The sequence below is a fragment of the Coenobita brevimanus genome, chromosome 32 (assembly GCF_032717465.1).
Source record: "Coenobita brevimanus isolate Jiangsu-jjx chromosome 32, ASM3271746v2, whole genome shotgun sequence".
Lineage (NCBI taxonomy): Eukaryota > Metazoa > Arthropoda > Malacostraca > Decapoda > Coenobitidae > Coenobita > Coenobita brevimanus.
In genome coordinates, this window is record NC_136985.1 from 9,060,789 (window position 1) to 9,204,967 (window position 144,179).

The 144,179-nt window shown below is 41.7% G+C and overlaps 2 protein-coding genes across 2 annotated transcripts in view; one reads left to right on the top strand and one right to left on the bottom strand.

Moving 5' to 3' along the window:
- Positions 1-56,886: 56,886 nt before the first annotated feature.
- Positions 56,887-119,231, top strand: LOC145395587 (ionotropic receptor 93a-like). Its single transcript, XM_080269158.1, has 8 exons — positions 56,887-57,010; positions 57,605-57,776; positions 59,078-59,154; positions 61,048-61,207; positions 62,588-62,853; positions 63,792-63,926; positions 68,217-68,403; positions 118,917-119,231. Exons 1-8 carry the CDS (start codon positions 56,889-56,891, stop codon positions 119,229-119,231), a joined length of 1,434 nt encoding a protein of 477 aa, XP_080125284.1. The 5' UTR covers positions 56,887-56,888.
- A 2,305-nt stretch (positions 119,232-121,536) lies between these two features.
- LOC145395588 (uncharacterized) overlaps positions 121,537-144,179 on the bottom strand; it is a gene marked incomplete at its 5' end in the record, with an annotated part of 30,674 nt that continues 8,031 nt past the window's right edge. The window contains 3 exons of the mRNA XM_080269159.1: positions 121,537-121,590; positions 127,869-127,982; positions 138,817-138,835. Coding sequence (XP_080125285.1) covers positions 121,537-121,590; positions 127,869-127,982; positions 138,817-138,835 — 187 coding nt within the window. The remainder of the gene's footprint in view (positions 121,591-127,868; positions 127,983-138,816; positions 138,836-144,179) is intronic.

The following is a 144,179-nucleotide window of genomic DNA, read 5'->3' on the forward strand; positions in this document are numbered from 1 at the left end:
TGGATTGAGTATTTTAAACCTCAGGTGAGCGATTTCTCTATGAATTTTCGATGTTTCTCACCAAAAGCAGAGTTCTTAGCCAAAAAAATTTTTCCAAAAATGGTCGGGACTGGGGGTGTCGGAGGTGCGAAAGTGCTCGGGACGTGACGGGTGGACACTCATATGGATAATGTGCATTCTCTGGGAATCCTCAGAGAGGCCCACAGCTTGAGACACCACAAGAATTCAAACACAGCCTCAGACTGTCTTTACGGGGGTCTCGAACTTTCCCATAACCTACGGTATACATGTATATACAGGTTCTGGAAGTAATGTGTCCTGTGGGACCAACGGACGAGACGTCAGGTCTGCACCCACATTACCACTGCCCACTCTCTCAAATGACTCAGAGATCATTGGCATGGATTCACACGGGACAGGAAGGACATGTCCCTGGATGGTGGTACATTGACACACAGTGCAGGAATGCACAAAGATATCTATTTCTTGTCCCATTCCTGGCCAGAAAAAGTCAGCACGGATATGGCCCTGGGTTTTCCTTTTGCCCATGTGACCTCCTAAGGCTGAACAATGACCCCAATCTAACACTGCTTGGCGATACTTAGCGGGAACGACAAACTGCAGTCGAACCTCGCCTTGGGGTGTTCGTGACTCATGGTACAGCTGTCCTCATTCACGAAGGAACTTGGCTTGACCTCCCCATGAATACTTAATCACTCTACCCTTTTGCTTCTTCCACACGGCAGCAAGTGTCGGGTCAGAATGTTGTTCTTGGACAACATCTTGGCTACAAATCAGATCTTGTGGCAATGCAATGATCACAGGGGTGACACAATTTGGAGCCTCAGCCATGGCTCATGTTACTGCAGCCGAAGTCTGAGTATTGTCATCTACGGTGCAACTATACTTGGCACCTTGTATGTTGCCTATAACAAGGTCAAACAAAGGTTCTGGCATGACAACTGCAAGTGTCGTACCAGTGTAAAATGGAGATCCCACCTGGATACGTGCCTCAGGGAACAATCTCACTGATCTATCAATAAGCTGAGCTTGGATCTGTCGACCTGTGTACTCCTCAGGCTGAACTAGACTCTGCCTGACAGAGCAACCTGAGGAACCATTGTCTCTCAGGACCTTCACAGGGATGTCTCCCACAAACCCTGGCTGAACAAGGAAGGCACTGTTGCCTGTGGGAGGGCCTGTGGAGGAAGCAGCCAGCCACTGATGAGGCTGCTGAATGAATGATGCGGCAAACATGGTGCCTTGAGAATTTGATACCTGAGGGGTTGTACTTACTGTCTGGGGAGATGGAACATTGACCACCTGAGATGGAGAGTTCACCGTCGCTTGGGGACTAGTGAACTGTGGAGAAGTACCCGTACTGCTAGGAATGACACCACCATACTGCTGTTGAGGAATGAAGGCTGTGTTCGCCTCCTGCTTCCAATACACTGGGACTGGTGCTGAAAAGGATTGTCCTGACTGTCGACTGCGTGGCTGATACTGCTGCTGGTTAGGGTACTTGTCGTACCGCTTCCCCTCAGGTTTCTGGGTATTTTGCCCCTGGTCCTTCTTCTGCGGTTTGTTTGGACCTTGGCCATTATTCTGAGAACGGCCTTGATGCTGGGGTTCAGTCTAAAACGGTTTCAAAGATTTGTCAGCTTTCCTGTTCCAGGCGTGTTGCTTACAAGTTTGATACCCGTACGCAGTGAAGAATGCATCAGCCTTCTCCACCATTTGGCTGGCATCCCTTACCTGGCAGATCTTAAGCTGAGCCATAAGCTCAGCAGGCTACGACTTTTCTAGCTGCTTGCGCAGCATAAGGTCGATCATCCCCTCTCGCGTGGGAGGAGTTTCATCTTTCTCCATCCACTTGTCTAAGTAAGCAGTAAGCCGATCAAGAAACTGAACAGCAGTCTCCTTTTTTGTAGATGTGCTCTCATAAACTAACTCCTGGCGTCGTCAACTCTGAGACCGTACGCTTTGATAAGTGCGGCCTTCATCATCTCATACGTGAGATTGTCTTCGCGAATTCTGTGGAGAATATCGAGAGCAGGGCCCTCAAACAAGCTAAGAAACTGAAGCCACTTAGCTGCCTCATCCAGCTGGTACAGCTGAGCCATGTCTTCGAAACAAGCTATGAATGGCTCGATTCACTCACCTTCCTTGTATGGAGGAAGCTTGATGTGTGGGGTCGCCAGAACATGTGCAGGGAGAGCGCTCGTGGAGCTTGGATTAGCTGCACCAGATGTAACTGAAGACATGGAGTCTCACTTAAGCTTCAGCATCTCAAGTTCATGTTTCTCACGTGCCTCACGCTCGGTACGTTCGTGTTCTTGTTCTCTCTCTCGTTGTTCTCGCTCATATTCGCGTTCTCTTTCGCATGTTCTCGCTCGTGTTCACGTTCTCTTTCATTCCTCGCATTGTTCTCACTCATGTTCGCGTTGTTCTCGCTCGTATTCACGTTGTTCTCACTCGTATTCACGTTGAATTCTACACTGTTCACGAGCATCATTCTCACGTTGCTGCTCGTAACTAAACCTGGAGAGGACATACTCCTTTATTTGTTCGGGGTCGATAAGCCCCATATTTTTGGCTTCCTGTAGATGTATATTAGTAGTCATGATGCTAACTCAGTTAAGGCTGAGTGGGCTAAAGACAGAGTACTGACAACTATTTTGCAGAGAAATGCCAATAATCAAAAGTAAAGAATATAGGGACAGGTTGGTGGTGACCAGTTTTATCTTGTTAAACTGGTAAAGAAAGAAAATTAAAAAAGATTCAACTGACTGGGAAAACTATTACATAAAATTAATAGAAATGCATCAATAACCACTAGAAAAATAGTGCCTATAGACTTTAATCACAAATATCTAGGTGTGAGTGAGTGAGTATTATCTCGTTAATAACTTTAGAGCTGGAAGTTAATATCCTGGAATGAGGTCGCCAGATGTCACGGGGGGATGTGAATTTAAGAATTAATAATGCTTGATGTTACTTAAAAATAAAGACAAGGAATTGACTTGTGAAAATCAAGCAGTAAATTTTACTTTATGGCGGCTTACTTCACCGATTCTATAAAGACGAGAATTTATAAACTTTCTCAACAGTACACAACAGAGACTAATTACTCAGAGTGCTGTTTGTAGTACTGTTAGCCTCTCGAGAAAGTGACTCCACCCCTGACAGTCAATAACTAATGCTAATAATAATAAACACGTTCTTGCTGATGCAAACTCCTGGCTGGCACAACGGATTTAAGTTTGATACAAAAGAACTGGCCTAAGTACCAGTTAAGGATAATGTAAAGAGTTTGTGCAAACTAGGAGCGGCAACTAATATAAGCTTAATGTAGAGAAATAAAACATGATTATATTTACATTAATCTCAAAGAAAAGAACTGTAAATTTATTGATTACAATAAAACAAATTTACATTATATGAATCTCAAAAATGCATTCAAAATAACAAGGAGAATACACTCACTCGCTCATTCAAAAGCTAAACACACTTAAGCCTAGAAAAAACAAACAGAAATACTGGTCAGTGGAGCAGAGCTGAACGAGTAGTCCGGGTGCCTGTGATGAACAACAAAATGCTGCTATTCACTAAGCCCACTTCACCAATTCACCGTCTAGGTGGAGATTCAGGAACTCGCTGTACAATGGGGGCGCTGCTCTATGCTGGGCACAAACGGTCCTACTATTGAGGCGACTGAAAGCTGACTGACTAAATTCAAATGGGGAAAAGAGGTAGGGGCCGGCCACATTTGCCGGAAGCAGGGCACGGTCCAACTTCAACGGTCAACGGAAAGAAAGTGAACGATACAGGCCTACAACAAATCACTCAGTGAAAGCACTAATGTCGAGGATAAGAATGATCACTTGAAAAACAGTGAGAAATGTTCTGAAAACCATCCCGATAGGAGTGAATACGAGGATGGTTGAACTGAGTGATGCCCAGTGGGAATTCCACTAGAATTCGTGGTTTCTCACTAAAATACAATGTCACGAATTTATAAATAAGCTCGCGCGAATTCGCGACATTACACTCCATCAAAATCAAATTTATCTTCAGAAAGTTTATTTGATATACATACAAATAAATCCTAACTCAGTCACACAAGATTCACGCTGTGGTGTGAGTACCATCCTGCTACAGGAGAAAATCACAGTTGCCCATAAGTGTAAAAACCTTGTATTTACGTTAAGAGACGCAAGCTTGAGGAAAAAACTCCATGACAACATTGAAAAATCCTGTACTCAGGTCAAACTGAGCGAAAAGTTCGCTACATTTACATTAACAACTAATTGTTATGTAGTGTGATGTACGTAATACACGGTGTAGATGTGACATTTGTGGTGTAACTGTGCCTACGTGTAAAATTATATAATACAAATCAATAGTAAATAGAGGTGACACGGCAGAGGAGAAGAGGCGGCAGCATGCTTCAGAGATGATCAGCTGATTTCCATGACAAAATTGCTACACCTGCCACCTGCACCTGCGAAAGCAATCAAGGTGGAGCATTAAAAGTGTCAGTGCGACAAACAATCTTTATTAAATTACAATTACTCTTCCTGGTAGTCAGTATATATAGTCTACAAAAAGTACGCCCTAGCCAAAAATTTTAAGTGAGAACTAAGCTTTGTACATTCGAGGTCGCCATTATTTTCTTATTGGATATTTTATTAACCAGGTAAAGTTGTCCCATGACAAAATCTCTAAAGACCCTACTCTACACTTATGATTAACATTGGTAAGCTGAGAATCCCTATGCAATCTCGGGCAGATCACATTTTAACCCGAGACGTCCCATTGACGTATGGGCACGTTGCAACATTTTGCATTTGCCAGTCCCGACGACGTACTGGTACGTTGTGCAATAGCAAGGTCCCTAATTTGCACAATTTTCAATTTTCGCGCGTGATTTTTCATACGTATACATGGGACACCTTCCTCTATTCCTCTACAAGATGCCAAGCAGGGACAATGTCTTACCCCGCATAACCTCACCACCCACATTGTCTCAGCAATTCACCTGTTACCAGTGACCTGGCCAATAAAGACATTCAGGGCCAGAGTGATTCCCAAATCAATGACAATGTGGAGGACAAAGTTTACACAGCATTAGAGGAAGAAACAGTCAGAAATGATGATCAGGTAATGTGACAAAAGAAGGTCAGGAATGGTGATGAGTTAGTGAGTGAAACAATGCTTATAATGCCTATATTACTGTTTGAAAACCAATATACTCTTGTACTACATATAAATTCATACCAAATAAATTAATAAATACCGTTTATGAGTGGTGTGGAATAGTTATCCTCCCATAGAAATCGTTTTCTTTGCAGCCAGCCTGATAGAAAACCCTGTAAGGTAAGGAGGTACTCCTACCTGGATTGAGTATTTTAAACCTCAGGTGAGCGATTTCTCTATGAATTTTCGATGTTTCTCACCAAAAGCAGAGTTCTTAGCCAAAAAATTTTTTCCAAAAATGGTCGAGACTGGGGGGTGTCGGAGGTGCGAAAGTCCTCGGGACGTGACGGGTGGACACTCATATGGATAATGTGCATTCTCTGGGAATCCTCAGAGAGGCCTACAGCTTGAGACACCACAAGAATTCAAACACAGCCTCAGATTGTCTTTACGGGGGTCTCAAACTTTCCCATAACCTACAGTATGCATGTATATACAGGTGCTGGAAGTAATGTGTCCTGTGGGACCAACGGATGGGACGTCAGGTCTGCACCCACATTACCACTGCCCACTCTCTCAAATGACTCAGAGATCATTGGCATGGATTCACACGTCACAGGAAGGACATGTCCCTGGATGGTGGTACATTGACACACATTGCAGGTATGCACAAAGATATCTATTTCTTGTCCCATTCCTGGCTAGAAAAAGTCAGCACGGATATAGCCCTGGGTTTTCCTTTTGCCCATGTGACCTCCTAAGGCTGAACAATGACCCCAATCTAACACTGCTTGGCGATACTTAGCGGGAACGACAAACTGCAGTCGAACCTCGCCTTGGGGTGTTCGTGACTCATGGTACAGCTGTCCTCGTTCATGAAGGAACCTGGCTTGACCTCCCCTTGAATACTTAATCACTCTACCCTTTTGCTTCTTCCACACGGCAGCAAGTGTCGGGTCAGAATCTTGATCTTGGACAACATCTTGGCTACAAATCAGATCTTGTGGCAATGCAATGATCACAGGGGTGACACAATTTGGAGCCTCAGCCATGGCTCATGTTACTGCAGCCGAAATCTGAGTATTGTCATCTACGGTGCAACTATACTTGGCACCTTGTATGTTGCCTATAACAAGGTCAAACAAAGGTTCTGGCATGACAACTGCAAGTGTCGTACCAGTGTAAAATGGAGATCCCACCTGGATACGTGCCTCAGGGAACAATCTCACTGATCTATCAATAAGCTGAGCTTGGATCTGTCGACCTGTGTACTCCTCAGGCTGAACTAGACTCTGCCTGACAGAGCAACCTGAGGAACCATTGTCTCTCAGGACCTTCACAGGGATGTCTCCCACAAACCCTGGCTGAACAAGGAAGGCACTGTTGCCTGTGGGAGGGCCTGTGGAGGAAGCAGCCAGCCACTGATGAGGCTGCTGAATGAATGATGCGGCAAACATGGTGCCTTGAGAATTTGATACCTGAGGGGTTGTACTTACTGTCTGAGGAGATGGAACATTGACCACCTGAGATGGAGAGTTCACCGTCGCTTGGGGACTAGTGAACTGTGGAGAAGTACCCGTACTGCTAGGAATGACACCACCATACTGCTGTTGAGGAATGAAGGCTGTGTTCGCCTCCTGCTTCCAATACACTGGGACTGGTGCTGAAAAGGATTGTCCTGACTGTCGACTGCGTGGCTGATACTGCTGCTGGTTAGGGTACTTGTCGTACCGCTTCCCCTCAGGTTTCTGGGTATTTTGCCCCTGGTCCTTCTTCTGCGGTTTGTTTGGACCTTGGCCATTATTCTGAGAACGGCCTTGATGCTGGGGTTCAGTCTAAAACGGTTTCAAAGATTTGTCAGCTTTCCTGTTCCAGGCGTGTTGCTTACAAGTTTGATACCCGTACGCAGTGAAGAATGCATCAGCCTTCTCCACCATTTGGCTGGCATCCCTTACCTGGCAGATCTTAAGCTGAGCCATAAGCTCAGCAGGCTACGACTTTTCTAGCTGCTTGCGCAGCATAAGGTCGATCATCCCCTCTCGCGTGGGAGGAGTTTCATCTTTCTCCATCCACTTGTCTAAGTAAGCAGTAAGCCGATCAAGAAACTGAACAGCAGTCTCCTTTTTTTGTAGATGTGCTCGCATAAACTAACTCCTGGCGTCGTCAACTCTGAGACCGTACGCTTTGATAAGTGCGGCCTTCATCATCTCATACGTGAGATTGTCTTCGCGAATTCTGTGGAGAATATCGAGAGCAGGGCCCTCAAACAAGCTAAGAAACTGAAGCCACTTAGCTGCCTCATCCAGCTGGTACAGCTGAGCCATGTCTTCGAAACAAGCAATGAATGGCTCGATTCACTCACCTTCCTTGTATGAAGGAAGCTTGATGTGTGGGGTCGCCAGAACATGTGCAGGGAGAGCGCTCGTGGAGCTTGGATTAGCTGCACCAGATGTAACTGAAGCCACGGAGTCTCACTTAAGCTTCAGCATCTCAAGTTCATGTTTCTCACGTGCCTCACGCTCGGTACGTTCGTGTTCTTGTTCTCTCTCTCGTTGTTCTCGCTCATATTCGCGTTCTCTTTCGCATGTTCTCGCTCGTTTTCACGTTCTCTTTCATTCCTCGCATTGTTCTCACTCATGTTCGCGTTGTTCTCGCTCGTATTCACGTTGTTCTCACTCGTATTCACGTTGAATTCTACGCTGTTCACGAGCATCATTCTCACGTTGCTGCTCGTAACTAAACCTAGAGAGGACATACTCCTTTATTTGTTCGGGGTCGCTAAGCCCCATATTTTTGGCTTCCTGTAGATGTATATTAGTAGTCATGATGCTAACTCAGTTAAGGCTGAGTGGGCTAAAGACAGAGTACTGACAACTATTTTGCAGAGAAATGCCAATAATCAAAAGTAAAGAATATAGGGACAGGTTGGTGGTGACCAGTTTTATCTTGTTAAACTGGTAAAGAAAGAAAATTAAAAAAGAAGCAACTGACTGGGAAAACTATTTCGTAAAATTAATAGAAATGCATCAATAACCACTAGTAAAATAGTGCCTATAGACTTTAATCACAAATATCTAGGTGTGAGTGAGTGAGTATTATCTCGTTAATAACTTTAGAGCTGGAAGTTAATATCCTGGAATGAGGTCGCCAGATGTCACGGGGGGATGTGAATTTAAGAATTAATAATGCTTGATGTTACTTAAAAATAGAGACAAGGAATTGACTTGTGAAAATCAAGCAGTAAATTTTACTTTATGGCGGCTTACTTCACCGATTCTATAAAGACGAGAATTTATAAACTTTCTCAACAGTACACAACAGAGACTAATTACTCAGAGTGCTGTTTGTAGTACTGTTAGCCTCTCGAGAAAGTGACTCCACCCCTGACAGTCAATAACTAATGCTAATAATAATAAACACGTTCTTGCTGATGCAAACTCCTGGCTGGCACAACGGATTTAAGTTTGATACAAAAGAACTGGCCTAAGTACCAGTTAAGGATAATGTAAAGAGTTTGTGCAAACTAGGAGCAGCAACTAAAATAAGCTTAATGTAGAGAAATAAAACATGATTCTAATTACATTAAGCTCAAAGAAAAGAACTGTAAATTTATTGATTACAATAAAATAAATTTACATTATATGAATCTCAAAAATGCATTCAAAATAACAAGAAGAATACACTCACTCGCTCATTCAAAAGCTAAAAACACTTAAGCCTAGAAAAAACAAACAGAAATAATGGTTAGTGGAGCAGAGCTGAACGAGTAGTCCGGGTGCCTGTGATGAACAACAAAATGCTGCGATTAACTAAGCCCACTTCACCAATTCACCGTCTAGGTGGAGATTCAGGAACTCGCTGTACAATGGGGGCGCTGCTCTATGCTGGGCACAAACGGTCCTACTATTGAGGCGACTGAAAGCTGACTGACTAAATTCAAATGGGGAAAAGAGGTAGGGGCCGGCCACATTTGCCGGAAGCAGGGCACGGCCCAACTTCAACGGTCAACGGAAAAAAAGTGAACGATACAGACCTACAACATATCACTCAGTGAAAGCACTAATGTCGAGGATAAGAATGATCACCTGAAAAACAGTGAGAAATGTTCTGAAAATCATCCCGATAGGAGTGAATACGAGGATGGTTGAACTGAGTGATGCCCAGTGGGAATTCCACTAGAATTCGTGGTTTCTCACTAAAATACAATGTCACGAATTTATAAATAAGCTCGCGCGAATTCGCGACATTACACTCCATCAAAATCAAATTTTTCTTCAGAAAGTTTATTTGATATACATACAAATAAATCCTAACTCAGTCACACAAGATTCACGCTGTGGTGTGAGTACCATCCTGCTACAGGAGAAAATCACAGTTGCCCATAAGTGTAAAAACCTTGTATTTACGTTAAGAGAAGCAAGCTTGAGGAAAAAACTCCATGACAACATTGAAAAACCCTGTACTCAGGTCAAACTGAGCGAAAAGTTCGCTACATTTACATTAACAACTAATTGTTATGTAGTGTGATGTACGTAATACACGGTGTAGCTGTGACATTTGTGGTGTAACTGTGCCTACGTGTAAAATTATATAATACAAATCAATAGTAAATAGAGGTGACACGGCAGAAGAGAAGAGGCGGCAGCATGCTTCAGAGATGATTAGCTGATTTCCATGACAAAATTGCTACACCTGCCACCTGCAACTGCGAAAGCAATCAAGGTGGAGCATTAAAAGTGTCAGTGCGACAAACAATCTTTATTAAATTACAATTACTCTTCCTGGTAGTCAGTATATATAGTCTACAAAAAGTACGCCCTAGCCAAAAATTTTAAGTGACAGCTAAGCTTTGTACATTCGAGGTCACCATTATTTTCGTATTGGATACGTTATTATCCAGGAAACGTAGTCCCAGGACAAAATCTCAAAAGACCCTACTCTACACTTATGATTAACATTGGTAAGCTGAGAATCCCTATGCAATCTCGGGCAGATCACATTTTAACCCGAGACGTCCCGTTGACGTATGGGCACGTTGCAACATTTTGCATTTGCCAGTCCCGACGACGTACTGGTACGTTGTGCAATAGCAAGGTCCCTAGTTTGAACAATTTTCAATTTTCGCGCGTGATTTTTCATACGTATACATGGGACACCTTCCTCTATTCCTCTACAAGATGCCAAGCGGTGACAATGTCTTACCCCGCATAACCTCCCCCCATTGTCTCAGCAATTCACCTATTACCAGTGACCTGGCCAATAAAGACATTCAGGACCAGAGTGATTCCGAAATCAATGACAATGTGGAGGACAAAGTTTACACAGTATTAGAGGAAGAAACAGTCAGAAATGATGATCAGGTAATGTGACAAAAGAAGGTCAGGAATGGTGATGAGTTAGTGAGTGAAACAATGCTTAAAATGCCTATATTACTGTTTGAAAACCAATATACTCATGTACTACATATAAATTCATACCAAATAAATTAATAAATACCGTTTATGAGTGGTGTGGAATAGTTATCCTCCCATAGAAATCGTTTTCTTTGCAGCCAGCCTGATAGAAAACCCTGTAAGGTAAGGAGGTACTCCTACCTGGATTGAGTATTTTAAACCTCAGGTGAGCGATTTCTCTATGAATTTTCGATGTTTCTCACCAAAAGCAGAGTTCTTAGCCAAAAAATTTTTTCCAAAAATGGTCGAGACTGGGGGGTGTCGGAGGTGCGAAAGTGCTCGGGACGTGACGGGTGGACACTCATATGCATAATGTGCATTCTCTGGGAATCCTCAGAGAGGCCCACAGCTTGAGACACCACAAGAATTCAAACACAGCCTCAGACTGTCTTTACGGGGTCTCGAACTTTCCCATAACCTACGGTATACATGTATATACAGGTCCTGGAAGTAATGTGTCCTGTGGGACCAACGGAGGAGACGTCAGGTCTGCACCCACATTACCACTGCCCACTCTCTCAAATGACTCAGAGATCATTGGCATGGATTCACATGGGACAGGAAGGACATGTCCCTTGGATGGTATTACATTGACACACATTGTAGGAATGCACAAAGATATCTATTTCTTGTCCCATTCCTGGCCAGAAAAAGTCAGCACGGATATGGCCCTGGGTTTTCCTTTTGCCCATGTGACCTCCTAAGGCTGAACAATGACCCCAATCTAACACTGCTTGGCGATACTTAGCGGGAACGACAAACTGCAGTCGAACCTCGCCTTGGGGTGTTCGTGACTCATGGTACAGCTGTCCTCATTCACGAAGGAACTTGGCTTGACCTCCCCATGAATACTTAATCACTCTACCCTTTTGCTTCTTCCACACGGCAGCAAGTGTCGGGTCAGAATCTTGTTCTTGGACAACATCTTGGCTACAAATCAGATCTTGTGGCAATGCAATGATCACAGGGGCGACACAATTTGGAGCCTCAGCCATGGCTCATGTTACTGCAGCCGAAGTCTGAGTATTGTCATCTACGGTGCAACTATACTTGGCACCTTGTATGTTGCCAATAACAAGGTCAAACAAAGGTTCTGGCATGACAACTGCAAGTGTCGTACCAGTGTAAAATGGAGATCCCACCTGGATACGTGCCTCAGGGAACAATCTCACTGATCTATCAATAAGCTGAGCTTGGATCTGTCGACCTGTGTACTCCTCAGGCTGAACTAGACTCTGCCTGACAGAGCAACCTGAAAAACCATTGTCTCTCAGGACCTTCACAGGGATGTCTCCCACAAACCCTGGCTGAACAAGGAAGGCACTGTTGCCTGTGGGAGGGCCTGTGGAGGAAGCAGCCAGCCACTGATGAGGCTGCTGAATGAATGATGCGGCAAACATGGTGCCTTGAGAATTTGATACCTGAGGGGTTGTACTTACTGTCTGAGGAGATGGAACATTGACCACCTGAGATGGAGAGTTCACCGTCGCTTGGGGACTAGTGAACTGTGGAGAAGTACCCGTACTGCTAGGAATGACACCACCATACTGCTGTTGAGGAATGAAGGCTGTGTTCGCCTCCTGCTTCCAATACACTGGGACTGGTGCTGAAAAGGATTGTCCTGACTGTCGACTGCGTGGCTGATACTGCTGCTGGTTAGGGTACTTGTCGTACCGCTTCCCCTCAGGTTTCTGGGTATTTTGCCCCTGGTCCTTCTTCTGCGGTTTGTTTGGACCTTGGCCATTATTCTGAGAACGGCCTTGATGCTGGGGTTCAGTCTAAAACGGTTTCAAAGATTTGTCAGCTTTCCTGTTCCAGGCGTGTTGCTTACAAGTTTGATACCCGTACGCAGTGAAGAATGCATCAGCCTTCTCCACCATTTGGCTGGCATCCCTTACCTGGCAGATCTTAAGCTGAGCCATAAGCTCAGCAGGCTACGACTTTTCTAGCTGCTTGCGCAGCATAAGGTCGATCATCCCCTCTCGCGTGGGAGGAGTTTCATCTTTCTCCATCCACTTGTCTAAGTAAGCAGTAAGCCGATCAAGAAACTGAACAGCAGTCTCCTTTTTTGTAGATGTGCTCGCATAAACTAACTCCTGGCGTCGTCAACTCTGAGACCGTACGCTTTGATAAGTGCGGCCTTCATCATCTCATACGTGAGATTGTCTTCGCGAATTCTGTGGAGAATATCGAGAGCAGGGCCCTCAAACAAGCTAAGAAACTGAAGCCACTTAGCTGCCTCATCCAGCTGGTACAGCTGAGCCATGTCTTCGAAACAAGCAATGAATGGCTCGATTCACTCACCTTCCTTGTATGAAGGAAGCTTGATGTGTGGGGTCGCCAGAACATGTGCAGGGAGAGCGCTCGTGGAGCTTGGATTAGCTGCACCAGATGTAACTGAAGCCACGGAGTCTCACTTAAGCTTCAGCATCTCAAGTTCATGTTTCTCACGTGCCTCACGCTCGGTACGTTCGTGTTCTTGTTTCTCTCTCTCGTTGTTCTCGCTCATATTCGCGTTCTCTTTCGCATTTTCTCGCTCGTGTTCACGTTCTCTTTCATTCCTCGCATTGTTCTCACTCATGTTCGCGTTGTTCTCGCTCGTATTCACGTTGTTCTCACTCGTATTCACGTTGAATTCTACACTGTTCACGAGCATCATTCTCACGTTGCTGCTCGTAACTAAACCTGGAGAGGACATACTCCTTTATTTGTTCGGGGTCGATAAGCCCCATATTTTTGGCTTCCTGTAGATGTATATTAGTAGTCATGATGCTAACTCAGTTAAGGCTGAGTGGGCTAAAGACTGAGTACTGACAACTATTTTGCAGAGAAATGCCAATAATCAAAAGTAAAGAATATAGGGACAGGTTGGTGGTGACCAGTTTTATCTTGTTAAACTGGTAAAGAAAGAAAATTAAAAAAGAAGCAACTGACTGGGAAAACTATTTCGTAAAATTAATAGAAATGCATCAATAACCACTAGTAAAATAGTGCCTATAGACTTTAATCACAAATATCTAGGTGTGAGTGAGTGAGTATTATCTCGTTAATAACTCTAGAGCTGGAAGTTAATATCCTGGAATGAGGTCGCCAGATGTCACAGGGGATGTGAATTTAAGAATTAATAATGCTTGATGTTACTTAAAAATAGAGACAAGGAATTGACTTGTGAAAATCAAGCAGTAAATTTTACTTTATGGCGGCTTACTTCACCGATTCTATAAACACGAGAATTTATAAACTTTCTCAACAGTACACAACAGAGACTAATTACTCAGAGTGCTGTTTGTAGTACTGTTAGCCTCTCGAGAAAGTGACTCCACCCCTGACAGTCAATAACTAATGCTAATAATAATAAACACGTTCTTGCTGATGCAAACTCCTGGCTGGCACAACGGATTTAAGTTTGATACAAAAGAACTGGCCTAAATACCAGTTAAGGATAATGTAAAGAGTTTGTGCAAACTAGGAGCGGCAACTAAAATAAGCTTAATGTAGAGAAATAAAACATGATTATATTTACATTAAGCTCAAAGAAAAGAACTGTAAATTTATTGATTACAATAAAACAAATTTACATTATATGAATCTCAAAAATGCATTCAAAATAACAAGGAGAATACACTCACTCGCTCATTCAAAAGTTAAACACACTTAAGCCTAGAAAAAACAAACAGAAATAATGGTTAGTGGAGCAGAGCTGAACGAGTAGTCCGGGTGCCTGTGATGAACAACAAAATGCTGCTTTTCACTAAGCCCACTTCACCAATTCACCGTCTAGGTGGAGATTCAGGAACTCGCTGTACAATGGGGGCGCTGCTCTATGCTGGGCACAAACGGTCCTACTATTGAGGCGACTGAAAGCTGACTGACTAAATTCAAATGGGGAAAAGAGGTAGGGGCCGGCCACATTTGCCGGAAGCAGGGCACGGCCCAACTTCAACGGTCAACGGAAAAAAAGTGAACGATACAGGCCTACAACAAATCACTCAGTGAAAGCACTAATGTCGAGGATAAGAATGATCACCTGAAAAACAGTGAGAAATGTTCTGAAAATCATCCCGATAGGAGTGAATACGAGGATGGTTGAACTGAGTGATGCCCAGTGGGAATTCCACTAGAATTCGTGGTTTCTCACTAAAATACAATGTCACGAATTTATAAATAAGCTCGCGCGAATTCGCGACATTACACTCCATCAAAATCAAATTTTTCTTCAGAAAGTTTATTTGATATACATACAAATAAATCCTAACTCAGTCACACAAGATTCACGCTGTGGTGTGAGTACCATCCTGCTACAGGAGAAAATCACAGTTGCCCATAAGTGTAAAAACCTTGTATTTACGTTAAGAGAAGCAAGCTTGAGGAAAAAAATCCATGACAACATTGAAAAATCCTGTACTCAGGTCAAACTCAGCGAAAAGTTCACTACATTTACATTAACAACTAATTGTTATGTAGTGTGATGTACGTAATACTGTACACGGTGTAGGTGTGACATTTGTGGTGTAACTGTGCCTACGTGTAAAATTATATAATACAAATCAATAGTAAATAGAGGTGACACGGCAGAAGAGAAGAGGCGGCAGCATGCTTCAGAGATGATTAGCTGATTTCCATGACAAAATTGCTACACCTGCCACCTGCAACTGCGAAAGCAATCAAGGTGGAGCATTAAAAGTGTCAGTGCGACAAACAATCTTTATTAAATTACAATTACTCTTCCTGGTAGTCAGTATATATAGTCTACAAAAAGTACGCCCTAGCCAAAAATTTTAAGTGACAGCTAAGCTTTGTACATTCGAGGTCACCATTATTTTCGTATTGGATACGTTATTATCCAGGAAACGTAGTCCCAGGACAAAATCTCAAAAGACCCTACTCTACACTTATGATTAACATTGGTAAGCTGAGAATCCCTATGCAATCTCGGGCAGATCACATTTTAACCCGAGACGTCCCGTTGACGTATGGGCACGTTGCAACATTTTGCATTTGCCAGTCCCGACGACGTACTGGTACGTTGTGCAATAGCAAGGTCCCTAGTTTGAACAATTTTCAATTTTCTCGCTTGATTTTTCATACGTATACATGGGACACCTTCCTCTATTCCTCTACAATATGCCAAGCCGGGACAATTTCTTACCCCGCATAACCTCCCCCCCCCATTGTCTCAGCAATTCACCTATTACCAGTGACCTGGCCAATAAAGACATTCAGGACCAGAGTGATTCCGAAATCAATGACAATGTGGAGGACAAAGTTTACACAGTATTAGAGGAAGAAACAGTCAGAAATGATGATCAGGTAATGTGACAAAAGAAGGTCAGGAATGGTGATGAGTTAGTGAGTGAAACAATGCTTAAAATGCCTATATTACTGTTTGAAAACCAATATACTCATGTACTACATATAAATTCATACCAAATAAATTAATAAATACCGTTTATGAGTGGTGTGGAATAGTTATCCTCCCATAGAAATCGTTTTCTTTGCAGCCAGCCTGATAGAAAACCCTGTAAGGTAAGGAGGTACTCCTACCTGGATTGAGTATTTTAAACCTCAGGTGAGCGATTTCTCTATGAATTTTCGATGTTTCTCACCAAAAGCAGAGTTCTTAGCCAAAAAATTTTTTTTCCAAAAATGGTCGAGACTGGGGGGTGTCGGAGGTGCGAAAGTGCTCGGGACGTGACGGGTGGACACTCATATGGATAATGTGCATTCTCTGGGAATCCTCAGAGAGGCCCACAGCTTGAGACACCACAAGAATTCAAACACAGCCTCAGACTGTCTTTACGGGGGTCTCGAACTTTCCCATAACCTACGGTATACATGTATATACAGGTCCTGGAAGTAATGTGTCCTGTGGGACCAACGGACGAGACGTCAGGTCTGCACCCACATTACCACTGCCCACTCTCTCAAATGACTCAGAGATCATTGGCATGGATTCACACGGGACAGGAAGGACATGTCCTTGGATGGTATTACATTGACACACATTGTAGGAATGCACAAAGATATCTATTTCTTGTCCCATTCCTGGCCAGAAAAAGTCAGCACGGATATGGCCCTGGGTTTTCCTTTTGCCCATGTGACCTCCTAAGGCTGAACAATGACCCCAATCTAACACTGCTTGGCGATACTTAGCGGGAACGACAAACTGCAGTCGAACCTCGCCTTGGGGTGTTCGTGACTCATGGTACAGCTGTCCTCATTCACGAAGGAACTTGGCTTGACCTCCCCATGAATACTTAATCACTCTACCCTTTTGCTTCTTCCACACGGCAGCAAGTGTCGGGTCAGAATCTTGTTCTTGGACAACATCTTGGCTACAAATCAGATCTTGTGGCAATGCAATGATCACAGGGGCGACACAATTTGGAGCCTCAGCCATGGCTCATGTTACTGCAGCCGAAGTCTGAGTATTGTCATCTACGGTGCAACTATACTTGGCACCTTGTATGTTGCCAATAACAAGGTCAAACAAAGGTTCTGGCATGACAACTGCAAGTGTCGTACCAGTGTAAAATGGAGATCCCACCTGGATACGTGCCTCAGGGAACAATCTCACTGATCTATCAATAAGCTGAGCTTGGATCTGTCGACCTGTGTACTCCTCAGGCTGAACTAGACTCTGCCTGACAGAGCAACCTGAAAAACCATTGTCTCTCAGGACCTTCACAGGGATGTCTCCCACAAACCCTGGCTGAACAAGGAAGGCACTGTTGCCTGTGGGAGGGCCTGTGGAGGAAGCAGCCAGCCACTGATGAGGCTGCTGAATGAATGATGCGGCAAACATGGTGCCTTGAGAATTTGATACCTGAGGGGTTGTACTTACTGTCTGAGGAGATGGAACATTGACCACCTGAGATGGAGAGTTCACCGTCACTTGGGGACTAGTGAACTGTGGAGAAGTACCCGTACTGCTAGGAATGACACCACCATACTGCTGTTGAGGAATGAAGGCTGTGTTCGCCTCCTGCTTCCAATACACTGGGACTGGTGCTGAAAAGGATTGTCCTGACTGTCGACTGCGTGGCTGATACTGCTGCTGGTTAGGGTACTTGTCGTACCGCTTCCCCTCAGGTTTCTGGGTATTTTGCCCCTGGTCCTTCTTCTGCGGTTTGTTTGGACCTTGGCCATTATTCTGAGAACGGCCTTGATGCTGGGGTTCAGTCTAAAACGGTTTCAAAGATTTGTCAGCTTTCCTGTTCCAGGCGTGTTGCTTACAAGTTTGATACCCGTACGCAGTGAAGAATGCATCAGCCTTCTCCACCATTTGGCTGGCATCCCTTACCTGGCAGATCTTAAGCTGAGCCATAAGCTCAGCAGGCTACGACTTTTCTAGCTGCTTGCGCAGCATAAGGTCGATCATCCCCTCTCGCGTGGGAGGAGTTTCATCTTTCTCCATCCACTTGTCTAAGTAAGCAGTAAGCCGATCAAGAAACTGAACAGCAGTCTCCTTTTTTTGTAGATGTGCTCTCATAAACTAACTCCTGGCGTCGTCAACTCTGAGACCGTACGCTTTGATAAGTGCGGCCTTCATCATCTCATACGTGAGATTGTCTTCGCGAATTCTGTGGAGAATATCGAGAGCAGGGCCCTCAAACAAGCTAAGAAACTGAAGCCACTTAGCTGCCTCATCCAGCTGGTACAGCTGAGCCATGTCTTCGAAACAAGCTATGAATGGCTCGATTCACTCACCTTCCTTGTATGAAGGAAGCTTGATGTGTGGGGTCGCCAGAACATGTGCAGGGAGAGCGCTCGTGGAGCTTGGATTAGCTGCACCAGATGTAACTGAAGCCACGGAGTCTCACTTAAGCTTCAGCATCTCAAGTTCATGTTTCTCACGTGCCTCACGCTCGGTACGTTCGTGTTCTTGTTTTCTCTCTCGTTGTTCTCGCTCATATTCGCGTTCTCTTTCGCATTTTCTCGCTCGTGTTCACGTTCTCTTTCATTCCTCGCATTGTTCTCACTCATGTTCGCGTTGTTCTCGCTCGTATTCACGTTGTTCTCACTCGTATTCACGTTGAATTCTACACTGTTCACGAGCATCATTCTCACGTTGCTGCTCGTAACTAAACCTGGAGAGGACATACTCCTTTATTTGTTCGGGGTCGATAAGCCCCATATTTTTGGCTTCCTGTAGATGTATATTAGTAGTCATGATGCTAACTCAGTTAAGGCTGAGTGGGCTAAAGACTGAGTACTGACAACTATTTTGCAGAGAAATGCCAATAATCAAAAGTAAAGAATATAGGGACAGGTTGGTGGTGACCAGTTTTATCTTGTTAAACTGGTAAAGAAAGAAAATTAAAAAAGAAGCAACTGACTGGGAAAACTATTTCGTAAAATTAATAGAAATGCATCAATAACCACTAGTAAAATAGTGCCTATAGACTTTAATCACAAATATCTAGGTGTGAGTGAGTGAGTATTATCTCGTTAATAACTCTAGAGCTGGAAGTTAATATCCTGGAATGAGGTCGCCAGATGTCAAGGGGGGATGTGAATTTAAGAATTAATAATGCTTGATGTTACTTAAAAATAGAGACAAGGAATTGACTTGTGAAAATCAAGCAGTAAATTTTACTTTATGGCGGCTTACTTCACCGATTCTATAAACACGAGAATTTATAAACTTTCTCAACAGTACACAACAGAGACTAATTACTCAGAGTGCTGTTTGTAGTACTGTTAGCCTCTCGAGAAAGTGACTCCACCCCTGACAGTCAATAACTAATGCTAATAATAATAAACACGTTCTTGCTGATGCAAACTCCTGGCTGGCACAACGGATTTAAGTTTGATACAAAAGAACTGGCCTAAATACCAGTTAAGGATAATGTAAAGAGTTTGTGCAAACTAGGAGCGGCAACTAAAATAAGCTTAATGTAGAGAAATAAAACATGATTATATTTACATTAAGCTCAAAGAAAAGAACTGTAAATTTATTGATTACAATAAAACAAATTTACATTATATGAATCTCAAAAATGCATTCAAAATAACAAGGAGAATACACTCACTCGCTCATTCAAAAGTTAAACACACTTAAGCCTAGAAAAAACAAACAGAAATAATGGTTAGTGGAGCAGAGCTGAACGAGTAGTCCGGGTGCCTGTGATGAACAACAAAATGCTGCGATTAACTAAGCCCACTTCACCAATTCACCGTCTAGGTGGAGATTCAGGAACTCGCTGTACAATGGGGGCGCTGCTCTATGCTGGGCACAAACGGTCCTACTATTGAGGCGACTGAAAGCTGACTGACTAAATTCAAATGGGGAAAAGAGGTAGGGGCCGGCCACATTTGCCGGAAGCAGGGCACGGCCCAACTTCAACGGTCAACGGAAAAAAAGTGAACGATACAGACCTACAACATATCACTCAGTGAAAGCACTAATGTCGAGGATAAGAATGATCACCTGAAAAACAGTGAGAAATGTTCTGAAAATCATCCCGATAGGAGTGAATACGAGGATGGTTGAACTGAGTGATGCCCAGTGGGAATTCCACTAGAATTCGTGGTTTCTCACTAAAATACAATGTCACGAATTTATAAATAAGCTCGCGCGAATTCGCGACATTACACTCCATCAAAATCAAATTTTTCTTCAGAAAGTTTATTTGATATACATACAAATAAATCCTAACTCAGTCACACAAGATTCACGCTGTGGTGTGAGTACCATCCTGCTACAGGAGAAAATCACAGTTGCCCATAAGTGTAAAAACCTTGTATTTACGTTAAGAGAAGCAAGCTTGAGGAAAAAAATCCATGACAACATTGAAAAATCCTGTACTCAGGTCAAACTCAGCGAAAAGTTCGCTACATTTACATTAACAACTAATTGTTATGTAGTGTGATGTACGTAATACACGGTGTAGCTGTGACATTTGTGGTGTAACTGTGCCTACGTGTAAAATTATATAATACAAATCAATAGTAAATAGAGGTGACACGGCAGAAGAGAAGAGGCGGCAGCATGCTTCAGAGATGATTAGCTGATTTCCATGACAAAATTGCTACACCTGCCACCTGCAACTGCGAAAGCAATCAAGGTGGAGCATTAAAAGTGTCAGTGCGACAAACAATCTTTATTAAATTACAATTACTCTTCCTGGTAGTCAGTATATATAGTCTACAAAAAGTACGCCCTAGCCAAAAATTTTAAGTGACAGCTAAGCTTTGTACATTCGAGGTCACCATTATTTTCGTATTGGATACGTTATTATCCAGGAAACGTAGTCCCAGGACAAAATCTCAAAAGACCCTACTCTACACTTATGATTAACATTGGTAAGCTGAGAATCCCTATGCAATCTCGGGCAGATCACATTTTAACCCGAGACGTCCCGTTGACGTATGGGCACGTTGCAACATTTTGCATTTGCCAGTCCCGACGACGTACTGGTACGTTGTGCAATAGCAAGGTCCCTAGTTTGAACAATTTTCAATTTTCGCGCGTGATTTTTCATACGTATACATGGGACACCTTCCTCTATTCCTCTACAAGATGCCAAGCCGGGACAATGTCTTACCCCGCATAACCTCCCCCCCCCATTGTCTCAGCAATTCACCTATTACCAGTGACCTGGCCAATAAAGACATTCAGGACCAGAGTGATTCCGAAATCAATGACAATGTGGAGGACAAAGTTTACACAGTATTAGAGGAAGAAACAGTCAGAAATGATGATCAGGTAATGTGACAAAAGAAGGTCAGGAATGGTGATGAGTTAGTGAGTGAAACAATGCTTAAAATGCCTATATTACTGTTTGAAAACCAATATACTCATGTACTACATATAAATTCATACCAAATAAATTAATAAATACCGTTTATGAGTGGTGTGGAATAGTTATCCTCCCATAGAAATCGTTTTCTTTGCAGCCAGCCTGATAGAAAACCCTGTAAGGTAAGGAGGTACTCCTACCTGGATTGAGTATTTTAAACCTCAGGTGAGCGATTTCTCTATGAATTTTCGATGTTTCTCACCAAAAGCAGAGTTCTTAGCCAAAAAATTTTTTTTCCAAAAATGGTCGAGACTGGGGGGTGTCGGAGGTGCGAAAGTCCTCGGGACGTGACGGGTGGACACTCATATGGATAATGTGCATTCTCTGGGAATCCTCAGAGAGGCCCACAGCTTGAGACACCACAAGAATTCAAACACAGCCTCAGACTGTCTTTACGGGGGTCTCGAACTTTCCCATAACCTATGGTATACATGTATATACAGGTCCTGGAAGTAATGTGTCCTGTGGGACCAACGGACGAGACGTCAGGTCTGCACCCACATTACCACTGCCCACTCTCTCAAATGACTCAGAGATCATTGGCATGGATTCACATGGGACAGGAAGGACATGTCCTTGGATGGTATTACATTGACACACATTGCAGGAATGCACAAAGATATCTATTTCTTGTCCCATTCCTGGCCAGAAAAATTCAGCACGGATATGACCCTGGGTTTTCCTTTTGCCCATGTGACCTCCTAAGGCTGAACAATGACCCCAATCTAACACTGCTTGGCGATACTTAGCGGGAACGACAAACTGCAGTCGAACCTCGCCTTGGGGTGTTCGTGACTCATGGTACAGCTGTCCTCATTCACGAAGGAACTTGGCTTGACCTCCCCATGAATACTTAATCACTCTACCCTTTTGCTTCTTCCACACGGCAGCAAGTGTCGGGTCAGAATCTTGTTCTTGGACAACATCTTGGCTACAAATCAGATCTTGTGGCAATGCAATGATCACAGGGGCGACACAATTTGGAGCCTCAGCCATGGCTCATGTTACTGCAGCCGAAGTCTGAGTATTGTCATCTACGGTGCAACTATACTTGGCACCTTGTATGTTGCCAATAACAAGGTCAAACAAAGGTTCTGGCATGACAACTGCAAGTGTCGTACCAGTGTAAAATGGAGATCCCACCTGGATACGTGCCTCAGGGAACAATCTCACTGATCTATCAATAAGCTGAGCTTGGATCTGTCGACCTGTGTACTCCTCAGGCTGAACTAGACTCTGCCTGACAGAGCAACCTGAAAAACCATTGTCTCTCAGGACCTTCACAGGGATGTCTCCCACAAACCCTGGCTGAACAAGGAAGGCACTGTTGCCTGTGGGAGGGCCTGTGGAGGAAGCAGCCAGCCACTGATGAGGCTGCTGAATGAATGATGCGGCAAACATGGTGCCTTGAGAATTTGATACCTGAGGGGTTGTACTTACTGTCTGAGGAGATGGAACATTGACCACCTGAGATGGAGAGTTCACCGTCGCTTGGGGACTAGTGAACTGTGGAGAAGTACCCGTACTGCTAGGAATGACACCACCATACTGCTGTTGAGGAATGAAGGCTGTGTTCGCCTCCTGCTTCCAATACACTGGGACTGGTGCTGAAAAGGATTGTCCTGACTGTCGACTGCGTGGCTGATACTGCTGCTGGTTAGGGTACTTGTCGTACCGCTTCCCCTCAGGTTTCTGGGTATTTTGCCCCTGGTCCTTCTTCTGCGGTTTGTTTGGACCTTGGCCATTATTCTGAGAACGGCCTTGATGCTGGGGTTCAGTCTAAAACGGTTTCAAAGATTTGTCAGCTTTCCTGTTCCAGGCGTGTTGCTTACAAGTTTGATACCCGTACGCAGTGAAGAATGCATCAGCCTTCTCCACCATTTGGCTGGCATCCCTTACCTGGCAGATCTTAAGCTGAGCCATAAGCTCAGCAGGCTACGACTTTTCTAGCTGCTTGCGCAGCATAAGGTCGATCATCCCCTCTCGCGTGGGAGGAGTTTCATCTTTCTCCATCCACTTGTCTAAGTAAGCAGTAAGCCGATCAAGAAACTGAACAGCAGTCTCCTTTTTTTGTAGATGTGCTCGCATAAACTAACTCCTGGCGTCGTCAACTCTGAGACCGTACGCTTTGATAAGTGCGGCCTTCATCATCTCATACGTGAGATTGTCTTCGCGAATTCTGTGGAGAATATCGAGAGCAGGGCCCTCAAACAAGCTAAGAAACTGAAGCCACTTAGCTGCCTCATCCAGCTGGTACAGCTGAGCCATGTCTTCGAAACAAGCAATGAATGGCTCGATTCACTCACCTTCCTTGTATGAAGGAAGCTTGATGTGTGGGGTCGCCAGAACATGTGCAGGGAGAGCGCTCGTGGAGCTTGGATTAGCTGCACCAGATGTAACTGAAGCCACGGAGTCTCACTTAAGCTTCAGCATCTCAAGTTCATGTTTCTCACGTGCCTCACGCTCGGTACGTTCGTGTTCTTGTTTTCTCTCTCGTTGTTCTCGCTCATATTCGCGTTCTCTTTCGCATTTTCTCGCTCGTGTTCACGTTCTCTTTCATTCCTCGCATTGTTCTCACTCATGTTCGCGTTGTTCTCGCTCGTATTCACGTTGTTCTCACTCGTATTCACGTTGAATTCTACACTGTTCACGAGCATCATTCTCACGTTGCTGCTCGTAACTAAACCTGGAGAGGACATACTCCTTTATTTGTTCGGGGTCGATAAGCCCCATATTTTTGGCTTCCTGTAGATGTATATTAGTAGTCATGATGCTAACTCAGTTAAGGCTGAGTGGGCTAAAGACTGAGTACTGACAACTATTTTGCAGAGAAATGCCAATAATCAAAAGTAAAGAATATAGGGACAGGTTGGTGGTGACCAGTTTTATCTTGTTAAACTGGTAAAGAAAGAAAATTAAAAAAGAAGCAACTGACTGGGAAAACTATTTCGTAAAATTAATAGAAATGCATCAATAACCACTAGTAAAATAGTGCCTATAGACTTTAATCACAAATATCTAGGTGTGAGTGAGTGAGTATTATCTCGTTAATAACTCTAGAGCTGGAAGTTAATATCCTGGAATGAGGTCGCCAGATGTCAAGGGGGGATGTGAATTTAAGAATTAATAATGCTTGATGTTACTTAAAAATAGAGACAAGGAATTGACTTGTGAAAATCAAGCAGTAAATTTTACTTTATGGCGGCTTACTTCACCGATTCTATAAACACGAGAATTTATAAACTTTCTCAACAGTACACAACAGAGACTAATTACTCAGAGTGCTGTTTGTAGTACTGTTAGCCTCTCGAGAAAGTGACTCCACCCCTGACAGTCAATAACTAATGCTAATAATAATAAACACGTTCTTGCTGATGCAAACTCCTGGCTGGCACAACGGATTTAAGTTTGATACAAAAGAACTGGCCTAAATACCAGTTAAGGATAATGTAAAGAGTTTGTGCAAACTAGGAGCGGCAACTAAAATAAGCTTAATGTAGAGAAATAAAACATGATTATATTTACATTAAGCTCAAAGAAAAGAACTGTAAATTTATTGATTACAATAAAACAAATTTACATTATATGAATCTCAAAAATGCATTCAAAATAACAAGGAGAATACACTCACTCGCTCATTCAAAAGTTAAACACACTTAAGCCTAGAAAAAACAAACAGAAATAATGGTTAGTGGAGCAGAGCTGAACGAGTAGTCCGGGTGCCTGTGATGAACAACAAAATGCTGCTTTTCACTAAGCCCACTTCACCAATTCACCGTCTAGGTGGAGATTCAGGAACTCGCTGTACAATGGGGGCGCTGCTCTATGCTGGGCACAAACGGTCCTACTATTGAGGCGACTGAAAGCTGACTGACTAAATTCAAATGGGGAAAAGAGGTAGGGGCCGGCCACATTTGCCGGAAGCAGGGCACGGCCCAACTTCAACGGTCAACGGAAAAAAAGTGAACGATACAGACCTACAACATATCACTCAGTGAAAGCACTAATGTCGAGGATAAGAATGATCACCTGAAAAACAGTGAGAAATGTTCTGAAAATCATCCCGATAGGAGTGAATACGAGGATGGTTGAACTGAGTGATGCCCAGTGGGAATTCCACTAGAATTCGTGGTTTCTCACTAAAATACAATGTCACGAATTTATAAATAAGCTCGCGCGAATTCGCGACATTACACTCCATCAAAATCAAATTTTTCTTCAGAAAGTTTATTTGATATACATACAAATAAATCCTAACTCAGTCACACAAGATTCACGCTGTGGTGTGAGTACCATCCTGCTACAGGAGAAAATCACAGTTGCCCATAAGTGTAAAAACCTTGTATTTACGTTAAGAGAAGCAAGCTTGAGGAAAAAAATCCATGACAACATTGAAAAATCCTGTACTCAGGTCAAACTCAGCGAAAAGTTCACTACATTTACATTAACAACTAATTGTTATGTAGTGTGATGTACGTAATACACGGTGTAGCTGTGACATTTGTGGTGTAACTGTGCCTACGTGTAAAATTATATAATACAAATCAATAGTAAATAGAGGTGACACGGCAGAAGAGAAGAGGCGGCAGCATGCTTCAGAGATGATTAGCTGATTTCCATGACAAAATTGCTACACCTGCCACCTGCAACTGCGAAAGCAATCAAGGTGGAGCATTAAAAGTGTCAGTGCGACAAACAATCTTTATTAAATTACAATTACTCTTCCTGGTAGTCAGTATATATAGTCTACAAAAAGTACGCCCTAGCCAAAAATTTTAAGTGACAGCTAAGCTTTGTACATTCGAGGTCACCATTATTTTCGTATTGGATACGTTATTATCCAGGAAACGTAGTCCCAGGACAAAATCTCAAAAGACCCTACTCTACACTTATGATTAACATTGGTAAGCTGAGAATCCCTATGCAATCTCGGGCAGATCACATTTTAACCCGAGACGTCCCGTTGACGTATGGGCACGTTGCAACATTTTGCATTTGCCAGTCCCGACGACGTACTGGTACGTTGTGCAATAGCAAGGTCCCTAATTTGCACAATTTTTAATTTTCGCGCGTGATTTTTCATACGTATACATGGGACACCTTCCTCTATTCCTCTACAAGATGCCAAGCAGGGAAAATGTCTTACCCCGCATAACCTCCCCCCCCCCATTGTCTCAGTAATTCACCTGTTACCAGTGACCTGGCCAATAAAGACATTCAGGGCCAGAGTGATTCCGAAATCAATGACAATGTGGAGGACAAAGTTTACACAGTATTAGAGGAAGAAACAGTCAGAAATGATGATCAGGTAATGTGACAAAAGAAGGTCAGGAATGGTGATGAGTTAGTGAGTGAAACAATGCTTAAAATGCCTATATTACTGTTTGAAAACCAATATACTCATGTACTACATATAAATTCATACCAAATAAATTAATAAATACCGTTTATGAGTGGTGTGGAATAGTTATCCTCCCATAGAAATCGTTTTCTTTGCAGCCAGCCTGATAGAAAACCCTGTAAGGTAAGGAGGTACTCCTACCTGGATTGAGTATTTTAAACCTCAGGTGAGCGATTTCTCTATGAATTTTCGATGTTTCTCACCAAAAGCAGGTGTTCTTAGCCAAAAAAAAATTTTTCCAAAAATGGTCGAGACTGGGGGGTGTCGGAGGTGCGAAAGTCCTCGGGACGTGACGGGTGGACACTCATATGGATAATGTGCATTCTCTGGGAATCCTCAGAGAGGCCCACAGCTTGAGACACCACAAGAATTCAAACACAGCCTCAGACTGTCTTTACGGGGGTCTCGAACTTTCCCATAACCTACGGTATACATGTATATACAGGTCCTGGAAGTAATGTGTCCTGTGGGACCAACGGACGAGACGTCAGGTCTGCACCCACATTACCACTGCCCACTCTCTCAAATGACTCAGAGATCATTGGCATGGATTCACATGGGACAGGAAGGACATGTCCTTGGATGGTATTACATTGACACACATTGCAGGAATGCACAAAGATATCTATTTCTTGTCCCATTCCTGGCCAGAAAAATTCAGCACGGATATGACCCTGGGTTTTCCTTTTGCCCATGTGACCTCCTAAGGCTGAACAATGACCCCAATCTAACACTGCTTGGCGATACTTAGCGGGAACGACAAACTGCAGTCGAACCTCGCCTTGGGGTGTTCGTGACTCATGGTACAGCTGTCCTCATTCACGAAGGAACTTGGCTTGACCTCCCCATGAATACTTAATCACTCTACCCTTTTGCTTCTTCCACACGGCAGCAAGTGTCGGGTCAGAATCTTGTTCTTGGACAACATCTTGGCTACAAATCAGATCTTGTGGCAATGCAATGATCACAGGGGCGACACAATTTGGAGCCTCAGCCATGGCTCATGTTACTGCAGCCGAAGTCTGAGTATTGTCATCTACGGTGCAACTATACTTGGCACCTTGTATGTTGCCAATAACAAGGTCAAACAAAGGTTCTGGCATGACAACTGCAAGTGTCGTACCAGTGTAAAATGGAGATCCCACCTGGATACGTGCCTCAGGGAACAATCTCACTGATCTATCAATAAGCTGAGCTTGGATCTGTCGACCTGTGTACTCCTCAGGCTGAACTAGACTCTGCCTGACAGAGCAACCTGAAAAACCATTGTCTCTCAGGACCTTCACAGGGATGTCTCCCACAAACCCTGGCTGAACAAGGAAGGCACTGTTGCCTGTGGGAGGGCCTGTGGAGGAAGCAGCCAGCCACTGATGAGGCTGCTGAATGAATGATGCGGCAAACATGGTGCCTTGAGAATTTGATACCTGAGGGGTTGTACTTACTGTCTGAGGAGATGGAACATTGACCACCTGAGATGGAGAGTTCACCGTCGCTTGGGGACTAGTGAACTGTGGAGAAGTACCCGTACTGCTAGGAATGACACCACCATACTGCTGTTGAGGAATGAAGGCTGTGTTCGCCTCCTGCTTCCAATACACTGGGACTGGTGCTGAAAAGGATTGTCCTGACTGTCGACTGCGTGGCTGATACTGCTGCTGGTTAGGGTACTTGTCGTACCGCTTCCCCTCAGGTTTCTGGGTATTTTGCCCCTGGTCCTTCTTCTGCGGTTTGTTTGGACCTTGGCCATTATTCTGAGAACGGCCTTGATGCTGGGGTTCAGTCTAAAACGGTTTCAAAGATTTGTCAGCTTTCCTGTTCCAGGCGTGTTGCTTACAAGTTTGATACCCGTACACAGTGAAGAATGCATCAGCCTTCTCCACCATTTGGCTGGCATCCCTTACCTGGCAGATCTTAAGCTGAGCCATAAGCTCAGCAGGCTACGACTTTTCTAGCTGCTTGCGCAGCATAAGGTCGATCATCCCCTCTCGCGTGGGAGGAGTTTCATCTTTCTCCATCCACTTGTCTAAGTAAGCAGTAAGCCGATCAAGAAACTGAACAGCAGTCTCCTTTTTTTGTAGATGTGCTCTCATAAACTAACTCCTGGCGTCGTCAACTCTGAGACCGTACGCTTTGATAAGTGCGGCCTTCATCATCTCATACGTGAGATTGTCTTCGCGAATTCTGTGGAGAATATCGAGAGCAGGGCCCTCAAACAAGCTAAGAAACTGAAGCCACTTAGCTGCCTCATCCAGCTGGTACAGCTGAGCCATGTCTTCGAAACGAGCTATGAATGGCTCGATTCACTCACCTTCCTTGTATGGAGGAAGCTTGATGTGTGGGGTCACCAGAACATGTGCAGGGAGAGCGCTCGTAGAGCTTGGATTAGCTGCACCAGATGTAACTGAAGCCACGGAGTCTCACTTGAGCTTCAGCATCTCAAGTTCATGTTTCTCACGTGCCTCACGCTCGGCACGTTCGTGTTCTTGTTCTCTCTCTCGTTGTTCTCGCTCATATTCGCGTTCTCTTTCGCATGTTCTCGCTCGTGTTCACATTGTTCTCGCTCGTGTTCACGTTCTCTTTCATTCCTCGCATTGTTCTCACTCATGTTCGCGTTGTTCTCGCTCGTATTCACGTTGTTCTCACTCGTATTCACGTTGAATTCTACACTGTTCACGAGCATCATTCTCACGTTGCTGCTCGTAACTAAACCTGGAGAGGACATACTCCTTTATTTGTTCGGGGTCGATAAGCCCCATATTTTTGGCTTCCTGTAGATGTATATTAGTAGTCATGATGCTAACTCAGTTAAGGCTGAGTGGGCTAAAGACTGAGTACTGACAACTATTTTGCAGAGAAATGCCAATAATCAAAAGTAAAGAATATAGGGACAGGTTGGTGGTGACCAGTTTTATCTTGTTAAACTGGTAAAGAAAGAAAATTAAAAAAGAAGCAACTGACTGGGAAAACTATTTCGTAAAATTAATAGAAATGCATCAATAACCACTAGTAAAATAGTGCCTATAGACTTTAATCACAAATATCTAGGTGTGAGTGAGTGAGTATTATCTCGTTAATAACTTTAGAGCTGGAAGTTAATATCCTGGAATGAGGTCGCCAGATGTCACGGGGGGATGTGAATTTAAGAATTAATAATGCTTGATGTTACTTAAAAATAGAAACAAGGAATTGACTTGTGAAAATCAAGCAGTAAATTTTATTTTATGGCGGCTTACTTCACCGATTCTATAAAGACGAGCATTTATAAACTTTCTCAACAGTACACAACAGAGACTAATTACTCAGAGTGCTGTTTGTAGTATTGTTAGCCTCTCGAGAAAGTGACTCCACCCCTGACAGTCAATAACTAATGCTAATAATAATAAACACATTCTTGCTGATGCAAACTCCTGGCTGGCACAACGGATTTAAGTTTGATACAAAAGAACTGGCCTAAGTACCAGTTAAGGATAATGTAAAGAGTTTGTGCAAACTAGGAGCGGCAACTAAAATAAGCTTAATGTAGAGAAATAAAACATGATTCTAATTACATTAAGCTCAAAGAAAAGAACTGTAAATTTATTGATTACAATAAAATAAATTTACATTATATGAATCTCAAAAATGCATTCAAAATAACAAGGAGAATACACTCACTCGCTCATTCAAAAGTTAAACACACTTAAGCCTAGAAAAAACAAACAGAAATACTGGTCAGTGGAGCAGAGCTGAACGAGTAGTCCGGGTGCCTGTGATGAACAACAAAATGCTGCTATTAACTAAGCCCACTTCACCAATTCACCGTCTAGGTGGAGATTCAGGAACTCGCTGTACAATGGGGGCGCTGCTCTATGCTGGGCACAAACGGTCCTACTATTGAGGCGACTGAAAGCTGACTGACTAAATTCAAATGGGGAAAAGAGGTAGGGGCCGGCCACATTTGCCAGAAGCAGGGCACGGCCCAACTTCAACAGTCAACGGAAAGAAAGTGAACGATACAGGCCTACAACAAGTGAAAGCACTAATGTCGAGGATAAGAATGATCACTTGTGAAACAGTGAGAAATGTTCTGAAAACCATCCCGATCAATGTGAATGCGAGGATGGTTGAACAGAGTGATGCCCAGAGGCAATTCCACTAGAATTCGTGGTTTTCTCACTAAAATACAATGTCATGAATTTATAAATGTGCTCGCGCGAATTCGTGACAACATTTTCTATTTTATTTACGTTATTTACATTTCTATTTTATTTACACTATGTTATACAGTGTCACTCGTGGTAACTAAGGGCTCCTTTCCCTTGGAGGCAGGATGAACTTGGGACACTGAAGCACTCGTACTGGTAGTTTATCACCATTTCCTCCACTGTCTTATCACATGATTCACCAGAAAGATTGTTGTCACTGTCCAACATTATCATGGATAAATTAGCCAGTTCACATTCCACAGCAGTCGCTTAGTCCTTTACCCCTTCCCACACGAGGTTTAGTAGGGGTAGAGGTCACAGGGCCCTCTAGAAGTGGAGGAAATGGAGGGGCACAAGTGTGACATAGTTTCACCTCAAGAAGCAACACTGAACTGAATGACGAGGCGGATATGGGGCCGCCAAGGGTTGACAACATCAGCGTGGTGACAGCTGCTAATTTATATGCTGTGAAATTATTGGCAGGAAATCTAGACAATACATAATAACTAAGGTAGCTCCAGTGAATGTAAATATCACTTAGGCTTCTCCCTTCCTTTCTTATATATATTTTTATTATGAGAACAGGTCATACGGCATATTTCAAGGGGAAATAAACAAGGAAAATTAGCGAACGAGTGCATGTGGGGTGTTGCCAGGTGATAATTAGTCAATTCTAGGTGTATGGCACTACCAATTACCTTTTTTTCTTTTTTGTATAAATTATTTTATATAAGAATAGGGCATAGGGCTCAATTCAATGGATGAAATGAGTGGAAAAATCCGGGCAAGATTTGCATAGCGTGGTGCAGCAGGGGCAGGTGGGAGGAGAGGGTAAAGGAGGGGAGGTAGGGAAGGGAGTCAAGAACGGGGAGAAATGGGTAAATTGTCAACAATGGATGGGAGTACAGATGACATTAGCAGCACTGACTATTGTTGGACACTGGCAGCACTGACAGATGATACAAGCAACCACTTGAAAGCCCAGGCAAATTCAAAATAACACAGAATCACAAAAGTGATGCCCTGCCGTATGATCCATTGCACCCGAGCGTCATGAAAGTGACGCCCCACAATTAAGGAGTTAAAACTGTACAGAAATGACTACCTTGCTGGTTAGCAATGTACACACAGGGAAAGATTCATCTGATACACCTGCTGACATGTGAATCTGAGACATGTGATACTGAAGCAGCTGCCATACTCTCACCTACATGGTAAAAGTGAGTGAGGAGGAGAGGGGTTGGAAGGAGAGGGAGGGGTTCTGTTGAATTTGCTTAATAGTCTTATGTCCTTTGGTCCCATCTGATATAATAATATAGCACAGCTTTTCCGTCTAAATATATTCTTCTTGACTTTCATTTCGAAAATAATGCTCAATGGAAATTGTATCTAATACCGCTGGTATATACAACAGGAATATACTAAAACCGATTTTACAATCAATTTAGATATCCCTATATTACATGTCCTTAATGAAACTATACAGACACAAGCTGAAACAACATGCTATGTAATGCCCACAATACCCTTGAATATAATGATGAGTCTTAACTTTATACCTTCAGCAAATGTTCACATGTGGATGACGTTTACATGGGACTACTTAAAATCTTTATAATTTTTGCACTATGACCGTACATCACAAGCATTATGACTGGTCACTGATACTGTGATGTCAGCGTCCAAAACCCTCCTCCACCCACCCCGCCCCGACGCCTCCCCTCCTCACTCACTGTTACCATGTAGGTGAGAACTTGGGAGGAGTAGACTGTAGCACCAGTCGAACAGGGCAGTACTCCCGAGGTGGATGGCAAGCTGGTGATAGGGAGAGCTGGAGCTCCCGTTTCACCAGCCCTCAGGACTTGATCCTGACCGTCTCCCTTTGCTGAACATTTTCAGTGCATTCATTTACACAAAGAGTAGGCCAGCATGCTTTCATAATACCTCTAACTTCAACTGTCTACACCACACTACATACACACAACATATCACACCTTCTATTCACTCTCTTTAGCAATGGCCACTGCAATGTTACTATCAAATGAGGTGGTACCTCGGATTGCCACCACCAGCAGGGTAGGGCTGGCAGCACAGGGTCCTCTTGGTTGCTATCAAGCAACTGTGCCAGCAGCGACTTTTGCAATTTGCAATGATGCTCGTCAGCGGAGAAGTGAAAGTGCGGCCTTATTCTGCACCAACATAAGCGGCCTTAGCACAAATTTAACCCTCTCAGGGTCACTCACGCAATTTGCGTTTCATGTGGATTGTTCTAAAGATGTTCAGTCACACGAATCGCAAATCTAAGCACCAAAAAAATCACCAAAAATTAAGTTTCTGGCGGATTTGTGTCAAATTTTGATGCGTCGTAGCGAGTTCAGTGCTTTCTAATGGTAAGGCATTGGCAACACTGAGCTGCCACACGCGGCCCAGCACGTAGCAATAAACCTCAGTCTCTTCCAGGCAGCCAGGCGGTGAGGTTGCATCGTGTGTACTGTCCATTTAAACTGCTACTAATTCTCCCCCTCCTGCCCGAGCCGAAGCCCCTATGGACTCAGTGTGATAATCCAATATTTGTGAGCATATTTGTATGTGATATTGTCGATGGAACAGAGATATATGTCATGAAAAGGAATTGTATCCGTTATCAATGATTAGGCTTAGAGGTGATATGCGTGTTCACTGTTGCGGGGTTTCGCCTCTCGCCCTCCTCAGGACCCTATGGCGTGATTACAAATACGTATATAATGAAGCCAATGCCTAAACTGTTTTTTGTGTGAAAGATATTGTGGCTGGCTTGGTGAAATTATGGAACTAGTTAGTGTTATGGATGCCATGAACCATAATGTGGAATGGGGCAGGCATAATGTAGCTTTTATATTGGGAAGGGAGAATTAGAGGTGTTTAGGGATGGAATTATTGTGATTCTGATAGTGAAAATGCATATGGAATTGTGTGAAATATACGTCAAACATGCTGTGTGTATTCGTGAAGGAGTGTGGTGTGTGCCAATAGAGTTGCATCGCACTCTCCCGGTGAAGGATGCTACATCACAGTCATGTTGAACCGTAGTAAGGAAGAGAATAATTGCGGAGGTTAGGGTGGAATCATTGTGGTAGTCATGTATTTGTGTATGGTACTGTGTCAAGTGTAAGTGAAATGTGCCACGTTACCTCATGACAGCATAAATTATGGTGCGTAGCATAGGTGAGCGATACTTTAGCGGCAGGTGTGCTGTGAAAGGTAGCGATGGCAAGGAACGAGTGACGTAATTGAACAGGTACCGTACCTTGGTCTGACATTTAGTTATGAATTATACTTTATGTAAAATATACGTGAACTGTGCCACGAGTGTTCGTTTAGGTGCGTGGCATAGGTGAGTGATACTTTAGCGGTAGGTGTGTTGTGAAAGGTAACGATGGCAAGGAATGAGGGACGTCATTGAACAGGTACTGTACCTTGGTCTGACATTTAATGATAAATTATACCTTATGTAAAATTATTATGTGAACTGTGCCGCAAGTATTCATTTAGGTGCGTGGTGTAGGTGAGCGATACTTTAGCGGCAGGTGTGCTGTGAAAGGTAACGATGACAAGGAACGAGGGACGTCATTGAACAAGTACTGTACCTTGGTCTGACATTTAGTGCTAAATTATACTTTATGTAAAATGTACGTGAACTGTGCCGCGAGTGCTAGTTTAGGTGTGCGACGTAGGTGATCGAAACATTAGCGGCAGGTATGCTGTAAAAGGTAACGATGGCAAGGAATGAGGGACGTCATTAAACAGGTACTGTACCTTGCAACGCCGGGCAACCACGGACGTCAGTGGCCAGGTAGTGTACCTTTCAAAAACAATTGTTGAAATTTATGATTTTTATCTAAAATGTTTGTGATATGTGCCACAAGTGTTCGTGGAAAATATTGTATCATGTGTTGGGGAACGTTTGGGGAAGGAGGGGAAAATATGTCTGTCTGTCTGTATATATATATATATATATATATATATATATATATATATATATATATATATATATGACGGAGTATATCATGTGTGGGGGGATCCTTCAGATATTGTGAAGGAATATATTATGTATGTCGTGAAACTTAGGGGAAGGAGGGCTAAAAAAAAAAAAATTACACATATATTTTATATATATATATATATATATATATATATATATATATATATATATGGCAGACATCCACGGACACCGGTGAACAGTTATGAGACCGTAAAAAGACACTGAAAAGTTATCCTTTACGTGAACTGTTCATAAAAGGTGCAGCAATTTGCTGTACAGAAAGATATAACATGTCGTGTGTAGTTCTACACTCAATGGAAGGTGTTGCATGACAGTGAATAATATCTCTTCTTTTTCAGCAGAGAACCTAAAATGCTCATACTTGACCTTCTGTGTCAGTGCTTGCCAAGGTCTGTCTTCTGACCAGTGGCAAGAGGTTCTGTTTGAAGAGGAGGCCGAGAGCGAAGTGGAGGACGAGCTGAGCGATGTTCCAAGTGAGAAGGAATGGGACGATGTCCAGGAGGATTCCCCTTGGGCGGCATTGCCCACGCTTGAAGAACGATGGGAGCAGACACAACCACCACTAGTGTCAGGACTATCAGCCCAATCATCGTCTTCACTTGGATGACAGACATCGCCTTGGCTTGGACCTCTCGCTCCTACAGCCATCGTGGTCTCTCCACCTCAAGCCTCTAGTTCCCCCTTGGCCGAGCCTATGTCACCGGAAGCAGGGCCTAGTTACACGACAGTGGCACCTGCATGGCGCGCATTGTCTGCGGTGCAACTGGTGCAGGAGGCGAGTGTGTCGTCATCCCCTGCCCGGTCGACAAAGGCACTGTCTCCAACAGCGATCATCCCCCCTGACGTTTTCCAGCAGCAGGAGACAGTCTTGTCCTTCTCATCAACAGAACCCTCACCACCTCGACGAGGCCGGCGTGGTCCACGGCCCGGCTATGGGGGGCAGCCAAGGGGTGTCCAAAGAGGAACAAGGGTGTCGGTACGCTGACCCACTGCAACCACTGTGGGAGGTGTTACCGCAACGGATCCAGGATGGAGCAGTGGCCCTTTCACACCAGCTAATGGGCCCTTCCCAGGATCCTCAGGATTGAAGGTGGATCCGCCAACAACTCCTCTCCAGTTCTTCCAGCTGTTCTTCACGAGAGAGTTGTTGACATATTTCACCCACGATACCAACAGCTATGCGTCATTCCTGGGGACTGCGTTAGACGCATGGTTCATCTGCAATGAAGAGGAGATGGCCGAGTTCCTGGGGCTTTACTTTTTCATAGGGGTGATGAATCTCCCGAGCATCCGGCACTACTGGATGAGATCCCGCCTCCACAACTACCCCCTCTTTACACAAGTGATGAGTGGAAGGCGTTTCAGGGCGATCCTAAAACACTTCCATGCTTTCAATTCACTTGCGATACCCCAGGACAATGAAGACTGGCTCATTAGGGTTCGCACGGTGATGGAGTACCTCCTTCAGTGGTTCCAGAACACCTACTTTCTGTTGGAAAAGTTGGGGAACAGACTTGGTTTTTTTCCTCGCTAGCGGTAAACTTGGAAGCACTCGGAGGAGTAACCTCACTTTGTCGAAAACTATTAGACGTATCGATTTCCTGTATGAACCTTGATAAAGAGCAGTAAATTCTATGTATGTACAAGACATAACAATGTAATATCTATGATAAGAATTCGTTGTTACGTAGGCGGGAATATTGCGTATGCTATGAGCACATCACGAAAGTGACGTACGGACGTGAGTTCCCAGTCGTTTTTGTCGATTTACTCGAAAACTATGAGGCGTATCGAAATAATTTTTAGGTCATTAGAAAGCTGGTGAAATTCTACATAATATTATGCAATAAAAGCATAACATGTGAAAGAAAATTTCATAATTTGAGCTCCTTGATTTTTTTCCAAAAATGGCTTTCAATTTTTGGCTATTTTCTCGAAAACTACAAATCGTATCACAACCGGATTTCTCTCTTTAGAAAGCTGATGAAATTATCTATAAAAACTTCTAATAACATTTTCCTGTATGATGGAAAACATTCGAATGGTGATGTTGGGAAGTGAACGTGATGTAGCGAAATGTTTATTCACGGCCGCCTAATGTTGTTTTATTCGGGTTTTCCTGTTTTTTTGTGGTGCTTATCAGCTAGAACAATCATCGGCGAATAAGGTGACATGGGTTTCATGGCGAAAATAGGGAGAGAATACGTGTTGTTTGCTGCGCTCGGGCAGCCCGGGCCGGGTGGCTTCACAGATAAAGTCGTGCGCCGGAAAACTTACTGAAACTTACCGTGTGCGAGAGGGTTAAACTCAGTTCATTTTTTCCTTCAATCCATATCCCCTCTGGCCCTTTTTCTCACAGAACCACAAATCTCACCCTCTACTGATATATCCCCATTTTGATTTCCTGGTTACCATCTCCTCACAAACTTTCGTAACAAGGGCGGCACCTATTGTTATATCAAATCTCAATAAGCAATTGACACAATTACAAACTTCATATCATCCAGTTTTCATTACTCATTGTATATACTAAATTGTCAAAATATTACCAAATATATATGTGTAGTCTATTGCTCCCCCAATGCTACTTCAGAATCGAGTTTTTTTTATTCCATATCCACACAGTTGAGTAACCTTAACCTTGCTCTTAGCACCGAAATTACCGTTTTGGGTGATTTTAACATACATAATGTTGAATGGTTATTGCATTCTGCCAGGACTGATGACGCCGGTCTAGAGTGCGAGCTGTTTGCAGAATCGTTTAATCTCATCCAGCTGGTAAAGCAACCAACCAAAATACCTGATAATCCTGACCATAATGCCCATCTCTTGGATTTATTCTTGACAAATAATCCAGATCAATACAGGATAGAGATACTGTCACCACTTGGATCCTCTGACCACAGTCTCATCAAAGCCTCATTAGTTAACCCTCCCACACCTCCCCGTTCTGAACCCGTCAGGGTGACCCGATGGCACTTTGATAGGGCAAACTGGGATGGATTTAGAAATTATCTTGCTGACATTCCATGGCAGTCTTTCTTCAATAGTGATCCCAATTCTATCCAGTCCCACATTTGCGACTTAATACTAGCTGGTATGGATTTATTCATACTAAGTTAACAGTTCAGTAAAAGATCGAAATCTCCAAAATGGTTTGATGGACACTGTGCCAGAGCAACAGCCCAAAAGTCATTAGCATATAACTCTTACTTAAAATCAAAAGCATCTGAATCACTTTCTCAATTTAAAATTGCTAGAAATCATGCGAAAGCTGTAATAAATCTAGCTAAATCAAACTTTCTTCAAAAGCAAGCATCAAAACTACTTAACAACCCTAATGACAATAGAATATTCTGGTCAACTCTTTATTCTTCCAATAATAACTATAACAAATCATCATCCATTCCCCCACGAAATCATCAGTTGGCAACATTACAAATTACCCACGTGCGAAAGCAGATATTTTTGCCAGTACATGTGCCAGAATTTCTGCCATAGACGATGCCAGCCGGAATGTCCCAGTACTAGAACTTGACTTTCCTGAAATTGGCCCACTTAACATACAGACAAGATACAGTAAAACCTCTTGGATAGCGATCATATTAGTCTGCCACAATCGTCGCTATCCATGAAACCGCTATCTTTGGGGCAAACTTCTTACCTAAATATATCAAAATAGTCTGGAGCATTTTACAATTCATCCCCTTTTTTCCGTTTTCAGCCATATATAACATGTATAATGTTTGCAAAATGAAGACTAGTGCATATTAGACATGAAAGAAGGATACATAAACTTACTTTTTATTGGTTTGGAGTGTTGTTTATTGAATATGACACAGTAGAAGTTGACTTGGGGTCTATTGTGGGCTGGGGCAGGGGCGAACTTGCTCTCGCTCTCCCTCACATTCACTTTCAATGCCTGCCCCCCATTGATGTGCCTCTTGATCTATCCTCATCGCCTCTCTCTCCTCATCATCATCAAGACCCTCAAAGACAATTTCCTCATCAGTAACAACAGGTGGAGTATCTGGATCATCTGTGTCATTCACTACAGCTTGTCTTGCTGCCTCACCCCCTGCATTCTCCTTTCTCATGAAACTGGTGATAAGTGACTGCTGCCTCACCTGGATCTTCTCATTGAACTTCTTGTTGATGATACTGGTGAGTTTGTTGAGGTGCTGCATAGCTTCATCATAGGTGTCAAACCTCAGGTTGTTTATCTTTTCATGAAACTCTCCCAACATTCCTAGCAGTGCTAAGAAGTCTTTTGTCGTTGGTTCACTCTCCTGTGGTTCATCTCGGTCGTGAACACCTCCATCTTCTCTTTCCTCGTCCTCTGCCGGCCAGGTGGTCGCTATCCACGCAGTGGTTCTCGCTATCCACCGTGCATGGGTTTTTTTATATCCTGTCGCTACCCCTGAAACTGCTATCCAAAAAAACGCTACCAGAGGGGTACTACTGTACGTAAAATCCATCCTAGACAATTTACTCACCAACAAAGCTGCAGGCTCAGATGGAATTCTGCCAATGGTTTTGAAAAAGCGTTCCCCTGAACTTGCCTCTGTTCTAGCTAAATTATTCAGACTATGCATACGTACTTCTTTATTCCCAAATTCATGGATAGAAGCCAATATCCACTCAAATCCAAAGAAAGGAAGTTCCTCTGACCCCTCTGATTACAGACCAATAGCAGTCACTTCTTCTCTTGGTAAGGTATTTGAAACTTTTATCAATAAGCACATTTTTAAACATCTTGAATCCAACAACTTAACCCCTAAAGACTGCAGTTATTTCAGGCAGGGCACCTCCCACAACCGCAATTTGAGAGTGTTTCAGCAGCTTTCACCAAGGGCAAATTGATTGTGTTCTGGCTAAAGAGGAAGAATTTACACACCTAACAACGCAATCCGCACCCCTGTAGACTAAATAGTTACCACACAATCACACGTCAAAGTTGAAAAAAGTTTATAATAGTTACCCCTTGAAAACTCTCTTAAACTTGAAAATTTTGATAACTACATAATGTTCTTATTGAAACACGTTGCTTCAAAGTGTTCTCTTACACCAACCATGAAAACAGGTGTATGTAGGTGTGGGAAGATTACTAGGCTGTGGGGAGATAAGTAGGCTGTGGGGAGTAGGCCTATAGGTACGGGGGTTGGAAAAATAACTAACTTTTCATGTGAAAAGAAAGCACTTCAGTGTATTCTGTAACATACTGGCAGCCCGATACCTCTTGGGGGTCTGTAGGGGGTGGGAGGGTAGTGAAGGACAAGGAGGGGGGGTGGGGTTCGAGGGGGACACAAGGCTAGCAGGGTGGGAGGAGGGGCGACAGTGGGTGGGAAGGGACACAGGTGATGGTGGGTGGAGAGATGCAGGTGTGTGGAGGGGTGGGAGGGTGATGGGGGACAAGGAGGGAGTGGGGTAGAGGGTGGCATGGAGGTGGCCCAGAGGGGGGGTGCCCCCCATCTCCCAGGTTGGTCCGATCCCCCTTCACGCCACTCAGGGGTGAGTTCTTATTGGCCTGAACCCATGTACGTCATAATTGGGGCAGAGGAAACGCTCCGCATTTTTTTTTTGTTTTTTATAGGCCCCGTTCAATTGATGCAATTAGGCATTTTGGCATAAAACTCAAATCACATCAACTGATGTGATTAGGACTTTAGGAGTTAATTAGTGATAGACAATAGGGTTTTCGCCACGAAAGATCCACAATCGACATAATCTCCTAACTCATACCATCCATCAGTCAATTGACCTACATGGAGAAACTCATGCAGTGGCCCTTGATAATTCTAAAGCTTTTGATAGAGTATGGCACCGTTCCCTGCTGTCTAAACTCCCTTCCTATGGACTAATGTCTTTTGTTCCTTTGATCTCCTCATATCTCAGTGACATGAAAATAAGAGCAAAAGTAGATGATGTATATTCCAATTTTCACTCAATTAATGCCGGCCTGCTGCAGGGATCAGTTCTGGCCCCAACCCTGTTCCTAGTTCATATTAATGATCTCTTATCTGTCACCCACAATCCCATCCACTCATATGCAGATGACTCAACACTACATAGTTCATTCACACTCAGACACCCATTTACAAAGTCTAATATCTCTACCTCTCGACTCAGTACAGCCATCTCCATACATCAAGACTTATCTACGATCAGTGAATGGGGACAAAACAACCTTGTCTCATTTAATGCTAGTAAAACTAAATATATACAATTTACTAACAGACAGATATCGCCAAATTCGTATATTACCTTCAATACTACTAATATTCCCATCTCCAAAAGTATTGAAATTCTCGGCGTCTCACTTAACAATGCCCTCAGCTGGACCTCCCATGTTAGATCACTCGCTAAAACTGTCTCAAAGAAACTTGGATTAATGTACAGAGTCTGTAACTTCTTCATTGACGAGCAGTTAGCTATAATTTATAAGAGTCATGTGAGCTTTCAGCTTGAATATTGCTCACCCTTGTGGAATGGATGTGGAGAGGTTCCATTAAAACAACTACACAAAATTCAGAACAAAGCTGCTAGCAATATTAACAACCCTGCCATTACAAATAAACTACCTCCCCTACAAGTAAGAAGGAATGTTGCCTCCCTTGCATTATTTTACAGATATTTTTATAGCAAATGCTCAGACGATGTTGCGTCCACGGTGCCACCTCTTCATGCCTTCCCTCGTGCTGCACGGACATCTGGTAGCGCTCATGATTGGACTGTCACTTAGCAATATTGCAGAACTTCTGCCTAACAGAATTCTTTCATTCCCCGTACTGCATCTCTTTGGAACTTGCTTCCCCAGAGTTGTTTCCCTCCAAACTTCAACCTACAGCTGTTCAAGTTTAACTGTTACAGATATTTTATGAACAGAGGACACCAGTAATCCGGTGTATGGATTATTATTATTTTTTTATTCATTTGTTTTTTCCTGCCTCTGTTCTGTTATTAAAAAAATAAAAATAAACCTACTGCAGTATCACTTGTTTCAGATTCACATGTCGGCGGGTGTTTCAGGTGAATCTTTCCCCGAGTGTACCCTTGCAAAGTATTTATCAGTAATCTATTCCAGAGAAAGGAAAGCTAACTGTTACCTGGAATGGAGAAATAAAAATTATACTACAGTCTGAAATATAAAAATAAAGTCATGAAATATAACAAAGTCACAACACGGTTACCTGTAAAGAAATGGGAGAGATATTTCACTGTAAAAATTAGTGCAAGTAGAAAGAAAAAATTGCTGGGCAATAACAGCAAGACTTGCCTTGTGTCGAAAATGTAAACAAACGCTGCCGTGATCCCTTGTTATACTAATTTATCATTTACAGTGATAAAATAATGGATCACTGGTAAAGAATCCTATCTTAATCCATTAATACTTAATTATTTCTGAGACCAAAAATAAATATACAAAGTGCAAATTCTTATTGTTTTCCGAGGGTAACTCGTCCGGCCCTCTGGCGGGAGGTGGCTGAAGTAACTGCGTATCAGGGACAAAGAGACGGTACCAAGGTAAAACAAAACGACTTATATGATATAAAATTGTTTTTTCTTACCTTAGAGCGGTGTAGATTACCATCCAAAACACTCTACACTCAGTTACAGAGATTCACAGAAATAAACTGAGTCTCATATTCAATACCATCTATTAAACAAAGCTAATCAAACACCCATCCACCAACAATACTCACAGACGTTGAACAAACCGTCTTTACACTTCACAAACTACAGTTAGCGACCAGAGAATCAGCCACATCACTTGCCCAAACTCAGGACTATCACACTGTTGTAATCACACACACAAAACACTGAAACAAGGCACTCAGCCGTGGGTATTCTCAGAGCGGACCAGGAGGACGTCTTGCTAGTAGGGCAGTGAAGCCGACTCCGTGTCTTCTTTACCCCTGCGTAGTTGTTGACTTCATACACGGATTTTATTCACCCCTGTGAACAGTACAACTCTCATGAGTGGTCAGGCTCCTCATATACAGTTCTTCTCAACAAGATGGAGTCAAAAGCTTTTTGTCTCATCAACTCTCCTCCTCTTACTAGCTCCCTTCAGCCTTTGTATCTTCGCTGTACTGTTGCATCTTTATCTCTTTTCAGTCGCTACTTGAATGGTAACCCCTCCTCCACTATGGCGTGTGCATAGCATCCGTCTAACAACAAAATCTCATCCCTTTTCTGTCCAAATCTCTAATGGATGAGTTAACCGTTACTCCCAGTGTTTCATATATGCAACAGGTCACCTCTGGAACTGTCTCCCTCTGTCTGTACTTCCTACTGCCTATGATCTCCAGACTTTCAAACGCAGTGTGTCCAGGGACCTCAAAAGGAACAGTCTTGAATTTGGCTCTCTTATCTTGTGTTTATTTTTTCTTGGAGGGAGAAAAATACAGGCTCCTGGCCTTTTGTTGCTTCTTCCTTGCATTAAAATGATAGGACGACAGTTAGAGGGCTGAAAATGATCTACCTTCCATAACAGGAAAATTCCAGCAAAAAGGAAAAGTACTAGTTGAGAGACAAACGCAACAGAGTTTACTTAGGCAGGATATAAGCACAGAAGAACAGCACTTGAGGACAACTGGAGGGACCCCATCAGCACCCCATCAGGCAGAAGACACATCAACTGAAGAAATTTTAATGTCAGCCATGAGGAAGTAAGAAGGAGGAAGTGATTGAGGAACAGCGCCAGAATCGTCTAAGGTGGAAATGAAGGAGAAATTCTGAGCAAAGAGTTCTGCTTCATAGTACAAGAAACAGTTGCAGAGTCATCAGAGTGGAAAATAGGAGGAAAGGATAACTAAGTAAAGCTGTTAGAAACGTATTTGGCAAGCATCGGAAGGAGCAGGAGGAATCTGAGTTAGTACGACTGATATTATATTTAGCAGAGTGATGGACGGACTTAACACGATTCCAGCCAGAAACGTAAAAGAGAGGAAATTCAGGGAAGAGTTGGCTCCAGTACCTTTTTGAAGGCCCTTTCCTTGATGTGGATGGCATTTGAACAAGCATAATTAAAGATTTTATTTTTCATCAGTCACAGGATAATAGAGAGAAATGTATGTTTCCATACCTGAGAGAATAACCTCTGTAATGCGTGAGACACACTCAGATGGTTCTCGGCCATGGAAGCAATAATCATTCCAGGGAATTAAAAAAAAAAAAAAAAAAAGGATTGTCTGAGGTTCTCCCAATCAGCAACTTCAAAATGCCAAAGTCACCGCTTATTGGGATGGTTCACAGGCCTTACTGAGGTGACAGGACAGTTAAGGTAATGAGACTGCAATCAGAGGACCCCAATGGAAAGAAAACATTAACAGCATAAGCAGAAGGATTAGATGCAAGGAATTGGTCAGGAATGCTGGGACTCTCTACAAGACTGTTAGCAATATAGGTCGGGTGCTGTCCAAGCTGCTCTTGGACATTAAGGATGGAAAAGATGTAGCCTTTTAGGTGGATCAGTGATAGGAGAGGAGAGCCAAAGGTGGTGGTGAACACTGAAATAACCTAGAATGGAGACTTCAGGGAAAGAAGAAACTGACAGGATGTTCCATCTTAGAAATAAAATTGTCAAAGAATCTGTCATCATCAGCAGAAGTAGCAGATAAACGGTGCAGATATACTTAGTCAGAGAATGGTAGGATGGACGAACCTAGAGACTAGAGAATTCAGAAGACTGAAGTACAGGAACATGGGTGCACGGTATGTTGATTAGGTACACGTATACACAACAGCCACTTTTTGCTTTGAAGTGAGTATAGAGAAAGTAGGAGGATACAGAGAAGGGTTTGCTTTAAGTCGCCTTAGACAGCTGAGTCTCAGTACTGGGCAGAAGGTGAGGTTTAGAGGAAGCGAGGTCGCGTTCAGCAGAGATAAAAATAAAGGAAAGGTTGCGATTGTGCATAAATAAATAAAAAGTATCAAAACAAAACCAGTTTGCACTAATATTACACTATATTACCGTAGCACATATTTGCACTTGTAATGCAAGTTCGTTTCCACTATAACTTGAAAATAATTTATTTCTGGCACTTGTACTGAGAGTTCACCATATCCTGAGATCATATCCTTACACCAGTACTGTTTCTTATATTCTAAATTACTCTGTGGTAAATTAACTTGCTAGGGTAATTTTTTAGTGCACTAGATGAATAGCACAAGGTTATTCTAGTTCACTATCACAACAAATCTAGTTTGCATGTATATTGCAATGTATTACCAAAACACATATTTCCAGTTGTACTGAATGTTCACTAACAGTATAATCTGAGTGTTTTCTTAAACCCATACATGAATTTTTTTTATATTAGAAACTCTTTATATGGTAGGTTGGAGCGCCCATCATCCACTCACTCGGTGTAGAGATGCCATATAATCTCTACACTGAGTGACAAGCCGAATGGTTTCCTGTAACCAGGAAACCATTTACTACGCTGGGTGGTAACCATATAATCGGGGTTTGTGGCAGGATTAAGAGTCCCCCGGATTCCCCAGTCCAAAATTACTTAGTCATGGCAGTCGTTTCAGAGAGACTCAGAGGGCGCAATACCTGCCCTGGGCCCCAACCAAATGGGCAGACTCGCGTGGCCATGTTGAATGTGAGAGGTGTGAATGACTAGAGCAAGAGGTGGAAGTGGTGAATGTGTTCAAGAGTGCAAGATATGCCGTAATGGCACTGTGTGAAGCGAAGATAATAGGTTGTGAAGTGAAGGAGTGGGAGGGAATGAAATGTGTAAGATTGGGAATGACTGGGCGAGGAAGATGCAAGGAAGGAGTTGCATTGTTTATGAAAAGGAGGTGTGGCAGAGTGGAATGAGAGACTACAAAAGTGTCAGCTCGAGGTGTATCTATGTCTATTTCAAGTCTGAGAAGATGAAAGTGGCAGTGATTGTAGCATATGCACCGTGTGAGGACAGGAGTGAGAGAGTGAAAGACAGGTTTTGGGATGAGCTGTATGAAGTAGTGGGAGATATAAAGTAATCGTAATGGGGGATACGAATGGAAGATTAGGCAATGGTCATGAGAATGACATAATAGGTTGTTATGGAGTACCAGGGCAAAATGATAATGGGAAGAGATTAAAGGATATGTGTCAGGAGAGGAGGTTGTGCATTTGTAACTCGTATTTCAAACACAGAGATGCACATAAATATACATGGTATAGAGGGAACGGGGATCGTGTTGAAAGAAGCCTGATTGATTACATGCTTGTAGAGAGGTCATTGATGGGAATCGTTGCTGATCCGATGGCCGTGAGAGGACAATGTGGAGGTCTGTCAGATCATATGATTGTGGTATGCAAGATCAAGCTGAGAGGAGTGAGGTGGATCAGGAGGGAGAGGAGCAGTCAGGGAGAAAGACTGAAAGTTGAAAACCTGAGGATCAAAGAAGTGGCAGATGATTACAGGATCAAAGTAGAGCAGGAGATAGAATTAGTGAACTGGAATGAAATGGATCTGGACAGACTGTGGAATGCATATAGGGATTGCTTCGTTAGGAATGATATACAGGTGTGTGGTGTGAAGAGTAACAACAAAGAAGAAAGGTACGGCATGGTGGGATGAGGAGGTTAAGAGAGTGGTGGAGGAAAAGAGGAAGTGGCTAAAGTGGTTACAGGAAGGGGTTCAGTTGAAATAAGAACTGAATATGTTCAGAACAAGAAGCACGTAAACAGACTAGTGAAGAGGAAAAAGAAAGAGATAAAGGAGGATGAAGGAAGAAAAATGAATGTGAACTACTCTGAAAATAGGAAGTTATTCTGGAAAGGGGTGCAGAAATGTAGAGGTGAAAGTGGAAAGAAATGTGATGGTGTGAAGGATGTAGGTGGTAGATAATTAACCCATCGGGATGAAGTAAGGACCAGATGGAAAGAATATTTTGAAAGCCTGATGAACGGGAACAGAGAGCAGAGTGGTTGTAAACATGATTGGTTTAGGGGGTGTGCAGAGAAGGAATGCAGTGCCAGGAGACGTGATACTCCCACAGGTGAAGAATGCTGTGAAGTGGCTGAAAAATGGGAAATTAGCTGGGATTGATGAAGTGTATGCAGAGATGCTTAAGTGCAGTGGAGAGAGACTGGAATGAGGTGCTTGTTGGAGGTATGTAAGAAGGCATGGATGAGTGAAACTGTGCCTGCAGAGTGGAAAAAGGCTGTGACTGTACTCCCGTACAAAAATAAAGGTGAGCGGAGTGAGTGCAATAAATATGGTGGCATAAGTTTATTGAGTGTCGTAGGGAAGGTATATGGAAGAATTATTAAAAAGAAAGTAAGAGAGATATCAGAAGTCCTAGGGTGGCTTTAGCAGTGGCAGAGGTTGTGTGGATCAAGTATTTGCAGTGAGATAGATAGTAAAGAAGGCTTGTGAGAAGGACCATAAGGTGTTTATGGCATTCATGGATCTGGAAAAAGCATATGACAACGTGGACAGAGAAGGATTGTGGAAAGTTTTGCGCATGTATGGTGTAGATTGTAAGCTGCTAGGGGCTGTCAGGAGTTTTCATGATGGTAATGAAGTATGTGTAAGGGTAAATGGGCATCTAAGTGAATGGTTCACGATCGTTGTGGGAGTACGCAAGGTTGTGTGATGTCCCATGGTTGTTCAATATATATATGGATGGGATGAAGAGAGAAGTAACAACACGAGTTATGGTGAGATGGATGGCGTTCGTAATGACTAATAAATCGTGATGGACGGACTATCTCAAATTTGTTGTATGCTGGTGATGCAGTACTGCGTGCAAGTACCGGACAAGAACTTGGTAGGCTAGTGCAGAGTTTTGCTGATGTCTATGAGCGTCTTGCCTTGAGAGTAAATGTAGAAAAGAGTAAAGTGATGGTTACTCAGAGAGAGGGTGACTCCCAGTGCGATGTTAAAGTGAATGCAGAGAGACTGGAGTTGGTGGGAGAGTACAAATACCTGGTTACAGTGATAGAAAAGAGAGAAGAATGTGCAAAAGAAGTTGAAAGAAGAGTGACTCAAGGAAGAAAAGTAGCTGGTGCAATGAAGGCCTTGATAAGAAACAGAGGTTTGAGTGTTGCAACTGCACGAGGCATACATGAAGGAGTGTTAATGCCAACTTTAACATATGGATGTGAGACTACGGTGTGGCATGAAAATGAAAAGTCCAGAGTAACAGCAGTGGAGATGGGACTGCTGAGGAATGTATGTGGAGTACAGAGGGTGGATAGGATACGAATAATGTGATTCGTGAAAGATGTGAAGTGAGGAAGTCGGTGGACACCAGATTCGAAGAAAGTGTACTGAGATTATATGGTCATGTGGAGAGAATGGATAACAATAGAGTGGTGAAAAAGGTATATCTTAGCGAATTCGTAGGAGGAAAGAGGCAAGGTAGGCCAAGGAGAAGGTGGAGAGATATGGTGGATGAGTGTGTGAGGAAGAGAGGTTTGGAAGTTGGTGAGGCTAGATAACTGACGAGAGATCGAGCTGGCTGGATGAATATTGTTAGGAGAAGTGCATGATCGAGGATTTGGCACTCCTTTTTAACGTGGCAGCGTCTGGACTGACTCTATCGGATACAATTATGTGAAGCTACCGAACGTGGTGAATGTTTTTGGCGTATCCGATAGAGCCAGGATTCCCGGGGCTTCAACGATGAGTGAATGGCAGTGTGGCCCATTGGATTTGGGAAATTTGGACTGTCTGGATATTGCTACTCCTCACCTTGTGCTAGGGTGGGAAAGGAGGTCCGGATGATGATGATGATGATGACAAATTCTTATGTAGTAAGTTTCACTTTCCCACACACAAGTGACTGAAGAAATCTCCTTTAACTCACTGCAGTGGTAGAGCATTTTTTTTGTAAACCTGCTGCCATCACTGACAGTTCAGGCAGACATGGCACTGCCTGGATAGTTTTTAACCTGCAGGTGCCCAGGTTCACCATGCGGTGACATGTGAGGTAGCCTGCCTGGGTGACCCTGTCAGGCATTAATGCAGCACTGTGTTTGGGGAAAAGTGCAGGAACCATAATATGGCAAAGTACTCTGTAATGTGCCATGTACCTCCCAAAGACAGGTGTGGCTGTGATGTCGTCCATGATCCAATAGTCCTGTATGACATGGCTTTTTTATGTGTGCCATCAGTACGGTCAGACCTTGCCACACGTATAATTCACCGACTTCAACAGGATACCATTCCTTCATGTTTGCTCTTGTCACAGAAGGGGATAATCCAGTGTAGGGAGAGTTTCTGGCGATAATGATCCTGGGCCCAGGTATTCGTTCACGGACAATGAAGAAACAAGTACGGTGAAAATCCATGATGCACGAATTGCCTGTCCTCAGAAAATGTGGCCAAATACTTGCCTGAGGATCATCAAAAGCAGCCTCCATGGGCTAAAACCCTTTCCCCTCCTTTCACACAGTACTTTTGATAGTCCCCACACTTGGCTGATGGGAACTAGGGCAATGTGCACGTGCACCACGTACACCACGGCCAAAGACATGCGTAAATTTCTGTTATTATCTGGGGGTCCGTATTCCCCTTTGTAATTTAAGTGTACTGTCATTTGTGTCGAGTCCCCATTGCCTAACCAGAGTAGATTCATTCTTTTTCTTTACTAATTTTGGGTGGGACACCCTCTTATGCGCTTGAGTGTCATTTAAAAAGCTTTAAGAACGACGTATACGTAATCATAGACGAGATCTTAGCACCTTCAGAACCGTAACGTCTCATAAATTTTAATCGAGAGTAATACCAAAGAATTTAAATTGAGTTTGCAAGAAGTTTTCGCTGTGAATGATTTGAGGGAGGCTATTTTTCACTCCAGTATTTAAAAACTCTCCAAAGTTTAATAAAATCATCTAGCTATCGTAGGAATCCCCCTCTCCCCCAAAAAAATTAATAAATAAAAAAAGCTGTAATATCTAGGTGGCTAATATACACGAACACTTTTGAGCAATAATATCTGCCAACCCTCTAATTCCCCAGCTAATACAAGGAAATCGTAGCCTGAGTTCCACACTGAATAAAAGCCTGCTGTCCAGTGCTGAGTTGGCAGTTCAAAGCTTTGTTGGACTGAAGAGAGAACAAAGTACAATGATGTTATTACTTGTCCGTCTGTATCCTCATTTTTTCCCCTTCGTTATAACTTGTCACAGACTTTTTTTTTTTCCTTTTGCAGCTTATTTTACACAGCTAAGTGGCAGAACAACAAATTTGTTGTTATATATCCTTTCATTGACAATTTTCATGACTAGCAGCATATCTTAGTGCTGATATCTAGTTACAGCTTAGCCTTCAGGATGGAAAGGTGATAATATTAGGCCAAGTTAAAGTGAAAAGAGTAGAGTAAGTGGTCTATATCCCATAAGAAATCCTGAATACGACTTCTTTTCGGCGAGAGTAAAACAATGACGAGTATATAGTGTCACGAGTCGGCTAGTGACATTGGCTTTTGTGGGAAACCGCGACCTCTAGTGGAATCCCAGTTTATCGTTCAGTTAACCGCTCATTTGGTCGGGACTCTTTTCAAATCAATTTTTCACTGTCTTAAGTGATTGTCTTTGTGTGAGACATTAGCGCTTCCGCTGAGCGAGTTGTTTTGGGCGTGTTTCGCTCATTCTAGCCGTTAGAAATGCGGCCACAGCGCTCCCTTTCTTTCCCACGAGTTAGTCAGTCGAGGTTTGAGCGCCACGAAACCAGGTTGGGCTAGAGCGTAGTGCCGCCGTTCCTGATTTCCACATAGTGTGATTGGCGAGAGACTTAAGCAAGTGCAGTGTCCTTCCAGTAACGACGCCCAGTCATCTGCTTAGTCCACTCTTTGACCAGTATTTCTTTTCGTTTACCTAGACATAAGAGTTTAGTTAAGGTGCTGTTCCCTCACATGCCAGCCGGGTGCGCCGCATGTTGTTTTCCTAGGTTTAAGAGTTTAGCTTTTGAGTGAGTGAGTTCGATCTCTTTATTTTGAATTCATTTTGAAATGTAACGTTAAATTTATTCCTTTGTGATCAAATAAATTTAACAGTTCTTTTTTCTCGAGCTTAATGTAATGTAAACTCGTGTTTCATTTCTCCATAATTAAGCTTATTTTCCTTATAGCTCCTAGTTTGCACAAACGATTTGCTATTCATAACTGGTACTTAGGCCAGTCTTGTTAGCCTGTGCTTAAAATCCGTTGTGCCTTCTAGGAGTTAACGCATCAGCAAGAACCTGATATCATTAGTAGTATTAGTTATTTATTGTCAGGGGTGAAGTCATTTTCTCCAGAGGCTAACAGTACTAATAAACAGCAATTGTGAGTAATTAGTCTCTGCTGTGTACTGTTGAGAAAGTTTATGAATTCTCGTTCTGAGAGAATCGGCGAAGCAAGCCGGCATAAAGTAATCATTGCTTGATTTTATCAAGACAATTCATTGTCCCTGCTCCTCAGTATTAATGAACATTATCATTTAATAATGTTTACTTTTAAAAACCCCGTGACAATTGGCGACCTCGTTCCAGGATATTAACTCCTAGCTCTAAAGCTATTAATGAGATAATACTCACTCGTTCAAACTTAGGTTTTTATCATTAAAGTCTATAGGGACTACCTTACTGGTGATTATTGATTCATTTTATTAATTTACATAATAGTTTTGACAGTCAATTGTTTGTTTAATTTTCTTTCTTTACCAGTTTAATTAGATAAAACTGGTCACCACTAACCTGTGCCTATATTCTTTATTTTTTATTACTGGCATCTCTCTTTGCAAAAAAAAAAAAAATCGCAGTCAGTACTGAGTCGCTAGTTACTTAGATTAAGTTAGCATCATGTCAACCAGCGACTATGTACAGGAAGCCAAAGATATGGGTCTTACAGACCCAACCGAAATTAAGGAGTCCGTCCTCTCTCAGTTTAATTACGAACACCAGTGCGAGAGTGATGCTCGTGAAGAGCGTCGAATTCAGCATGACGAACGCGAAAAGGAGCATGAATACGAGCGAGAACAGCGCGAACACGAGCAGAAACAACGCAAATACGAGCAAAAACAATGGGAACTCGAGTTACAACAAGAGCGACAGCAACGTCAACGCGAGTTAGAACAACGTGAGAGAGAACGTAAATACGAGCGTGAAGAACGAGAACATGAACGTGCCGAGCGAGAAGCACGCGAAAACACGAATTTGAAATGTTGAAGCTCAAGCGAGATTCCTTGGCTTCAGACACATCTGGTGCAGTTGGTCCAAGCTCCACGAGCATTCTCCCTGCACATGTTATGGCGACCCCACACATCAAGCTTCCCCCATACAAAGATGGCAAGCGAATCGAGCCATACATAGCTCGTTTTGAAGACATGGCTCAATTGTATCAGCTGGATGATGCAGCTGAGCGGCTTCAGTTTCTTAGCCTGTTTGAGGGCCCTGCCCTCGATATTCTCCACAGAATTCGTGGAGACAATCTCACATATGGGATGATGAAGGCCGCACTCGTCAAATCGTATGGTCTCACGGTTGATGACACCAAGAGTCAGTTCATGAGGGCGCGTTTACAGGATAAAGAGACTGCAGTTTAGTTTCTTGACCAGCTTACTGCTTACTTAGATGAGTGGATGGAGAAAGATGAAACTCCTTCCACGTGTGAGGGGATAATTAACCTTATGCTGCGCATGCAGGTGGAAAAGTCATGGCCTACTGAACTTGTGGCTCAGCTTAAGATCTGCCAGGTAAGAGATGCCAGCCAAATGGTGAAGAAGGCTGACGCATTCTTTACTGCATACGGGTATCAAACTTGTAAGCAGCATACCTGGAACAGGAAAGCTGATAAATCTGGGAAACCATCTCAGACTGAACCCCACCAACAAGGCCATTCTCATAATAATGGCCAAGGTCCAAAACCGCAGTGGAAGGACCAGGGGCAAAACATTCAGAAACCTGAGTGGAAGCGGTAGAACAGGTACCCTAACCAGCAGCAGTATCAGCCACGCAACCGACCGTCGGGACTGTCTTTTTCACCACCAGCTCAAGTGAATAGGAGGCAGGAGGTGAACGCAGCCTTCATTCCTCAGCAGCAGCACGGTGGTCACATCCCTAGCAGTACAGGTACTCCCCCACAGTTCTCTAGTCCCACAGCGACAGTGAACACCCCTCCACAGATGGCCAATGCTCCATCTCCACAGGCAGTGAGTACGACCCCTCAAGTATCTAATTCACAAGGCACCATGTTTGCCGCATCATTTATTCAGCAGCCTCATGAGTGGCTAGCTGCTTCCTTCACAGGCCCTCCCACAGGTGACAGTGCCTTCCTTGTTCAGCCAGGGTTTGTGGGAGACATCCCTGTGAAGGTCCTGAGAGACAATGGTTCCTCAGGTTGCTCTGTCAAGCAGAGTCTAGTTCGGCCTTAGCAGTACACAGGTCAACAGATCCAAGCTAACCTTATTGATGGATCAGTGAGATTGTTCCCTGAGGCACGTATCCAGGTGGCATCTCCATTTTACACTGGTACGACACTCGCAGTTGTCATGCCAGAACCTTTATTTGACATAATCATAGACAATATTCCCGGTGCCAAGGATAGTTGCACCGAAGATGACGCTACTCAGACTTCGGCTGGAGAAACACGAGCCATCACTAAGGCTCCAGACTGTGTCACCCCTGTGACCATTGAATCGCCACAAGATCTGATGTGTAGCCAAATTGTTGTTCAAGAACAACATTCTGACCCGACACTTGCTGCTGTGTGAAAGAAACAAAAGGGTAGAGTGATAAAGTATTCACGGGGAGGTCGAGCCAAGTTCCTTCACAAACAAGGATGGCTCTACCGTGAGTCACGAACACCCGAGGGCGAGGTTCGACTGCAGTTTGTCGTTCCCGCCAAGTACCGCCAAGCAGTGTTAGAATGGGGTCATTGTTTAGCCTCAGGAGGTCACATGGCCAAAAGGAAGACCCAGGGCCTTATCCGAGCTGACTTTTTCTGGCCAGGGATGGGACGAGATGTAGATAGTCTTGTGCGTTCCCGCAATGTGTGTCCACGTAACACTAGTCAGTGACACGTCCTTCCTGCGCCGTTTGAACTCACCCATAATCTCTGAAGTAGTTGAGAGACAGGGTAGTGGTGAAGTGGGTGCAGACCTGACGTCTCGCCCATTGGCCCCACAGGACACATCATGTCCAGGGCCTGTACATACATATGTACCGTAAGTTAAGGGAGGAAGTTTGAGAACCCTGCAGAGACAGTCCGAGGCTGTGTATGAATTACCCTGTGGAACGTCTCGAGCTGTGGGCCTCCCTGAGGATTCCTGGAGAATGCACATTATCCACATGAGTGTTCACACCCACGGTGGGTGTTAAAACATGACCTGCCCGAGATTGCGTAGTGATTCTCAGCTTCCTGTCATTAATCGTAAACGTAGAGTTAGTTAACCAGTAAACTGGGTTCCATTAGCGAATCGCATTATTTGATGTCCTGCACAGACGCCCAGTCTTTTCATTCATGACACGTTCCCTGGTTAATTTAGCGAATCGCAGCATTTCATGTTCTGCACAAACGCCCAGTCTTTTCACTAATTAAGTTTAGGGTTTAACCATTAAACTGGGTGATGGAATATTGTTAAGGTGCTGTTCCCTCACATGCCGGCCGGGTGCGCCGCATGTTGAACCCTCACGCCAGCTTCTGGGGACTGGGTGATGGGATGTTGTTAAGGTGCTGTTCCCTCACATGCCGGGCGGGTGCGCCGCATGTTGAGCGAGGTGCATGCCAGGTTAGAGCTTCCCTGCTAAGAACCCTCACGCCTATGTTTCCTGGTTAATAATGTAAATAGTGTACTTTTTGTAACATAAGTACTGATTGCTGGGCAGAGAGAGAGAAATGATACTTTTGATGCTCCACCTTGATTGTTTTTGCAGGTGCAGCTGGTGGGTGCAGCATTGCCATGCAGATTAGCTGGTCGTTCCTGTCGCATGCTGCCGCCTCTTCTCTTCTGCCTCGTTGTCATTATTTACTATAAATTTGTATTACATGATTTTACACATAGGTACAGTTACACCACAACTGTCACACCTACACCGTGTATTACATACATTATGCAACATAACAATTAGTTGTTAACATAAATGTAGCGAATTTTTCGCTCAGTTGACCTGAGTACAGGATTTTTCACTGTCGTCACGGAGTTTTTCCCTCAAGCTTGCTTCTATTAACGTAAATATGAGTTTTTTTTTCGCTCACTGGTGACTGCGACTTTCTCCTGTAGCAGGATAGCACACACACACCACAGTGTGAATCTTGTGTGACTGAGTTAGGATATATATGTATGTATATTGAAATTTTTTCCCTAGGAAAAAATTTCAACATTTGATGAGGCGTAATGTCACGAGTTGGCTAATGACATTGGCTTTTGTGGGAAACTGCAAACTCTAGTGGAATCCCAGTTTATCATTCAGTTAGCCGCTCATTCGGTCGGGAGTCTTTTCAAATCAATTTTTCACTGTCATAAGTGATTGTCTTTGTGTGAGACATTAGCGCTTCCGCTGAGCAAGTTGTTTTGGGCATGTTTCGCTCATTCTAGCCATTAGAAATGTGGCAACAGGCTCCCTTTCTTTCCCACGAGTTAGTCAGTCGAGGTTTGAGCGCCACGAAACCAGGTTGGGCTAGAGCGTAGTGCTACCGTTCCTGATTTCCATGTAGTGTGATCGGTGAGAGACTTAAGCAAGTACAGTGTCCTTCCAGTAACGACACCCAGTCATCTGCTTAGTCCACTCTTTGACCAGTATTTCTTTTCGTTTTCCTAGACATAAGAGTTTAGTTAAGGTGCTGTTCCCTCACATGCCGGCCGGGTGTGCCGCATGTTGTTTTCCTAGGTTTAAGAGTTTAGCTTTTGAGTGAGTGAGTGAGTGCGATCTCTTTATTTTGAATTCATTTTGAAATGTAGCGATAAATTTATTCTTTTGTAATCAATAAATTTAACAGTTCCTTTTTTTCGAGCTTAATGTAATGTAAACTCGTGTTTCATTTCTCCATAATTAAGCTTATTTCCCTTATAGCTCCTAACTTGCATAAACGATTTGCTATTCATAACTGGTACTTAGGCCAGTCTTGTTAGCCTGTGCTTAAAATCCGTCGTGCCTTCTAGGAGTTAACGCATCAGCAAGAACCTGATATCATTAATAGTATCAGTTATTTATTGTCAGGGGTGAAGTCACTTTCTCCAGAGGTTAACAGTACTAATAAACAGCAATTGTGAGTAATTAGTCTCTGCTGTGTACTGTTGAGAAAGTTTATGAATTCTCGTTCTGAGAGAATCGGCGAAGCAAGCCGGCATAAAGTAATTATTGCTTGATTTTAGCAAGACAATTCATTGTCCCTGCTCTTCAGTATTATTGAACATTATCATTTAATAATGTTTACTTTAAAAAAACCCGTGACATATAGAACCAATGGCTCACGTAGGAAGCAAATAACTGGGCAAGATTAATCAATAGAAAACATCCAAGGTATCGAAAAGATGGCCCAATGTGACGAACAGACTAGAAGTGGAATTAACTTCATATATATATATATATCTATATATATATATATATATATATATATATATATATATTATTTTCGTTCATTCCTGCTACCGACAGAATATTTCATTCAGGAGACAATTTTTAGACTGAGGGGTTAGCTATACTTCTCTTAACGAAAAGGTTTAATTATAGCCTCGATTAGATATAACTCCCAAAGACTACATGAAACTGTCTCTTCATTAGCTAAAGGAAATGTAAAATTACACCCTTGTAATGTGGAGGGAATAAAGATAATTCATTCTGCCTGAAAACTTCAAACGTATTGTGCAGGTACAGCATGTTGGTTCACTTGCCGTACAGTCCTGACGGTGCCCGGGTGCTGCAAGTGGCTTCCTGGACCCCCACATCAGGTCTACGCTATCTCACACCTCCCACCCTTTTCCCGGAGAAATACACCAAGTAATGTGTACAGATTACTGGCCATTTCAGAACTGGAGTATCTTATGTACTCTGTTGAAATTACTGGACATTACAAAACCGGAAAAATATAAGTAATGTATCCCAATTACGAATATAGACTGAGCTATAACCATTTCATTTTAATCTGGCTTAAAACTGTCATCTCTTCATCTTGAATGGGTTTAACAAGAGATTAACACAAGAATATGGTGCTAGTCTTCAGAAAGTGTTATGGAAATGAAGTAGATATACAGCTTTGAATTTTTCTGCCGGAGGTCTGTAAAATATGTTGTGAAAGGTTGAAAATCTAGTGCAGATTAGTGTAAAACAGGTATAATTTGTGGCTGACTATACATGTTATGGACAATGTAATCAAAGAGAACATCGAGCAGAGAAACAGTTACTTAAATGAAATTAATATTAGTAATCCAGTAATAATGATAAAAATTTGTCATGGAGAACCTATACTTGCTTTGAATAATACCCAATAGCCTTTATTCCTACAACATTATCATAGGTTGAATAAAAAGTCACTTCCACCTAATGCTGCACTGCAACTTCAGTCCGATCAGAATATTACATTATTTTTGGCAGTTTCTATGGCGCGACGATAAACGTGACGGCTTTTACATATGAACCCTACTGGCAAGAGTCCATCGAGGGCAACACCACCAGGTACTCAGGCACTGACTACAACCAGCTGGTTACGGTTGCCCAGACCCTGAATTTTACTTTCCGTGTCCTTCCATCACGCAGCTGGAACGAGGTGAGAATTATATACTAGTCTACATTCAAACTTTTGCTGTTACTATCTGTTGCTGTTGTAAAGTAATTACTTTGAATATTACATCGGAGTTCAATATCAGCCTCGTTTTGCAATATTTAGTAGCCCATTCATCGGTCTCGTCAGTGCCACCTAAAACTGCATGATAAACCCAGGGATATCCTATTTGGTGTCTTTTATGAACCCTCCGTATGTACATAGATAATTTCAACCACAGTGCACCTCTGTTTGTGAGTGACGTCGTTTTTCTTGATTTGATATGCACCGATGGGTTTCTTTCGACTCTCTGTTTTGATATATATCTCATTATTTACACGATGTTATTAACTTTACTATTTACAGTTTATCATATTTCTCTTATAAAAGTTTGGTACCAAAAGCAATAATTTATGTTTCATTCTATTTATTTCCTAGCTGGCAAAACTAGAAAATTAAAGGAAAATTGCCTTAGATTGTCCATTATTCCTGGACAGTTTCCTGGCTTTGTCCAAGGGATAATTTTGACTTTGTAAGTTCTCTCTCTCTCTCTCTCTCTCTCTCTCTCTCTCTCTCTCTCTCTCTCTCTCTCTCTCTCTCTCTCTCTCTCTCTCGTATTAAAAAAACAGTGGAGGTAAAGGAATAACTTCCTGTCATCCCCCTGCTTCTTTGTGGCATCATGCTTCTCGCACTTCACAGAAGCGTTGTATATCCTGCCATATTTTACTGACACTTCAAAGATCATTACTGTTCTGAAGTGAATGCCTCTGTCCCTCCCCAGTAACGGAAGCCATATAACATCCGCCAAGCAGTGAACCCTAGTCCCCTTTCCTGTTTGCAAGGGTTACCAGGTTTTCTCAGTCCTCATGTATAAAAATGATCAAATCAGTAACTGCCATCATTCTGTATTTCACACTACCTATGACCTCTAAACTTTTAAACTATGTGTCCAGTCCAGACATCTCGAAATAAACGTGACGAATTTTTTTTCGTTCTTCCTACGAAGAACAATACGTTATTATACTTGGAGCCTTTGGCTCGTACTTTATTATGCACAAAAATGATCAGTTTCTTTCAAATTAGGAAGGGCATCTTGTTGATAAGATTTAAGGAATGCTACATCATAATTTTTAGTTCGAAACATTTCCCTGAAAGAGTTTATGGTAAAAATGACACACGAGGATATATATATATATATATATATATATATATATATATATATATATATATATATATATATATATATATATATATATATATAAACTGGGGCTTTCATTTCTATATTTTAATGTTATATTTACTTGCAGGTGACAGATCAGATGCAGGTTCGTAAATCATTCATGGCAACAGTGATATATCCTGTAATTCCACAAGATCTAGAGAGGTGAGATTCTAGGCTAAGGGCACCTTTGCACTGCAGTGTTCACTGTTGTTATTGATAATCCGCTTCAATTCCACATAGTTTTATGCAGCAAAGAAAACCTATACATTGTCAAAAGATAGAGATACCCTATGTAATCTGAAACTGCCTAATGTATTATTAATTATAGATAACGTAAGTGATGAGGAAAATAATTTTTGAATTTTGTTTTACTTGCTAAAGTGGAGTAACTAGATAATGAACCTGTCAGTGCACAGAAGTCAAGAACATTCTTCTAATGACTGCTTAGAAATATGGAAGTGCATTCTTTTGCTTGTTCTCAGTAATGACACTTCTTTTGGTTCACTTATGTTACTAAGCAACATTAGTAAGCCTAAGAAAGTCCAACCCATAATGAAGGGGTTAGAAACTGGCTCGGTTAACTCATCTTTTAAAAAGAATCTTATTTCAGCCGATGAAATGTCAGTACCAACATGTTATAGTCTGGTAGTGCATCCAAGAAGGACTATAGATTCATCAACAAGAAAAAAAAAATTTCCTCCGCCTAATTCTTGGTTATTTTCGTTTTCCCAACATAATAAACAGGACTTGGAAGGATAGATGGATGGGAAGATGATGATGGAGTTGTAAATAATATACCGTAGCTTCCTGTAGTCTGACACTGTTCGATGGTAAAGGAAATGATCTGGAAGGTATGCATGGAGCCATAAGATGATGATGAACCTGGAGATATAAAAAATCTGTAATATTCCGGTAATTTCCAGATGTGACTTCAGTTTCAGCTGCAATAATAATAATAGTAATAATAATAATAATAATATTATTATTATTATTATTATTATTAATATTGTTATTATTATTATTATTATTATTATTATTATTATTATTATTATTAGCTCCAATAGCGAAGCTGGTATTTTTTCAACCTGCCCATCTTTCTGTCTGTCCGTGTTTCTGTTGGCACATAACTTCGCAACCGCTCAAGAGATCATTACAAAATTTTACGGGTCTGTAGTAGACAAAAAATCTTTGAGTTCGAAATTGGTGAAAGTAGGTCAAGATCTGTGGGTCTGTTATCATGATAGCTTTCCAACCGCTCAAAATATCATCACAAAATTGTACAGGTGTGTAGAAGGGATGAAAACCGACGAGTTAGAAATTGGTGAAAGTAGGTCAAGGTCAAGGTCATATTCCAAGCCGCGCTAGATATGTATCGGCTTGCGGCTGGTGTGATTCCCCCGTTAGGAGGGCCTGTAGTTATCCCCCACCTTACGATGTGGAGCAATAATGATCTTCTCTGCCTCAGTGTGTGTGTGTGTGTGTGTGTGTGTGTGTGTGTGTGTGTGTTCCCATTATACCTCATGAACGGCTTGAGCTATCAACATGAATCCTTCAAGGTATTAAGATATGGCCAAAATCTTGGCCGAGTTCGAAAATGGGCACTCGAGGTCAAGGTTTAGGTCATAAACATGGCTGCCAAAAATCAAGTATTATTTACAGCATGCCTGTGGCGCAATTATATCTCAAAAACGGCTTGAGCTATCAACATGAAACCTTCAGAATATCAAGATATGGCCAAAATCTTGGACTTGTCCAACATTATATTCTGGTGGGCAATTAGCATCCGGATTCCGAATGCGTTACTTTCATTCTTAGTTACCGTATTATTATTTTTGTTATTATTGATATTAGTTTTATTATAACTACTATTATTTTATTAATAATAATTTATTACTGCTATTATTACCATTATTATTATTATTATTATTATTATTATTATTACTATTACTATTATTATTATTGTTGTTCGAGAACAGATTCTCTCCTATGGTTAGATGGAACAAATGGCTATAACATCTACAAACGTAGCCTCTTTAATTACACCAATGGTTCCAGATGGGATTTCACCTTCTCCTATGATCAAACTGCTGGTAAATTCGCCATGGCCACGCCGGTCATAACACCCAGTTGGCTGAGCTTCTGCTACCCATTAAGTGGCCAAGTGTGGATCGGTGTCTTGGCTTGTACGCTGACTGTCTGCTTCACACTTGTCAAGGTAAACATGCAAGTGGTCAGGCACGGGCACATCCAGTATTAGTAATAACAGGCAGCAGAAAACTGTTCCTTATGTTATTATTGTTATTATTATTATTATTGTTGTTGTTGTTGTTATTGTTGTTTATCATAAATAAGTTAGACGTGGGACATTCTCAATTAGCAGCCCAGGGTCGTCTTCCAGTGTTAGTTACACACACGAAAATATATTTTCACAAGGCAATGCTTCAGTTTAGCTCTTTCAGGATATTTACACAAATGTGCTTTACTCTAGCGAAGCACAATATTGTTCTTCATTTTAGCGAAGTCCCGTATGGTGCCAAATATGTCTGTTGCCATTGTTCTTTATTGTTTTATACTCACCGAGGACAATGATGCATTTAACCCTCTCATGGTCGCGTTTTCTTGTTTTTCCCTTTTATATCACATGAGCCAACAGTATACGATTTACATTTAGGTGAATGTGTCAATGGAGACAGTTGCTTATTCTGGCACCATGAACACTCCCTTGGTCAGGTTAATTCTATTATCTTTTCCAGTTAACTCCAAACGATAGGTTCAAGTGAGTGTTTAACATGAGACTCACAGGTGAAAGTCAGAGTGAGCAACAAAGAAATATAATGGAAAAATATCAGTTTAATTTTGCAGCTATAAGTACAACGACTCTTCTTGGATGATGTTAGATTCATGCAATAAGAAATTAAAGAATATATATTGCTGTTTTTATACAACATATCCTTAAACACTTTGCTGGAATACATATTTATGGTATAGATGAGTAAAGAATGGATTCGGATTGTTACTTCCACCCCGAGCCTATATATACTACAGCCACCACTGTCATGTAAGTGGTGGGCTACTTCACACTTGTTGATTTCTTGAAACCACAACATGGAATTATTAATTAATTTTGCTTTCATACAGTTTTAATTTGGTCTGCCTTTTTCGACGAAGAAAGAACTTTAGCCATTCCTAATCAAATGAACTCTAAAATAATGAATAATAAATCATACCCTCACTATAACCAATATCTGACTATTCCATGACATTTTCACTCTTTTACAGCGTGCTATATGTAGCCGAAAAATTACATTAAGAAATGCAGAAAAAGATCAAAATTACTTTACGAAACTGGACAGACCAAGCAGCTGGCAAAAAAAAAAAAAAAAAAAAAAAAAATGTGCAAATGACCTCATTAGAATTGCGTGTCTTCCTGACGGTAGCAGATGCGAGGAGGTGCACTTTCTATCATGGCTCGTATTATCAAAACCATTCCACTGTCCGAAACATCACTGCTCGCCCCAATGACACAATAATGAAACAGCTACACATTCATATTATTGTATATGTACGTATATCACTGTATATGTATGTTTTACAGATTACGAGGAGGAAAACGTGGCAAACGCGGCATGGAGTGCTGAGTACTGGGTCGGTGGTGCTGGAGTCTGTGGGCACCCTGTTGGGCCAGGGACTGTACGGACGCCTCTCAACCAGCCAGTCCAACCACATCCTGGTCGGCACTTGGTTGTTCTTCAGTGTGGTGGTGGGCACAGCATATCGCGCCAGTCTCATGGCTTCCCTCACCCTCCCAAGGCTGCCACCAAGACCAGAGACAATTGAGGAGCTGGTCAAAGTAATTGACAGGTGAGATATCGAAGAACAAACGTTTGGATGCAAAGGTGTTGGATGAAATTAAAAAGTAAGTTAATGCTGGGCCCTTTGGTTATGTTCTATCACTGCATCAAAGATCTTAAACCCCCAGTTCTATTTTTCCCCTCATTAACCAACACATCACACAGTGAGTTAGTTTTCACACAGCAGCTGGTGTTTTATTCAAATCCTTCGATACGGTACTTTCAGCCTTGATTGTTCAGAAGCAGGGCAACACTGAAAGAATCAGTAAATGATGTTCTCAAGTACCACGTAATACATCATCCGGGTTTACTTTTTCTTTTTTTTTCTTTGCTTTTGTGCTCACCGCTCTCGCAACCTTATTCACTTCCACAAGCATTGTTTTCCAGAGACATCACTGCCGTACTGTCTTTCGCTTATGCTTCCTCCACTGTCTGCCTTAATACGTGGACTAGATCCACACATACTGTAGCACTTTGGAAATTATTCAGTTCATTGCGTATCATATATTCAGACAGTTGTGTAACTTTATTTTTATTATTCCTATACTACAATAGGGTAAATGCAAGGAATGTGCTGTAATAAACGGTAGACAGAAAGGCCAAATAAAAACACTATAGCTCAATAAGTCTTTCTGTTTAACTTGCCCCAGTTATTTTTTTTTTATTTAATCTGTAGCTTATTTCACGAAACTCAGTGGCAGGAAGAGACAATACTACATCTTGCTTTCTTTCCATAGCACTTCTTCGTGACTAGCATCATATCTTGGTTTTAATTAATTGTCACAAGTTAGCATTCGAGATGCAAATATGACATTTTTAGGCCAATTTTAAAGTTAATAAAAAAAATAAATAAATAAATGTATCTTGAAGTTAAGTTTTGGTGTTGCGTTATTCTAGGGGCCTCAGTAGTAATACTAATTAAACAATTTTTATTTGTACATGTTACAGGGTGACAGCAAGATCTTCTGGTGGTACATACACGAAGTTCTTTTTAAACTCGGAATCAAGTGCCTTTAGAGAACTTGGGAGCATGATGGTCGAGGGAGATGACATGGACGGACTCAACGCAGCTCTGAAGATGAAGTGAGTTGGTTTTACTTACAGTAATACTTTTTTTTTTTTTTTTTTAATAACAGAACAGAGAAAAGAAAAACAAATTACTAAAAAAATCCATACACCACATTACTGGTCTCCTCGATTCATAAAAATCTGTAACAGTTGTGCTTGAACAGCTGAAGGTTGAAGTTTGGGGGGAAACAACTCTTGGAAAGCAAGTTGCAAAGATATGCAGTTCGGGGAATAAAAAATTTCTGATAGGCTGAAGTTCTGCAATATGGCAGTGTGACATTCCAGTTATGAGAGTTACCAGATGTCCATGTAGCTCAAGGGAAGGTATGGAGAAGTGGCACAATGGATGCAACTTCGTCTGACCATTTGCCATAAAAGTATCTCTAAAATAATGGAAGGTAGGCAATACTCCTTCTTACCTGTAGGGGAGGAAGTCTATTTGTAATATCAAGCTTACTGATATTTCTAAGAGCTTTATTCTGATTTTGTCTAGTTCTTTTAGTGCAACCTGTCCACTTTCATTCCACAAGGGTGAGCAGTATTCCAGCTGAGAGTGCACATGACTCTTATAAACTATAGCTAAATGCTCATCAGTGAAGAAACTACGAACTCTGTACAATAATCCAAATTTTCTCTGAGGCAGCTTTAGCAAATGATCTGACATGAGAGGTCCAGCTGAGGGCATTGTTAAGTGAAACACCGAGAATTTCAGTACTTTTGCAGATAGGAATATTAGTAGCACTGAAGATATTATAGGAATCTGGCACTGTTTGTCTATCAGTAAACTGTATATATTTGGTTTTACTAGCATTAAATGAGACAAGGTTATTTTGTCCCCATTCAGTCATCCTAGATAAGTCTTGATTTATGGAGATGGCTGTACTGAGTTGTGAGTTAGATTAAAATTTGTGAATGGGTATTTAAGTGTGAATGAACTGTGAAGTGTTGAGTCATCTGCATACGAATGAATTGATTATGAGTGACATATGAGATCATTAATATGAATTACGAATAGGGTTCGAGCCAGAACTGATCCTTGTGGCACGCCGTTGGTCACTGAAGGATATTTGAATATACATCATCTACTTTATATTTCTGTCGCTGAAATATGAGGATATCAGAAAAACAAAAGATGTTAGTACATCGATAGGGAGTTTACTGTAGATAGCAGTGAATGGTGCCACATTCTGTCAAAAGCTTTAGAAATATCAAAGGCTACTGCATCAGTTTCTCCATGTTGGTCAACTGATTGGTGGATCGTGTGAGTCAGGAGACTGAGTATATCAATAGTGGATCTTTCGTGGCGAAAACCATACTGCCTATCACTAATTAAGCTGTTGAATTCAGTATGTTTAATTATGTGCTTATTCACTTCAATTTCAAATACTTTACCAAGAGAAGACCTGATCGATATTGGTCTGTAATCACAGGGGTCACAGGAACTTCCTTTTTTCAGAACTGGGTTGGAATTGGCTTCTCTCCAAGAATTAGGGAATGAAGAAGTACGTAAGCATAGCCTGAATAATTTAACTAGAACATAAGCAAGTTCTGGGGAGCACTTTTTCAAATCAATTGGAGGAATTCGACCTGGGCTTGTAGCTTTGTTGGTTGGTAAATTGTCTAGGATGGATTGTATGTATCTAGTCCGTATTTTAGAGTAAGTGGAGCAATTACGGGAGAATGAAGTTCTAGTACTGGGACATTGTAGCTGACTTCTTGTATCGCAGCAATTCTTGCAGGTGTACTAGTAAGGATATTCGCTTTACCACGTGAGTCATTTGGAATGTTACCGTCTGAAGATTTTAGTGGGGGAATGGGTGATGACTTGTTACATGATTTTTTGGTATTTCGGAGATACGTTGAGTGACATATGATAATTAAAGTTACTGGGATGCTTGCATGAATAAATCTGATTCTTTAATGTATGTAAATCTTTTGTCATATACATTTGCAGTAGAAAAAATAACTATTGTACTGTATATGAACAAGTGGAAAAGAAAAGAAAAATGTACCGGCATTATCAATTATTTACAAGTATTTTTTGTTCTTTACATACCGTATATTATACATTGTCTTAAGTTACTGTTCCAGGAAAGATAATTTAATATCATGATTTTTTAAAATGTGTCCGAATCAGGGTGTAAGCACCATACCCCGTTCCTTGAGATCCAGCAGTCCCTCTACTTACTGCTCCATACACCTTCACATGTCACCACTTCGGCACTAACATCAGCCATCCATATTTAAAACATGCTAAGGCTGCCTCACACAGGACTGGTGTACTGGTATCAGCGAGGTTGTCGTTTCGACATGTTAGCGGGTCTGATAGCAGATCAGTAAAGTCTGCTTTTTAACGAATTTCAAATCCATAAACTGTTGCCTGTTTTTTTAATATCGACGGGCTTTTTTGCGAAGTGCGGTGACTGAATTCAGTAGAGTTTTGTGAATCTTGTTTAAATTTATTTTGTGGGTAATTTGTACCTTATCCAATGACATATTTTGGCAGGCGATTAGCATTCGGCCCTTGAATGCATTTGTTTCATTTATTCATGTTTCCTCAGACGACATTGTTCGGCTTTAGGCAGATCTCTTGTCATGAAGGGGTAAATGGATGACCGATCCGTCCTCACCTGTTTGAAAAATCTCTCCAGACCTGAATGACATTGCTTGGATATTGCATGGTTGAAAAGTCAAGTGTCAGCGGACTGAAGGTAACAGTAGAACGTAGGGGTCTCGCTAGTGCTTCTGTCAACTGTATTTATTCTCGACCATTTATAGCAGTGACTTCCATGTGATGTAATTACTTAAAACAATTACTTATTATCCGGAGAAGACAAACTATAATTCTGTATGGAGATAATTTGTTTGGTATTTTGACCTCACAAAGAGTCATGGCAATAGTTTATGAACAAATAAAGCTGGAGGAACACAAATTATAACTATAACTGAGCAAAACTTATGAAGATTTTTTCTTTTCTTTTGTAATTTTTCACAATATTTCATAAACACATTTTTGCCTATGGTTTTGGATTTCCAAAACTTTATCATACTGATCCGAGAGTTTTAAAAAATGCAGGTAAGCACACTGATACAATTTTCCAGAATAGCGAAAAAGTACTTCTTTTATATTTAGTCTGTTCTCAAAATAATGCATCTCATTCAGACACAGGCCGTATTCTTGTTGGGTAAGAAAGCTCCCTAGCACATCATTCGTAGCAATTTATTTTTGGATGTGGCTGATTAATATCCTTTTGTACGTTATTTATGCAAAGTACGGCGATGTTTGGAGGATTCATATAACAAGAAGTATAACAGTAAAGTGCAATAAGCAAAATAAATCGCTTAGGAAATGATGTTGTGGAGCTTCCTTAGCCAACGACAATACGGGCCACAATAGCTATTTAAACAGTGACCCCTGTTATATGAAGTGAGTCTGTTATATGTCATTCAGAGTGAACTTAGAGTACTATCTGGCATTACTGTCAGTTATTACAGAGAGAAAATACGACACGTTTATAAATGATATTTTCCCTTTGCAATAAAATATTCGGTGGAATAGTGACAGGAACCTCTAAACGAAGAAACTGTGGACTAAATCGCCACAGTCCAGGTTAGTTTTCATGCTACATTTGTTCACCAAATACTTTATGTTAACATCTTACGATCCCCACACGATTATACTGAAGACCTTTAGAGGATGAAAACCAGATACAGCTTTCAATAATCCCTTCATATTAGGCTGAATACAGTGATCTGACTTTAAGTGGAACTAAATAGGAAATGCGTCCTACAAGTAAAGGAATTAAGAGAAACTTTGAAAATGAAAGACTTGAAAAAAAAAAAAAAAAAAAAAGATGTTGTACAGCCGTTGTTTAATCCTTTCATTGTCCATATGTCTCTCATCTGAATAAATATTTCCTGGTTTGAGCCTAAATGAACCATTATTTATGTCCTTACTTGCAGAAATGGTTCATTCACGTGAAGGGCATGAAGTTGTTTATTAATACTGAATATGCTCTTATCGTTTTTTACCTTTTAATATTAACAGCCAGTTAAAAAGCCATTTGTCAGCTGAATTTGAAGGAGAAAAAACGTGTAGATGGTTTGGCATGTGACAGAGCGCCCGAATTCCAGAGGACTGAATGATGTACGAATGATTATGTGGCCCATTCTGCTGGCCATGCTATGCATTATTCTCCCAGTACCGAATATTCCGGCCTTATATATCATACCTCATGCTGTTTCTAGGTGGGGAAAGCGTCTGGGTTAATTATTATTTTATACTATTTTTTGTGTTTATTTCAGGAGTGCCCATCTTGGTGCCCGTCTAACCCTGCAGCAGATAATATCCCGGAACTTTGCTAAACTAGATGGCACTTCCCGCTTGTATATAGGCAAGGAAAAGCTGCTACAGCTTTCGATAGCCTGGCCAGTCCCTCATGATGCCCCCTACACACCTCAGGTTGATAAATGTTTGAGGATTATATCGCAGGTGGGTAAGAGAATTTTATCTTCTGGCTTAATATGTTTTATACACGAAATCTGAGTCACAATAACTGAAGATAGCAATATTTTTAAAGATATCATTGTAGTAAAGAAGTTATTTATTTCACAAGAATGATGTCTTACATATTCTGTTTTTGCAACCTCCAAGCACTTTTACCCAGTTGCAGACAAATCCCTAGTAGTGAACGAGTCATCACTAATTCCAAGTCTTCCAAGAGTTATATCCTGAGATGATTAAAAATTTTCCGTAGATGACAAGAGAATTAAACTGAATAATTGGAAATATATATTGTGGCGCTGCAACAGCTCGATTATGTGATGAGGAATAAACGTTAAAACCTGTGTAGGCTACTCAAAGTCGATGCCTCTAACAAGGAAAAAATGGCAACACAGTAAGTCAATCATGAATCAACTATAAAAGGTGTTAGAAGTTCACATCTTTAACCCATTAGCTCCCAGAGTTCCTGTGGGAGTGATTTTGGTGGCAGTGTACTAAGCTTACTACCCTCCGCCTATTGGCACATAGTCGCGAAGCTCATAGGTCCCTACACTGGGGTTCTCTTCTTTATTAAAATATGAAAAGCCACCCCAAGTATGAAGGACAGTGAGAAGGAACCATCCGTCCTGCCATGCCTATGGAGAAACCTTCACCACGGGTCCCCCAGACTCGGACATACGACTAGCATGTGATGGAAAGTAAGGGGAACAAAGCAATCAGCACAAAACGCTTGAGCCCCACCACACATTAGGAACTCATGACTATGCCATGAGTGCCCAGTGCGTACCTGGGCAACAGCCACCTCCAATCGCTAAGACATGGAGGGGAGAACCCTCCGTACTAACACCCTCTGAAAAACATCCCTTAATTTATTATTAACAACAGCATCCCACAGGCTTTGTCAGCGATTAAGAATCACATACCTCAAGTATGGTCTCATATCGGTAGCAGGAATGGAGTAGTTAGCGGGGGTCATCCAGAAGAAACAGATTTTGCAAGTATATCTTCCATCTCACTGCCGTCCACACTGACATGCGAATGAACCCTTGCCTTACTCGAGAACGGCAAGGACAGGGGATGAGCTGAATTAAATTCTAATGTAAAATTAGTGGAATTTAGAAAAATTCCTGCCCTTGCAAAATCTGGGAATTTCACCCCAGACCTGATACCAGTGTCTGACTCTGGACCATCTGTGTATACAAGGACGGTTTCTCTGTAAACTGACGAATGTTCCTAAACAGCTGATGGAGAGCCCAAGAAGAGGCAGAAGACTTCGTAACCTCAGAATCCATGCACACCTGCACCTTAGGAAGGCACCATGGGGCGATTTTTCTGAGCTGGACAGGACAGACACACTACAGAGAAACCTACATCTCTCATAATCGGCCTGACCCAGTATGCAAAGGAATGTGGAGTGTGACGAAGAGAAACAGTGAGTGTGTCACTTTGAGCCATCTTTATATACAGGGAGAGGTGCCTCTGTGAATGGTATGTTCCAAAAATACCTGACGGCTGATGACGCGCCAGAGAAGAGAGAGAAGATTTAGTATCCTGATAATCCCTGAACACCTGCATCTCGGGAAGGTACCATTGTGCAATTCTTTGTAACCGACTGGGGCAGACAGGCTATGCAGAGAGACCCAAATCCCCCATAACCCTGTACCCAAAGGAATGTGGAGTGTGAGGATGAGAAACATGATACTGAAAAAATTACTGCCATGATACACAAGCAGCAATAAATGACTCTGGAATATATCTTACGCGATTCCAGCAACAACTGATTAGCCACTTGTGCTGTACACAAAAGGAAGGAACATCAGCCTGCACAACCTAGGAATTGGGTAGGATATGAAAGCACCAGTGGCAAGACACAAAACTGCATGATGCGAAGGACTGAGGACACTAAGTTGCGGTACAGCACGGAAGGCGTAGACCTCGTAACCATGGGCAAGCTTAGATCCCACTAAGGCTTGATTCAAATGAAAGAGTGTACTCGGACCAGCACCCCACTAGGTGTGAGATATAGAGACAGTACCTTCAAAAAAATTCATTGCTCGCATACATGACACAGAGAAGTTTGAAATGTAACACTCAAGTAACCTGACAGTCAAAGAAACTTAGTCTTCTCCATGCACTGTAGTGGGTGACAGCCCCTTTATTCTATATAAGTGGATTGCTACACTCATGCTTGAAGAAAAATGGAAAGCTCCCCAGTCTGCCCAGCTGGCAACGCTTTCCAGCACCAGCTGCATCCTCCTTTCAATAGCACACATGTAGGAACCAGAAAACCATATCACTAGGTCATCCACATAAAAGGAAGAAGACACCCTCTGTGGCAGGGAATCAAATGTCATTGATGGCAACAGCATGTAAAGGAACACTTAGCACACTCCTCTGTGCAACACCTTCCGCTTGAACTCGTAGGACAGAGTGAGGACAGCACTCGGACCTGAAACCTGCAGTTCAACTAGAAGTCACTAAGGAACAATGGCAGGTGACCATGCAGCCCCAAATTGTGAAGTTAATTCAAAATGCCATGGTGTCATGCTGTATCATATGCCTTTTCAAGGTCAAGGAACAAAGCTACGAGATGTTGCCCAGATGCAATAGCCTCAAAGACTGCTGACTCAGATCTGATAAAGTAGTCTAATGTGGAGTCACCAAACTTTCCACCTGGGCCACCTAGCGGCGAGAGGTGGGTAACAGGTGCTGGCAACAGTGTATCTGTTTGTTCATGTGTACATGCTCGACGAAAGTTCGGATCATCAACTCTCGTGTTCCGTAGTGAACCCACTGAGCTCTATAGAATGGATAGGCTATCTCCGATGCAAGAGTGTGAGTTTGGCCACCATATTGGAACACCAAAACTCAAATTCAAATTCAAATATTATATTTCCACTTAGCAGTGGTTATTAATAAAGATACACTCGTCGCATATAATACAAAAACATATATGGATTATGATTATTTTTCTGCCTAGTTCAACGACTTATATCGGGTACATTTAGCCAATGAGTATAAAACAGGGATACTGGGGAAGAATCTTCCCGCCCCACCCCAGGGGGCAGTAATGTTAAAGAATTAGCAACAAGATATATTTCTTGCTTTGAAATGTAGCGCCATCTCTCTTCGATGAATTCCTGTGCCCATTTCTGTATCCGTAAGCTGCACAGTGGACAATCGCACTATATTTTCCGGAATCATTGGCTGCTTTCAAAAACTCACAGAGCAACTCAGTATAAAAACGCAGGCATCAGGCGTGGTGTAACATGGCTGCCACTACACTAGCGCCGCCCTGACGGCGGCTACATAAATTATGCTGTGTTACCCATGAGAAAGCCTCTCCATATTATAGAGCTCAGTGAGTGAACCTCAGAGTTCATCCTAATATTCAGTCAACAATTTTTTACTGATAAAATTTCAAAGGAACTTCTTGAAAGTATTAGATAATGCGAGTACTGAAAACAGTAAGTAATATAATCTAAAAGACCGCATCTTTACATATATCACATATTAATAAACGTGTTCTTTTTCATTATTACATGATAAACCCATGGCTAAAAACTGTCTACTGAATACTGGGGAGAAGAACCATCGTGAGACCGGCCCTTACGGTAGAAAAATAGATGCCGGTGTCTGTTCGTTTTGCATTTCGCTAGTCTTGGGCTGGTCTTGATTGAACCTATTGAAATACCATTCTTGATCCGAGACACGATTAGATAAGTTAGGTCATTATTCTTTACAGGATTACTCACTGGGATTATATTACTTTAAACGAAGGAGGAGAGACAGGAACTGTATATGTCGGAGGTTGAAACTCGTTCACTGAGGCAGAATAGCCTACTGCCTCGAGTCAGCTAGTCATGAGTCGACCGACGTGATGTATCCTCCCCTGAGATTATATATAATAGTATATATTTATTTTATAATATTATAAATATTACCTTATTATAAATTTAATATAGTCATATTTATTTGGTCTTGGTCAGCGTGACCTGTGGCACATAACAATTTTCCGTGCGACCAGTTTCATGCAACTGGGTGAGCCGATGGGAGAGCTGCCTTACTCCTGAGACATTTTTCTCCCCACCCAACTCCGTACTCAGCCATCTATGGGATGAACTCCGATGGAGGTTCATTACAGACGAAGAGTTGATGATTCGAACTTTCGCCGAGCATGTACACACGAACAAACAAGTTCACTGTTGCCCGCACCCGTTACCCACATCTCGCGGCTAGGTGGCCCAGGTGAAAGTTTGGCGACTGTACGTCTCATCCAATGAAACCCTCTTTGTCACAGAGAAAAGAAACATCTTCTTTAGTTACTAAACTAGTCTGCCACTAACCATCTTCTCAAGCAGTAAATATACACGTGATGTCAAACAAATGGGACAATAATTAGACTCATTAAAATAGTTTTTAAGTGGCTTAGAAAATAGAAGAACAATACTCATCCTCCAGTTAGTGGATACTTATCCTATTGTAAATTACTAATAAAACTAGAGAATCGTACAACAAATGGTAAATCATAGCATAAGGAATGTCATTAAGTCCAGCAGCAGAGTCATTACACTGCTGGAGAGCAGCCTTGAATTCACAGACGGCAAAGAAAACATGAGGATCCAATTCAGTATACAGAAATAAAATACCTAACCTTTCCTGTTGATGCCGGAATAAGCTGAATGGTTTGGACGGATCTGAACAAAAAACACTGTAAAAATGCACTGCCAGGGCTGACGCTACTTCAGAGGACTTGGATAAAGCAGATCTCTGAATTTTAAGCACCAAGGGAGGAGAAGGTGATTACTTACCCGTTATTCTCATCACCTTCCTGACCAATGGTAAAGGAGTGGATAAGGTGGCTGAGGAGACATAGGCTCTCCACAAGTTTGACACGAGTTCCTCAGAACCCACTGATAACGGGTACAAGCTTTCTTAAGCTGAGTTTATAAGAACATATCTCTATTTTTCCTAAGGTTCCTACAAGCAGCTTTATGGACACACCTGCCTAAAGCACACTCCTCATCCCACCAAGGCACATGTCACCTGCAACACTTTCCAGACGTTCGTGGAATAAAAGAATGGCTAGCCTGATGTACAGTCGTTGTGAAATACTGCTCTGCATCATCACCCGTTTGAAAGTTGGGAACACTGCAGTCAAGACTATAGTGTTCTGCAGACTCTCCCCAGTCAGCCAAACCCAAACACCAGGGAAAGACACACTTCACCAACACATAGTTGCATGCTTTAACCACAAGAGGGGTTAACGATCAATACCATTCAAATGAGACAAAATCTCACATGAAAAGTTCAGTGAAGAATCACGGGAGACCAATGTAAGATAAATAACAGATAGAATGCCAGTTTGTACATGAAATGTATCAGCTCTCCCGTGCTCAGGGGAGCCAGATTCAAATCCTCAGCAGTAGATGCCAGGAGATCACCAAAGGTGTTACATATACTGTAGTTTCACTCCACAATGTATGGCGTCGCCTAGCAGAACAAACGGCCTATGAAGCTGACGAATAAAGTAGTCATGGTACAGAGGGGCGTGAAAGGGGGGGGGGGATAGATAAAGACAACAGAATATGTAACTCCTCCCCAGGTGTAACTGAACAGCCACAGCCTGAAGGAGAGACCAGACAGTAGGCTACAGCAAAGTAGAGGACAGCCACCTCGAGTATCACAGTCCATAACAGCTGGTGAGTGGAGAACTGTATATCCTCTTAGAGCAGAGAGAGCCTTGTTTCTGACAATAGTCTCCTGAAGGCAAACACAGAAGATGAAACTCTGACACGGGCAGTTGAAGTTCCTCCCAATTTGCTCAAACACCTCAACAGTTCCACTGTGGAGCAGCTATTACAGGACGAGGCATGGCAGGGTATCTTCACGCAAATGATAACAGAATTTTGCTGCAGCTTCTAAAGAATGTCATGAAAGACATACTCTGCAGCTACACTTAACCCTCCAAAACCCTGAGTTGCTGCAGATGGGATTTTGTGGGGAAGGTTCTTAACTTACTACCATTCATCTATCATGTCATAGTACCAAAGATCATAGGACCCAACCTGGGGTTCCCTCCTTATTTATGTTTTGAAAATGCGCCAAACCGTTACCCCAGGGTAACAATGGTTTCTGCTGCGTTAAACTTAGAAATCTCGTGAAATCTGTTTAAACTTTTAGTGAAATAAAAAACAAAAGCATTTGGGGGCCAAATGCTAATCACTGGCAAAATATCTTGGACCCTAATTATAAGAAAATATCTCTATCTATTGCTGAGATTTTCGCCATGCAGTTTGATGTATGACGGCTGGTATTCAGTCACCTTCGATCAAATCCTAACCAAAAGTTAATCACTTGTGTCCACTCATGCAATTGTTGTTTCATTATGGTTTGGTGAATATTCTTCCATAACTTTTACACACACACACACACACACACACACACACACACACACTTGATATACTTCCAAAGGAAGTATATCAAGTGGTCAGAGTCCTGAGGAGTTTGCTGCGTTATCAGACAACAGGAGCTGCGTCCGGTAAACAGACGAGACCAGGGTAAATTCCGACACTGACGGAACGGACATGCTAAACTGTAAGTAGAAAATATATTTCTATAAGATGGCGTACTTTCAAGAAGTGCAACTAGGTAAGAGGAAGGAAAACACTATAAAACAAAATGATGACTACACAGACCTGGTGGAACTGGTTACATTTAATGAATTAGCTGAGAAAGTGAACAGATTGGAAGAAACTTTCAAACTGGAATTGGATGAAATAAGGAAGGAACTGTGCCAACAAAAGGGGAAAAATGAGGAACTGGTAAAAGAATTTAACAGAAAAAATGCACCAATAATGTAGGTGACCTACAAGCTGAGGTAGACATTCTGAGGAAGAAAGTGAACGAAATGGGAAATACAGTAGTCACCCTTGAAAGAGTTTTGGAGGAGTACAATGATGATAAAGACATAATTAGACAAGCAGGTGATCTGATAGAGCAGAACAGAGACAATGATAAGATAACTCAGGCGAATTAAATTATGAGAAACTACACAGAGGACATACAACATAAACGGGCAGAGGTAGCCAAAACAAGTCAAGATTTAAAAAACAAGGCTGAAGCAAAAGCCATGACAAAAGAGGTGATAGACATCATACGGAAGAACCCAAGGCTGATAAAGGAAACAGCTGGGATTTACAGATCTATAGTCATCACTGGAAGAGGTGAAGAAGAAATAAGAAACAGAATCACCAGAGACAACAAAGAGATGGTAAATATAATAAACATATTGAAAGTAGTATCAGACGTAATTTGTGAGAAAGATGCAAAGGAATTTAAGAGATTAGGGAAATATTAGAGAAACAGGTCAAGGTCCCTCAAAGTGTGAACACTGTAGAAGAGTTATCAAAAAATGCTAACAAAATTAACCCTTTCATTCACGGGGGCCCGGTGAAGAACACAACCGCTCACACTCTTTCGAAGTAGATTGAGTCCAACCATATAATTTGCTGGATTTTTTTTTTTAACTACAATTTGTTGTTTGATCTTCCTAATGAAAGAAAAAAAAAGGAATTACCATATTTTATCATTCACTTATTTATTCAATGCCCATTTACTCTCAGACATATAAACATTTTGGTGATGATTATAGAATATTGTAGAGATTATACCAGATTTTTTTTTTTATGGCAACCGGAATAACAATAGTCGTTCATCACACCTGGCCGCTCTGAATGAACTGTTTGGAATCATTTCATTCTCGCCAGCCCAGGCCTCACGCTCCCTGCATTCCTCACTCAGTGATTTGTGTGGCATCGAAAAATTATTACAATCATTTCAATCTCCTGCCCTAATTTTTAACTGTATTGTTATGAAACTGATACATGTTACAAATGAATAAATGATCTTCCTAATGAATGAAAAATAAATAAATAAATAAAGGATATAAACCACCATACTTTGTCTTTCAGTAATGTATTCATTTACTCTCTGACATATATACAGTACTTACACACTGTATATACTGTATGTCAGAAAGTAAATGAATACATTACTGAACGACAAAGCATGGAGTTTTACATCCTTAATTTTTTTTTCATTCAATAGGAAGATCACTTATTCACTTGTAACATGTATCAGTTTCATAACAATACAGTTAAACATTAGGGCAGGGGATTGAAATGATTGTAATCATTTTTCGATGCCGCACAAATCACTGGGTGAGGAATGCAGGGAGCGTGAGGCCTGGGCGGGCGAGAATGAAATGATTCCAAACAGTTCACTCAGAGCGGCCAGGTGTGATGAACGACTATTGATATTCCGTATGCCATAAAAAAAAATAAATAAATCTAGTATAGCTAGAGTGTCATTTTTTTTTTTTTTTACGAAATGGATCGCAGATAAATGCTCTACCATATTCTATAATCATTGCCGAAATGTTTATACGTCTGTGAGTAACTTGGGGAAAGCCGCAGAAATTGATGGAGTGTGTGGTGAAATGCTACAGCATGGGGGAGAGATAGTAGTAGAATGGATGTGGAAGATGTGCAGATTGGCCTGCGAGGAAGGTAGAGTCCCGGAGGATTGGAAGTCAGGTATAATTATTCACTTGTACAAAGGAAAAGGAGGAAAAGAAGTGTGTGGTAATCATAGGGGCATTTGTCTTCTTAGTATAATAGGAAACGTGTATGGTAGGATACTTATTGACAGAGTTAGAGAAAGAACAGAGGAATTAGTTGGAGAAGAACAGGGAGGCTTTAGGAAGGGAAGAGTTTGTGTAGATCAGATATTCATTCTTAGATCTTTAGTGGAAAAGTTTCTAGAGAAGGGAAAGAAGTTGTATGCGCCTTTCATGGATTTGGAGAAAGCATATGACAGGGTCAATAGACATGGATTGTGGAAATTACTAAGAATATATGGAGTAGATGGGAAGTTGTTGAATGCTGTGAAGAGTATGTATGACGGTGCTAAGGCTGCAGTGCGTGTGAATGGTGAACTGAGTGAATTTTTCTATTTGAAGGTTGGGTTGAAACAGGGATGTGTCATGTCTCCGTGCTTGTTCAGTCTGTACATGGATGGGATAATAAAAGAGGTACAAGGTAGGGTAGTGGATGTTGGAGTGGCCCTGGTGAGAGAGGGTAGTGTTTGGAAACTCCATGTACTGTTGTTTGCAGATGATACTGTGTTGTTGAATGAAGACGAAGGGAAGCTACAAGGATTGGTGGATGAGTTTGGGAGAGTGTGTAAGAAACGGAATCTAAAGGTGAATGCAGGGAAGAGTAAAGTGATGGTCTTTAAGAGAGGTGAAGTCAGTGAATGTACAGCGAGGATGGATGATGAGGAATTGGAAAATGTGATTACGTTTAAGTACTTGGGTAGTGTGATGAGTAAGGATGGAGGTTTGGAGGGTGAAGTGCTTGAAAGGGTACAGCAGGGAAGAAAGGTTGCTGGATCCTTGAAAGCAGCGATAAGAAACAGGGAAGTGAGCATGGAAGTGAAAAAGTTACTACATGACAGTATTGTGATATCAACTCTAACGTATGGAAGTGAAGCTTGGACGTTGCTGGAATGACACAAGTCAAGAGTGAGAGCAGTGGAAATGAGTTATTTAAGAGGAGCCTGTGGAGTCACATGGAGAGACAGGCTGACAAATGAAAATATAAAGGAGCGTTGTGGTATGGCTGTAGATGTGATAGGCAACGTTAGAAGGAATATACTGAGGTGGTTTGGCCATGTGGAGAGGATGGAGGGTGAAAGACTGACGAAGAAAGTGTATGTGAGTGAGGTGGAGCGGGGGGAGAAGGAGGGGGAGGCCGAGGATGAGATGGAGGAATGGGGTGGAGAGGTATATGAGAGAGGGGGGTGTGAGTCGGGAGCAGGGCAGTGAAATGGCAGGGGACAGGGCGACGTGGAGGCGATTTGTTTGTGGCCACCCCGAACGGGATAGAGGCGTCTGGTAATAGATAGATAGAGTAAATGAGCATTAGATAATTAAGTGAATGATAAAATATGGTAATTCCTTCTATTCAGATTTTTTTTTCGTTCATTAGGAAGATCATTCATTAATTTATAACATAAACCAGTTTCAAAACAATACAGTTATAATATGGGCGGGGGAATGAAATGATTGAAATCAGTTTCTGATACCGCATGAATCGCTGAGTGAGGAGAGTGAGAAGTGTGAGTTCTGGGCTAGAGAGAGACTGTCACTCAGTACTTGGAAGTGGTTGGACACAGGTGGCGTCGAAAGAGTGCGAGAGGGTTAAGGAATCAGAGTAGTACAAAGAAGTGTGGATAAAAAGGTGCCTGACTTAAGAGAAATGGGGATTACTAAAGCAAAAGAGGGAAGAAGCAAAAAGAAAGAATGATGCAAGATCAGATGAAGAGGGAAGTATTTGTTTCATAAAGTAGTAGGATTGCATGTAAAAAAAAGGCACATAAACAGCAGGGACAAAATAAAAGCAAAATAGAAGACTCAGCCAATGTCAAATATGTGAACAAAATGCCTAAGTTAATGTACTCAAATGTAGTTGGAATGGTACCCAAATTATTAGAGATAAAAGACTGTATCATAGAAAATGAGCATCATATTATTTGTATAACAGAAATAATATTCACCTCAGGGATATCAAACGACTCTTAAAATTTGGATGAGTACAATATTTGGCGAAAAGACAGAAATTTTAAGAAAGAAATAGTTATGATACAAACAGAGAAAAGACTTCAAGTAAAAGAGATAGAAATAGACATACCTTCATCAGTTGAATTAGTTGCAGTAGAGATTAGTACATCAGAAGGTTTAATAACTGTGGCAAATATACATATGCCACCCAAGACAAACACATGGGACAGAGGTGAATATGAAGACCTGGCAGAAAAGACATTTCAGAGTTTAAGAACCCTACAATACAGAATGGAGGAAAAAGCTGACAGAATTATACTACTGGGAGATTTTTACAGATATATACACTGGAATATACTAGATGTAAAAAGCCATGAAAGTTGTTGGGATCAAAAGCATTTGGATCTTATACAGGAATGCATTCTATCACAATATGTAAAGGAGAACACCAGAAAAAGAGGACCAGAAGACCCCTCATTACTAGATATTCACTAGGCATGAAAATGAAATTGACAATATAATCTGTCACCCGCCATTCGGCAAAAGCGACCATACAGTACTAAAGTACAATTTCAGGATAGCATATGATATAGTTAGAGGTAATGGAAATTACAAAAGGGGCTAAATTACAAGAAGGGAAACTATCATGACCTAAAGAAGTATTCCAACGATATAGAGTGGCAAAAGGAGCTAAGAAGACATGCTATAAATGTTATATATAAAAAATTCTGTGAATTTTACGAAATAGGAGTCCATCATTATGTCTCATTGCACAAAGACACGGTAATAAGGATAAAGAAATGGTTTAATATTGACTGTAAAATTGCAAAAGAGAAAACAGATTTGTTGTGGATCAGATACAGACGACATAAATATAAGAGAGCATATAACAACCACAAGCAGGCAAGAAATGATTATACAAGGATAAGGAGAGAAGCTCAAAGGTAGTATGAGGAAGACATTGTAAATAAAAGTACAGATCAGCCGAAATTGGGTTACAGCTACATACGAAGCAAATCAAAAGTTAATGATAAAGTACCATCCACCATGGATGAGGGGAAAATCTGTATCAATGAAGAAGATTTTGTGAAGTACTAAAAATAAATTTCCAGTCAGTTTTTACTAAAGAAAGTAGATTTGCGAGAGATGAAGACAAACAAGCATTCCCACACATATTAACAAATATACGTACAACAAAACAAGAGGTCCAGGAAGCGATGAGGAAATTAGACAGGGGAAAAGCCAATGGTCCTGACGAGTTTTCATTTTGGGTATTACAGGAATGTGCAAAAGAGTTAAGCAGTCCATTACAATTAATATTCAAAGAATCCTTAAGACAAGGAAAGCTACCTGATATTTGGAAGAAAGCAAACATTGTTCCCCCTTTCACGAAAGGAGAGAGACAAAATCCACTTAACTACCAACCAGTATCACTGACCAGCGTCGTAAACAAGATGTCAGAAAAAGTGATACAAAGAATTTGGGTAAATCACCTGGAAAAACACAATATGATAACTGAAAGACAATTTGGTTTTAGAAAATGAAAATCATGTGTTACCAATCTATTAAGTAACTACGACAGAGTTGCAGAAATGATACAGAAAAGAGATGGCTGGGTAGACAGCACATATTTGGATTTCAAGAAAGCATTTCACAGAGTACCACACAAAAGACTTTGATGGAAACTGTACAATCAAGGAGGAATCCAAGGTATACTGTACGACTGAATGCAAGATTTTCTCAGTAAATGGGAAATGCGAACAGTGCTAAGGGGATATTACTTATCACGGAGAGAAGTGACAAATGGAGTTCCACAGGGCTCGGTGCTGCCATCACTTATGTTTTTAGTATATATAAATGACATGGACAGCAACATTGGAAATGGAAGCTACCTAAACATGTTTGCTGATGATGCAAAAATACAAAGGGAGATTACACAGACTCTTGCACAGAGCTACAAGGGGAATTAAATAAGCTTCATGAATGGAGCAATTGATGGCAAATGGAATTCAGTGTGGACAAATATTATGCAATAAAATTTGGTAAAAGTGAAGAAAGACCAGACTGGGACTATAAATTAGGAAGTTCAACCCTACACACATCAGAAGGGGAAAAACATTTAGGCATGATTATCAATAACAGACTATCACCGGCTGACCACATAAATGAAAAAGTAAGGAACACGTACACTCTGCTTGCTAATATGAGGGTAGCATACACATATATAAATGAAGACATGCTGAGAAAGGTAGTAGCATTCATTAGACCAACTTTGGAGTATGCATCAGTAGTCTGGAATCCACATCTCAAAAAACAAGTAGATAAGATTGAAAAGGTATAAAGGGCCGCTACAGGATGGGGACCAAGTTTAAGGGACCTAAGCTATGAAGAAAGACTCGAAAAATTAAACCTACCACCATTACAGAAGAGAAGGAAAAGAGGAGACATGATTATATAATATAAATGCATTACAGGAAAAGAGAAAATAGACGTAAATGGTACATAACCTATGGGAAAGCAACATCAAGAGGACACTGCAGAAAATTGTACGAAAAGAGAGGTGATAAAGACATAAGGAAATTTAGTTTCCCAAATAGAGCAGTTGATCGGTGGAATGCACTACCGAATGAAACTGTGCCAAAATAATTCATAAATTTAAAGACATGTATTATAAAAATGGTTCAAAAACACGGGACTGTACGAGGTTGACTCATTCCTGTAAACATACAACTAGGTAAGAACAAGTAGGTACGAACACACACACACACACACACACACACACACACACACACACACACACACACACACACACACACACACACAAAATCTATCGCCTCGTCTTGCTAAAACCGGATGATAAAAATCATTACTTGTCTGTAGCATCCCAGCTCCGTTTATGGGTCTGGTAACAGTGTGTTGAAGAAGTATGAATATCAAACCATGATACCAGAATTATGTTAAATAACCAGCATGTGAAGAGAAAACCATGTTGTAAAACGGATATATAACTGATCTACTTACGGTATTGTGTTATTTTCCCCTCAACACTACCCAGTGACTAAGTTACTTTCATTATAATAGCCTTGTTGCTCCATCTTAATCGGTTGTTAATACCCCTCCAGTGATGATTCCACATGATACGTTAGACATTTTTTTTTCTTTCACGTATGAGGTCTGTTGTATTTGGAATCATCTTCCAGCACAGGTAGCTGACACTTTGTCAACAGAGCAGTTCAGGGTTATACCAGACCTGACATTGTGGTTCATTGAATATTTCTTCCAATTTCATAGTCTATCTTTCTTCCTTCGGGTTAATTATACTTCTTTTTACGTGCCCGTTCTGCAGGGGGAGGAGGTGGGTGGAGAGAGCCTTCATCTCTGCTATACTTTCGTCACACGAATTGAGTAACATCTTATATCTGGTAAATTCATTCATGGTACCTCTGAGGTACAGGTCGTAAGACCTTCTGTGGTGTTACTTCTTGGAAAGCTACCCCCCCTCTCTCTCTCTTTGTGTTTGTTTAAGAAGCATTTCCTATAATGTGTTTTCCCAGGGATCTTATAGGCGAAAATCAGTGAAATCTGCTTTTACAATGACTTTATCTGGGTGGCATAATACGTGGTTTAATTTGATTACTAAAATGCACAGGCATTTGTAATGCTTTATATTGGCATTTTATCAGCATAAACTAAAAAATGACGGATTTTGCAAGAAGTGTTAACGGAATGTTCTAGTGGCTTTTCATGTGCCGGTAGGAGCAGGTTTGTAAACAGTTATGTCAGTCCGTGGCAGGTGGCTCTTGAAAACGTGACATATACTTCAAATGTTGCCCAAACGTGTTATTCATTGAAATTTATACCTGTATCTCCCAGTAACAGTGGAGATACATGGGAATATATGAGATGGTTCTATAAATCACATTAGTCCTATATAGGCCTATGTACTGAAGAATTATCATCAAAGTTCAAAACATGAAAGAATGGTTTAAATCAAAAGATTAAGAATTTTGAGGACTGTTGGCATTTACTTGTATACAGGTAATGTGATGTGGTTCACGTTTGAACCAAAGCTATATGAATTAAATGAAATAATCTGTTCCAAAGAAGACTCCGTTCAGCGATAAAACACCAGTGTTTTACATATTTTTACTGAATGTAACTAGAAATTATATTAGCATTCATATTATTTAAAAAGTGTCTTTTTATATTTTCACCCTGTAACAAAGTAGCAAACATTCTTTTCAGATGCATTATACAGTATATAATGTAGATAATTTTCCAGCATTAAAAAGTATAGGATCTCATTTCATTGCACTAAGATATCTTCTTTTTAATTTTGCGAAATACTGCACTAATTATCGTATTTGTACGATTCACATGCACCGTACCATTTTCCACAAAGAGGAAGAAAAGGATAAATTGGAGACGAAGAGTAAGTTCCTAATAATAAAGAAGTAATTACTGATAGCGTGGCCTGACTGTTCAAAAGCATGCTACATAAGAAGAAGCAGCGAGCACATTGTTTTAGGCCAGGTTACGGTATATCAGAATAGTCCAAACGCCCGATAAAATGTGGCGATGGTACCACTGAGTACGAGGGACCGGTACAGTATTCTTAGCAGTTGCCTTAGTTATAACCCGAGCAGCCACTTTTCTTTGAATGAGAGACAGGAGTGACTAGCCTAGACTAATGCATTATATTTAATTATTTTGCTTTATAAGAGTTGTAGAACAGACTGCTAAATAGATTCTTAACATGTTGTATTGTCATTATACACTGTGCATGTACCGCTATGCATATAACTGGTGACTACGCATAAATTCAGTATGTCCAATGCATTAGAATACAGAAGAGTAAACCCCTGGGGGTACGGGGGGTTTTCAAGAATACTCCCCCAGTATCCCTGCTTGTTGTAAAAGGCGACTAAAAGGGTTGGCGGAGGGTTAGTGCCCCTCCCCGGAAAACAACTAACTAAAAAGACAAACAATAAGCCTCGGACAAGGACTGACCAAAAGATGACGACCAAGTACCGGACAAAGGACATAGTAATCGGAACGTGGAATGTAAGGGGAGCGAATGATGAGGTGAAAGAGAGAGATTGTCCAGGTGCTTGAGGGTGCGAAAGTTGATGTATGCGGAATAACTGAAACGAAATGCAGAGGTGAGAGTGTGAGAGGAGTATGGATGGGGTATATGTGCAGGAGTAGGTGAGAATGAGAGGGCAAAAGAAGGAGTATGTATAGTTGTGAGTAAAAGATGGAAGAAGAACATAAGAGAGTATGGATCAGTTGGGTCAAGGATTGTGTGGGTAAAGTTGAAAGTTGGAATACAAATGTGGGCGATTGTGTGTGTGTATGCGCCAACGCAAGATCGTGCAAGCAGAGTGAGAGAAGAGTTCTGGACAAATGTGGAAGTGTGCATGGAAAAGTTTGGAAGGAATGAGAGAATGTTTTTGATTGGTGATATGAATGGTAAAGTAGGGAATGTGAAGGTGGATGGAATAGTTGGTGAGTGGGGTGTGCCTGCTGAGATAGATGAGAATGGCAGTGCGTTAGTGGACATTTGTGCTGGGAGGGGGTTGGTGATAGCCAATACCCTCTTCAGGCACAAAATGATCCACAGGTATACATGGCGAGTGATGAGAAGGGTGGGTGGTGAACTGAATGAAAGGAAGGCAATGATTGATTATGTGTGTGTGGATGAAAGGATGCGAAAATGTGTAATGGATGCAAGAGCTTATAGAGGTTGGGGGAGTGTTTCTGATCACTACTTGGTGGTGGCCAGAATCAAGATCCAATTAGGATGGAGAAATAGAAGAAGGGAAGGACGGGAAGAAGGAGTATTTGTAAGGAGAGTGGAAATGTTACAAGAGGATGAGAAAAAGGCAGAGCATAAGAGAGAAGTGGAGGAACGATTGGGCAAATATGAATTGGAGCAGATGGGGGACGTGGATGGTGTGTGCAGGATATTTACAGAAGAAATATGTGCAGCATGTGATGTGGTGTGTGGGATGAAGAGAAGACAGAGGGATGTGCAAGGAACAGCGTGGTGGAATCAAGAGGTGAGACAGGCTGTGGCACAAAAGAAGAAAGCATACAATGAATGGATGAGAAATAGGGGCGTGGAAGAAGTTGAGAGGCGGAAGAGAGAGTTATATGTAGAAAGAAAGAGAGAGGTGAAAAGATTAGTAAGAGAGAGTAAGAAGAGAACGGATAAGGAATTTGGAAGGAACCTGAGTGCAAAGTGGAGGGACTGTAAGGAAATGTTCTGGAAAGAGGTGAAAAGAGTAAGACAAGGTGGAAGTGAAGTTAGCAGGGGAGTGAAAGACAAAAATGGTAGATTACTAGTGGACAAGGGAGAAAAAGTGAGTAGATGGAGGAAACACTTTAAGGAATTTTTGAACATAGAGGATGGAAGCAATGCGAGTATAAGTGGCTGGGGAATGGCTGCAAGAAGGAGGGAGGTGAGAAGACAGGAACAAATCAGTAGGATAAAAACTGTGGAAGCAATGAAGAAAGTTAAATTGGGGAAAGCCCCAGGAATTGATGAAGTGTGTGGTGAAATGCTGAAGTATGGGGGAGAGATAGTAGTAGAATGGATGTGGAACATGTGCAGATTGGCCTGGGAAGAAGGTATAGTCCCGGAGGATTGGAAGTCAGGTATAATTATTCCCTTGTACAAAGGAAAAGGAGAAAAAGAAGTGTGTGGTAATTATAGGGGCATCTGTCTTCTTAGTATAATAGGAAAAGTGTATGGTAGGATACTTACTGACAGAGTTAGAGAAAGAATAGAGGAATTAGTTGGAGAAGAACAGGGAGTCTTTAGGAAGGGAAGAGGTTGTGTAGATCAGATATTCATTCTTAGATCTTTAGTGGAAAAGTTTCTAGAGAAGGGAAAGAAATTGTATGCGGCTTTCATGGATTTGGAGAAAGCATATGACAGGGTCAATAGACATGGATTGTGGAAATTACTAAGAATATATGGAGAAGATGGGAAGTTGTTGAATGCTGTGAAGAGTATGTATGATGGTGCTATGGCTGCAGTGCGTGTGGATGGTGAACTGAGTGAATATTTCTCTTTGAAGGTTGGGTTGAAACAAGGATGTGTCATGTCTCCATGGTTGTTCAATCTGTACATGGATGGGGTAATAAAAGAGGTACAAGGTAGAGTAGTGGATGTTGGAATGGCCCTGGTGAGAGAGGGTAGTGTTTGGAAACTCCCTGTACTGTTGTTTGCAGATGGTACTGTGTTGTTGAGTGAAGACGAAGGGGAGCTGCAGGGTTTGGTGGATGAGTTTGGGAGAATGTGTAAGAAACAATCTAAAGGTGAATGTAGGGAAGAGTAAAGTGATGGTCTTTGAGAGAGGTGAAGTCACTGAATGTACAGCGAGGTTGGATGGTGAGGAATTGGAAAATGTGGGTACGTTTAAGTACTTGGATAGTGTGATGAGTAAGGATGGAGGCTTGGAGGGTGAAGTGCTTGAAAGGGTACAGCAGGGAAGAAAGGTTGCTGGTTCCTTGAAAGCAGTGATAAGAAGCAGGGAAGTGAGGATGGAAGTGAAAAAGTTACATGACAGTATTGTGATACCAACTCTAACGTATGGAAGTGAAGCTTGGACGTTGTTGGAAGGACACAAGTCAAGAGTGAGAGCAGTGGAAATGAGTTATTTAAGAGGAGCCTGTGGAGTCACATGGAGAGACAGGCTGACAAATGAGGATATAAAGGAGCGTTGTGGTGTGGATGTGGATGTAATAGGAAGCGTTAGGAGGAATACACTGAGGTGGTTTGGCCATGTGGAGAGGATGGAGGGTGAAAGACTGACGAAGAGAGTGTATGTGAGTGAGGTGGAGGGGGGGAAGAAGGAGGGGGAGGCCGAGGATGAGATGGAGGGATGGGGTGAAGTGGTATATGAGGGAGGGGGGTGTGAGTTGGGAGCGGGGCAGTGAAATGGCGGGGGACAGGGCGACGTGGAGGCTATTTGTTTGTGGCCACCCCGAACGGGATTGAGGAGTCTGGCAATAGATAGATAGAGAGATAGAAATATCAATGTTATTATACCATTGGTTAAGAGATTCCTACAGGGCTTACCTAAAAACTAGAACATTCACAACAATAAGACCTGACGAAGTCTATTTTAGGTTCTTCCACTACTCACTACTGTAATTGTCTGTTTTCAGGCTGGTCTGTATGAGCAGTGGAAAAAGGAAACACTGGAAGCTGCTGCACGTGAAAGTCGAATGAAACAGAGGGAAGAAATAAAACAGCAAGGGCAGGATGGAACAGAACACAGCCAAACTAATTTCAGGAGTCTGTCTGTTATCCATGTGCAGGGACCTCTGCTGCTTCTCCTGGTGGGCATCACCCTGGGCAGTGTGGCCTTTGTAGTGGAGAGGCTGCTGGTGTCGGAGCCTCACCCTTCACATACACCTGGACCTACGAAACAAATATTAGACTGAGTAATTTCCTATATGACTCCCACAGGCAGGTTTTTAATTGACAGAACATAATTTAGTATCTGACCTCTTCATCCTTAGGTCATCATTACTGTTGCATTCATAACATTAGTAATCATCTGCAGGAAACATGAATAATGTAGAAAAGGCATCCAGGGATAGCCTACACAGTGTATTAATGTTGCATTTTTAGTCCAAAGAAGAAAAAAAAAAAAAACAGTTCACAAGTCCTTTTACTCTTATGAGGTGTATGTAAAGTCAGAATCAGAAAAAATACAAACGAATTAATTCACATGATTATTTTTTTTCGCCTGTAACAGCTCGTAACAGAAAGGTGTTAACATTAACTATCCTTGCTACTTTTAGGCAATGAATATACTATAAAGTGAAAGATATGACCCTAATTTTTAACGTACTTTTTACTATTTTATTTATAGCAGAAAATAGAAATGTGTCCTTTTTTCTTCTTCACCCTTCATGCATTGAACTGGTGACAGTACAGAAAGATAGAAATGTTTTGTTGGCATTTAACAAGCCTATTATCGAGAGGTATTAAAGAAGGAAGCCTTCATGATGTGGCATCGATATAATTGGGCAGTTTCATTGCCTTTCTATAAACGTCCCTTAACAGCCCGTCCCCTGAAATGGCAATGCTGGATCTCAATAAAAGGACAGTTTTAAAATTCACTCTGTTGAGTTCATATTCAGATGAACCTGCGGCAACAAAAACAGTAACAACAACAAAATCATCACCATCACTATCAACCACCACCACCACCACCACCACCAACAACAACAACAACAACAACAACAACAACAGTATCAATGAAGCAGATGCTTCAGATAAAGACATCAAGTATTTCAGAATCTTTAATTCAACTCTTAAACATACAAGTAACTACTGCCACTGTGGCTCACGGCGACAAGGGAGGAAACCTACCTACAGTACTGAACATTTACAAATGTAGTACACATATGGACTATACGGGATTTTGATAAAGCCAGGTACCATGTAGGGATTCCCAAGGGTTAATAACTTGCGTGATAAATCCTTAGGAAGCTACACTGAAACATCAAATGGGGCTTAATAAAGCTGAGTTCCTTGCTTATGACAATCCTTAGTCGCTAAAACGAAGCATTATATGAGGCTTCGTTAGAATGAATCGCCTTGAGTGTGAATTCCTTAGTGGTGCTTGAATGACTACAGTAGATAGTCCAGTAAGCTTAATATCTGTAGCAACAATCATCTATCTATATACCTAGGATGCTTCCTCCAGAGAAAGGGAGATAGCCGAAACAGGACGACACACATCCAATTTACTCATTGACACACACACACACACACACACACACACACACACACACACACACACACACATTTACTCATATCTTAGCCGGAAGCGGAGAAGGGACAGATCCTCAGCATACCACACCGCACCAGGGTCAACTGAACAGTGCAATCAGTGACATCCGCAACAGGACCCAACACCAGAACTGGTTTACCCCTGCCACATCATATGGACCCATCCCCTTACCCACACCTGACCTGATCAGCTGATCAGACCAAATGTGGGTGAATATCCCCTCTCAGATGCGTCACCATGTATTCATCCACAATTTCTCTCCAGTCATCCCTATCACGTGCAGCCACTCTCCCTTGCTCTACGGACATCCATCTTGCATCTAACACTCTTTTTACATTGTCCATCCATCCTATTCGTGGTCTTCCTCTCAGCCTTACACTTCTCACATCCGATTCAGTTATATTTCTCACTAATCGCTCTTCATCCATTCTCTCCATATGCCCAAACCACTGCAACACCTCTGCTCAACTCGATCAGCCATCTCCTGCATAACTCCAGTTCTCCTTCTCACTTCATCTTTTCTCACTCAATCCATATTCGCCACTCCACACATACTCCTCAGACACCTCATGCACATTACATTCAAACACTTCATCTCTGCTACACCCAGAATCCAAGTTTCAGCCCCATATAATGCAGCCGGTATGACTACACCCTCATGCAGCCTTGGTTTTACATCCATTCTAAGCAAATGGCATCTAAACACTTTTTTCATTCCTCCCAACACCTTTCCTACTTCATTCATTGTAAACTTCACCTCTACATCTATTTTTCCATCCACAGCAACATTTGACCCTAAATACTTAAAACACTCTACCATCTCAAACAACTCACCATTCAAAACTACATTCATCCTTCTACCATCAACCAACCTCGTGCACTTCATCACTTTACTCTTATTCTCATTTACTCTCAATTTCCTCCTTTCACCTACCCTTCCAAACTCCTCTACCACCTGTCTTAACCACTCCTCCGAATCAGCCACCAGTGCCATGTCATCTGCAAACAGCAGCTGATTCAGATTCTACTCTCTACCATCAGCATTCACCAGATTCAAACCTCGACCTAACACTCTCTCATTCCACTCTCTACCATCAGCATTCACTAGACTCAAACCTTCACCTAACACTGTCGCATTCACCTCCCTTACAACACCATCCATATAAATAGTAAACAACCAAGGCGACATCACACATCCCTGCAGCAGCCCCACTCTCACGGGAAACTAATCACTCACACTATATACCATTCTACTCACGCTCTACTGTTTTCATAAAAACTTTCACTCCTTTTAACAATCTACCATCAAGTCCATACAGTCTCAAAGCAGTCCACAAATCCTCCTTATCAATTCTATCATATGGTATCTCTAAATCCATGTACACCGAAAACACATCCATACCTTTCGCCAAATACTTTCCACACATCTGTCTCACAGCAAACACCTGATCCATGCATTCCCACCCTCTCCTAAAGCCACACTGCTCATCACCAATCACTCCCTTTGTAACCTCTCTAACTCTCTTAGTCAACATTCTACCATACACCTTACCTACAACACTCAACACTCTTCTACCCCTAAAACTGGTACAGTCATACATATCACCCGTACCTTTGTACAGCATAACCACACATGCACTTGCCCAGTCAGTCGGCACCATACCGCTCACAAAACACATTCACCAATCTTACTAACTACTCAACAGTAGTAGCTCCACCACCTTTCTGACATTCCATAGCACACCCATCCACACCTGCAGCTTTTCCTGCTTTCATCTCCTTGACTGCCTCCTGCAGTTCCTCAGTTGTGATCAAAGAATCATTCAGCTCTCCCAACATATTTATTCCTTGCACCCTTGCTTCTGCCACAATCTCAGCCTCCCTTTCCTCCTCTACAATGAACAGTCTTTCAAAATACTCTTCCCATCACTTCCTTACTGCATCCATCTCAGTTAACATCCTTCCATCCTCTGCTTTTACTCGCTTTTCCTTCCCACACTCTCCCCTTTGCAGTCTCTTCACCTCCTTCCAAAACATGTTATTTTTCTCTTAAAAATTCTGTCAACCGCCTACCCCACATCTCATATCCTGCCACTTTAGCGTTGTTCACACCGTTTCTCACCCTATTGCTCGTTTTCTTATCTCTCCCATAGGACACCTCATCATTCCTCTACAGCCACACTTCATATGCACGTCTCTTCTCAGCTACAGCCATACTTACTTCCTCACACCACCGTCCACTTCCCTTTCTTACACCACTACCTACTCGTCTCACAACACACACCTCTTCCGCATACCCCACTACAGCACACTTAAACAACTGCCATTCTTTCTCCACACCGCCATTTTCTGATCTTTCACTGCATTCCACTCATCTTTCAACTTTTCCTGATACTATATCATTTTCTCTCTTTTATCCAGCTCACTGATTTTCAAAACCTCCCTATCACACCTAAGTCTCCTTGATCTCACCCATCTCATACCTACCCTCATCTTTCCCTCCACCAGGTGCTGGTCAGACATACCTCCACCCTCCTGTCTCAAAACATTCATATCCAGGAATTTTTCTCCTACATTCCTTGAGACAACCACATAGTTCATCAGTGTCTATCAGCAACTCTTCCACCTTCCTGTCGTACCCATGTATACTTATATCTTCCTTCCCAAACAAGGTATTTCCAATCGCCATCTCTAGCTCAACAGACATCCGTATCATACTTTCCCCATTATAAATATATTGCACGCACACCATGCATACCTACGAAACCTTCAACTGCTACATTTCCCACTCTAGCGTTCAGATATCCCATCATTTTCACATTCACATTTGCCCCAAAACTCTGCAAACATTCATCATTCCAGAATAACTCCCTCACTTCTTCATCCCTTTCCCTACCAAGCTCATATGCACTCACAAAAACCCACAGCTCACGTCCAAATTTCGTTTACACCCACGTTAGTCTCGATGACACCTTCCATTCAGTTACACACTGCTGCACTTCCGGGCTCACTATCAAGGCCACTCCTTCTCTCACTCTTCCTTTATCAACACCTGACCTCCTTCCAGTCACACTTCTAAACTTACAGTACAGTAGTTTCATCTCTCTCTTTCATCTTTGTTTCACTCAAAGCTAACACATCCAAGCTTCTTCTCACAAACATTCTCCCAATCTCCTCTCTTTTAGCATGAAGTGTACAACATCCACGCACATTCAAATAACCCAGTCCTCAGGGTACTGGGATAACTCAATCCCCCTTCTCTTTCTATGCCCTGTCTCACCGTAGTAATTAAAAATACAGAGGAGGAGGTCCCTAGTCCCTTCAGCTCGTCCCTTTTAGTCGCCTTTTATGGCACGCAGGGAATACGATGGCAGAATTCTTCCTAACACAACCTGATCGCAGAGTGGTGGTACCATCCCATCATGCGGCTAGATTTTGTCCCCTACGTCACAGGGACGGACACAACCGTGAATACTAATAAAGAAACAGGGAGAATGCCAGTAGTCTGCCACTAAAGGGCAGGTTAATCGCACATGTCCACCTCCCCCCCCCACATATAAATACTCTCCTTACCCCCACCAAAGCACTGATTTGTAAAGTGCATGAATTGGAGATCTAAAGCTTTCTCTCTCTCTCTCTCTCTCTCTCTCTCTCTCTCTCTCTCTCTCTCTCTCTCGTGTAATAATAGTTTCATTTATCCTATGGTTTATTATTACGTGCATAGACGGACCTTCACTTCCATGTGAAGAGATTATTTTGAAGTTTTAGCAGGATTCTGTAAAATGACCCAAGTGTACCATATCTATTCAAATATTTGTCCATCATCTTCTAAACGATATACTAAAATCCAAGTAAGAGAGACATATTATATGATTACTAGCGGTATAAGTCCATCTCCTGCCTTGTTATCTGGGGAGCCACATATCTACCTACCCACTCATCCACCTACTCACTCACCCCACCAAACACAACCCCACCTTGGCTGCATTTTTTTTTTCTTCGGCAGCACACATTCATTCAGTCCTATTGGCAACATTGGAGTGAGTTCAGTGTGAATGATTCGGCAACGTCACACCTTCGCTTGTGATTAGATGAAATAATTGGGGAAATTGGTCTTCCGTAAGGTCTTCCTCATAAGGTCTTCAGTAACCATAGCTTGGTATAGGTCTTCAGTAACTGTAGGTCGGTAATGATACAGAATTGAAGCCATGTAGATCAACATTTATACCCTCCACCTGACAGAGTCTGAGGAGTATGTCGTTATCACTGGGATCAATAACTGCTGGGTGGCAGAGCGTTGAGATTTCGTTTCCGGGCCAGAACTCAAAAAGTATTCACTACAGAGTCATGAAATTTCAAATGGTTATGTGTCTTACAGTGAACTGGAGCCTTTTGATAGGTAGAATGCTGTGTCTTAAGTAGTTACTCTTTTAATGTAAAAGTAGCAAAAATAATTTTTCCATAGATTTCAATGCAACCTGCACAAGGAATCTGAAGGGCCTATTTTATGGGTTCTCAAGGATTGGAAGTCAGGTATAATTATTCCCTTGTACAAAGGAAAAGGGGAAAAAGAAGTGTGTGGTAATCATAGGGGCATCTGTCTTCTTAGTATAATACGAAAAGTGTATGGTAGGATACTTATAGACAGAGTTAGAGAAAGAACAGAGAAATTAGTTGGAGAAGAACAGGGAGGCTTTAGGAAGGGAAGAGGTTGTGTAGATCAGATATTCATTCTTAGATCTTTAGTGGAAAAGTTTCTAGAGAAGGGAAAGAAGTTGTATGCGGCTTTCATGGATTTGGAGAAAGCATATGACAGGGTGGATAGACAAGGATTGTGGAAAATGTTAAGAATATATGGAGCAGATGGGAAGTTGTTGAATGCTGTGAAGAGTATGTACGATGGTGCGAAGGCTGCAGTGCGTGTAGATGGTGAACTAAGTGAATTTTTCTCTTTGAAAGTTGGTTTGAAACAGGGATGTGTCATGTCTCCATGGTTGTTCAATCTGTACATGGATGGGGTAATAAAAGAGGTACAAGGTAGGGTAGTGGATGTTGGAGTGGCCCTGGTGAGAGAGGATAGTGTTTGGAAACTCCCTGTACTGTTGTTTGCAGATGATACTGTGTTGTTGAGTGAAGACGAAGGGGAGCTGCAAGGCTTGGTGGATGAGTTTGAGAGAGTATGTAAGAAACGGAACCTAAAGGTGAATGTAGGGAAGAGTAAAGTGATAGTCTTTGAGAGAGGTGAAGTTAGTGAATGTACAACGAGGTTAGATGGTGAGGAATTGGAAAATGTGGGTACGTTTAAGTATTTGGGTAGTGTGATGAGTAAGGATGGAGGTTTGGAGGGTGAAGTGCTTGAAAGGGTACAGCAGGGAAGAAAGGTTGCTGGTTCCTTGAAAGCAGTGATAAGAAACAGGGAAGTGAGCATGGAAGTGAAAAAGTTACTACATGACAGTATTGTGATACCAACTCTAACGTACGGAAGTGAAGCTTGGACATTGTTGGAAGGACACAAGTCAAGAGTGAGAGCAGTGGAAATAAGTTATTTAAGAGGAGCCTGTGGAGTCACATGGAGAGACAGGCTGACGAATGAGGATATAAAGGAGCGTTGTGGTGTGGATGTGGATGTGATAGGAAGCGTTATGAGGAACACACTGAGGTGGTTTGGCCATGTGGAGAGGATGGAGGGTGAAAGACTGACGAAGAGAGTGTATGTGAGCGAGGTGGAGGGGGGAAGAGGGAGGGGGAGGCCGAGGATGAGATGGAGGGATGGGGTGGAGAGGTATATGAGAGAGAGGGGTGTGAGTTGGGAGCAGGGCAGTGAAATGGCGGGGGACAGGGCGACTTGGAGGCGATTTGTTTGTGGCCACCCCAAACGGGATTGAGGCGTCTGGCAATAGATAGATAGATAGATAGAAGGCGATCTCCTGTGGTAGGACTACATATTATAATTGCAAATCATAATAGATAGATAGATAAATAGATAGACAGAGAGACAGATAGAAGCAGGGAGTCAGATGATGAGAAGGTATTGTGTCTGCAAGAATCGAGCAATGCTAAACATGCTTACACACTCTTAACGCAAGGAATGCTTGACAGGCACACGACAGCGCCTAGTGACCACACACACATATACACACATACTCACACACAGGCTGCTAGAACTTCCCATCCACGAGGAACACACATGACACACCCCTGCTACACCAGACTTTAGGAAAGAGAGCTCAGAGGGAGATTAGCCACAGAACAGGCAAGAGAGAAGGGGACAAGCGATACTAGAGGCAGGTCGAAGGGGAGAAGGGCTTAGCAACTCGAGAGACAGAGAGAGAGAGAGGGAGCGAGACACTATATTCTGCTCTGTGTGAGAGACTTGTTAATATTTCCAAGACAAATAAAAATAGTCCCATACTATTCTTTACCTCTCCTGTCACTACATGACAAATGGGAAGCTACTCTAAGATATAAAAAACGCTCGTCCACAAGTCATAGATATATATATATATAACTTCTCTACAAGTAAATACAAAGTCTTTTATGACACAAAGTCATTTATGACATTTGGTGGCAGCGAACCTATACAAACCTCGTCTACGAATCAACATTGAATTCCTACAAAATATCAAGATTGAAAACAAAAAGAATACCTCTCACAATCAACAACTTACAACCAGCTCCTGACACTTCTCTCCAACCAGCCCCCTCCGTCTCCCAGATCATCATGCTGATGCAGAGGTGAAGGGATCACAGGACGCCTTGCAAGTAGTTTAACAAAACATTGATACAATCTTGCAATTTCTGCGACGAACCAGCGAATCTACGGACATCGTCTCCCAATCAAAAGCAAATTTCTACAAAAGCAGGCTAGACTCTACAAGATTAGCTTCAGTCTACAGTGAATCCCTACAAAATACAGCCTACAGTGCAAATAGTCTACAAGTCTACGAAACAACTCTATAATCTTCACGTAACTTCAAGCAGCAACAAGAAGAATATAAAACAAAGCAAGTAAAGAAGAGGAAAAACCAAAGCAAAAAGCACACAAAATCCCCCACCACTCACTCCCGCCTACGCCTGACGCAGAGGTCAAGACACGCAGCAAAACACCAGAGCCACATTTATAACGCGACTTACTTGTCTTTCTTCACCCAGCTTAAGCATCGCTACTCAGTATTCACCACAGCTACCAGTGTGGGAAGCCGACGTCACCATGTGCTGAGACGACAACACGTTAATCAACCCGCGAAGGACAACGCTATCACCACGTGCAACACCACTCACACCATTTCCCACCACGGTAAAAATTAGTGAGTTACATAGTTACTTCATTTATACAATACACAGTGATAGACAATAAGCTTCTGCACAAACATATAAAACTTGCTGTATAGTTACAGTTTAAATACACATACTTACTTCATTTAACTGCATAACTCAAACACTAAATTATCACCAACAATAAATATTCTACACTGTATATATTCATTCATTTATTATAACATTTATTTACTACCAACCAGTATTACCATTTATACCTACATAAAATACGTGTTTCATACATACAGCTATACATTATTATATCTACAAAGTGATAAAGAAAATATACCATCACAGTTACTCAGGGAGCGATTAAAAGAACTGTATTTAACATTTATTAATTAAAGCTACCTAGTGGAAACAGACAAATTAAGTTACAAGGTAAACATGAGAAAAAAAAAATGGCCAACACAAATGACGTTAGGAAGAGTGAACATCTTCAACACAATCGTGAAGACAATGATTTCCACACAGTGCTGACACACATATTACCCACGATAGGTACAAGTGAACAACAAGTCAGTGTGTATAGTTAATACTGTATATAGTGTATATATTTTTTATATAAAATAACAAAATATGGGACTATATAATATCATTTTATAATCTCTGTGCAATATAAACTAAACTTTAAAAAAGTATCCCAAGGAAATTAGCCAGTAATTATGCAACCATGAACAACATAGAAAAAGCGTACACAAGCGAAGAAAAACAAACTATAGAAAATCAATACATACCAAAAAAAAAAAAAAATGAAAGAAAGAAAGAAAGAAAGAAAAAGTAAGAAAGAAAAAAGAGAAATAGAGTAAGATCACATAACAAACAAATGAAAATAAGTGTAAGTGTTACTACACATGCCAAAATACCACATAAACTACAAAAAAAAAAAAAGCAAATTGTTGTCTCCACAAGCGAGTGGCATGACACATCATCACTATCATCGACCGCAGCATATGTTAGGACTGCAATTATTACAATTATGTAACTCCATATTATAATTATGTAACAATTATGTAACGACAAACGATTGCATTATGTTACACTTGCTACAATTATGTAACTACAAACAATATGTACCAATTTATGTAACAGTTGCATTAACAAGATGTAACTTTTATGTAACTTTAACTACAATTATGTAACTACAAACAATATGTACCATTTCTGTGACAGTTGCATTAACAAGATGTAACTTTTATGTAACTTTAACTACAATAATGTAACTACAAACGATATGTAACAATTATGTGACGACAAACGATTGTATTATGTTATACTTTGCCAATTAACAGTTGCATTAACAAGATGTAACTTTTATGTAACTTTAACTACAATTACAAGGCCAAGACACTTATGTAATAGTTGCATTAACAAAATGTAACTACAGTTATAAGGCCAACACAATTATGCATTAACACAATATAAGTCGTACAATTATAGCACAATTCTGTATTACCAGTATCATCATACAAGTTAGGTGAAATATTAGACATTACTAAAGTGATAACTCTATGTAATGTATAACCTAGCAGTATTACCATTGCACAATTATATGCGTACGTCTGTTGTACATGCACGTCTTACAAAGTGTTATACAACAACCATTGCATTTATTCAAATATGTATACAACTTGTTTAAAATGTAATATTACTGAATAATCACTATTTACTATGAATATTATATGTATACAATATTCATACAATTATGTTACTTTTACAATATTATGTATTTCACTTAATTAGCTTATAAGTTCATTATAATGTGTATATAGTATATATTAATATGTTATGACTATTAACTGTCGATGGTACGCCATTTTCGCGCGGCCGAGCAGTGTGGTAGGACTACATATTATAACTGCAAATCATAATAGATAGATAGATAAATAGATAGACAGAGAGACAGATAGAAGCAGGGAGTCAGATGATGAGAAGGTATTGTGTCTGCAAGAATCGAGCAATGCTAAACATGCTTACACACTCTTAACGCAAGGAATGCTTGATAGGCACACGACAGCGCCTAGTGACCACACACACATATACACACATACTCACACACAGGCTGCTAGAACTTCCCATCCACGAGGAACACACATGACACACCCCTGCTACACCAGAATTTAGGAAAGAGAGCTCAGAGGGAGATTAGCCACAGAACAGGCAAGAGAGAAGGTGACAAGCGATACTAGAGGCAGGTCGAAGGGGAGAAGGGCTTAGCAACTCGAGAGACAGAGAGAGAGAGAGGGAGCGAGACTCTATATTCCGCTCTGTGTGAGAGACTTGTTAATATTTCCAAGACAAATAAAAATAGTCCCATACTATTCTTTACCTCTCCTGTCACTACATGACAAATGGGAAGCTACTCCAAGATATAAAAACCGCTCGTCCACAAGTCATATATATATATATATATATATATATATATATATATAACTTCTCTACAAGTAAATACAAAGTCTTTTATGACACAAAGTCATTTATGACACTCCTTACTCCCAGCTTTAAAAGATGGGGGGGGGGGAGGGCCGTTATGTGCTTGGGTAGGTGTGCAGGGAGGTGGGGGGCATGTGCTTTGTCAGGTGGGGATTTATAAAACCCTAGTGTTGCCCATGTTTTACTTTGAATTACTTCATATATTATTTCCCAAAGCTATGCCCATATCGCACAATACCCTGCATATGGCCGTATTTTGTTTGTCTTACACCTGCCAGACGATTACAGTCAATTTAGAAGTAACTTCCTACTAGACAAGTTAGTGAGGGCTATGTCCAACTTCTCGAGTTGAATGTTGAATGGTCTCTTTAAGGTAAATGAAGATGTTGGAGGGGGACGCCTTCATGTAAGGGCACAGTCCGTAGCAGAATTAAAATGTCGGTCTCTGCCAGGATAGCCTAATGATTTTGGTCTGAACCTAATTATATAATTATCTATCATGATACTGACAAATACTGGTGATGTTAGAGCATGTTTGCAAACTGACCCTACACAGTATAAGCAGAAAATCTTGATAAATTTGACCTTAAGCTGACAATTCAGGTCTTATTAGTGAAACTTCTCAGTAATAATAAGCTTAATTTAATTAGTTTGATTCATGACTCAGTGTTTAGAGTGAGTGAAGATGTTGAAACTGATAAAACTACAACTGGTCATGATCTCAGGGCACAGTGTTGATAATGTTCAAAATCCTACGCTTTTGTACTGTACCATAAGCCACATATTCACGTTCATACCACTCAGAAATAGATGTTAATGCCTTAATTACTATGTCAGTGAACAACTTGAAATAATTAAAATTCAAGGTACGTGAAACCCATCCTAGACAATTTACCTACCAACAAAGCTCCAGGCCCAGATGGAATTCCTCCAATTGTTTTGAAAAAGTGTTCCCCAGAACTTGCCTCTGTTCTTGCTAAATTATTCATATTATGCATACGTACTTCTTCATTCTCTAATTCATGGAAAGAAGCCAATATCCACCAAATTCCAAAGAAAGGAAATTTCTCTGACCCCTCGGATTACAAACCAATAGCTGTCACATCTTCTCTTGGTAAGGTTTTTGAAACTGTAATTAATAAGCACATAGTTAAACATCTTGAATCCAACAACTTTATTAGTGATAAACAATATGGTTTTCGCCAAGAAAGATCCACCATTGACATTCTTAATTTCTTGACTCATACCATCCATCAGTCAGTTGACCTACATGGAGAAACTCATGCAGTAGCCCTTGATATTTCTAAAGCTTTCAGGAGAGTGTGGCACCGTTCCCTGTTGTCCAAACTCCCTTGCTATGGACTAAACTCTTTTGTTCCTTTGATTTCCTCATACCTCAGCAACAGAAAAATAAGAGTAAAAGTAGATGATGTATATTCCAATTTCCACTCAATTAACGCTGGCATGCCGGAGAGATCAGTTCTGCCACCAACTCTATTCCTCGTTCATATTAATGATCTCTTATCTGTCACTCACAATCCCATCCATTCATATGCAGATGACTCAACACTTCATAGTTCATTCACACTCAGACATCCATTTACAAAGTCTGATATCTCCAACTCTCAACTCAGTACAGCCCTATCTTTAAATCAAGACTAATCCACGATCAGTGAATGGGGACAAAATAACCTTGTCTCATTTAATGCTAGTAAAACTAAATATATACAGTTTACTAATAGACAGGTATTGCCAGAATCGTATATTACCTTCAGTGCTACAAATATTCTAATTTCCAAAAGTATTGAAATTCTCGGCATCTTGCTTAACAATGCCCCCAGCTGGACCTCTCATGTCAGATCACTTGCTAAAACCGCCTCAAAGAAACTTGGATTATTGTACAGAGTCCGTAACTTCTTCACTGACGAGCATTTAGCTATAATTTATAAAAGTCACGTGCGCTCTCAGCTTGAATACTGCTCGCCCTTGTGGAATGGATGTGGAGAGGTACCTCCCCTACAAGTAAGAAGGAATGTTGCCTACCTTGCGTTATTTTACAGATATTTTTATAGCAAATGCTCAGACAAAGTTGCGTTATTTGTGCCTTCCCTCCATGCCTTCCCTCGTGCTACACGGGCATCTGGCAGCGCTCATGACTGGAATGTCACTCAGCCATACCGCAGAACTTCTGCCTATCAGAATTCTTTCATTCCCCGAACTGCATCTCTCTGGAACTCGCTTCCCCAGAGTTGTTTCAGTCCAAACTTCAACGTACAGCTGTTCAAGTCTAACTGTTACAGATATTTTATGAACAGAGGACACCAGTAATCTGGTGCATGGATTTTTTTTTTTTATTCCTTTGTTTTTCCTTCCTCTGTTCTGTTATTAAAAAAAAAAAAAAAAAAAAAGACAACTTCAAGCACGAGAGAAACTTCCATCCATCCATCATCCAATCCTACATTGCCCCATGAGAAGCGTAGGACCCCGGGGCTAGGCAGTTGGTCCTGACATTGAAGATGAGAGTGACCAGCCTCACTCATCCCCCGAGTGGCATTACATGAGCAATCAATCCCAACCATTCCTTGGATATAAACCTTCACTGGCTCAATCCGATTGGAGCACAATAATTACCCAATAAACCACCAGGTGCCAAAATTTGGTTATATTGTAACCACCCAGCATAGTAAATGGTTCTCTGGTGTAGAGGAAACCATTTGGCTTGTCACTCAATGTAGAGTCACCGACAGGCAGAAGGAAGAGGAAAGAATGAAGGAAAGAAAGACAGAAGACGGAGTGTAAAGTTACCCAGAGGCAGAAGGACAAGGAAAGAATGAAAAGGAAGATAGAAGAGGATGGAAGGAAAGAAGGACGGAGGAGAGGAAAGGGCAGACACCCGACAGCAGCACGACATCGAGTGAGCGGATGGTGAGCGCCCCCACCTACCACAAACGAGAGAAACAACATGAACTAATTCATGAGCGCAGACTGAGGCAGCTTGGCGGTTCATCTAGTCCTTGTGGTGCCTCTTTAAGGAACTCTCTTGATGCTGCCGAGAACATTTAGTCTTTCCTTTAGGCGTAAAGTGTCACTAAATATTTCCAAATGTTTGAGGTGGCAGCTCGTGTTTCCTGGCCTAGTAACTCTTGATCGATATTACTTCAGTGCGCACTTTGTGTACAGCACAGGAGGCCTATGTTGCTTTATCAGCTGACCAGTATGCTGATTATGAGGTGGTAAAAGATGCAATACGCGGGGTTTATGAACTTGTACCGGAGATATACGGTCTCAGGTTTAGAACCACTTACAAACAAAAAGTTCAGACATATGAGTAAGTTATTAAAAAAAAAATACTGGAGAGGAAAGAAAAAGTGAATTAAAAAATAATCCATACATCAGATTACTGGTGTCTTCCAATCATAAATAATCTGTAACTGTTCGACTTGAACAGCTATTGATTGAGGTTTGGAGGGAAACATATCTGGGGATGCGAGTTCCAAAGAGATCAGTACGGGGAATAAAAGACTTCTGACAGGCGGAAGTTCTGCAATATGGCAATGTGACAGTCCAGTTATGAGTGCTACCGGATGCCTGTGTAGCACAGAGAAAGGCAAGAAGAGGTGGCACAATGGATCCAACCTCGTATGAGCACTTCCCATGAAAGTATTTGTAAAATAATGCAAGGGAGGCAACATTCCTTCTTACCTGTAGAGGAGGTAGTTTATTTGCCAGAGCAAGGTTATTAATAATTCTAACAGCTTTGGTCTGAGTTTTGTCTAGTTTTTTTAGTGCAACCTCTCGCTATCCATTCCACATGAATGAGCAATATTCTAGCTGAGAGTGCACGTGACTTTTATAAACTACATTTAACTGCCAGTCAGTAGAGAAGCTACGAACTCTGTACAATAACTTTGGAGGCAGTTATAGCAAGTGATCTGACATGAAAGGTCCAGCTGAGAGCAGTGTTAAGTGACGCACAGAGAATTTCAATACTTTGGAGATAGGAATATTAGTAGCACCGAAGGTAATATAGGAATCTGGCAATAACTGTGTATTAGTATATTGTATATATTTGGTTTTACTACCATTAAATGAGACAAGGTTTTCTTGTCCCGATTCAGTGATACTACAGTAGATAAGTCTTGATTTATGGAGATGGCTGTACCGATTTGCGAGTTAGAGATATTAAACTTTGTGAATGGATGTTTAAGCGTGAATGAACTGTGAAGTGTTGAGTCATCTGCATATGAATGGATGGGATTCTGGGGGACAGATAAGAGATCGTTAATATGAATTAAGAATAGGGTTGGAGCCAGAACTGATCCTCGTGCACGCCAGGGTTAATTGAGTTGAAAATGGAATATACAGTACGTCATCTACTTTTACTCCTATATTTCTGTCACTGAGATAAGAGGAAATCAGAGGAACAAAAGACTTTACTCCATAGCAAGAGAGTTTCGATAACAGGAAACGGTGCTGCACTTAATCATAAACTATAGAAATATCAAGGGCTACTGCATGAGTTTCTCCATGTTGGTCAATTGACTGATGGATGGGGAGAATCAGGAGACCTATTATACCGGTATTAATGTACAGACGTCGGAATAAGTTCGTTTCCTTTTCCGTGTTTGTAACACTGCTCGATGGAGAGCTACCCCCTCCTCCTCCCTTCCTCATAGTCCCACACTCCCACCCAACCCCCCCACTTTTCTCTCCTACCCCATAACCCCACCAGGTACCCCCCATACTCTCGCTCACAGCCATCTAGGGGTTTCTGTACTTCAAGCACCTCTCTAATTGGGTGCTTTCAAAGCTAGTATTCTGGTAGATGTCACCACCATTGAGACAAACACATTCCCCCCGCTGTTTAATAAGTATATTTTTCTTTGTTAAATATCTACACTGTTATGTGAAACAGTGAATCATAGTAATGTCATATACTGTAATATAAATAATACAAATAGAACACGTATATATAACGCAGCGTGAATTGTTTATATTTATCATAAATGGAAATTAAAATATTATTGATGGACTATGATGGCAACCCATTTCAGTGGTCCTATATTATTTAACTTCTGCTACATTTAGTGCAAGTTAGGTTCTTAATACATAGTTTGTTCAGACTGTAAATTACGCCTAGTGGGTGTCTTGACTCATTCAGTCTATATGTGGGCAGAAATTTAATGTTGAGTAAATACTGTGACTCAACATTTTGCTCACTCCCTTCACCCATGCACAACACAAGACCCGTGTTGCCACGGTTTGAGATGGCCGTGGTGTTGCCCAATGCCCTCTCAGACTATCCAAAGCAGTTAGAGTACCTTACTTTCTCTAACCTAAGCAGACCACAAGTACCTAGTCTAAATTGTATTATTTTAAGCATTAGCCCTAGTGCGTTTGTTTTGAAAACAAATCTCTCGTGAAGAAACTTAACACTGGACTGTCTTGTGCGCATGCGTGAAGAGTGAACAAAATGTTGTGTCCCAGTATTTACTCAGCATTAAATTTCTGCCCACATACAGACTGAATGAGTCAAGATACCTACTAGGAATAATTTACAAGCTGAACAAACTATGTATTAAGAACCTAACTTGCACTAAATGTAGCAGACATTAAATAATGTAGGACCATCACATTCCATCAATATTATTTTAATTTCCGTTTATGACAAATATAAACAATTCACGCTACGATATATATACGTGTTCTATTTGTATTATTTATATTACAGTATATGACATTACTATGATTCACGGTTTCACACAAGTGTAGATATTTAACAAAGAAATATATGCTTTTTAAACAACGCGGGGAATGTGTTTGTCCCAATGGTAGTGACATCTACCGGAATACTAGGCTTTTCAGAAGCACCCCATTACGTCTAGTCCAAACAACTAATAAAGAAATAGTACAGTATATATCATAAACTAAGTTAGGAAAAGGTTTACCACACTGTGTGTGTGTGTGTGTGTGTGTGTGTGTGAGAGAGAGAGAGAGAGAGAGAGAGAGAGAGAGAGAGAGAGAGAGAGAGAGAGAATAAATCTACTGTTAATAAATGTTGCAGAAGTAGACACCTCTTTTACACACACACACACACACACACACACACACACACACAGAATAAATCTGTTGTGATTAAATATTGCGGTAGTAGACACCTCTTTCACATACACACACACACACACACACACACACACACAGTGAGAGAGAGGATTTGCAAGGAAAAGTTGGGATCTTAATGACTATGCAGCCAATACCGTGGAGATACTTCTTGTTTGCCTGGGAATGCATGTCCAGTTCACATTTATTCTAGTATGCCTTAAACTTCTCTATTGTATACAACGTCCATGTTGAGTCAGTTCCATTTGGAGCAGATCTTGCCCGTGAAAAATTTTTCACGTAATTCTGCTGGTAAATTTTCTCATTTACGGTTTCCAACCATGGTTGTGTGCCGAGTCCGTGTTAAGAGTAAGCAACTTTGTATGTAATGATTGTGAAACCCGTTCAGATTTTAAACACTTTAATGAGCTGACCTCGTAGTCTACGAGTTTGTACTAAAAAAGTTCCACAACCTTCAGGCGAACCTGATACCTTAGTCTCCTGAACCCTTTTTAAATCGACGTATGTCTTTTTCAAGCGACTAAAATTCCACAGCAACTCAGGAAGTGGGCGTATTAAGGAGATATAGACTGTGAGAATAATCTCTGTGTTCCCAGAGAGAGAGAGAGAGAGAGAGAGAGAGACAGACAGACAGACAGACAGACTTGGAATGGTAAGAACAATCAGGAGAAATACTGATAAGAAAAGTGAGAAGAGAAACTGAAGTAGAGAAGAGGAAAACACGCAGGTTAAAAAATGGAACAATGTTATAGAAGTGACACAGGGACGGAAGCAGACACACACACACACACACACACACACACACACACACACACACACACACACACACACACACACACACACACACACACACACACACACACACACACACACACACACTCTTTCTGAATATTTGTCGACCTATCTTTCTGTGCCTGGCTGTGTACTGCCCCTCCCCCTCCCCCCCTCATCTCTCTCTCTGGATCCTCTGTCTAATCCCCAGTTTCCTTTTCCCTTCTTCCTTTTTCTTTATAGCTCTCTGCTCAGTCCCTACCTTCCTCCCTCTCGCCTTTCCTTCGTCTGTCTCCTCCTTTGTCACTCCCTCCTTACCTCACTCTTCTTCCTCCCTCTGTCACAACTTTGTCTTACCTTTTTTCATTTGTCACATGTGTTACCTTTTTTTCCCCATTACTCTCTCCGTATTTCTTTACTTGTACTAAACCCATTTCCTTCACTGCTTTGTTTCCCCATTACTCGTAATAAATGCATGCTCTTTTTTCTGTCTCCTCTCTCCGTCTCTCCCTGTCACCCGAAATCTCTTCTTTCATTCCGCTCTTCCCACTGTCTTTCCCTCCCTTCCTCCCTCCCTCTCCCTCCCCTTGTCTTCCCTTCTTAACATCCCCCTCCCCTTTCTTGCCCTAATAATTAACCTGTTTTCTTCCCACCAGTAATCTGTACTTTCTCTCTGCAGATTTCTCTAATTTCTCTGTTTCCCTCCCTTTTCACTTGAATGTCATTCGTTCTACTCAGCCTCAATGCTTTCGTCTTATCTTGCTTAGTTCTTTCCCTGCGTCCTTGCCATAATAACACACTTTCTTCCTCCTCCCCGTTACCTTGTCTTCTTTTCTAATTTTTCTCATATCGTTCTCAGTGTTCCGTTCCGTAGCTTGCTTTCCCACTTTCTCCTTTTGTTATCCCTATTTCTGTGTTAGCTCTATTCCAATTTTCTCTCAGCTGTCTCCCCTTTTGTCTCTCCTTCCTGTCTCCCAGCCTTCCGATTCACATCACCCTTTTCTCTTTCCCTTTCACACTGCTTGTATCTCATTTCACCTCTCACTGTCTCTTCTTCTCACTCTCTGTTTCTTAACTCTCGTTGTTCTCTCCTTGCCTCTCCTCTTTTTACTTTCTCCGTAACTGCACTCTCATTTCTCATTATTCCACTCACTCTCCCTCTCCACCTGTCGCCCCCTGTCTTTTAACTCTCTCTCTCTCTCTCTTTCAGTGCAGTAAATTTTTCCTAACTTGGTTTATGTATATACTGTGCTATTTCTTTATTAGTTGTTCGGACTACACGTAATTAGAGTGGTGCTTGAAGTACAGAAACCCCTAGCTGGCTGTGAGCGAGAGCATGGAAGGTACCGGGTGGGGTTATGGGGTCGGAGAGAAAAGTGGGGGGGTTGGGTGGGAGTGTGGGACTATGAGGAAGGGAGGAGGAGGGGGTAGCTCTCCATCGAGCAGTGTTACAAACGCCTTAGTACACAGAAAAGGAAACGAACTTATTCCGACGTCTGTACCTTTCATGGCGATAACCTTACTGTGTATCATAAATTAAGCTGTTGGATTCAAGATGATGAACTATGTGCTTATTCATTACAATTTCTAATACTTTACCATGAGAAGACGTGACAGCTATTGGTCTGTAATCAGAGGGGTCAGAGAAACTTCCTATCTTCGAAATTGGGTGGATATTAGCTTCTTTCCATGAATTAGGGAATGAGGAAGTACGTATGCATAGTCTGAGTAATTTAGCTAGAACAGAAGCAAGTTCTGGGGAGCACTTATCACAACAAATTGAGGAATTCCATCTGGACCTGGAGCTTTGTTGGTTGGTAAATTGTCTAGGAAGGATTTCACGTATCTAGCCTGCATTTTAAGTAGAACAATTTCGGTAAAGTTATGTTCAGGTACTGGGACGTTCTGGTTGATTTTCTCAACTGTAAAGTTTTTGGCAAATTTACTGGCAAGGATATTCACTTTACCGCGTGGGTCATTTGTAATATTTCCATCTGAAGATTTTAGTGGAGGAATGGGTGATGACTTGTTAACGTTATTATTGAAAGAACTGATAGATGACCAGAATATTCTCTTGTCACTGGGATTGTTTAGCAGTTTGGATGATTCGTTCTGAAGAAAGTTTGATTTAGTGATTTATTACTGCTTTTGCATGGCTTCTAGCAATTTTAAATTGACTGAGTTATTCAGATGTTATTTATTTTAAGTAAGAGTTATATGCTAATGATTTTTGGGCCATTGCTGTGGCACAATTGCTATCAAACCATTTTGGGGAGTCCGATCTGTTATTGAACTGTTAACTTGGTATGAAGAATTCCATATCAGCTTGTATTGCCATTAATGTGGGCCTGGTAGATTTGATGTCAGTAGAGAAGAAAGACTGCCATGGAATGTCAGCAAGATCACTTCTGAATCCATCCCGGTCTGCCCTATCAAAGTGCCATTGGGTCACCCTGACTGGTTCAGAACGGGAAGGTTTGGAGGAGCTGACTAATGAGGCTTTGATGAGATTGTGGTCAGAGCATCCAAGTGGTGAGAGTACTATCCTGTAATGATCTGGATTTTCTGTCAGGAATAGATCTAAGAGATAAGCGTTATGGTCAGGATTATCTGGTATTCAGGTTGGCTGCTTTACCAACTGCGTGAGATTAAATGATTCTGCGACCAGCTCACATTCTAGACCAGTATCGTCAGTCTTGGCAGAATGCAATAACCATCCTATAATATGTACGTTAACATCACCCAAAACGGTAATTTCAATGCTAAGGGTAAGTTTAAGGTTTGTCAACTGTGTGCATAAGGAGTCGGATATACTGGCTTCTGAAGAAGCACTGGGGGAGTGAATTCTTCCCGCTCCTTCTGGTACCTTGCCAAAAACCTTTCTAACAACTTTACCTCATCATCCTTCCCTCCACTTTTCTATTCTGATGGTTCTGTAGCTATTTCTTCTACTGATAAAGCAGATCTCTTCACTCAGACTTTCTCCTCCAATTCCACATTAGACGATTCCAGTGCTGTTCCTCCACTACTTCCCCCCTAAGACTTCCTCATGGGTGACATCAAAATTTCTCCAGCTGATGTATTTTCTGCCATCACTGGCCTCAGTGCTAACAAGGCATATGGGCATGATGGAGTCCCTCTTGTCCTCAAGAACTGTGCTACTGTGCTTACACTCTGCCTAGGTAATCTCTTTCGCCTTTGTCTGTCAACTTGTACCTTTCCTTCTTGCTGGAAGTTTGCTCTCATTCAGCCAGTCCCAAAGAAGGGTGACCAATCCCAACCCTCTAGCTATCGACCAATTGCTTTAATATCCTGTGTCTCAAAGGTTTTAGAGTCAGTTCTTAACACAAAATTTTTTAAAGCATCTCTTCTATCACAACATTCTTTCTGATCGCCAGTATGGGTCCCGTCAGGGACGCTTCACTGGCGATCTTCTCACCTACCTTTCAGACTCCTGGTCATCCTCTTTTCGGGACTGTGGCGAAAGCTTTGCCATTGCACTTGACATCTCAAATGCTTTCTATAGAGTCTGGCATAAATCTTTAATTTCCAAACTATCCTCTTACGGTTTCTATCCTTTTATCTGTGTCTTCATCTATAGCTTCCTTTCTGGTCGTTCTATAGCCGCTGTTGTAGACGGCCATCGTTCTTCTCTATCTTGCATCATCCTTAAACATGCTTGGGATTTCATTCACTCGGGACTTATCTTGGAAAGATCATATTGCATCTCTTGTAAAATCTGCTTCCAAGAGATTAGCTGTGCTAAGCCGACTCCATACCTTCTTTACCCCGGCATAGTTGTTTCCTTTATACACTGGTTTTATTCGCCCCTGTTTAGAGTACAACTCTCATGTGTGGGGAGGCTCTCCACATACAGCTCTTCTCAATAGGGTGGACTCAAAATCTTTTCGTCTCATTAACTCTCTCCCTCTTACTGGCTTCCTTTAACCTCTGTCTCTTCGTGACACTGTTGCATCTTTATCTCTTTTCTGTCGTTACTTCTATGGTCACTGCTCCTCTGAACTGTCTGCTCGCATTCCTCCACCACTACGACTGGTGCGTAGCTCCCGTCTAGCAACAAACCCTCATCCCTTTTCTGTCCAACTCTCTAATGCAAGAGTTAACCATTACTCCCAGTCCTTCACTTATACAACAGGTCAGTTCTGGAACTGTCTCCCTCTGTCTGTATTTCCTACTTCCTATGATCTCCAGTCTTTCAAACACAGTGTGTCCAAGCATCTCGAAATGAAAGGATCTTGAATTTGGCTCTCTTTTGTGTTGTTTTTGTTTTTTTCTTGGAAGGAACGGTTTGCGGGCTCCTAACCTTTGGTTCCTTCTTTCTTGTGTTAAAAAAAATGGTAATATTGAGATAATTTAGTTTATACAGTGAATAATCAAATAAGCTGCAAGGAACTTCAAAACAGTGTCAACTGCAAATTCAGAGTTGGTGTAACAACAGGTGCCACCCTTGTTACGGAAGTTAGTGAGGAGATGGTAACCAGGAGAACAAAATAAGGATATTTCAATAGGGGGAGAGATTTGGGATTCTGTGAGGAACAAAGCTAGGGGGGATACTAGTTGAAGAAATAAAGTGAACTGAATTCAAATTGGTACTAATACCACGGATATTGGTGAAGTATTGGGCCGAACCTGTGCTTCTCTGCTGAAGAGGATGAACTGTATTTGCAATAGTCGCTGTCGTCACTTGATAGCAAGTGGGTTGACGCTGAGCTGCCAGTCCCACCCTGGCGGTGGTGGCAATCCGAGATTCCATCGCGTTTGCTGAAGTTAATGGAGTGGCCATTGCTACGGCTGAATGGAAATAGGTGTGATATCTAATGTGCATGTAGTGTGGTGTAGACAGTTGAAGGTAGAGGCAGTATGAGAGTATGGTGGCCTACTCTCTGTGTAAGTAAGAGCACTGAAAATGTTCAGCAAAGGGAGATGGGCAGGACCAGCTCCTGGGCCGGTGAAACGGGAGCTCCAGCTTTCCCTATCACCAGCTTGCCTGCCATCCACCTCGGGAGTACCGCCCTGTTTGACTGGTGCTACGGTGTACTCCCTTGAGTACTTAAAGCTTTTAATCAGTGGCAGTACTCTAAAAGAAAATTAATAAGGATTTCACTAAGCTGGGAGAACTTATAATCATGGAGAACTTCACAAGGAATAAGAGTATTGCCAAGCACGTTGACACGCACCTAGTTAAGAAAGAGGTGGATAATTTTGCTGAGGCAGCTGTTGTGACAGATAATTATAGTATTATCGACATATACGATTCTAAGCCTCGTTCAATTGGTAGATATAGGTGAGTGGATCAATTAAACTTAATAAATCCATCCTCTTGCAATGCAGTTAAGATTAATTTAGGTGACTTCCACTGGCAAAAACTGTGACCCTAAAGCATGTTAGTTCGACTACAGAGATGGAAGCATTGTTGCTAACGGACCAGGAAGAATTCCCAAGTTTTTATTGTTTCATAAAAAGAAGGGTCGTGTAGAAAAATGGAAGGAAGTCATAGAACTAAAACAAATGCTCTGCTAAATACTTGGAGGATTGTTAATGCTGAAGCGAACAACCACATTAAAAAGACCGAATGGTAGTCACACACATCTACATTAGTGTTAATAAGTGTGAAGCCAGAGTGGAGCACTCAGCTGTTGAAAGTCAAAGTCCTGAAGAGCTATCACTGAACATTAGTGAAACTGGGATTCGAACCTGGGTCCACAAGGACTGCAGGTCATTTCTCTACCCTCTCGGCCACCGCCTGCCCGTAAACCCAAAACACTCCTCGGTTGTCTTACAGGCCACATCCGATCATAGTATTTTCACCAGTAGACCGCCAGGCCTTAATGCGGTTGTTTGGACTACACGAAACCATTTGGGCTGTCAGTCAGTGTAGTGTCACCTGAAGACAACATTACACACAGTGTGTAGATGGTGGCGATCTGGTTTAACAGAGGTGCAAAACATGTAACGGGGCAGATTTAAGGATACATTGGAAATGCAGAAGTAGGTAGAATTGACTATGAAGGTAGCAGGGCAAAGGGAGAGTACAGTAAATCTCGTCAAAGCGACTTCAGCAAAGATTTCCTCGAGATGAAAAACACGAAAGTACAATGCGTTCCTGTCATGGACGGTACCTTACTGTTTGCTGCGTATGTAATTGTGTGTATTATTAAGCGTGCTTACCAGATTTCTACTATCTACAGATTGAAGTGGCCAGAAGTAGCTCGTGGTATAACAAAAAGCTATATTTGGGCTGGAAGAAAATCGTTCATAATTACGTTTCATCATTCTACTACCGTTGTTTTATGTCGGACTTTTTCAGTAACAGTAACGAAATTTGATACTGGAAAAAAAGTACAGCGTTCTGTAGCTTTTTTTTTTTTTTTTTCAGCTTTGAAAGTATTATTTAATCACAAAATCATTGGCATTCAGCCTGTATGACATAGGGTCACAGTGGACGGCTTGATAATGGATTGGCCAATTATTTGGTTTTGCAGGAAAACCTTGATGTCACGACGTGCCAAACTATTACCGATTCTTAGTGTCAGACAGACATGTGGGAAGAGTATTTCTTTACAGGATCTTTATTTGTTGTGAAATACTTTGTTTAAGTCTTGAATATGAAGTAAGAAATTAACATTCCTCTCTCAAACACACACACACACACACACACACACACACACACACACACACACACACACACACAAATTCCAGCTGAGTGAGGGCATTGCTACCTGTTGGTAGCTCTGTTTTCCTGGTACAATTTAACGTGAATTATGAATGACATGTCCCGTTGTGTGTTGTACATCAATATTTTGCGTGAAATAACCAAAAAAATAATGTATTAATCTCTACTGTTCAGATAATTTTGGAGCAAGCATATGGACAAATGAAACTATGTTCATTTACATTTACGTGATATCATACGTGAGCTGGACTATGGATATATGGTCTAAAATATTCCTCCAGATACCACACTATTTTCCAGACTCGATACACCAAAGAAAGAATAATAACAACAATGATCAGTTCTCTTGGGAGGCATTTACTGTTATTTCTAAGGTAAGTTTGCTGTTTTTGTTCTCGTCACGTTGTTTATTCATCCCGGAAAACAAAATGTCAAGCCAAGCAAAATGCGGCAGAGCAGAGCATGTTCTGCGTCGTCGCTCTGTGCCTGGCGCTGATGTATAAAAGTGAGATGATCGAGAAGACACTCAGTAGGGAAGGTATCCGAGTGATGGAAGTTTCTGCTGTTTGGAAACCTTACGAAGACAAGGTAGGGCCTGCCATGCCCTTAAAGAGGTGTGTTAATACTTCGTGTTGTGATTTTTTACACTTGCAACATCTCTCTCTCTCTCTCTCTCTCTCTCTCTCACACACACACACACACACACACACACACACACACACACACACACACACACACACACACACACACGTTGAAATAACAGTTGGCTGCATTATTGACTTTACAGTACACTACATCGCCAAAATTACTGATGTAATCTTTATGTTGTCGTGTAACTGGCTATGTATGCAATGAGTATAAATATAAGACTGGAAGCAAACCTTTCAAGTTAGTAACGAACCTAGTTAGTTCATCGTTAACATATTCCCAAATATATACACAATAATCCAGTCTGCAGTGGGGAATCAGGTCTGCCTTAATTACCCGTCCGCGCCCCGGAGGGGCTTGAGGACAGTTAATGATTTCACCAGGTTTGTCTGCCTGTTTGTATGTTTGTTTTTCTGTCTGTCTATTAATAATTTTACGCGAAACCTACCAGTGCGATTTTGGTTAAAGTTACAGGGATATTTGGCTATGACCTTCTTATCACCTGGTTAAATTTTGTGCCAAATTCAACCAGAGCCCAGGCTGTAGGCCCCCCAAATGTAAAATGTATATTTCGTCTTTTCGACTTAACTCCATTCAAATTCGTCATATCGACAAGAAACCAAAACCTAAAGATGCATCTTTCAAATCTGCATCCTGTAACATACCTCATTACATCAGGGGGGTCACCCCTCAGTTATCGGTAGGGGAGTCAGTGTGAGGTGTGTCAGGCCTAAAATATCAAATGGGCATAAAATCGTTCATTTCACCCGATTTACTCCAAATTTATATGTGACATCTTTGACTAGATATCCTGTTGTGTTTATGCGTCAGCACTAAAATGGCTGCCGGAGACGGGTTTGCTGTGCCGCCACCGCTTCTTGTTTTTTCATGTTTATTCCTCAACCATTCATAAACTTTAAATTTCTAATTAGACACCGTTGATTGTTATACCGTTTATTCTGGTCACTTCATCTCTCTCTCTGGCTACAGATCGTTGACCGTGACTCTCAACTCTGTCTCTGTGCTCCCCAGATATCAGTCCATTCCACTCCGTTTTGCTCCATACCCGCCTCGCCTTCTCCTAGATATGCGAGACTCTGTACTTCGAAGCCCCTGCCTCTTTCACACCATTATTCCATCTCTTTTGTATCCCTGTTCCGTCATTGCCTCTACATCTAATTGTCTTATTTCTTTGGTAGTCTTTCATCACTCTTCTCACAAGGCCCCTGTCAGCCATAGGCCAGTATTGTTGTTGGTTAAGGAAGCTCCCTAACACCCTGTCTTAGCGATGTAATTTGGGATAAGGCTAGTTGATATGAGTTCCTACGTTATTTGTGATGAATGTCATGTAATTTCAGTGATTTAAATGACCTACAAGATGATAATAAAGAGTAATATGCAAAATAAATCGCTTAGATGAGGTGTTAGGGAGGTTCCTTAACCGGCGGGAAAACGGGCTGTAGTGTTACAGGGAAAGGAATGGCACTATGAATGTTGACTATTCCAGTTCTATACAACTGTACTAATATGCATGAAGGAATGAAACTAACCATTACTAAATACATCAAGAATAAGGGCAGAAGAAACAGAGGTGAGTGGATGGATTGACTAGTGTTAATGACCCGAGTCTGACGGAGACTGCTTCTAACACAATCACTACGAGGGTTTTGATTACCATGAATAACCTCGCGTGAAGGTACAGGGAATACAAGTACAGAAAACACCATATTACTGAAGGACTGAACATGGAAACAAGCAGCAACCAAAGAAAAAAGGTAAGAAGAACGGCGTCCTCCATATTAGCGAAAAAAAAAAAAAAAATAGTGATGTACTATTGCAGAGAACTGAGTCCAAGACAGGACTGGAGTCGATGAAAGGAAAAGCCCTAGTACAATATGTTTTATAAAACAAATATTACCCATACACGACATCTGTACACTGTACAAGGGACAATATGGATCCTACATAGACTCGGTCATTGTGAAGAGCATAAAGGAATACCAAGCATCCACACTCCCAGTACCCGCAATCTCTTTGAAGTCCAATTTGCAAGAGAAATAATGTTACCTTTCCCAGCGACAGCACATAATAAAAAAAATAGACTGAAATTATGATTCACCTGGCAGCGAGCCCATTAAAGGTAAGGGGATAGCCATTTCTGTGACTTTGGACATAGACTCAGCAGCGCATACGACACTTTGGCAGAGAGAAACACACAATTACATGTCACATCTTGGACATTAATACTGAATCGGTTATACTCAAACATTCTAGCTTGAATGTGGTATAATTAACTGAGGTATATTACCTAACGTGCCGGTTAGTCCTGTGAAACTTTTGTGAACATTCAGAAAGAAATGCAACACCGTATTCCGTGATTTAGCTGGGACTTATCTCACGATCTTACCATCAGGAATCCACTCCTCTCTCATACTAAAATTAACCTTTAAAAAATTATACAGTTCATTACCTGACATTTTTTTTCCTTCCTTAACGCCCATACGAAGTTTTATCACTTATTTGCTGCGACATCTCGACCAGACTTCGTTACCTCTCATAAGCTGCGCTAAATTCACGCTTGGCGCATATGAAGTCTTCAGAATCATTGTAACTGGACTTCAAAATGCCTGTAAAATAAAGCTATGCCGTCGACTGCCAGGTTAACAAGTGGACACAACCCTTACAGAACTTGGCAGCCGACGGTGTGGCTCCATCCCACAAGCAGAATTGGACAAGGAAACCAAGAGGAACAGATGACATTATTAAGGATAAGGGTTTTTCTCTATTTACCTATGCAGGTGACCATTCATATTTTCTGACTGCCTGTTGCGAAATACTGTACTCAGGTGATGGAAAACTGGGCTGCAAAATATTCAGTAAATCACCTAGCCAACGCTCATATGACCCCCCCCCCAAAAAAAAAGGGGGGGGTAATTTGGCCTTATGATCCCTAACACCTTAATTAAGCTCGTGGCTCTTAGTGATAAAACTGTTCGGAAATATTGTTAATTTTTTCATGTCAGCTGGTGGTGCATTTGTTAGTACAATCAGCTCACAACTGGGAGAACCTGAGTTTGTTTTTCAGCATTGTATTAGGGACCTGGATGTAAACTGATACTGCGGGTCATATCCTGTGGGAAAACTGAGACGGGGATAAAAGTTGTCTGCCTTAACCATCCTCGAGCTGTTAATAGACAGATCTAAAGCTCGTATTCTGGAAGCTCCCTAACACCTCCTCGTGTCACTTTAATTAGGGATATTAGTGGTTAATATATATTTTTGTTGGCGTTATTTATGCTGGGTATGGCGATACTAGAAGTATTTCTGTAACAGAAGAGGACAGAAAATGTAACAAATAAATTAAATCACCTAGGGCAGTGGTTTACAACCTTTTCTAATTCTCGCCCCCCCCCCCTCACTGAATGACACATTTCCTGCGCCCCCCTTTCTCAAATACTGTATTTTACTGGCATAGTTGGCACATGTCAATAAATATCATAGATTCTTAATCTTTGAAATTGTTTATATATTCAGATAACTAGATTTCTTATTCATATCTGAAATATTTTCTCCATATTTAGAAATTACTGAATTTCATCATAATTCATAGTTTTCAAAAATAATTACTCTCTTTATCAAGCCTTCGCGGTCCCCACCCCCCCAGGCAGCCCTTCGTGCCCCCCTAGGGGGCCGCGCTCCACAGGTTGGAAACCACTGGCCTAGGGAAAGATGTTAAGGAGCTGCCTTAGCCGACGAGATGCGGGCCTAAGTCGTTTAAACATTTCATCAGGGTACCGTCTTAAATTAGTTTTCCTGCTGGCAGTTAATAGTATTTTGGGAGAGACCACTATTAGAGCTGAAGTTAATGAAGACTATATTTCACTCTCCCAGGGTCACGTTCTCGTCAGGTAAGGAAGCTCCCTGACACCTGTTCCTTAGAGATTTGTTTTTGGACAAGGCTGGTTAATATCAGTTTGTATTTAATTTGTGCTGGGAATGATAGTATTTTAATTATTTTAATGAGCAGAGGAGGACAGTAAAAAGTATCCCGATAAGTAAAATAAATCGTCAAGGGAGAGCAGTTACGGAGCTCCTAAAGCGACGAAAATACAAACACCAGTCCGAAAAGTTTATCCTATTGCGAAAAGAATTGTCTGGAGGTGAGAAAATTATATATATATATATATATATATATATATAGATAGATAGATAGATAGATAGATTGGTAGTTAACAATATGATCTTGTAATCTCCAGGCGATTTTATTGAGGTTGGGAGAAAACAATCTGAACCTGATCTTGGGCGGTCGCATTATCTTTCATGAACCCCTTGAATACGAGAAATTCTTCCTGAGTTTAATATTACTTTTGAGGGTAACAATAAACTTATGACACCATCGCAGTAACCAGGTTAATAATCTTGACGGTTTTGTGCAGCTTGTAATAGACTAGATATAACCTTCAGTAAACTCTTCAATAAATGTCCTTCGTACTTGCAGTAAAACTGTTTAGTGAAGGCCTGATAAATCTGAAAAAGACGTCATCGGATTGAGGTTAACCCTGTCCCTCATGTTACGTCTTCTTTACGTTATTACAAACACAGCCCGGTGCTTGTGCTATGGGGAGGGATGGGGGAATCCTCTCCTTTGTGCAGGCACCCAGACTCCTTTGTAAGTTTTAGAGTTTAGTGCTTTTAGTGTTTTAATTTTATTCCTTTTACTTTATCGTATGGTTTGTTTCACTGCTGTCCGGTGCCACACAAGGGAGTTGCGCAGTCATTTTTTTCAACTGATTCACCGATCAATCACTCAATCCTAACAGCACCAGACGATTACGGTCAGTATTGGGAGTGGTTTCCCAAACCTCCTTGACTGGATATACCAGTAAAAATCTCCATTACACATCGAAATCCTTTTTAAATTGAAACTAAATTATCTGGATAGAACACAAATACACTGAAAGGGCGTCATCGGACAGGAGATAAATACAGTATTTTATGGCAGGTCTGCCCGCATTTTGGATGCACAAAGTTTTTCATCATCATCATCATCATCATCTATATCACTTTTCTCTCCTTACGATGCGGGGGACAGGGGACAAGGCGACATGGAGGCAATTTGTTTGTAGTCATCCCTTATAGGATTAAGGTGTGTGATATATATATATATATATATATATATATATATGGTGGTCCTAATTTTCGATCTTGCGAATTTTTAGGACGATACCCCCTGAAATCCTTCCATATAACACGAAAACACGTCATGCAAAATATTTTTCAAAAATATTTATATTTAGAGGTCACTCATCGGCCTTTTATGTTATTACGTATCGCCACATTCAGCTTGTCCCACATAGTTGTCACAGAAATGTCTTTCACACAATTTCTGCTTCTTGAAACTACTCAGTTCTGCACTGTACAAAGATTTAAATTCATAGCACCTAGGCAGATCACAGCTGCCTACTGCGAACCGGACGTGGCAGTTAGATAATTGTCGTTAGACCTCATGACTTGGTTATGCTGCTGGTATTCGTGGTGATGATAATTTACTAGATTTCAATGACAATTTGGTATATGACAGTGTTTCACTTGTTAAGTGCATAGAGATGTCACTGTTGTGTACTGATGGCATACAGTGACAATCTAATTGCACCCTTTAATTGCATGCTTTCTGCTTTTACAGGCAGTCTTACATAATTACTGATAACTGGTTGAACTGTGTTGATTCTGGACGAATATTGCTTCAACGAGTGGGAGAACTGATGCTAAAGCAAGGAACCTGTCTAGGATTCAGTCTGATGTCTACTTGCTCGACAAGTTGGAAGATGATATCAAAGGATCCAAATTGCCTTCAAACTGCCAAGCCCTAGGTTATCTTTTGCACCTCCACCTGAAGCAGAACAAGACAATTAAAACAGCAGTGACAGCTACAATTGAAAAAGGAGAACAGTTCTGGGAGAGTGCCCCTATTCCAGTTCGACAAACATGCAATTCCAAGAAAAAATTGGAGAAGATTTTGCTTCAATGGCACTCTTTTAAGAAAAACAAGGGTAGGACAACACCAGCATAAGTCCAGGGAGAGCAATCATTTAAAGATACTTTGGATGACCTTTTCGATATTGCACATGCTGACGCCCTGAAAGTGATCACAATAGAAGAGGACAAGCAGTTTCTTATCAGTCAGCGTATGAAAGGTCGGCCGGGGGCAATGGCAGGAATCGACAAGACCCTAAGTATCAAAGAAGTAATTAAGCTCCACCGTGAGTATATGGAGCTCAAACGAAGAGAAAAGGCCGCCACTGCATTTGCACAGGCTCAAGAAATCGCTGAACTGGAGAGCAGCAGCGCAGTACTTTGTCATCTGGAGATGAGTCCAGTGGTAACTGCATGACTCCTGTAAATGAAGAATTAAATGTAAGTCTTCCTTCACCACCCAAACGTGGTCGGAAAGTTGTACTGAGTCAAAGTTTGTCAGCCACTCTGGGTCGATATCAACTGTCTGATCGCGTTGCTCTGATGATTCTCGGAGAAACAGCAAAAACTTTGGGTCATGATCTCAGTTAACCCGTCACGTCCCTAGGTTTTCCGCACCTCCGACATCCCCCAGTCCCGAGGTATTTTCGATTTTTTTTTTTTTGGCTAAAACCTTCGCTTTTGGTGAGAAACATCGAAAATTCATAGAGAAATCGCTCACCTGAGGTTTAAAGTGCCCAATCCATGTAGGAGTTCCTCCTTACCTGAGTGGGTTTTCTAACATGCTGGCACCAAAGAAAACGAGTTCTATGGGAGGGTAACTATTTTATCCACTCATAAATGGTATTTATTTATTTACTTGGTACGAATGTATATGTAGTATGACAGTATATTGGTTTTCAAGCAGTAATAAAGGCATTATGAGCATTGTTTCACTCACTAACTAATCACCATACCTGACCTATTTTTGCCACACTACCTGATCATTATTTCTGGCTGTTTCTTCTTCTAATGCTATGTAAACATTGTCCTCCACATTGTCATCGATTGGGGAATCACTCTGGCCCTGAATAACTTTACTAGCCAGGTCACTGGTAACAAGTCCTTTGCCAAGACAATGGCGTGAGGGGGGGAGGGGGAGGTTATGCAGTGTAAGGCATTGTCCCTGCTTGGTATCTTGTACAGGAATAGAGGAAGGTGTCCCGTGTATACATACGAAAAATCACGTGCGAAAATTGAAAATTGTGCAAATTAGGTACCTTGCAATTGCACGACGTACTGGTACGTCGCCGGGACTGGCAAATGCAAATCGTGGTGACGTACCCATACGTCGTCGGGACGGGGCGGGTTAATTAATTTTGAACTGCAGCAGCATCAGACGACAGAGCCAGAATTGGTGCAAAGAGATGGTGATCAGCATAATGAATGAGTTCGCTCCAGACGAAGTAATCGTCGTACGCTGGGATGGAAAGCTTCTTCCAGACCTCACCAACAATGAAGAAGTGGACCGACTTCCGATCATCATCTCGTCAAGTGGTAATTCTCAGCTATTAGAAATTCCAAAATTAGAATCAGGGACTGGTTTGCAGCAAGCACAAGCCGTGGTCAGAGCACTGAAGCGGTGGGGAGTTGCAGAAAGGGTCCAAGGCAACTGCTTTGACACGACAAGCGCAAACACAGGTCGCCACAAAGGAGCATGCATTATGGTGGAACAGCTACTGGACAGAGAACTCTTGTACCTGTCCTGCCGGCATCACATCTTAGAACTACTTGCAGGAACTGCTTTCAAGGCACCCATGCATGTTGCATCGGCACCAGAAGTACTGCTTTTCAAGCGATTTCAAACTTTTGGAAGTTCAATTGACCAGGAGCACTTCCAAGACGCATCATCTGATGAAGTTCTCTCAGCTCAACTTGAAGATATCAAGGAGGAGGTCCTGACCTTTGTTTTCACTACACTTCTGCACAAGCAGCCTCGAGATGATTACCATGAACTACTCCAGCTGACTGCCATCATCCTCGGTTCATCACCACCACGAGGTACTGTTTTCATAAGCCCAGCACGATGCATCAAGCATGATGGATATAAAGGGTAATCTACACATTCAAAGTGTGGATGTTTCGTTCACAGTTTACTTTGACCATCAGTGATGAGCATGGTCTCCGTGACCTGTGTGTGTTTTACACACGCTTCTACGTCAAGGCCTGAATAACAGCACCACTCGCAGTGAGCGCCCCACAGAACAACCTGCATTTGCTGCAGGCCTTAGTCGACTATGCCACCATCAACAAGGAGATTTCCAGAGTAATGGCTAAGAAAATTGCTTCTCATCTGTGGTACTTGACTGAAGAGCTGATGGGTCTTGCACTGTTTGATGATAAAGTCAGTCAAGAAGTCAAGAAACATATGGTGCAAGCTAAGAATTTCAATGATGGTATGGAGGATCGTCCCGAGGGAGTGACCATTGCGATTGGTGACGTTCGAGGAATGACTGTCGCTGATTTCGCCACGAAGCAGACAAAGAACCTCTTCAAAAGACAAAATCGATGATGACTTTTTGAAGTTACCTGTTGACCAATGGTATGAAGATCGTACATACGGAAAGGCGCTGGCATGTTTGCAAAAACTCACAGTAACCAATGATCACGCTGAACGAGCAGTTGCACTTATCGAGGCCTTCTCCGGTCGTCTAACGAAGTATGAAGACCAGCTGCAATACATCCTACAAGTTGTGGCCGACCACAGACGCAGAGTTCCTCATGGAGTTAAGCGACGCCTGCAGCAATGAATGTCAATGATTTGGTTGGTGACATACTGGTCATTTAATAATGCAGAAGTGACTGTATTGATAGTCGTTTACTGGTATTACAATTAAGTGTTCATCGAAAATCTATAACTTGCTTTGAAGCAATTCAGATTAGTTAATAAATATATCTACCTTTTTCCAAAATCAACCGTTTGTGACCTGTGAGCTGATATCGTATTTGAAAAATTCAAAATGTCAGAAAATTTCAGATACAAAACCCTCTGATAATACATGGTTTGACACTTATACAGTGATATTCAAGGGCAATGAGCAACCTCTAAAAATTATTTGTCAAAAATATTTCACATACAGTATTTTTAACCTATTTAGAATGTTTTGAATGGGTATGGCATTTGAATTTTCGAAATAGAATTTTGGTCGTACTGGATAAGGACCACCCAAATATATATATATATATATATATATATATATATATATATATATTTTATGTGACCGACTCTGGGCATAGGCTTCACAGCCTGCTTTCAAGGCCCAGTAGTCCTCCTACATACCGCACACCTCTACATGTCAGACGCCTCAATCCCGTACAGAGTGGCCACAAACAAATCGCCTCCACGTCGCCCTGTCCCCCACAATTTCACTGCCCTGCTTCCAACTCACACCCCCCTCTCTCATATACATCTCCACTCCATCCCTCCATTTTATACTCGGCCTCCCCCTCCCTCTCCCCCCCTCCACCTCACTCACATACACTCTCCTCGCCAATCTCTGACTCTCCATCCTCTCCACATAGCCAAACCACCTCAGTGTGTTCCTCCTCGCGCTTCCTATCACATCCACATCCACACCACAACGCTTCTTTATATCCTCAATTGTCAGCCTGTCTCTCCATGTGACTCCATAGGCTCCTGTTAAATAACTCATTTCCACTGCTCTCACTCTTGACCTGTGTCCCTCCAGCAAGGTCCAAGCTTCACTTCCATACGTTAGAGTTGGTATCACAATACTGTCATGTAATAACTTTTTCACTTCCATGCTCACTTCCCTGTTTCTTATCAGTGCTTTCAAGGAACCAGCAACCTTTCTTCCTTGTTGTACCCATTCAGTCACTTCACTCTCCAAACCTCCATCTTTACTCATCACACTACCCAAGTACTTAACATACTCACATTTTCCTTTTCCTCACCATCCAACCTCACTGTACATACACTGACTTCACCTCTCTCAAAGACCATCACTTTACTCTTCCCTACATTCACCTTTAGATTCCGTTTCTTACACACTCTCCCAAACTCATCCACCAAGCCTTGCAGTTCCCCTTCGTCTTTACTCAACAACACAGTATAATCTGCAAACAACAGTACAGGGAGTTTCCAAACACTACCCTCTCTCACTAGGGCCACTCCAACATCCACTGCCCTACCTTGTACCTCTTTTATTACCCCATCCATGTACAGATTGAACAGCCATGGAGACATGACACATTCCTGTTTCAACCCAACCTTCAAAGAGAAAAAATCACTCAGTTCACCATCCACATGCACTGCAGCCTTAGCACCATCATTCCTGCTCTTCACAGCATTCAACAACTTCCCATCTACTCCATATATTCTTAATACTTTCCACAATCCTTGTCTATCCACCCTGTCATATGCTTTCTCCAAATCCATGAAAGCTGCATACAACTTCTTTCCCTTCTCCAGAAAATTTTCCACTGAAGGTCTAAGAATGAATATCTGGTCTACACGGATATGAGTATCTGATCAATATAAAGAATAACCTAACCAAAGTTTGCTCAGTTGAATGGGCCTCATTCACATTCAGTCACGTCTCAAAGTTGCAGAATCTTGACTCCACCTCACAGATATCAACATCCACATACGTCCCTCTTCAGCCAAGACACACGCTCTCCCGTGATATCTCAGAAATATCGATGTTCGATTATTGGCATGGGTCGTCCTCCAAGATTGACTCCATTTAACTACAGCAAACAGTGTAAGTAGGCCATTATATACACCGATCGGTTGCAATGCTCATCGTTTTATATAAACTTGCCATCTAGCCCATTTTTTTTTTTTTTTCACTTTGAAGTTTATGTTCATATTATTTTGGAATTTGACTCTGGCAGCTTCACCGCAAGATTTTATTTCAGTTAATCACTCAATTAATCAATAATATATTTTTAAAGAGATATCTTGCCTGAATATTCTGGACATAATGTTTGGGAGGTATGGTTCTTAGCCTACCTTTCTTCGCCTATCGGCTCACAGTCAATAAGCTCATTTCTTCAAACGTCAGTGATCCGCACGTTACACAGAAACCCTCAAAGAAAGGAGTATTCCTTCCACAGCAGTATAGTGTTAACAGTAAGAACAACTCAACTGAGCCACTTTCACACACTCCTCGAAATTGACGATGTGTATCCTGAGTGTTTGTTGCCCCAGGTTCATCTGGGCTGGGAACCCGGTGAACTGCAGGCTGAAACTGCGTTTCATCTGAAGTCCACCATCCTCGTTTCGAGTTAAGGCGAGATTAGCTGAGGAACGTTTGTTTAACCAGGATGTGGAGTCACCAAGTCATATGGGTATCACCACACAAAGGCGTCCTTGTGAAGAACCTCGGTACAAAGAGAAAAAAAGGACACTTTATTCCTTAATGGAGTATGATACTCACTGAGAGAGTGGAATATATTTCTCCTATTACTGTATCTTCGAGGATCAGAAGTCAGACTTAGGATAAAAGATGAAGACTTATTATTTTGTCATTACACAAATCTGTTTCTGCAGGAAGAAATACAGGCACTGGGAGGTTGTATACTCACATTTCCTTATCCTTTAGCAAAGAAGAGTTAATAGGGGTATTGTTACCTCTATATTAATGCAGCAATATTTCTTTATTCCACCGGATTATGCACAGTCTATAAAGAACCTTCAATTTACTATACGGTAAGGTAAAATGGGGGAACTAGTCCAGTGATGGCGTAATATAGTCTGGGTTAAGGCAAACTCAGACCTTGTGAACTTGAGTACTAAAATGAGATAATCTGCATAAACATATAAAATTGATATATATATTTATACCATACTGTATGTATTGTATTAGTTGCAACCCTTGGCTCATGTGAAGGTAAACCTGGTGGACTGTGGACTAATATTTTTCTACTGTAGTCTAGCATCTTCCAACCGTAGGATTGAAAAGAAGTTCATGGAAGTTTGTGCTGTGTGTGTGTGTGTGTGTGTGTGTGTGTGTGTGTGTGTGTGTGTGTGCACCTAACCTCCCACAGGAACCACCTTTTCATGGTGGGGTGCATGCGTACCCCATAAATCTGGTGGGCCATATTGGTCGGAGGGAGATCCCTCTTGCCTCAACAGATGTACAGGGTTACCCATGCTGAAGGGGCCGTCAGTGAGGGGTCAGACTGTGTACCCATCCACCCTTGGATGCGTTAAGGCTACACGAGTAAACCCCGAATGTGAAATTCGTGAGTGATGTCCTCCAGAAGATAGGGTATGACAGCCAGAGCTTGGGCAGACTCCTGCAACCCTGGTCAGTAGATAGGCGCTGTGAATCTTCATGCCACCGTCACAGACTAAGAATGGCCAAGTAACGTGGCAGTAGGACTGGCACTCTCACCACCACACCAAATGCTTTCATTGTACAAGCACACAGCTATATTCATCTCCCATTTAACCCAATTATCAAAACTAAATGTCCTACGGCGACAGGATACGGTGATGGTGACAGACCGTGGAGGGTGGAAGTCGCTAGCTCGAGTCCTGCACATTGGCTGCATTGGCCCAGTGGTCGCTGGCATAATGGCATAGGAGCATGCCATGCCTTCAGCAGTATCCATTGAGACTAAGCAGCCAAAAAGGACACAAAGCTGGTTAATCTGATGGGGAGGGGTTTAGATAAGGAAACCTAAATATTTGCTGTTCTACACCTGGGCAAATAACCGCGTTTGTCAAGGCATTCCACATTACGGTTAAAGAACGAAAAGAATCCCTCTGACTCTTGCGACCAGGAATATACAGACCATGCTTGATTTTGACCAAGCCCCAGGACCATGCCGTATGACTGCCCTTATTGCCCATGAACTAAAACGATAATAAACTGACACTGCTGCTGTACGTGAGACTCACCTCTCCAGAGAGGACAAGCTAATAGAAGGAGGAGAAGGGTATAATTATTTCTGGAGAGGATACTCAGACCTACTATAGAAGATCCAAGAATCACCTGTAGGTATATCAGAGATGCTGATGTCCTGGCACAAACCTCTCTCAAAGGTCAGTATAAAACACTCATCAGTGCCTGTGCTCCAATGCTTGACTCTGAAGACACCGCCAATGATTCCTTTAACGACTCTCTGGATGCTACCATTTCCCCAAAACCACATAATGACAAACTCATCCTGCTTGAAAACTTCAATGCCAGAACTGGAAAAGATAATACCTCTGGCAAGCCATTATAGGCCTCCATGGAATTGGTAACATGAACAACAATGGCCTTAGACTGCTTTCATTATGCTCATAACACGGTCTGGTCATCACCAACGCCATTTTTCAACGTAAGAATAAACAAAAGACACGTGGATGCATCCACAATCTAGACACTGGCACCTAATTGATTATGTCAGTGTAAGGCAACGAGATCAAAAAGTTCTTATAACCCAATCCATGAGAGGTGCTGAGTGCTCAGTAGATCATAACATTATACTTGCCAAACCACAACTGGTCATAATCCCAGAATTGCACTGTAGACCATCCTCCAAGAATATAAACTTTACTATGTTAAAGGATGTAGCAACCTGTAACGGCTTCTGCAGTACTATTACAGACAAGCTGTCTCAATGCCCACCACTTGACCAAAGCAACAATACAACAAACCTAAACACAGAATGGCCAAACATTAAGACAATGCCTCACGGCACGCAGAAGGAACCCTATATTTCTTAACCCACTGCCATAATGACTGGTTTGATGATCATGCTGAGGACATACATTACCTTCTTGCAATGAAGAATAGAGCACATAACAACTGGTTGGCTCATCCATAAAACTGAATTCCAAGATCTTATAAATGAAACCCAGAGGAGGCTGCCTGACATGAAATCAAATGGTGAGCTGAGCAAGCAATAGGACTGCAAAGACTAACTGATATTTATGACGAACCTGGATTCTACAAGTCGATAAAAACTAAGTCCGAACCAAACACAACATAGACACTATACGTTCATCCAAGGAAGAGCGCCTGAAAGACAAGGAAGCAATCCAAGAAAGATGGGCACAACGCAACCCAGGGTAGCAAAATATCCTTCATGACATACCAAATGCTCCTCAAGCAGCAGGTTTCAATGTCCAACCTACACTTGCAGAAACTGTTCAGGCCATCCGATCTATAAAAAATAACAAAAACGCAGGCACTGATGGAATGCTATCTGCATTAATCATTGAGGGTGGACAGTTAGTCCACCAGTGCCTTGACAATCTAACTCTGAATATCTGGAATAAAGAACAAATTCCATCTGAATGGCGTACGTCTGATACTGTAACCATCTAGAAGAAATAATGGGACTGCTCAAATTGTGACAACAGTAGAATTATCTCCCTCCTGGTGAATGCTTGCAAAGTATTGGCCAAGATAATGTTATCCAGACTGAAAAATCATCCGACTGAGTCAACACTTCTTGAAACACAATATGGATTTGTTAGGGAAAAAAGTTCCTGTGATATGATCTTATGATCTTTGTTGCCAGACAGATACAAGAGAAATGCCACAAACAGAACTGTGAATTGTATATATATATTGCAGTTGAAAACAAATTTTTTTACCATCCTGAATAGTCTGCATGACAAAATGAATGTTCGTGTGTCCACAGGTGGGAGCAAATCTGAGCCCGTCAAAGTGGATATTGGAATAAAGCAAGGATGTGTTCCGGCTCCTGTCATTTTCAACATCTGTCTCATTGCAGTCGCCCTTTCAAGTCACCAACAAATGAATCATGCTGATTAATAAAGATCCATTTCCGTCAAGACGGTAACTTATTTAATATCGGACGTCTTCAGTCACAGTCAAAGACTTCTCTTCTAGAGCTGAGAGCTATGCTATCCTTACACATACCGCAGAAGCTCTACGACAGAGTATTGCCATCATTTCTAATATATACCATGCAATGGGATTCTGAACATCAGTAAAACAGAAAAATATATCAGAGAAACAACCTAGCAGAGCCTCATGCATTTCAGATAAACGGCAAAAATGTAAAACAGGTGTAGAATTTTACCTACCTTGGATATGTGTTCACATATGAACATAACATTGATACAGAAGTCCTTGCACGAATCAACCACGTCTCGGCTTTTTCTGGACATCTCAGACCCAGTGTCTTTGAATGTATCAGCCTGAGAAACGAGAGAAATGTTTCAGTATATACATCTGTATGCCTCTCCACTCTCTTTTACGGAGCTGAATACAAGACTACAAACAAGCTTCATATCAAACAGCTTGAGTCATTTCACATGCAATAGGTACAATGCATCCTAGGATTCAAATGGGGTGATAAAGTCCCTCAGTTACAAATCCTCTAGTGAGCAAAGTCAACCAGCATAGAAACCATGATGTCCTTAAAATTTTCTAGATGGTCGGACACGTGTTCTGCATGCCAGAGCACCACTTCCAAGCCAGGTTCTGTATGGCCAACCTCCTGCAGCACGTCGCAACCCAGGGGAACAGAAGAAAAGATATAGATCACGTAAGGACAACTCTGAAGAAAGGCAACATCATACCAAAAGATCCTTTTTTTTTTTTTTTTTTTTTTTTTAATGTGTCCGACTCTGGGCATAGGCTTCACAGCCTGCCTTCAAGGCCCAGTAGTCCTCCTATGTACCGCAGACCCTACATGTCACCGCTTCGGCGCTAACACCCACCGTCCATATTGAATACATGCTAGGGCTGCCTCATACAGGACTGGTGTATTGGTATTAGTGGGGGTATTTTTACGACATGACAGCGGGTCTTTTGGTAGATCAGTAAAGTCTGATTTTTATGAAATTCAAATCCTTAAACTGTTCCCTGCCCCAGCGGGATTTGAACCCGGGTCCGTTAGGACTACACACCACCTCTCTACCGATTGAGGCACCGCCTCCCCCTAATTGAAACCAATACCTTGGACAAAGAATAATGACAAGCCCTCTTCAGCAAAGGAACAATTCATCTTGAAGAAGCTCGGAAACTGGCCAGAGAAAGGTGTAGATATTAGAGGCACACCCAAATAGAGTTCTCCCATCATACCAGGATTTAATATGCCAACTGTGGGGTAATGTTTGTGGATCTAGCATTAGTCCGCACAGTCACATACGTTGGCACCAAAGACAATGAGAAACGCACTATCCTAGTGAATATGGCAGGCATTGTCTTCTATAGCAGAAGGACAGTTTTGTACAGCACCCTACCAGTATCCCTGACCGCCTTGAAGAGAGCTCCAACATACTTGACCTCTTCCTTACAACTAATCCTTCTCCTTACACTGTCAATCTTTCCTCTCCTTTGGGCTCATCTGATCACAACCTTACTAACTTAACTTGTCCTATTGCTCCGGTACGGCCTGTGGACCCTCTACAGAAACGTCGATTGTGGCACTTTGGAGCTACAGATTGGGAGGCGCTCAGGTAGTACTTCTTTCATTTTCCATGGAATGATTATTGTTTCCATTGTGGAGGTTATTCTCTTGGGCATGGAAGCATACATTCCTTTCTCATATCCTTTCACTAATGCAAGAAAGCCTTTATTTAATCACGCTTGTTCTACTGCTGTCCGCAACAATGAGAGGGCCTTTAAAAGGTACCAGAGCCAACCCACCCCTGAATCACATCTTGATTATGTTTCTGCCCGGAATTGTGCTAAGGCTGTTCTTCCCTCTGCTAAAAATAATTTCATCCATACTAAATGCTCTCAACTCTCAAAACTCAAATTCTTCTCGCTCCTTCTGGCACTTTGCCAAAACCTTTCTAACAACTTTACCTCATGATCCTTCCCTCCTCTTTTCTATTCTGATGGCTCTGTATCTATATCCTCTACTAATAAAGCAAATCTCTTCGCTCAGACTTTCTCCTCCAATTCCACCTTAGACGATTCCGGTGCTCTTCCTCCATCACTTTCCCCCTCAGACTTCCTCTTGGCTGACATTAAAATTTCTTCAGTTGATGTATTTTCTGCCATCATTGGCCTCAATACTAACAAGGCATATGGGCATGACAGAGTCCCTCCTGTTGTCCTCAAGAACTGTGCTTCTGTGCTTACATCCTGCCTAGGTAAACTCTTTTTGTCTTTGTCTGTCAATTTGTACCTTTCCTTGCTGGAAGTTTGCTCTCATTCAGCCAGTGCCCAAGAAGGGTGACCGTTGTCATTTCTTAATAGAAAAATTTTAAAGCATCTTTCCTATCACAACCTTCTTTCTGATCGTCAGTATGGGTTCCATCAGGGATGCTCCAAAGGCGCTCTTCTCACCTACCTTTCCGACTCTTGGTCATCCTGCTTTCGGGACTTTGGCGAAAGCTTTGCCATTGCACTTGACATCTCAAAGGCCTTCGATCGAGTCTGGCATACATCTTTAATTTCCAAACTGCCCTCTTACGGTATCTATCCATCTATCTGTGCCTTCATCTATAGCTTCATTTCTGGTCGTTCTATAGCTAATGTTGTAGATGGCCATCGTTCTTCTAGATCTATCAACAGTGGTGTTCCTCAGGGCTCTGTCCTATCATCAACTCTCTTCCTCTTATTCATCAACGATCTTCTAAGCTGTACATCTAACCCTGTCCGCTCGTACGCTGATGATTCCACCCTTCACCTTTCCATTCAGTTCCCTCAACGTCCATCTCAGCAGTTACTTCAACTAACAAGGGATGAGGCTATGGCACACCTAATGTCTGACTTGGCTCGTATCTCTGACGGGGGTAAAACTAATCTTGTTTTTAATGCATCAAAAACTCAGATTTTACACCTATCAACCCGACACAATCTTCCACAAGAGTACCCTCTAATGATTAATAATACCCAGCTCCATCCTGCATCATACTTGAACATGCTTGGAGTTTCATTCACTCGGGACTTATCTTTGAAAAATCATATTGCATCTCTTGTTAAATCTGCTTCCAAGAGATTGGGTGTTCTAAGCCAACTCCATACCTTCTTTACCCCCGCACAGTTGTTGACTTTATACAGGGGTTTTATTCGTCCCTGTTTGGAGTTCAACTCTCATGTGTGGGGAGGCTCCCCACATACAGCTCTTCTTAGTAGGGTCAAGTCAAAGGCTTTTCGTGTTCATCAACTCTCCTCCTCTTATTGGCTTCCTTCAACCTTTGTCTCTTCGCCGCACTGTTGCATTTTTATCTCTTTTCTATCGCTGCTTCAATTGTCACTGCTCCTCTGAACTCTCTGCTTGCATCCCTCTACCTCTATGACGGGTGTGTAGCACCCGACTAGCAACAAACTCTCATCCTTTTTCTGTCTAACTCTCTAATGCAAGAGTTAACAGTTACTCCCAGTCCTTTATTTATGGTATTTGTCAGCTCTGGAACTGTCTCCCTCTGTCTGTATTTCCTACTTCCTATGATCTCCAGTCTTTCAAACGCAGTGTGTCCAGGCATCTTGAAATGAATGAATCTTGAGTTTGGCGCTCTTTTGTATTTTTTTTTTCTTGGAAGGAATGGTTTGCAGGCTCCTGGCCTTTGGTTCCTTCTTTCTTGCATTAAAAAAGTACGTAAATAAGAGTGTGTGTGTGTGTGTGTGTGTGTGTGTGTGTGTGTGTGTGTGTGTGTGTGTGTGTGTGTGTGCGAGAAAGAAAGAGCAAATATGCATCTCTGTTACTCCAACATCACAAGATCGTACAAGAAGTTAATGATAGTTTATTTTGATTTAATTTTTGTATCATACCTTAGCACATAAATAACGTTGGATAAGTAGTTTGTCTGACACTGTAAAGTAAACTCGTAAGTGCCTAATTCTATACCCATCTGTGATGGCAGATCGTTTGCATATAGTGAGGATGTGGCTGGAAGGCGTATCAGTGAAAGACATTGCCCTGAAGACTGGTGCAAGTGTCTCCTCGATTTACAGATGGATTCAGCGCTGGCAGCTGGATAGAAACGTGGATGCCAAAGCTTGTCAGAGAATACGTCAGCTCGGAACCACATCCTGGAGTACGAGCATAGTGACAGGAGACAACACACTATTCCAGCAACGTCATTTCATTTCCTTGCCCACGGTTTATTGTGCAAAATTAAACATTGTCTCATGGGACGGATATCCTCTTCCTTTTCATGCTTGAGAAGCCAGTACTCTTGGAATCGCCAAATAATCATTGTGGGACTCAAAAAATACAGTTACACGAAAATCGCGAGATATCTCTTGGAGTCTCGTGCCTCGATCAGTTGCCAGCCAGTCTTGATTTGTGGTTACAGAAAAGTGTGACAGGACTAAACTGGCGGCGAAATCTGGAATGGAAGACACTAAAAACTCTTCAGGAATATCAAGAAACCACCGCCATTGTGCTTTTGAAAATAAGGCAAAAGTTTGCATAAGTAACAATATATCCTGTCTACGTTTATGATCCTGAGTGCAAATCCCTTTACCTTCTTCATATCAGTCTTCCTCTCATTTGACGATTATTATTAATTTTTTATTACATATTTTACAGAAGGAGTTTCATTGAGGATGTTTCTGACTCCTTCACGGCAAGAGGAATTCTTGTCAGTCGGTAAAAAAAAAAAAAAAAAAAAACTGCACTATATCACAATGTAATTATTAAGCAGCTTTGTATAATGTACATTAGTTCCGGAATAATTTTCTTGTTTGGCAGCAGGATACCACTGCATATCTCTTAAACCACTCACTGCGATGTATTAGTTACTCTGGCAACCCACAACCTATGTCATTCAACTGGGGAGACACTTCATAATGAAGGGGTGATTGCCGTGCTGGCGAACCCATCCACTTTGAAGACAATGTGAATGATTTCACTTTCAACATATAGTTTACTCATCATCTTCAGAATGTGATCTCGTATACCAGTAGATGAAAATACATCTCAAGTGACTCATTAGTACCCTGTCCTAGTAACTGCTTAAACTGGTCCCTGAGTTTCTGTATAATATATTGTCTAATTGAATAAAAGTACATCCCTATCTTATTCAGTATCAAAACATGCTTTCCAAGTAATTGCGTTGATTACTAACGTGCTCAGATGGTGGAGAATTTGGCATTACGTTCCTCGGGTTCTTTGAAACGAAAACAGCCAAGCTGTTTATCGTCAGACACTCTGGCCTCTTGGCATAAACATTTTTTATTATTATTATATGCCTAGGTTGCTTCCCCCAAGGAAAGGGAGGTAGCCAAGACAGGACGACACACTCCCCATTTACTCATCCATTCAAACACATTCATTCGCATCTTAGCCCCAAAGGGGAGAACGGACAGATCCTCACCGCATCACACCGCACAAGGGTCAACTGCGCAATGCAATCAGTGACATCCGCAGCAGGGCCCGACAGCAGAACTGGTTTACCCCTGCCACATCATAACAGACCCATCCCCTTACCCGCACCTAACCTGACTAGCTGATCAGACCAAATGCGGGAGAATATCCCCTCAAGGCTGCGTCATCACTTATTCATTCACAGTTTCTCTCCATTTATTTCTGTCACGCACAGCCACTCTTCCTTGCTCAACAGACATCCCTCTCTCATCCATCGCTCTCTTCACATTGTCCATCGATCCTATTCGTGGTCTTCCTCTCAGCCTTACGCCTCTCACATCAGATCTAGTTATCTTTTTCACCAATCGCTCATTTGGGGGAGGTGGTGGCTCAACCGGTAGAGAGGTGGCGTGCGGTCCTAACGGGCCCAGGTTCAAATCCCGGCTGGGGCAGGGAGCAGTTTAAGGATTTGAATTTCATTAAATCAGGCTTTACTGATCTACCAGAAGACCCGCCGACATATCATAAAAATACCCCCGCTAATACCAATACACCAGTCCTGTATGAGACAGCCCTAGCATGTATTCAATAGGACGGTGGGTGTTAGCGCCGAAGTGGTGACATGTAGAGGTGTATGGTATGTAGGAGGACTGCTGGGCCTTGATAGCAGGCTGTGAAGCCTATGCCCAGAGTCGGACACATAAAAAAAAAAAAAAAAAAAATCCATTCTCTCCATATGCCCAAACCATCGCAACACCCTCTGCTCAACTCTACCAGCCATCTCCCGAACGACTCCAGTTCTCCTTCGCATTTCATCATTTCGCACCCAATCCATACGCGTCACTCCACACATACTCCTCAGACACCTCATCTCCATCACATTCAAACTTTTCCTCTCTGCTACACCCATATTCCAAACATATCATTGTGAATATAACAATAATCCATGTTAATCATCTTGGAGGATCCTAGGAAGGTACAGTACCTGTAACCATCCTGAAGGCTCTACTGTAGGAGGACTAATTTCTGACCTGTCTGTCAGTGACACTGACTCTGTTAGACTGACTCCTCTGGGCCGGTCCATCACGGAACAAGACTGTCATGAGATATCAAGGGTTGGCGTACTCGTAAAATATGTCAGCGTTGTAAAGTGCTTGACAGACCAGGATAGTTTCTGCAATATACTCTATCGGTTATAATAAGAAATGATCAGGGATCTACCCCCCCCCCATAAAAGACAAATTGACAGAGGATGAAACTGATGAGCACTATTATTATTTTGGGACGGACTTAAATACACTACAGTCTCCGAAAGTCCCATTCCTCCTCTTGCTGTTCAGCAGCTCATTACCTAATATTAGTTGGATTAAGGTTCCATACAGTCACTATAGTATTTGTGGTTAATTACACAGTTTAGTTTTACCCAGTTGTTAGTTACAATTACTATAAATAATGATTGAGTTACAAATGGGCAGCAGAAAGAACAAAAATTTTGAAACCTACATATTGGATTTGTTTCTAACAACCAATTCAGATAATTATAATGTCGAAGTGAAGTCCCCCCTTGGATCCTCGGATCATTGTCTGATTTAAGCCACCAGTTTAACACCTACCACACCCTCCTGCTCTGAACCTGTCGTGGTGACTAAATGGTACTACGACAGGGCAGACTGGGAGAGACTCCATTTTTTTTTTTTTTTTTTCATGGATGTTCCTTGGACCTCGTTTTTCTCCCAGGATGCAAATTCCACATCGGGCCACATACAGGATTTCATTAAAATCGGCATGGAAACATTGATTCCCCATCATAGTTACAGAAAAAGATGTAATTGTCCTAAATGGTTTGACCACAATTGTGCTAGAGTAACAGAACATAAAACAATAGCCTAGATCACTTATACAAGGACCAAAACCAAAGAAGCCTTTAACTATTATAGAAATATCAGGAACCATGCCAAAACTATTATCAATCTTTCTAAATCAAGCTTTCTACATAGACACGCTAACAAACTACTAAACAACCCAAATGATAAAATATGCTGGTCAGCCCTTAATTCATTCAAAACTAACTTCATTACCACCTCTTCCATTCCACCGTTACAGTCTCTCAATGGAAATCTAGTAAGTGACCCACGTGGAAAAGCCAACCTTCTTGTTGACATTTTTTTTTTTTTTCCAACTAACTCAACCATAAATACTGAAAATCACAATATTCCTGTACTTGATTTTGATTCCCCTCATATACCGCCTTTCATGGTTCACACCAGATACGTACAAGTTGTATTACAGAATCTCTCAGCAGACAAAGCTACTGGTCAAGATGAAATTCCATCAACAGTACTTAAAAATTGCTCCTCAGTGTTGGCTCCTGTATTGGCAAAATTTTTCTGCTTATGCATCCGTACCTCAAGTTTTCCAGCCTCCTGGAAAGAAGCAGATATCCATCCTGTTGCTAAAAAGGGGATAACTTCTGAACCATCAAACTATAGACCAATTGCAATAACTTCCAGTCTCGGTAAAGTTTTTGAAACACTGATTATCGAACATATAGTAAAGCATTTAGAAATCAATAAATTAATGATTGGCAGTATGGATTTAGACAAGAACATTCAACTGCAGACATTCCTTGCCTTCTTACCCATCAGATTAACAAAACAATAGACCAACACGGTGAAACACACACAATAACACTTGATATATCAATAGCTTTTGACAGAGTATGGCACCGGGCCTTATTGTCTAAGATGTCACACTATGGCCTTGGTTCCTCTAATTTCTTCTTACCTTCATTATAGAAAAATATGGGTCATGGTGGATGGAATTTATTCTCAGTTTCATTCCATAAATGCTGGCGTACCTCAGGGATCAGTTTTGGGGCCAACCCTCTTTCTCATTCATATAAAGGGCCTCCTATCTGTCATTCACAACCCTATACACTCTTATGCGATGACTCGACCCTTCATAGTTCTTTCACATTTAGTACCTCCTTTACACAATTTGATATTAGAATTCTCCCCAAAAAACGCAATTTCTCTGAACCAGGACCTTTCTTAAATTAATCAATGCAGACAAAATAAAACTGGTCTCATTTAATGCTCAGAAAACTAATTACATTAATTTCTACAACAGAAAGAATCCCTCAGACTCTCACATAAGTTTAAATGATGTCAGTATTCTCATATCAACTACAATTGATATCCTAGGTGTTACTCTAAACCCCAGCCTAAGCTGGACAGCTTATGTTAAATCCCTTGCTAAAAATGCTTCTAAAAATTGGGACTAATGTACAGAATTCCTGAGTTCTTCACTGACGAGCAGATGGCCACAATATACAGTACAAATCATGTGCGTTCTCAGATCGAATACTGTTCACCACTGTGGAGTGGATGTGGTGCGGTACATGGAGGCAGTTGGACAAAATTCAAAATAAATCCATTAGTTTAATCAATAATCCTGCCATTACGCAAGACTTTCCTCCATTATCAGTATGTAGAGATGTTGCTTCTTTAGCATTATTTTATCGATATTTTTACCGTAAGTGCTTAAACGAACTGGCTTCAATTGTGCCTCTCTTTCACATTTTCTCCCGAAATACTCGGGCAGCTGGGAGCGCCCATGAACTCACACTCTCTCCCCCGCAATGCAGAACCTTTGCTTATCAAAATTCATTTATCCCCAGAACTACTACTCTCTGGAATTCACATCCTGGGAGTTGCTTCCCACAAACATTTAATCTCCTTCAATTTAATTTCAGTTGTTATAAATATTTTATGAATGGAGGATGCCTTTAGCCACATGGACTTATTTTTATTTCCTTTGTTTTTCCTTCCTCCATTCATTATCTGTAAAAAAGTTTCAAATAAAATTAAAATTCGTTGTCTTCATGTTTTTCATGCTCTCCCATTCTGCATTTTTTATGGGGGAGGCAGATCCTAACCATTGTTCTTTAACTTACTAACAACAAGTGAAGGGAATAATGAGGACAGTTAATATGAAACAAAATTATCAATAGAGCTTTACGGCAATGAGTACCTGAAGGTTAGATGACAAAGGCTCGGATTTTCGTCCGTGAAGGAAGCTCCATACCACCAGTTCCTTATGGACATCTTTTTGGATATGGTTGGTTACTTTATTGTCTACGTTATTTGTGCAGAGTTAGGCGAAATTGGTAGGATTTATGCAATACAAAAGAGGACAGGAAGGTGTAAAAAAATAAATAAATCGCCGACGAAAAGGTACACCCGAAAGCACTAATTTCCCCCCCTTTTAGCTGGAGTCGCAGCCAATGAGCAACCAGGCGATCGAACACCCCACACCCTCCCCGACCCCAACCCCAGTGTAAACGTTGTTGGATAGAAGTGGAACGGCTAAAGCTGGTGATGTTATAATGTGACATGATTGTTTTTATAGACAATCAAAACCAGTAGGGGTAGGTATATGAAGGCATTAAAAGGCACGAAAATGAAAGACCTACAGTGTTACGTCCTAAGTTATGTTACAGTTATAGTACAGGGAACTGCATCTGTTGAAAGATATGGTGGCTTTTATCATCCATTCCTTCTGTCACCTCCACCACCCTTCTCTCTGAGCTCCCGTCCCCACCAAACGTCTCACCTACCCGCTCCTACCCTTTGTTAACCAACATAAACTAAGGTAATGATGAAATGATGTGTCAGCTATTATCGTAATTATCATACACCTCTGTATTAAGCACCAACAAATCAATAACATACAATACTTCGATATACCTGCCAATTATTTCATCCTGCTGTAAGCTGTCACGTGACATACCCACTGCAAGTCGGACCTTGTATTACAAGGACATATGGCTGTTGATCGTTAACACAGGCTGTGTGGTGTTGGACGTCCAGTAATTCATGTTAAATTGGCAATTTAAGCCTTACATTATAAATACGAAAAGTTTATGTTCCTGTCATTATTGAATGAACGTAACGAATCAGGAATCGGCTCTGACGAACAACAAACTCTTCGCTCTAACGAAAATATTCCGACCTCTTGTTACTACAGTGACACAATGTCTCATTATGTATACAGCTGACCCACATTCAATAGTATACATAATAATATTGTCACTGTTGTGACAAGAAGTCGAACTATTTTTGCTAAAGCAGAGAGTTTGTGGTTCGTCAGAGCCGATCCCTGATTCGTTCCTTTCATTCAATAATGACATTTAGACCTTATGTGTTTATAATGTAAGGCCTAAATTGCCACGTTTATATGATTTAATGGAGTGTCCAAAAAAACACACAACCTGTGTTAACGAAAAACAATCGTATGACCTTGTAACACAAGGTCCAACTTCCATTGTGTATGTCACGAAACAACTTACAACAGGATGAAATAGTTGGCAGGTAACTCAAAGTATTGTATGTTACTGATTTGTTGGTTTTCAATACAGAAGTTTATGGTAATATTAATATGATCAGTACCTGACGGATAATTTTATTAACTTAGGTTTTGTTGGTTAACAAAGGGCGGGAGTGGAGGACGAGAGGGTAAAAGAGACGTTCTGTGGAGACAGACACCCAGAGAGAAGGGTGGTGGTGGTGGGGCGAGAATGGATGGGATAAGAACACCATATCTTCCAGCACATCTTGTCCATCATGCTATACGTATTTGTGACATTACAATATAGGACATAAGTATATAGACAATAACAATACATTGTAGGTCTTTTCATTTTCGTGCCTTTCTTACATGTTATGGATAACAGCACACATTAAATACCTTTATATACTTACCCCAACTGGTTTTGGTTGTCTATAAAAACAATAATGTCATATTATAACATCACCAGCTTTGGCCATTCCACATCGCTCAACAACGTTTACACGGGGGTTGGGGTCGGGGAGGTGGGTGTGGGGTGTTCGATCGCCTGGTTGCTCACTGACCGCGACTCCGGCTACAAGGGGGTAGAAATTAGTGCTTGCAGGTGTACTGTAGAGCATCCTCAACCAGCGAGAGTATGCGTCTAATTGACTGTGGGTGATAAAGCAGGCACTTAACGACACGGCTTTTAGTAATAATGATTATACAGTCTCCTTCACCAACCTGTCTCTGCCAGGTCCTTAAGATGTACAGTTACATTCGTTAATACACCTACACTCATATTTAGTTTCAGTGCACTATCCTATGAGTACATTTGAAGGCTATGTGTGGTGGGTATCGGGAGAGCACATGCCACAGAAGTGTGTGTGTGTGTGTGTGTGTGTGTGTGATCACTGATCAAGGTAGTATTAGTGGTAGTACCAGTAACTGCAAATCCCTGCTCATCAGAAATGTGAACCCGGTGTACTGGGGACTAAACTTACCTTCCTCCTACATCTCAAAATTCTCCTTCTGGAAGATAGGGAAGTAGATGAGGGACATTTGTATGTCTGTAACACTGCATAAAGGCATCCATCTTTATCACAATGCATTTCTCTTTCATCTATATAATTATTACGAGTGTCTGTCTGGACACTTGTATGTATGAGTTTTTTTCTTTATGCAAGGAAGAAGGAATCAAAGGCCGGGAGCCTGCAAGTTGTTCCTTAAGGTAAAAACAAAAACAAGGTTAACAGATAGCCAAGTTCAAGATCTAATCATTTAGAGATTCATGGACACACTGAGTTTGAAAGATTGGAGATCATACACAATAGGAAATACAGACAAAGGAAGACAGTCCCAGAGTTGTCCTGTTGCATTAATGAAAGACTGCGAGTAGTGATTAACTCTCACATTAGGGAGCTGGACAGAAAAGAGATGGGAGTTTGTGTAATGCCACAAATTTAATATTCATGTACACGTTTAGAGGTACTGTAATTTCTAAGAGTGTAATCTGAATACTAGTCTATAAGGCTCCTGTCCTAAGTAGTAGTTCATGTGTTAATGATCGATAGAGATACAACTTTATTTTTATATGTATATATCTCTGTATCTATGCATAGGTAGTGTAACTGGAAGTGTTGAGCTATGGGAGTTCCCCCCCCATCTGGTGAGCAACGAGTAGCAGATGTGGGCGGCATCCTCTTGCTTGTGGTGCTTCGTTGCCGGGCGCCAAGTTTAAACCTTAAACAGAATAATAATGGGTATGCAATTCTTTCCGTATCATTGTTGTGAAATGCTTACTAATGAAGCTGCTAGAATCCAAGTATGTGAAATTAATTGTCAGAAAAGGCAAAGATAATGTAATTTGTGAGGACCAAGTAGTTCCGCTTGCCTTAGCCATCACTAGATGGCATAAGCTACCCCAAACTCAGGCGGGATGGCAGTAAATTCAGTATTTAACTGTAGTAGGGATTGAATCCCAAATTTTCCCCAATTCAATCAAAAGTCCTAACGTCATGTGTAGTCTACTATATAAATCGTGAAGAGAATTAAAACCCACCATATTACAAAAACACAGTCTCATTTGATCCAGCAGTAGCGTCCCTGTGTGCCCGATAAGCCACATTGGCTATCCAGACTTTGCGGGTAACAGACGTTGCTTCAGGTGAGCTGTACACATTCCTCCTTTCTCCCCCTTGCTTGTTTTAATTCTTGCTTGTCGTGAACAATATGAAGTAATGTTGTTAAAAGCTTAACGTAACATGGGCTATCCAGACGTTGCGGATAACAGACGTTGCTTCAGTCCACAGACACCGTGACTTTGGGACTTGCATGAGGCCATCATGTGATATTGCCCATAGACTTGATGTACACACACACTTACACTACCCACGAATAGTTTTATAACTGAATGTAGTAGCAATTGAATTATGAATCAATCAGGTGAACCTTTTTTTTTTTATAGTAGATAAGGTACAGAATTTCGAAAGTTAATGCAATCATGTAACGGAAAAGCGAATTTAAACTCAACCGTTTTTTTCCCCGCTTCTTTTATTAATAGGTTAGGAATATTGGGAGTGTTGAAGTGAATTTAGTGGTTGTAAGAAAATGTAATTTCGAGTTGTTCCTCGACGCTAAGCAAGCCCGAGTGATTATGAAATATTAGTGAATTGTGTGATGAGTTTAGACTGCCCCGACGTAATAGTTCATGAGTGAATATTGTTGGTTCGAGGCTATGCCAGCCCGAAAAGACAATTCATGTCATTGAATATCCCAGTCTTAAGGCTATAGACGAGCCCAAGAATAACTGATAATCGAGAATGTAATGTGATGAACTCAGGAGTCATTGTTAAATATTCAAATTGTTTCGCTTGGTAACAGTACTGTATTACTATCGCCCAAACTATTACTTAATTTACAACTTTTTTTTCATATTATTAAAGGTCATGTAATTCAAAAATGTCTGTTGTTTAACAAGTATAGAATTATTAAAGCAGAGTTAAGTATATGCAATTTTGATATCCAACAAAGGGAATTATGTCCTCTCAAGCATGACTCGCTCCCCTTCCAGTTCAAGATTCCTCCGCTTTGGGAACGACTAACACACGTGGTACTAACTTATTCACGACTCGGCCAAAAAAATACAAACGCTACCAAAAATATCCTTTAAGCAATTAACCTTTATCCTTCAAAGTCAGAGTTACTCCCCTCCCCTTTTGTTTTTCTTAGGTGAATACTTTATCAGTCATTGAGGAGAGACTAAGTTGAGTACCCTTTGTATTATCAACGAGTAAGTTAAACAGAACCACAACGATGGGAAATCCAATTTCTCATCGTTACACTGATGAACAACGGTGGGATAAAAATCCTCTACCGTTACATTTGTTGCTAGACGGGTGTTACGTGCTGGTGGAGGAATGCAAGCAGACAGCTCAGAGGAGCAGTGTCTATTGAAGCAGTGATAGAAAAAAGATAAAGATGCAACAGTGCAGCTAAGAGACAGAGGTAGAAGGGAGCCAGAAGGAGGAGGAGAGTTAACCTGTTGACAGTGACAGGCCTCATTTGGGACTTACCAGAGTCGAAAACGATAGGCCTCAAACGAGCGCGATATTCAAAGGCGTACAAAAACCGCGCCACGAGGCGTAGGTGGCTGAAGTTTGCATGGGAAAGAGGGGAAGGTGGCAACTCTCGATACCACCCACGCACTGCCCCCATATACGCTCAGAATACACGCGAGCGGACAACATGGAGTGGCACTAATTTTCCTTCCATGACGCTGCCAACCCCGCACCAGTGCTAGGGGATCTACACACACACACACACACACACACACACACACATACACACACACACACGAGAGAGAGAGAGAGAGAGAAAGAGGATCTGCACACACACACACACGAGAGAGAGAGAGAGAGAAAGGGGATCTGCACACACACACACACACACACACACACACACACACACACACACACACACACACGAGAGAGAGAGAGAGAAAGAGGATCTGCACACACACACACACTAGAGAGAGAGAGAGAGAAAGGGGATCTGCACACACACACACACACACACACACACACACACACACGAGAGAGAGAGAGAGAGAGAGAGAGAGAGAGAGAGAGAGAGGATCTGCACACACACGAGAGAGAGAGAGAGAGAGAGAGAGAGAGAGAGAGAGAGGATCTGCACACACACACACGAGAGAGAGAGAGAGAGAGAGAGAGAGAGAGAGAGAGAGAGAGAGAGAGAGAAAGGGGATCTGCACACACACACACACACACACACACACACACACACACACACGAGAGAGAGAGAGAGAGAGAGAGAGAGAGAGAGAGAGAGAGAGAGAGAGAGAGAGAGAGGGACAGAGAGAGAATAGAGAGAATAAATAGAGCAATGGCACAAGGAACGTCCCTTCGAATGACAGATAATGCATATCATCTGTCCCTCTTCTCTCTCTTATTCTCCATTCCCTCCCTCCTCTCTATCTCGGAGAGAGAGAGAGAGAGAGAGAGAGAGAGAGAGAGAGAGAGAGAGAAAGCGATAAAGGGGACCTGCACCCAGACACACACACACACACACACACACACAGACACACACACACACACACACACACACGAGAGAGAGAGAGAGAGAGAGAGAGAGAGGGGGGGGGAGAGAATAAATAGGGGAATGGCACAAGAAGCGTCCCTTCGAATGACGTCACGAGGTAATGTATAACATTATCGGTCCCTCTTCTCTCTCTTATTCTCCATTCTCTCCCTCCTCTCTCGGAGAGAGAGAGAGAGAGAGAGAGAGAGTTACAGGTAGGCCTAAATTGTATGATAACGTATGCTTTGTCGGCAGTGCGTAAAGTAATTTATTGTAGCTTGAGAGAGAGAGAGAGAGAGAGGGAGGGAGTGTTGATGATACAGTAATCACGTGATCCTTGCCCAAGGCCATGGTAGTAAATATAGGCTGTTGGACAATGCCCTTCAATACCTCACTCACCGCGGGTGGTAGGTTAGGCGAGCCACCAGCTGTTCATCTTCTGGCCATTTTATCTCACCACCACGTGATTTTCTGTGGTCATATATATATATATATATATATATATATATATATATATATATATATATATATATATATATATGGTTACGGAACAGCGAAAGATAATGTACACTTTAAGTGACAATACTAAAAATCACTACTGTCCCGTAAAGTTCCAGGTTCAAAACAAAAGAGTTAGGTAAAATTACAAGTTAAAGTTTAATGTTCAAACTAACAACAAAACATTCAGGACTCATAAAGATAATGTAATGGCAAAAAACAGGTTAAATATATGGTTAACTGGAATAGCCTCTATTAACATGAAATTAGCAAGGGTAAATTTACCTAAGTCAGCCCTGATAAAATGAAAATACACTGGGTAATGCTGAGTTAATGCAAGATAAATTATTACAGATACAAACTATTATTAATAATTGCTGACAATAAGAATCTTTACATAAATCACAAAAACCTTATTAGGCCTAAAAATTAACCCTATGCTACACAGTACAAGAGAAAATGCAATAACAGTTATACTCAAATTACACAGCTGCTAGATGGTTGCAGACTTCCTGAGCACTCACAACAATAACTGTACAGGGGAGGACAGAGATGTGAACAAAATGAGGAGTAGATCTAAGTGGTAATGATGCAGAGACTGAGCTCATTATATAGGGGCCAGCAGAGCTTGATACAACTTGTAAGAAGGACGCGCAAATGAAGCCATGGGGACAAAGAGTTAACAATCCCGCTCTGAACA

Coding starts and splice junctions, on each gene's coding strand:
- LOC145395587 (XM_080269158.1), top strand. CDS start 56,889: ATGTTGGTTCACTTGCCGTACAGTCCTGACGGTGCCCGGGTGCTGCAA. Junction 61,208..62,587: donor TCTGCTTCACACTTGTCAAG/GTAAACATGCAA, acceptor TATGTTTTACAG/ATTACGAGGAGGAAAACGTG. Junction 68,404..118,916: donor GTTTGAGGATTATATCGCAG/GTGGGTAAGAGA, acceptor GCATAAGTCCAG/GGAGAGCAATCATTTAAAGA.